Source organism: Arachis hypogaea, chromosome 16 (genome assembly GCF_003086295.3).
Source record: "Arachis hypogaea cultivar Tifrunner chromosome 16, arahy.Tifrunner.gnm2.J5K5, whole genome shotgun sequence".
Classification (NCBI taxonomy): Eukaryota; Viridiplantae; Streptophyta; class Magnoliopsida; order Fabales; family Fabaceae; genus Arachis; species Arachis hypogaea.
This window is the reverse complement of record NC_092051.1, coordinates 144,248,819-144,392,997: the sequence shown is the minus strand read 5'-3', so window position 1 is coordinate 144,392,997 and position 144,179 is coordinate 144,248,819. Positions and strand designations below refer to the sequence as shown.

General features: G+C 34.6%; 10 protein-coding genes, 1 long non-coding RNA gene and 1 other non-coding gene across 26 annotated transcripts; 7 read left to right on the top strand and 5 right to left on the bottom strand.

Annotated features, from left to right (window-relative positions):
• Positions 1-32,540: 32,540 nt before the first annotated feature.
• Positions 32,541-36,481, top strand: LOC112697479 (SPX domain-containing protein 2). Its single transcript, XM_025750673.3, has 3 exons — positions 32,541-33,287; positions 34,344-34,470; positions 35,578-36,481. The coding sequence occupies exons 1-3, from the start codon at positions 32,988-32,990 to the stop codon at positions 36,003-36,005; spliced, it is 855 nt and encodes a 284-aa protein (XP_025606458.1). The 5' UTR covers positions 32,541-32,987; the 3' UTR covers positions 36,006-36,481.
• Positions 36,482-39,122: 2,641 nt separating this feature from the next.
• Positions 39,123-39,195, top strand: TRNAR-CCU (transfer RNA arginine (anticodon CCU)). Its single transcript has one exon. It is a non-coding gene; the product is annotated as a tRNA-Arg (tRNA).
• Positions 39,196-41,151: 1,956 nt separating this feature from the next.
• On the top strand, positions 41,152-42,473 carry LOC112805905 (probable carboxylesterase 6; the record flags this gene model as incomplete). Its single annotated transcript, XM_025848228.3, has 2 exons — positions 41,152-41,550; positions 41,883-42,473. Coding segments are annotated over 2 exons (933 nt in total), but the record flags the coding sequence as incomplete, so codon positions are not given.
• An 18,782-nt stretch (positions 42,474-61,255) lies between these two features.
• Positions 61,256-62,398, bottom strand: LOC112697478 (uncharacterized). The gene is made up of 2 exons (XR_003151241.3): positions 61,996-62,398; positions 61,256-61,740 (listed from the first exon to the last, which is right to left on the bottom strand). It is a non-coding gene; the product is annotated as an uncharacterized lncRNA (long non-coding RNA).
• A 775-nt stretch (positions 62,399-63,173) lies between these two features.
• Positions 63,174-69,637, top strand: LOC112697477 (DEAD-box ATP-dependent RNA helicase 15). Of its 10 annotated transcripts, none has more exons than XM_025750667.3 (13): positions 63,174-63,299; positions 63,419-63,488; positions 63,616-63,731; positions 64,070-64,170; positions 64,736-64,908; positions 65,009-65,240; positions 65,339-65,457; positions 66,088-66,144; positions 66,221-66,405; positions 67,120-67,264; positions 67,360-67,443; positions 68,402-68,465; positions 69,319-69,637. In XM_025750667.3, exons 3-13 carry the CDS (start codon positions 63,619-63,621, stop codon positions 69,327-69,329), a joined length of 1,284 nt encoding a protein of 427 aa, XP_025606452.1. In that variant the 5' UTR covers positions 63,174-63,299; positions 63,419-63,488; positions 63,616-63,618; the 3' UTR covers positions 69,330-69,637. The 10 variants fall into 10 exon arrangements, with proteins under 10 accessions (XP_025606452.1, XP_025606454.1, XP_072077533.1 ...); XM_025750669.2 differs by having other exon boundaries at positions 63,190-63,299; positions 63,606-63,731; XM_025750668.2 differs by having other exon boundaries at positions 63,268-63,351.
• A 2,493-nt stretch (positions 69,638-72,130) lies between these two features.
• LOC112697475 (pentatricopeptide repeat-containing protein At4g21065-like) lies at positions 72,131-74,842 on the bottom strand. Its single transcript, XM_025750662.2, has one exon. The coding sequence runs from the start codon at positions 74,813-74,815 to the stop codon at positions 72,962-72,964; it is 1,854 nt and encodes a 617-aa protein (XP_025606447.1). The 5' UTR covers positions 74,816-74,842; the 3' UTR covers positions 72,131-72,961.
• A 91-nt stretch (positions 74,843-74,933) lies between these two features.
• On the top strand, positions 74,934-81,245 carry LOC112697476 (uncharacterized). 5 transcript variants are annotated; one of them, XM_029287680.2, is made up of 14 exons: positions 74,934-75,270; positions 75,529-75,628; positions 75,822-75,958; positions 76,199-76,344; positions 76,551-76,630; positions 76,734-76,991; positions 77,549-77,659; positions 77,825-77,947; positions 78,858-78,979; positions 79,066-79,135; positions 79,777-79,869; positions 80,093-80,220; positions 80,554-80,695; positions 80,812-81,245. In XM_029287680.2, exons 4-14 carry the CDS (start codon positions 76,215-76,217, stop codon positions 80,941-80,943), a joined length of 1,389 nt encoding a protein of 462 aa, XP_029143513.1. In that variant the 5' UTR covers positions 74,934-75,270; positions 75,529-75,628; positions 75,822-75,958; positions 76,199-76,214; the 3' UTR covers positions 80,944-81,245. The 5 variants fall into 5 exon arrangements, with proteins under 5 accessions (XP_029143513.1, XP_072077532.1, XP_072077531.1 ...); XM_072221431.1 differs by having other exon boundaries at positions 74,936-75,270; positions 76,210-76,344; XM_072221430.1 differs by having other exon boundaries at positions 75,005-75,270; positions 75,529-75,665; positions 76,210-76,344.
• A 13,054-nt stretch (positions 81,246-94,299) lies between these two features.
• On the top strand, positions 94,300-97,553 carry LOC112697472 (adenine nucleotide transporter BT1, chloroplastic/mitochondrial). Its single transcript, XM_025750659.3, has 3 exons — positions 94,300-95,260; positions 96,436-96,597; positions 96,709-97,553. Exons 1-3 carry the CDS (start codon positions 94,652-94,654, stop codon positions 97,180-97,182), a joined length of 1,245 nt encoding a protein of 414 aa, XP_025606444.1. The 5' UTR covers positions 94,300-94,651; the 3' UTR covers positions 97,183-97,553.
• Positions 97,554-98,147: 594 nt separating this feature from the next.
• LOC112697474 (uncharacterized) lies at positions 98,148-101,105 on the bottom strand. 2 transcript variants are annotated; one of them, XM_025750660.3, is made up of 4 exons: positions 100,844-101,105; positions 99,637-99,759; positions 98,889-98,991; positions 98,148-98,794 (listed from the first exon to the last, which is right to left on the bottom strand). In XM_025750660.3, the coding sequence occupies exons 1-4, from the start codon at positions 101,089-101,091 to the stop codon at positions 98,561-98,563; spliced, it is 708 nt and encodes a 235-aa protein (XP_025606445.2). In that variant the 5' UTR covers positions 101,092-101,105; the 3' UTR covers positions 98,148-98,560. The 2 variants fall into 2 exon arrangements, with proteins under 2 accessions (XP_025606445.2, XP_025606446.1); XM_025750661.3 differs by lacking the exon at positions 99,637-99,759 and having other exon boundaries at positions 100,844-101,089.
• Positions 101,106-113,804: 12,699 nt separating this feature from the next.
• Positions 113,805-117,077, bottom strand: LOC140180300 (uncharacterized). Its single transcript, XM_072220764.1, has one exon. The coding sequence runs from the start codon at positions 117,075-117,077 to the stop codon at positions 113,805-113,807; it is 3,273 nt and encodes a 1,090-aa protein (XP_072076865.1).
• Positions 117,078-135,356: 18,279 nt separating this feature from the next.
• On the top strand, positions 135,357-136,769 carry LOC112697471 (GDP-fucose transporter 1). The gene has a single exon (XM_025750658.3). The coding sequence runs from the start codon at positions 135,504-135,506 to the stop codon at positions 136,545-136,547; it is 1,044 nt and encodes a 347-aa protein (XP_025606443.1). The 5' UTR covers positions 135,357-135,503; the 3' UTR covers positions 136,548-136,769.
• A 441-nt stretch (positions 136,770-137,210) lies between these two features.
• LOC112697470 (cellulose synthase A catalytic subunit 1 [UDP-forming]) lies at positions 137,211-143,992 on the bottom strand. Its single transcript, XM_025750657.2, has 14 exons — positions 143,658-143,992; positions 142,791-142,986; positions 142,515-142,687; positions 142,207-142,318; positions 141,928-142,117; positions 141,435-141,701; positions 140,986-141,331; positions 140,683-140,820; positions 140,311-140,436; positions 139,714-139,926; positions 139,348-139,612; positions 139,049-139,245; positions 138,577-138,927; positions 137,211-138,194 (listed from the first exon to the last, which is right to left on the bottom strand). The coding sequence occupies exons 1-14, from the start codon at positions 143,736-143,738 to the stop codon at positions 137,610-137,612; spliced, it is 3,240 nt and encodes a 1,079-aa protein (XP_025606442.1). The 5' UTR covers positions 143,739-143,992; the 3' UTR covers positions 137,211-137,609.
• Positions 143,993-144,179: the final 187 nt, after the last annotated feature.

Here is a 144,179-nt window from a genome sequence, read left to right as displayed (position 1 = left end):
TTTTAGTATATGATGCTATGTACAGTATTTTTTAGAAAAATAGTCAAGAAAATAATTTTATGCACATATACTTCTACTCATTTTATTATTATTATTTGTCTTTGAAGAAAATGGCAAAGACATATAGTGAAGATGTTTGCCTTGCGTATAGTGCAAGTTCGCATACTATTCTCAAAAGTAATATATATTTTACTCATCTTGTGCTAAAAAAAGAATATGTTAATCCTATTATTGTCTCAGGCAATGTGATAGAAGGCTCCGGAAGAGTTATAATTTTGTTTTTCGAAGGAACAAAATTCATAATAAATAATGCACTATTGTTTGCCAAGTCTCTAAGATACATGTTAAGTTTCAAAAATATTCACCAAAATGGATATCATATTGAAACAATGAATGGGAAAAATCATGAGTATTCATGTATTATAACTCATATTAGAAAAGTTACCATCACTTTCATGTGGGTTATATTATACCAAAATTAGTGCAATTGAATCACATGTCATTGTAAACGAGAAGTTTATTAGCCCAAATGAATTCATAACTTGGCATGATCGATTGGGTCATCCGGAAACAACCATGATGCGGAAAATTATTGAAAATTCTTATGAACATTTACTAAAGAACCAGAAAATTCTTAAATCTAGTGAATTCTGTTGTGCTTCATGTTTTTAGGAAAATTTAATTTTAAAGCCATCATCAGTAAAAATTGGATTTGAGTCCCCTGAATTTCTAGAAAGGATTCAAGGCGATATATGTGGACTTATTCATCCACCATATAGATCTTTTAGATATTTTATGGTCCTAATAGACGCATCTTCAACATGGTCACATGTGTGTTTATTGTCTTCTTGCAACTTGGTGTTTGCGAGATTACTTGCTCAAATTATTCTATTAAAATCACAATTTCCGAAAAATCTAATCAAAGCAATTCGTCTTGATAATGTTTTTGAATTTACTTTCCAAACCTTTGATGCTTATTGTATGGCTAACGGAATAAGCATTGAACATCCAGTAGCTCATGTTCACAGACAAATTGGGTTAGCAGAATCACTTATTAAACGCCTCAAATTAATTGCTAGACCCTTACTTATGAGAACAAATCTCCCAACATCGGCTTGGGGCATGCTATTTTACATGTCGCAGTACTTATTCATTTAAGGCCAATAAGTTACCATCAATTCTCTCCTATACAATTAGCTTTTGGCCAGCAACCAAATATTTTTCATTTAAGAATATTCAGGTGTGCGATATACGTTTCCATTGCACCACCTTCTTGCACCAAAATGGAACCCTAGAGAAAATTGGAGATATATGTTGGATATGATTCTCCCTCTATAGTGAGGTATCTTGAGGTACGAACTGGAGATGTATTTAAAGCCCAATTTGCATATTGTCATTTTGATGAATCAAAATTTTCAACATTAGGGAGAGAGAATAAGCTTCATGAAAAGGAATTTAATTGGAATGTATCATCCTTGATGCATTTAGATCCTCGATCAAGACAATGTGAACTAGAAGTTCAAAAGATTATACATTTTCAAAGAATAGCAAATGAATTGCCTGATGCATTTTCTGATACAAAGAGAATAACCAAATCTTATATACCAGCAGAAAATATCCCAATTCGAATTGATGTCCCAGACTCCCAATTGAACAAGTGGCCACTGAAATAAATTCACACCAGAATCGTGGTAAACCTGTCGGTTCCAAAGACAAAATTCTTGAAAAAGAAAAGAGGTAAATACTATTTCTATTGAAAAAGACATAGTAAAGACACATGCAGTTGTCCAAAATTCTGATATAATTTTGATGCTAGAAGACGTTCAGGTACCTGAAAATTATGAAAATAATGAGATCTCGATAAATTATGTCTTTACAGGAGAAAAATGGACCAAAATAAGACAATTGTCAATGAAATATTTGCATATAATGTGGCATTAAATATCATGCATGAAAGTAAGGATCTTGAGCCAAGAACAGTCGAAGAATGTCGACAAAGGAATGATTGGCCAAAATGGGAAGAAGCTATGAAGGTTGAGTTAGACACACTTGCAAAACGTGAAGTCTTTGGACCTGTAGTCCATACACCATAAGATGTAAAACCTGTTGGATACAGGTGAGTATTTGTGAGAAAACGAAATGAAAAAAATGAAATTGTATACTACAAAGCTCGACTTGTAGCAAAAAGTTATTCACAAAGGCCCGATATAAATTATGAAGAAACATATTCCCCTATAGTGGATGCGATAACATTGCGTTATTTGGTTAGTTTATCTGTATATCATCAACTGCATGTACATTTAATGGATGTGGTAACAACCTACTTATATGGATCATTAGATCGTGATATCTATATAAAAGTTCCTGAAGGACTAGAGATATCTAAACCATCCAATGAATATTCACAAGAGTTATACTCAGTCAAATTGCAAAGATCTTTATATGGTCTAAAGCAATCTAGACGAATGTGGTATAATCGTCTTACTGAGTATCTGTCCAAAATGGATTCAAGAATGATGATATCTGCCCATGTGTTTTCATAAAGAAATATGCATCTGGATTTATTATCATTGTTGTGTACGTTGATAATTTAAATATCATTAGAACTCCTGAAGATATTCCAACAATTATAAAAACTCTAAAAGAAGAGTTCGAGATGAAAGATCTTGGAAAGACTAAATTTTGTCTCAACCTACAGATCGAGCATATAAAAAATGGGATATTTATTCATCAAACAACATACACAGAAACGATTTTGAAGAGATTTTATATGGATAAGTCGCATCCATTAAGTACCCCAATGATCATAAGATCTTTGGATGTGGAAAAAGATCAATTCCGTCCTAAAGAAGAAAATGAAGATATACTTGGTCCTGAAGTACCATATCTTAGTGCCATTGGAGAGCTAATATATCTTGCTAATAATACATGACCTGGCATATCATTTCTGGTAAATTTACTAGCAAGGTATAGTTCCTCTCCAACCAAAGACATTGAATGGAATCAAACAAATTTTTTGATATCTTTATGCAACGGTTGATATGTGATTGTTTTATCCCTTTGGATCCAAATCACAACTAGTTGGCTATGTAGGTGCAGGATACTTGTCTTATCCACATAAAGGGAGATCTCAAATAGGATAGCTGTTCACATATGATGGTACAGCTATATCATGGAGGTCCACAAAACAGACGATTGCGGCAACATCCTCTAATCATGCTGAAATACTAGCGATACATGAAGCTAGTCGCGAGTCTTTTTTGGTCAGGAATATGATCCAATATATTCTGTCATCATGTGGACTAATTGAGTAAAAGATAGCTCCAATTATTCTGTTTGAAGATAATACAGTATACATTGCTCAACTTAAAGGTGGATACATCAAAGGTGATAGAAAAAAGCATATTTCTCCCAAATTCTTCTTCACTCGTGATCTTCAAAATCAATGGACAATTGATGTCCAACAGATCCGCTCAAACGATAATTTGGCAGACTTATTTACAAAGTCACTCCCAAAATCCTCTTTTGAAAGATTGGTACATCAGATTGAGATGCACCGATTTCGAGATATTAAATAATGTTGACAAGAGAGAGAGAGACTGTATTCTTTTTCCCTTGATTAGGGTTTTTTTCATTGGATTTTTCTTGACAAGATTTTTAATGAGGCTGTCTCCATCACAAAGGATATTGTACTCTTTTTCCTTCACTAAAGTCTTTTTTTCTATTGGATTTTTTTTTAGTAAGGTTTTAACGAGACATAATACTAAATGGTCATCTAAGAGAAAGTGTTGTGATAAACATGATTATGTGGATGCCCATTCATTATATGGGCGGCTGATTTTTCCTATGAAAAAATTAAGCTTCCAAGTTAAACTGAACTTAAATGAAGTTTGAAAAAGTCAATATTTTACCTCTATAAATAATGAGGTATGAGAGAATTGATGTACAATAATAACATATTGTTCTCTTTCATATACCATCAATAACAATTCTCTTTCTCTCTTTATATTGCCTATATACAAAATATTTTTCTTTCTCTCTTTCATACATTATTAATATATATGAATTATTTTTATTATATTAAAATATTAATTAGGATAAATATTAATATTAATGTTTCTTATTTATACTTTCTTATTTTATATTTATTATATCTTTTTTAATTATTTATTTCACAACCATGATAATATAAGATATTATAGCAACTAGTGTAAAATTCGAGCTACACCCGGACCAAATATTATTCTATTATAAAAATTTATTGATATTTATTTATTGATAATAATAGTTGTTATTTTTAATTTAAAAAAAAATTTATGTATGAAAAATAAAAAATTTATTGTACAATATATAAGATTATATTTCATCTTTTATTTTTAGAAACTAAAATAATTTTGTTATTTTTTTTAGTTCATATTGGTGAATTCTACTTAAATTTAAATATAAAAGATATTATGTTCGTATATTTAGATAAATATTATTATACTCTGTTATTGTAATACAATTAAAATTTTTTTTAATAAAAATAGTTTATATTGTAATCATACAATATACGAATATCAACTAAATGATATTTAGTTAAATTATTAGACCCCCAATATATGGGTCGTGTAATAGCCCAAACCACCCGCTAGCACGATATTGTCCGTTTTGGCACACAAGGTTTCACGATTTTGTCTTTGACGATAGGGATGATGGCTGAAGCCCTCCACACTCACTCGTCAAAACACATCATGCTAAGGAGAGATATCCATATCCTTATAAGGCATGATTCGTTTTCCTCCCCAAACAATGTGGGACCTTATAATCCATCCCCTAAGAGAGCCCAGCGCCTTTGTTGGCACATAAATCCAGATTTTGGCTCTAATACCATCTCTAACCGTTCGCGTTATACACAAATCTTATACTTAATTTACTTTATTATATTTATGTATAGTTTGTATACAAAAATATTAATATACATATTTATTGAAATAATTAATTTATTTAGTATAAAAAAAAGCTGGCAATAATGATGAAATAGCGCTACTGGAATTTGAGGGAATAAGAAGAAAAACTTAAAAATAATAAAAAAGTAAAAAATTTAAAATAAATGGGATCAATTAGCGGTTATTTTAGGATTTAATTTTAATGTTAGTTGACTAAAAATATGAAAATAAATATAAAGTAATTAAATCAAATTAACTGCAATATTTAAAATTGAATTATATACTATACATAGATTAAGTTAGCAAATTGAATATTGGTCAGAAATATTTTTGTTTTTAAAATTAATTATTGGAAAGATCAGTTAATGTATATATAACACTTTAATAAAAAAATTTAACGGTGGTACTAAATAGTTAAAGAGTAACTATAATATAAAAATGTAATTTAAAAATTTTCGTTTTTTTTATAAGTAAGTGACATACTTCTTTATTATTCACTTTTTTTATTACCATCTTTTTTCAATGTTTTTAGAATCATTAATGTTCTTTTTAAAATTAATTTCAATTTTTTCAAATCAAATTCCTAACATCTCTCAAATCTCAATTATATTATTATCTATTAAAATATAATTTTTCTACAGAAATTATAACGGTTAAATTAAAAAATTTTAACAACTTTCTGCTATACAACTTATATTTTACATATAGACTATTAAAAAGTTAAAAAATAAAATATAAAAAAATTTTAAAAATAATTATTAGCTCGTTATATTAAAATCAATAAATAAGTATACATATATGAATATTAAATAAAAATATTAAAATAATTAAAATTATGATCTATTAGTGTATATATGAGATAATTTGAAAAATACAACAAGACGTATAGTTTAAAATTTGGTAATATTAATTATAAAAATTTATTAATTATAGACATTATATGTATAATCATACATATAATGTCTATAATTAATAAATTTTGTACTTGCAAAAGAACGCCAAAAACATGAATCTCACAAAAAATGCGAGCAATGATAATTGAACAGTGACTGGCGGTGATAAATGCGAGCAGAGAGAATCGAAACTCAACGAGCAGAGAATTGAAGCTCAACAAAAAGAGAAGCAGAGGATCGAAACTCAACGAGCAAAGAATCAAAGCTAATTCGCGAGCAGAGAAGATCGAAGCTCAACGATCAAAGCTTATTAGCAAGCAGAGATTGAAAACAAAGCTCAATAAAGGAACGCACATCATCATCGAATAAATTGAAGAATCAGGGAGGAACAAAACATTATTTGAAATGGATTGGAGTTAGGAATTTTGTTAGGGTTGGGATTTTGTTAGGGTTAGGGACTGAAAAATGAGAAGACTCTTCTTTCTTCTTCTCCTCCTTTTTATTTCTCTACACAATAATTAGCCTTGTTGTTTGGATTTTTTCTTTAAAAATATTAAAAATTTTAAGCAACACTTGATAAGTGAAATTTAAAATAAATTTTAAGGCAACTCTTAAAAAGAGTAATATGTTATTTTTATAATGGTTGTTTTTGTATATTTGATAGAATAACATTTGTAATTTTATTTTATTGCTATTAGTTGCCTATATATATATATATATATATATATATATATATATATATATATATATATATATTAGGCAACTTTTTTTAAGTATTGTCTTGAATATATGTTGCAATAGCCAAAATATAATATCCGATCTAATCGAAATTAATTAAATAATAAGTTAAATAGGAGCGAATATGGTTGGAAGATTTGGCAATTGGAATTTGATGATTTAAATATGATATTCGGATTCAGTGAATTTTTCTGAGTCGGAAAACATAGTTTTCTGCATAAAAGCGCGCAGTGAAATTTTGACCGGAAGTACCGGCTGAGATCTGTCTGGTACTGCAGCTGAGAAAATTGATTATGAGTAAATAAGATTAAGAAATGAGGAATTATAATTAGGGGAGGTAGAAATATTTGAAGTGCGATTTAGAGCGCTAATCTTAAAGGTTTTGGTCCAAAATTGGGCCAACGGACAAAAATAAGTGAACCGGCCTAAGTGGACCCAAGACCCAACATATATAAACATTAGTTATGAGCATTTCAGCTCATTTTGCCCTAAAGAAGGGGTGTTGGGCGCTGAAATTGGGAAGAGAGAAGAGAAGAGAGAAAACCTAACTCTCTTTGATCTTCAAATCACCATAACTTGAGCTACGAAACTCCGATTGACGAGCCGTTTGCTGCCACGCATGGCTCTTCTCATCCTCTACAATTCTATCTAAGTTTTATGGTGAGTAATCCACTGTCCTCTGCCCAGTTTTCATTTTCCTCTTCAAATTCGAATTTGGTATGGGTTTTGAGGAAACCTTGTGATTTTGGTTGTTTAGAAGTGCTTTAGTATGAACCAATGGTGATATTCATCACAAACTTCAGTGGGTTAAGGTAAGAAACCCTCCAACCCTTGTGAATTGTCATTTTTATGAGCCCTAGGTTGATGTATGTATGTGATATTGGTTATGTTAGTGCATTTGATGGTTTTGGTGCACAATTGGGAGATTGGTGTTGCTTGAGGAGCTTTGGTGAGGCTTGGGGTTAAGGTTGGTGGAGACTTCCAAAGAAGGGGCTCAATTGATTTGGCTACAAGAGGTACGATTTAAGTTTCATTTAATTACCGTGTGGTGTAATGAGAATTCCTAGGCTAGATGCCCCTAGGATTAAGTTTGGATTGTGTAAATGGTTGGTGCTAATATGCATAGTTGGTATGTAATGTGAATTAATGATTGGGTTGAGAATTGTGTGGCCTTGTATGCTTGGTGTATTGAAAATTTGATGATTATATGAGATATGGAGGATGGCGGTGGAAGTACCGTGTATATCATGAGCCGAAGGGCTATAATTATTGATAAATGGTTGGTTCTTGATTGAACCATGAGCCGGAGGGCTGAGTTATTGCCGGATACGACGGAGCCTTGTTGATAAATTGGCTAGTTCTGGATTGAACTGTGAGCCGGATGGCTGAGTTATTGCCGAGTTACGGCAAAGCCATTATGAATTATGGCTGAGTATAAAGGCATATATGATAAATGAACGAATATGATAAATGAATAATGATGGAAAATGTTGAATGTAAGCATGCTTGTGTTTTCTCTCTGTTTGTAAGGGTGACAGGGCACCAATACCCTCTAATGGCGACAGGACGCAGATACCCTCTAATGGCGACAGGACGTAGATACCCTCTAATGGCGACAGGGCACAGATACCCTCTAATGATATTAATACGCAACAGAGAGATTGTGCCCGGGTTAGCTACTGGACACGTCGGGTTGGCTTGATAATCGACAGATGATATCATCAGCCATAGGGCAGGCATTCATCATTTGCATATGTTTGAATTGTTTGGGTTTGCCTATTTGTTTTGGATTTCTACATTATATATGCTAAGTTACCTGATTATGTGCTACTTGTTCTACTTGTACTTTAATTGTGTATTACTTGCCTGTATTGCTTGTGTTTGTACAACTGAGAGCCCCTCATGTTGGTGTCGGTGGAAGCTGGGGGCTGTTCTTGATGAGATGAATTAATGATGCGATTGCATGATGATGATGATCATTGGATGAGATAATTTGAGCCCCCTGGGCAGACGCAGTGATGTGATTTCACTAGCTCCAGGCGAGGGTATGATGTATTCATATAGAGTTGCTGAGGCAGAACAACTGGTGATGGTTTTGCTTATGATTCTGAGTCTGATTCGTGGAAGAGTCAGTGAGTTGGGAAAACATGTGTAACATGAACTAGATTTAGTATCCCCTTACGATAGTTGCCTATTCATGGATTAGTGAGAATCTAGCCTGGATATTTGGTGAAGAAGTTTAGGATTGCTTAGTGAGTTTTTATTGCAGTGCATTGTATTTTTTGGCACTTTTACCGTACTGGAAACCCATGGGCCCAGGGTTCTCATTCCGTATATATCTCTTGTTTTTCAGATACAGGTCTAGGTGCTCAAAAGTGAGCTGTGGTTCGTCTGAGAGACGGCGAAGATATTTATTTCCTCTACTTTGTGTTTTGCTTAGAATCTCTCCACGTTTGTTTTGAAAAGATTATATTATGTATTGAACTCTTTTGGAACTTGCCTATAGAGGCCCTTATGTTTCCTTTGGGAGAGATTATATTATGTTTCCTTTTGGAACTTTCATACTGTACCCTAGCCAGCCTAAACTTCGCGGGTCGCGACTAGTGGCTATTTACTTATGCTATAAATATCTATCTGTTATCTATCTCTTAATCTCCTTTATGCCTTGTCTGTATATTGCGTTCGACTTAACAGTTTAACTTTTCGTTGTCGAAACGTGAGTGATACGTCTTCGAGATTTTATTTCTACTCTTTTCAGACTTCTCGATTAATACTCCTTTTGAAATTTACCTATATTTATATATTAAAAATCCACCTGAGAGTCGTACCACCGTAATATCATTGACTTATGACTCGAGCATAAGGATTTGAATATTAGGGTGTTACATTATGGTATCAGAGCAGTTCGTCCTCATGAGCCTGAGGGATGGAACTGCTTATGCTTCAATGCATACTCTGAGTCTGTGCCTGTGCTAGTTAGGGTATCTAACCGATACATCTAGCATGAAGTTCATGAGTGTACCTTTGCTACTTTGAAGCACTATACTTCCGATATTGAGACTGATCAACTTGATATTGATTGTTTGGTGTGTATAGGAACCAGATGGCGCCTCGTGGTCCCGGTCGGAGACGTGAGAGAGATCGTACTAGTACTCAGGAACCGAAAATCAACCCGAATAACTCGGTAAACCTTATGACGGCGTTGGAGAATATGGCTGCTACTATGCAGGCCACTGCAGAGGCTCTTGGGCAACAGATAAACAATAATGGCAATGGCGGAAGTGGAGCTCAGGGCCCGATGACACTGATAACTTTCTTAAAGGTTAATCCACCTAAGTTCAAGGGAACCACTAATTCGACTGAAGCTGACACCTGGTTTCAGGCCATGGAGCGAGCACTGCAAGCGCAGTTGGTGCCTGAAGAGCAGTGTGTTGAATTTGCTACCTATCTGCTCACGGGGGAAGCATCACATTGGTGGCAAGGGGCTCGACGTCTCCTGCAGCAGGGGAATGATCCTATCACCTGGGGTGCCTTCCAAGTGAAATTTTATAAGAAGTACTTCCCTAATTCTGCTAGAACGGTCAAGGAACTTGAATTACTGCAGCTGAAGCAGGGTACAATGTCCGTATCTGAGTATACATATAAATTTGAGGAGTTATTCAGGTTTTCTCGTATGTGTCAAGGAACCCCGGGAGACTTCGAGGAATGGAAGTGTATTAAGTATGAGGGAGGACTTCGAAGTGAAATCCTGAGCTCCGTTGGACCGATGGAGATTAGGGTCTTCTCCGAACTTGTGAACAAGAGCCGTATTGCTGAAGAATGTGTGAGGAAGGCTGTTGAGGCGAAGAATGACCGTCGGGAGTCCCACCGCAGGGAGCACAATCAAGAATACCCAACAAGGGGTCAAGAGTTTAAGAGAAGAGGATACCCACAACGTTTTCCTCAAAGGCGAAATGACCTTGCGACGAATAAGAATTCCCAAGGAAAAGGTAGGGAAAAACAAATAGTGGCTGCTTCGGATGTTTTGAGCTGTCAGAGATGTGGAGGTCATCACCCAAATAGACCGTGTCGTTATGGTTCGGGTTTGTGTTACAATTGCAGAAAGCTAGGACATTTGGTCAGAGATTGCCCACACCGGAAGGACCGGGAGACTACCAGGTCCGATTTTCGTACCTGAGGTAATAAGAAAACTGATAACTTAATTCTTTACCACTTTAGATAATGCTGAAGGCTGGTATTCACTCATAATACATGGTCGAATGAAAAATTATGATCTGTTCTAGATAACCCTAAGTTATCTTAATAGAAGGTTTGGTGAGCATAAATGATTAGGTAGGCCTTTAACAGAAAGCAACCTCAGAGTAGAATGACTGGTGGGCGATGTCAAAGCCATCATCCGGGAACTCCGTGTCGAGGTAGATTGGGACTTTGCCATGGTTGTAGAGGAGTTGGACATGTGTCCTAGAAACGTCCTAAGAAGGTCAACCGGAATACTACCAAGGACCAACAACTAGGTCGTGTGTTCACTACAACAACGGGTGATACCGTTAGATCTGACGGTTTGGGAATTAGTAAGCGAAAGATTGGTAACAACGTGTTAAAAGTACGATTAAGTTGGTATGTGGTTTTGGCTATCATAGATAGAAATCTAGTGAATGCCAGTCATGCTAAGTTGTGGTTGAGTACTTGAGGGAGTAAGTGATAGAGGTCGTACTAGACGAGAGATCAGAATAAAGCAGCGAAAACTTGTGGAAGTAGTAACACATGATAGCTACGAATAGGAGCTGTAAAAGTTTACTATAGTATCTTATGTTTGAATACTAGAAGGGTTAAGCGGATTACTGCAAGTAATGATCCCCAAATATTTGGAATTGATTGCGGCTGTGAGCTTTGATGGTTTTAAAACGGATGAGGAAATTATCATTGATGCACAATTGGATTTAGATGATGAGAGAGTGCAAGTTGTCGTGTTTGAGAGATGAGTACTATGATGATTGGTCATAGTGACCTTGGATTTAGATTGAGATTTATAATGATTGGTTTTGAAAGACGGATGTGAAAACCATTAAATCAAAATGTTGATGTGGTACTGAGAATGGTTTGAGGGAACCCGTGACAGGTGGTAAACTCCAATTTTTGGGGAGGTACTATTGAAAATTTTTCCCCAAGAATTTGAAAGAGTGTTGGTTTTGGTTTTGAAGATGATTTTTGATATGAGTAATTTTAACAAAAGAGATGTGTTTCAAATACTTTTATAGATTATTAAAGGAAATGCGGACTCTCATGATTTTGTTAACTTGCTATTCCAAACTCATTTGATTTCTAGAAATAAAAGGGGTTTTTGATTGATAAGCCAGAGACTTTATATCAGCAAGTCATGAAGAAATTTGAGAGTTTGAGAATAAGAAAGTAAGTTTGGAAATTATGCTTGGAGTTGAACTGTGATTAGAGGAATTGGCTTGGCAGAGAGAGAGAGAGGATAGTGATAGAGTATGATTAAGGTGTGGTGATGATCGTTGATTGATTATAGTGATGTGGGATAATGGCTATGATTAACGATGATGGCAATCTTATTGATGACATGATTTGAGATTTAATAAGGTGTGAGTTGATGAGACGGTAAAAGTAAGGGACGTGGCTATTGGTCGGCGTTGAACGAACGACCGAGACCCTCAGGGATAGAGAAATCAGAACGCGGCAACGGAAGCGCGCAGAGTAAAAAGGACCTTGGAACTGTTATGCGTTTGATATAAAGGCAGACTATGCTCGCGTACTCGTAGTGATGGATGGAATTTTCGCGGGTGAAAATTTCTGTTAGGGGGTAGAATGTAATACCTGGTCTAACCGAAATTAATTAAATAATAAGTTAAATAGGAGCGAATATGGTTGGAAGATTTGGCAATTGGAATTTGATGATTTAAATATGATATTCGGATTCAGTGAATTTTTCCTAGTCGGAAAACATAGTTTTCTGCGTAAAAGCGCGCAATGGAATTTTGACCAGAAGTACCGGCTGAGATCTGTCTGGTACTGCAGCTGAGAAAATTGATTATGAGTAAATAAGATTAAGAAATGAGGAATTATAATTAGGGGAGGTAGAAATATTTGAAGTGCGATTTAGAGCTCTAATCTTAAAGGTTTTGGTCCAAAATTGGGCTAACGGACAAAAATAAGTGAACTGGGCCTAAGTGGGCCCAAGACCCAACATATATAAATATTAGTTATGAGCATTTCAGCTCATTTTGACCTAAAGAAGGGGTGTTGGGCGCTGAAATTGGGAAGAGAGAAGAGAAGAGAGAAAACCTAACTCTCTTTGATCTTCAAATCACCATACCTTGAGCTACGAAGCTCCGATTGACGAGCCGTTTGCGGCCATACATCGCTCTTCTCATCCTCTACAATTCTATCTAAGTTTTATGGTGAGTAATCCATTGTCCTCTTCCCAATTTTCATTTTTCTCTTCAAATTTGAATTTGGTTTGGGTTTTGAGGAAACCTTGTGATTTTGGTTATTTAGGAGTGCTCTAGTATGAGCCATGGGTGATATTCATCACAAACCTCAGTGGGTTAAGGTAAGAAACCCTCCAACCTTGTGAATTGTCATTTTTATGAGCCCTAGGTTGATGTATGTTGTGATATTGGTTATGTTAGTGCATTTGATGGTTTTGGTGCACAATTGGGAGATTGGTGTTGCTTGAGGAGCTTTGGTGAGGCTTGGGGCTAAGGTTGGTGGAGACTTCCAAAGAAGGGGCTCAATTGATTTGGCTACAAGAGGTACGGTTTAAGTTTTATTTAAGTATTGTGTGGTGTGATGAGAATTCCTAGGCTAGATGCCCCTAGGATTAAGTTTGGATTGTGTAAATGGTTGGTGCTAATATGCATAGTTGGTATGTAATGTGAATTAATGATTGGGTTGAGAATTGTGTGGCCTTGTATGCTTGGTGTATTGAAAATTTGATGATTATATGAGATATGGAGGATGGCGGTGGAAGTACCGTGTATGCCATGAGCCGAAGGGCTATAATTATTGATAAATGGTTGGCTCTTGATTGAACCATGAGCCGGAGGGCTGAGTTATTGCCGGATACGACGGAGCCTTGTTGATAAATTGGCTAGTTCTGGATTGAACTGTGAGCCGGATGGCTAAGTTATTGCCGAGTTACGGCAATGCCATTGTGGATTATGGCTGAGTATAAAGGCATATATGATAAATGAACGAATATGATAAATGAATAATGATGGAAAATGTTGAATGTAAGCATGCTTGTGTTTTCTCTTTGGTTTTAAGGGTGACAGGGTACCGATACCCTCTAATGGCGACAGGGCGCAGATACCCTCTAATGGCGACAGGGCGCAGATACCCTCTAATGATATTAATACGCAACAGAGAGACTGTGCCCAGGTTAGCTTCTGGACACGTCGGGTTGGCTTGATAACCGACAGATGATATCATCAGCCATAGGGCAGGCATTCATCATTTGCATATGTTTGAATTGTTTGGGTTTGCCTATTTGTTTTGGATTTCTACATTATATATGCTAAGTTACCTGATTATGTGCTACTTGTTCTATTTGTACTTTAATTATGTATTACTTGCCTATATTGCTTGTGTTTGTACAACTGAGAGGCCCCTCATGTTGGTGTCGGTGGAGGCTGAGGGCTGTTCTTGATGAGATGAATTAATGATGCGATTGCATGATGATAATGATCATTGGATGAGATAATTTGAACCCCCTGGGCAGACGCAGTGATGTGATTTCACTAGCTCCAGGCGAGTGTATGATGTATTGATATAGAGTTGCTGAGGCAAAACAACTGGTGATGGTTTTGCTTATGATTCTGAGTCTGATTCGTGGAAGAGTCAGTGAGTTGGGAAAACATGTGTAACATGAACTAGATTTAGTATCTCCTTACGACAGTTGCTTATTCATGGATTAGTGAGAATCTAGCCTGGATATTTGGTGAAGAAGTTTAGGATTGCTTAGTGAGTTTTTATTGCAGTGCATTGTATTTTTTTGGCACTTTTACCGTACTGGGAACCCATGGACCCAGGGTTCTCATTCCGTATATATCTCTTGTTTTTCAGATACAGGTCCAGGTGCTCAGAAGTGAGCTGTGGTTCGTCTGAGAGACGGCGAAGATATTTATTTCCTCTACTTTGTGTTTTGCTTAGAATCTCTCCACCTTTGTTTTGAAAAGATTATATTATGTATTGAACTCTTTTGGAACTTGCCTATAGAGGCTCTTATATTTCCTTTGGGAGAGATTAGGATATACTGTTGTCAACTACTTTCATACTGTACCCTAGCCAGCCTAAACTTCGTGGGTCGCGACTAGTGGCTATTTACTTATGCTATAAATATCTATCTGTTATCTATCTCTTAATCTCCTTTATGCCTTGTCCGTATATCGCGTTTGACTTAACAGTTTAACTTTTCGTTGTCGAAACGTGAGTGATACGTCTTCGCAATTTTCTTTCAACTCTTTTCAGGCTTCTCGATTAATACTCCTTTCGAAATTTACCTATATTTATATATTAAAAATCCACCTGAGAGTCGTACCACCGTAATATCATTGACTTATGACTCGAGCATAAGGATTTGAATATTAGGGTTGTACACAAAAGATGTTATAGTGTGAAATGATGAATATTATGAGTACAAAATTATGAATGTTATTAATACGAAATTATGGATATTATTTATATGAATTTATGGATGTTATGACTAAATTTATTAATTGAATAAATTAATTTAAGAATTTGACATTTTGTTTTAAATTCAATTATGATAAAATTTAAAAACATCTGTGTTAACTTGAATGATATATGTATGATGTAATATCTAATAAATATGAATTTAATTTTTAGACGCTAGTTGTATATAATTATAAATGTTATGTATATGAACTTATGAATATTATGTGTATAAACTTAGTTAGTATAGTATAATTATAAATGCGCATAAAAATAAAAAAATTAAATCAGTTTATTACCATAACTTATCAAAGTTAGTGTGATTTTTCATATTCTCGAAAATTGAGTGTCTAGCAACAATCTCATCGGGTCAAATATCATATTATTTGCAATAATAAAGGCGATTTTTTATAAATTTCCTTAGCCTATCCCAATTGTACTTGTAATTGAATTAGAGTTGTAATTTTTGGTCTCTAAAAGAGTATACAGTCTTCATGATTCTTCTAACAATGATAAACCTATTAAACAAGGCTTTTACATTTGCTTACCTTGAAATAATAATAAATGAAATAAAAGAATTAAAAATTTATTACAATTAAAATCATTTAATGAATATTAATATTATAATTTTTTAATTTATTATTATTAGTATTTATTATATTTCTAAATATAAAATTTAAATTATAAAAAAATATTAAGTAATGATTATAAAAATATCTAATAATTAAGAATTAGATATGATATTATAATTAATATCATTAATAAGTGGAACTAATAAGAATATAATAAATAAATTGATAAGAGAGTGAAATAAAAATTAAAATATTATATAAATAAAATAAATTTTTTAAAATTTTGGCTAATTATAACAAAAAAAAATTTTGTTATCAAACTTTTTTTAAAATCTAAATATATTATTTTTATATGTAATATCATTAATGATTAAAATTATTTAATTATATTTATTGTGCAACTTTAATTCCTCGACCCGACTATTTACGATATCATTAAATAGTGTTGGTCAAAATTTTAATGGGATGATTTGATATGAATATATTTGAATTGGCTCCATATTATTTATATTCATTCAAGAGAAAAATTAGTTAGGATATATATATAAAAGAGTAATTATTCAAATTAGTTCTCAAAAATTTTAAAAGTAGATATTTTAGTTTAAAAAAAAATTAATACATAAATCAATTTCTAAGATTTTACTCTCATAGACAGATTAGTTTATTTTTTAATAGAGTAATTACCCAGATCAATCTCAAAGATTTTAAAAGCAGACATTTTAATCTCAAAAAAATTAATACACAGATCAATTTCTAATATTTTTCTTTATCAGACATAACAATCCCCGTCCATTTTACTTTTACTATATGTTGACCTCTATTATTATTAAGTTAGCTTTGTGCATGTGAATATGACGACAATAGTATATTAATACACTCTTTTCGTTAGAAAAAAGTAACGTAAATAATGATGCTTTAAAATCTAAATTAAAATATTTTTTAATACAAATTAAATATGTTTTTTTTAGTAGGACATTTTTTGATTATATTAAATACAAAAATATCAAATAGTTCAATCGTAAATTTCTTGTAGAATAATCTCTAATAATTTTATTGAATATTATTATTATTATTATTATTATTATTATTGAGTGACTCTATATATTTTTTTATATTATAAATACATACATAAAAATCTAATGAATAAATTTATCATTACTTTTATTAAAAAAATACATTTATGGTACAATATTATTGTGCAATTAATAATAATAATAATACTTTTTTTTGGACGAAAGATTGTTATGTCTGATAGAAAAAAATGTTTGGGATTGATCTGTATGTTAATTTTTTTGAAGACTAAAATGTTCGCTTTTAAAATTTTTGGGGACTGATGCAAGTAATTACTCTACCAAAAAATAAACCGAAAACTGATTTGTCTACCGGAGTAAAACCTTGAGAAATAAGACAAATTTACTAATTTTAATTAAATAAGATAAATTTTAACTATTTTTTACTAATTTTATTTGTTATTAAACATTTTTTTTAAAAAATAACTTTTGTTGAATAACCTAAAGAAAAAGTTTAAGTACCATCACTTTTATTAAAATTTGGCCAGCACTTAACTAGTAAAAGAAAAGTGAGTAATTACATACCATTAAAAATATTAATAATAACTAATTAATGACTACTAATCACAAAACTTGCTGGCCTGACACTCCTCTAATCTAAATATGGAATATCCATCATATACAACTACATATAAGAACTCGTACCAAACCCAACAATTGCAACAAAACTAAAACGTTGAAATTAACATATACACCATGGCTTGTCATTTCAATGGTAACAATGTCAGACCATATTCCTTGATTTTAACCTTAGTTTTTGCCTTCCTTTTATTTGATGCAACTTCCAATGCACAAAAAATTGTGAAAGTAGAAGAAATTTGCAAGCAAACTAAAATTTTTGCATATTGTTCAAATCTTCTAAACTCAATACCCGGTGGTGCAGCAAGAGCAGACGTTGATTCCTTAGCACACTACACAATTGAAGTGCTTCGTTCAAAGCTTATAAACACAGTAAACCTTCTCAACTCTTTGATTGCAAAAACCACTGATCCTAAGGCAAAAGAACTCTACAATTTTTGCTTAAAAGAATTCACTAGTGATGATGGTGCACTTGCTGAAATTGACCCCATGCAACGAAGTTTGAAAGCAAAAGATTATAATAGTGTGAGTTTGCATTTAAATGATCTTGTATGGGACAATGATTTATGTATGTCTCATGGAAAAGATAAATCATCAACATCTTCTCACCATTTCACTACAGAATTCAAGGATCCATCACCGCTTCCGCAATTCACTGAAGATATATTTAAAGTTCTTCAGATAATTACGATCATATCTAATTACTGGTTCAAAATTTATTAGTTGACTAATAATGAATTAGTGCTTTATGTATTACTACCATAATAAATGTAAGAATAATAAATTTTCTATGTAAACACTTGGTGTTGCTAAGATCATTGATATATATCAAATATGGACTTTACCTATTATATATCATATTAAGATAAGAATTTAGAAAAATTTTCTCAATATAAGAAAAATCATTCAGACTTTTAAAAATGTGACATTTAATATTAGGTTACAAAAATGTGATGAATTTAAATTTAGGTTAAGTTGCATATTATGTCGCATTTTTTACACAACTTAAAATATAATAGAACTAGATAGATATAGTGTTGAGTTCAACGAGCAATAAATAGTTTAAATACAAATAACACTATATTTTTGATGTAGTGTTTTGCTTAAAAAATTATTAATTAAATAGTAGGTTTTTTCACGCACTAAAATAAAATAAAAAATATTATTTTTCCAAACACGATTTTTGAACTTTAATTCTCCAAATACGATTTTTTTTTTGGGCAAGTTCGCCGCACTCCCGACAAACTCTATAAAAATTAGCGAGTTTGTCTTACCCCCGACAAACTCTATAAATTTTACCGTTCGTCGGGAGTGCAGAAAACTTGCTCTAAAAGAAATCGTATTTGAAAAATTAAAGTTAAAAAATGGGATTTGAGAAAATATTTTTTTTATTTTATTTCAGAAAAAAAAAACCTTAAATACTAATATTAAAAATAAATAAAGTTAGATCTAGAAATAGGTAAATGTAGAGTTTAAATACTTTTTTTTTTCATTATATTGTCTACTAGAGATGCATATATAATTTGATAACATGGGTGGTAGTCTCTATGATCATCATTTTTAAGAATAAGGTGTGCATTGCACTTTCTTTTCTGAGATTTGGAAAAAAATCAATAATATCTTCACAGTTTTCTCAAGAACTAGGATCCAACAACGATTGAAGACACAGTTCAAAGTTTATAAGAAAACGACCACCGTAGCTGAATACTTTTCCACCATACTAAAGATTGTAGATTCTCTACTCCTTGCAATCGGTTATCCATTTCAAGAAGTTGACCATATCTAACTAATCTTGAACAGTCTCACAAAAGAATATCAAGGATATATTACTTTAATGATGTCTTAAATGATCAATTTTATATTTTAAAAGAGTAAACTATTATTTCTGTCCATGAAAATTGAGAATGCTGACTAATCTACCCACGAAAAAAAGAAATTACCTAATGTACCTATTAATAATGATATCCGTGGGACGAAACTAACCAATTGTTATTCTGGCGTTGACTCCGTTAATGACGCTTTCTACGTAGCACATCACGGCATTACGTGGCCTTGGGTGCTGAGTTGTTTGACCGTTATAATGAATCATAAACCCCAAAATTTTTCAAATTCAAAACTTCTTTCATCCTAAACACGAACCTTAGCCTTAGATTGACAAAATTCTTCGAAAATATACCAATGTCGAGGCGAAGACTCTTTACTCCACCTTTGAATGGAGCTGCAGTGTATCTGGAAGCTCAATTTTAAAGCGGGTGCATGATAGGAAGTTCAATGACAGGTACTTCTGTGGTTTGGGGGTGACGCTGTTGCAGTCGGGGACGGCGATGAATCCTGGGAGGTGGTTCGTCCGTTGTCTCAATTGGAAGGTAAATCCGTTGTACACTTTGTATGGACGGCGATGAATGTGTGTCTGATCTATTTTTCTTTGTCATTAATAGACTTCGGATTGCATCTTCTTGGTATGGGTAGACGAAATCGAAGGTCACTGGGAGGGTTTGAGGAGAGGACTGTCAGAAAGAAAGATGCACGAAGATGTTCTCGAGGCTGAAGCTGAAGTGAATTGAAGACGCTCATGAAGTTAGGGAATATTGAAGTTGGAGTTAACAGACTTAGGTTGTGGCTTGTGATTATGTCAATGGTAGTGATGTGTAACCTTGTGTGCCTTGTGTATCTGATTTTTAGTAGGTTTTGAGTTTGAGAAGTTGTTAGGCTATGATCATGACAAAAATAACCATGCTCGATTCAGAGTTTGACATTTGTGCACATTACAAATTCAAGAAATGTCAAATGTAGTCTTACAAAATATATAACTTGCAAAAAATATCCATTACTAATTGGTATTTTTGTTTTGTTTGTATGGTATTCCAAAATAACATGAAAGAGAGGCCACATAACCTGCTATATACGTAGTAACGGAGTTATTGAAACATTCAACTTATAAGTATGAGTATTAATTACGATTATGAATCCATACCGAAAACCAAAACATAAGCAATATAGGATAAAAGTATGTGACATATCCAACAATTTTAACATAAACTACAGATCCAACAAAATAACATAATATAAACTCGCTTGCTTCATGGATTTGGAGTAGAGTTGTTGCTTCCGCTTGATCCTTCTTTCAAGTATGCAGTTGTTGTCTTGTTGACCCCTTTTTTGCTGGTGGATGAAAGACTGGCTGCGGCCACCTAGTTGAGCTTGATCCTCTAATTGCGGGAGTTGGCATAAAATTCATGAACCTTGAAGTAATTCCCTAAGAGGCAGCTTGCATAGTTTGAGGTGTCATAATGGAGAGGCACATGAGAAGTTGGAGGTGATGGACTAACTGATGATGGAGCATTTGGTGTTGGTGGCCTGACAATAGTCTGAGCACATGGTGGTTACTGAGTAGTTGGTGATGGTCTTTTCAGATTCTTCCTCTTCTTAGGGAATCTTTTTGCAGTTGGTGGCCTAACTGAAGGAGGCATGACTGGATCAGAAACAGATTGAGAAACTAGAGGAGTTTTATGCCACAGTTGGTACATATAAGTGTCATAATTAACCCCAACTTATAAAATGAAGTTCTAAAAGAAACTACTAGACTCACTGTCGGGGGGTTGAGATGCTGCTGCTTCAGCTGCTTCAACAGCTTCTAGAGTTTCCTCCCATAACATCTCCTCTAGTCTTGCTGCCTCCTCTTCATCATCCACAGCAGCTCCACCAGCAAAAAGAGGTTGACTTGAAGAAGGACCTCCAGCACTCCCAGCCATTGCCTCCTTCTTCTTTGAACAGCTACGACTATTGTGTCCAGTCTGCAATACAAATGGCATGAATTTAAACCTGGACATTCAACATACAAATAATGTAAGAGTGTGAAGTATGGTATACCTTTAGGCAATACTTGCAGGTGATATAGCCATATTTTCTAGGAGCCCTATGAAGATATGGGGTGGGTTCTTTTGGTTCATCGTTCTTTTTGTCTCTTTTCAACTTTGCTCTCCCAATTTGTTTTTTGTATACTGGGGGCAGTATGGGAGGTAGTTAAACATGCTGCCAGTATTATTGAATTGGAACAGTCTGGATAACAAACTGGTATGTGCTATTATATGTCCCCATAAAGGGCCAGTTATGTGCATATTTCTCTGGTCTCCTATTCTGTTATGCAAGGGTAGCACATGCATGCCTGCAGGGCAACCCAGTCAGTTTTCAAAATCTGCAAGGCAACCTATTCGCTTGAAAAAATGCTGCCTACTGACTCTCTTTATCATCACTTGCAACAGAATTTAGCTCTTCCGACTCATAATAGTGCATGCATGCACCTGCCTCTGACATATCTTCACCTTCCACAAATATAAAAATTGAGGATGTTTATTGGGATCGTGGTTAAGTATGAAGGTTTGGCCTGATGGAGGAGGCCTCACTGTTGACCATCTCTTCCTCTTCTTTTGACTCCCACCACCAACTTTTGGATTTACTTCTGGTTTGGGCTATGAACTGCTGGGTTGACCCCCTTCACAGGGTGTCTCCTCCTCATTTTGGATGCTACGCTCCTGAGAGTCCGGTTCATTGCAAGGCTGCAGAATGTATTGTGTAAAAACCTCAACAGATTCTGCATTGTCTTTATCAAAACAAGAAATAGAGTTCCTTGGATTAATTCTATCTACTCAAGGAAAGCTAAAACTTCAACCAAATGTTCTAGAAAAGGTAAATTTATTTCCTAATAAAATAGAAGATAGAAAACAATTACAAAGATTTTTAGGGTGTATAAATTATATTTCTGATCAGGGATTTTTAAAGAATATAACAGAATACACTAAAAGCTTATTTCCAAAAATAAGCACTAAAAAAGTATGGAAATGGGATGAAAAAGATAGCATACAAATTCAAAGAATTAAAGAATTATGTGAAAAACTTCCAGAACTTTATATTCCAGAAGAAAATGACTACTTAATAGTAGAAACAGATGCTTCAGACATAACCTGGTCAGGATGTCTAAAAGCTAAGAAAGCTATAAAAAGGTTGGAACAAGAAAAAGAATCACTAGATTCTAAATATCCCCCAAAGGAATTACTTTGCAGGTATATTTCAGGGACTTTTACTCCAACAGAACAGAGATATACTACTCATGAAAGGGAAACTCTAGCAGCAATTAAATCTCTTAAGAAATGGAAAATTGATTTACTACCCAAAGAATTTACATTAAGGACAAATTCAAGTTATTTAACAGGTTTCATACGATATAATTTGAAAGTTGATTATAATCATGGACGATTGGTAAGATGGCAATTATTTTTGTTACAATATCCAATAAAAATTGAATATATTAAGGGTGACAAAAATGTTATTGCAGATACATTAACAAGAGAATGGAGTTCGTCTACAACGCATTAAATCAAGAAATTCAAAAATACGAACAAGAACTCGAAAAATGCAAGCATTGTCAGCAAATAAGGACACAGATCCAATCCCTCAAGAAGGCCATCGAAGCAATGAAATCAACACAACAACCAAAACCATCAGAGTTCAGCCAGCTAAGCGTGGTGGACAAATCAGGTGAGGAAAAAATTCCAGAAAATAAAACAATTGCTGAAATTATCAAAAAATCCACCCAAGATAAAAAATATTATGTAATTTATAATGGCCCATGAAAGGAGTATATGATGCCTGGGAAAAAGCAGCACCATTTACACAGCAATCAAGGATAATTCATAAAGGAGGGTTTTTAACACAGGAAGAGGCAAAGGAATCTTTTAGAGAATATGAAGCTCTTCATCCAGAGCAAACCCTAAAAAGAGCAGATAAAGCTCCAATTCAAACCCAGAGAACAGGGATAATAAGAAACATTCCTACAAGGGCCGAAATCAAGGAAAAGAAAAGGGTTTGTAGATCAAATCTCAGAGAAACCCTTAACATAGTCTTGAATTGGACTGCAGAAAAGAGGCGATCTTGGGATATTATCCTATTGCCAAAGAACAGCTAACAAAGCTGGTTATATTTCCAGAGGCTTCCCCATCTGACACCTATCAGTTTTTCCAGTATGGATTAATTGATACAATCTTAATTTTTAATGATTTGAAAATTATTAGTGAGTTTCCTGCAGGATTTATTGATGCAGTAAAAAGATTTAAAAATATGATTGACAACGTAAATCCAAGGGATATATCCCTAAAATTTACGAATAGTCAACCTATTTTTAATGAAGAAGAAGAATGCTTGGTTCCAGCACATCAAGTGATCTTCATGTCCGTCTTCCCAGGAAATTTTCAACCAATTGATTAAGTTCAAGATTTAACAATCTACAGTCATGAAGGAAGACTAGCCAGCACACTAGCAAGGGTCTTCGAAAGAACTCAAAAGATAACAAGGGAATCTCACACAAGAATCAATTATAAAAGCAGAAATACTTTGCTTGTGTCTAGTAAAAAGAATGAAATTGAAGAAAGAGAGATGAGACTCTTAGTGGAATTTGAATCAGCATTCTACAACTTATCTGGACTCTTAGAAAAACTCCCCGAAGGGATAAAGAGGAATCTCTGCTATTTGATAAAAGACAGAGAAGACCACAAGTGCCAACTATGTGTCTCAGAGTTATCTGAAGAAAGCAATAATGAAACGGAATCAACCCACATGATAAAGGAAGAAGACAACGCATCTGAAGGTCACATGATGAAAGGAGAAGACAGCACATCTGAAGCATCTCTCAACATTATTGCATAATGACGTAAGCGCTTAGGTCATAGAGCACCAACAATGTAGCTGGTGCAAGATAATAAACAATGACGTAAGCAATGACGTCATAAGAAGGGTAAGGATGGGAATTGTCCATCAGACCCAACCATTATAAATAGGTTGCTTAGGCAATTGTAAAAGGCATCAAACAATAGAAAGCAGAAGGCTAAGAGTACTCATATGCTAGGAGAGCAAGGAGGAAGCGGCCGAGGCGATTCTATAGTTTGAAGAAGAATTCCCTTAGGAAAAACCAATTCTAAACTCCCCTCTGGAGTTAGTATCTACAATCTCCCCTCTGGAGATAAAAACATCTTATGTAAAATATTCTAAATAAAGGAAGTTTTTCTCCAGAAAGGTACGCCTTTATCTTAATCTCATAGTTATGAATTATTTAGAAAGTTTAGAATTAACGGAAGAATCTGATTATTATAGATTATCTGCCTTATTAGATAATGAAAAACAGGCTGTTCTAAAAACAGAATTAAATCTCAAGTCAAATGAAAATTTTAATAAACAAAATCTTTTAAAAGAAGTTTTTAATAGAAAAAATATAATATACTATGGAAAAATTCAACTTGAAGCCCCTATAAAGATAAAATCTGCTAATGGAGAACTTGAAATAGCTCTGATAAATGATGAAGAATTCAGTAAACAGATTGAGAAAATTAAGGATCAACAAAAAAGATCTAAAATTGGATGGATTCATATTAGTACTATACAAGTCTTAATCAAATCTACATATATGAAAGGAATTAATTCACCAATAAGCTTAGCAATCTGTGACAAAAGAATTACTGATGACCCAATAGATCAAATAATTGGAATTGTTCATGGAAATTTGGCAAACGTAAATGTTAAATTCAATGCCCATCTTGGATATGCTATACCTTTATCAACTGAAAATCTTGGAAGATCTATAAGTTTGGCTTATAAATTTCACAGAAAGAATCTAATGGAACAAGACGATGAACCATTTTCAATTACATATGCAATAAATTATGCTTTAACAAATAGCCATCATAGTATAATATTTAAAAACAGAGAAAGAATTTATGTCGATGAATTATTTCAGAAAATTGTAAAAACAGAAATACCAAAATATAAAGCTATTGAAAACCCAGTTCTTTTACTAAAAGAACCATCAGAAAAGTTAGTTTCATCGAATTTTCAAATAAGAGAATCCAAAATTAATAGCCCTTTAAGTTTATCTAAGTTAAAGATTAAAGAAGAAAATTCTGAAATAAAAGAATTAACAAAAAAGGTCGAAAGATTAAATGAAACCCTAAACACTAAGTTATGACAATAAATAAAGAGAAAATATATGTAACCTATCAAGACAAGAAACAAGAGCTCTTTGAAAGAGAAAATCGGTTGAATTATTTACAGTTTTCTGAAATAAATCAAAGAGCATTTGAAACTCTAAAAATAATCTATGACAAATTGAAAGGAGAAGTTGAAGAGTTAGAAAAATTAATAGAATCTCTAGAAAATAGTGATGAATCGATGATAGAATTTGCAGAAATTCTAAGATAACTAATGAAGTATACAAAGATTGAAAGACCAGAAAATAAAATAAAAAGAAAAAGGGCGAAAAAATTAAAAAGTAAAATAAAGGAGTATAAAAGAGAATTAAATAATCTTCAATTCGAAATTAATGACATTATAATAAAAAGGATAGAAATAAGAACAAATATAAACAAGTTGGAGCTAAACTTAAAAAATTTATAAATGCCTGGGACACCATATTATGATTTAAAAGAATTAAAGCTGTTAAAAGAAAAAATGGAAAATGAAATTGAAAAATTAAACAGATATTTAGAAACAGGAGAAAGTGTAGAAATAAAAGAAGTTATTGAGGATTTGAGAAATTATATTAAAGAAAAAGACAAACAGATAAAAGATTTTATATACAATAATCCATGCAAAAAAGAATATTATAAACTAAAACAAGATTGAAAAGTTATGGTCAAAACTTTTTATAAAGCACCTGTACCAATAGAAATTTCGAAAAAGAAATTAAAAAAAATCCAAATTAAAAAATTGGTATCAGAGCCAAGTTAACGATTAAGGATAACACTTTCTCTTTAAGCAACACTTTTAATGATACGCTTTCAGTTACCAAATGTCCACAACTAATTAGTAAACTTCTTTGTAGTCACCATAGGTACAATAAGGTAATAGGTACCATAGAAGGCACCTAATATATAATAGCGATGAGAATGGCTAAGCAAGAATATAAAAATTTAATTTAAAAGTTACGTAATTTTAAAGGTTATAACCTGTCAACATATTATAGGCTTAAATATATTAATTATGTTAAATGTATATTAAAATTAATTATAAAATATATATTAAAAATAAATTAAATTATATATATTTATATATAAATATATGGTGATTAATTTTTAATGTGTATATATTATTTTTATATAATTTAATTCTCTAGTTTAACAACAATAATTATGTTTGATTATTATATAATTCATATAGTTTGTTAAAAATAAATAATTTTAATATGCATTTTTATTTAATTGATTCTCTCTATATGTAATATTTATCTATCTATTATAATAATTATGTGATATCCATAAACATTTTCAATGTAGTAGTAAGTCAATAACGTTTGATTATAAATAATACACATAATAAGTACAATACAAAAATTCAATAATAAATTAAAAAATTAATAATTATAAATATTTTTTATAAATTATTAAAATTTTTTATTATAAATTATAAATAATTATTTATTAACTAATTTAATCAAAATATATTTTCAATAAATAAAATATATGTAATTAATTATTAATTAATCTTATCAATATATTTTTCATAAATAATACACATAATTTATATAATTGGTTTAAAAAATATTTAATATATATTTTTATTTGGTTGATTCTTTTTTTAAATAAAAAATATATATTTTTAATATATATTTTATATTTTAATATATATTTTATATAAATAATTATTTAATTATTATTTTTTATATACACATGTCATAATATTTGTTATTTTTATCAAACAAATACTATATCAATGCAATATTTTTGTCTTTTTCGTATTTTATGATTATTTTTATCAATATATGAAGTCAGTTACAGTTTGTGAAACACAAAGTTATATCAAAGCAAAAGAAATAGTCATCAAATCAGTAGTCATATACTTTATATATAAATGCGTGTATTATTTTAGATATGTTCAAAATATTAAAATATATTTTATACGAATAATTAATTTAGTGATTGAACTTTTTTGCACACATTACGTGATTATTTTTATAATATATCTCTAATCTTATTTTATAGTAATAATTTTTGAAAAATGAAAAAATTTGCTAAAATAACTTAAAATATCTCTTATTTTATTTGGTGGATATTATTATAAAGATTTTATAATTATTTTTATATGAAGATATTTTTTTTTATCATTAGATCACGAATTGTATGGTTTGATTTTGATGTATTACAAAAGTGTTATTTTTCTTAAAAGTGTTGTTAAACAAATAAAATACATTTTTAACACAAGAATCTTTATATAAAGATGTTTTTAGCATCTTCATTTAAATAGGTGCCATTTTATTTAGCATTCATTTCGTTTTTGACTGTTTTAACCATAGTTATCAAATCTGACTCGACCTAGACAGTTTGACCGAAAACTCAGTCATTTAGCCGAGTCGAATCACATATTGAACCAGACAAGTATGAGACTCGGTGAAAACAGGTTCGATCTAACCGGTTATTGCAACCCGGTCCGGGTTGTGTTTTTTTTTTTACCTGCAAACGGCGTTGTTCGGATGCCTCCCCCCTCCCCCCATTAAAACCTAGTCTGAATGGAACTCCTCCACCCCAACCTCATCTCTCTTCTCTCTTGACACTCCACGGCTTCACTCATGGTCTCACCCTCACCACGTCACTCTCTCGCCTCTCCCCTCACCTCGTCAGTCGTCACTCTCAGTCTCTCACAGTCTCACCTCGTCACTCTCTCGGTCTCGCACTCATAAGCTCGTCGTCGCGGTCTCGTGCTCCTGCATTCATTTCGTCGACGGCAGAAGCAGACGGAACCAGTCAAGCAGCATCTGCTCCGTTGGGTGGTGGTGGTCGTTGTCGTCGTCTTCTTGTTTTATCGCGGTCTCAGAACCAGTCAATCGGGTGAGCTTCGTTCGAATTTTTGACCCAGTTCATTCACTGATTTAGTGTCAAATTTGAATAAATTAGAATTGTTGTTGAACTTGAGCAGATTTTAATTAAAATTGTTGTTGAATCTGGTGGTTGTTGTTATTGTATTTGATTTTTCATAATTGTTGCTGAACCTAAGCAATTTTTTTGTTGCTAGATAACATCATTGGATTGAATTTTGTTGCTGAATATCAGAGTTGAATACTTGAATAAATTAGAATTGTTGTTGAATCTAAACAAATTTTAATTAGAATTGCTGTTGAATCTGGTGATTATTGCTGTGTATTTGATTTTTTAAAATTACTGAACCTAAGTATATTTTTTTGTTGTTGGATAACATCATTAGATTGAATTTTGTTGCTGGATAACAGAGTTGAATACTTGAATAAATTAGAATTGTTGTTGAACCTGAACAAATTTTAATTATAATTTTTGTTGAATCTGGTGGTTGTTACTGTTGTATTTGACTTTTTACAATTGTTGCTGAACATGAGCAATTTTTTTGTTGTTAGATAACATCATTGGATTGAATTTTGTTGCTGAATAAAAGAGGTGAATACTTGAGGATCAAGCGTCATCAGCAAAGACTTGTATTTTAAAAATGTATAATCTTTTGATCGCCCTTATTTATTTAAATTGAGACAATATTTTGTACTAGAGATTAGTTTATTATAATTTAGTTTATTATGTCTAAGAATTGATATTAGATTATTAATATTTGTAAAGACTTGTATTCTAAATTTTAAAATATTATTTTAATTTTATTTATATAATTTTATATTTTTTTAATTATGACCAGGTTAATCGGAGGAATCAATGACTCATCGGATGAACCAATGACCCGACGATCCGATTATATGACCGAATTAATTACTAGTTTAATTCTGATAACGATGGTTTTAACTTATTTTTTTTATTGCTTTTCAAATATATATAACTAAAATTAAGTAAATCAAACTGCTATTTAATTTGTTAAATATCATTTCCTTATTTATTGGTCAAGTAGTCTTAATCACGTTAATACAAAAACAAAAATGTGACCTAATAAGAGTAATAAAATGTCCATGTAAGCATTTGGTCTTGCTAAGATCATTGGTATATATCAATTGAGATAATAATTTTTAAAAATAAAACAAATTTGATATGCATTTTCGTTTGATTGATTTTTTTCATATATAATATTCATCCATCCATTTCGATAGTTATATGACATCCATCAACACTTCCAAAATAATAGTATGTTTAATCACAAATAATAAAATCCACATAATTGAGTCTAAGACACAGTGCAATAGGTATAAATTAAATAATTTTAATAATTATAAATATTTTATATAAATTACTAAAAAAATTTCATTATATATGTAATGACTTTTTTAGTTTTTTACTTATTTGCCAAACATATTACTCAATTGTCGCTCTTTGCCACATTGGTAACTTGACTATCACTAGACTAGACTACATTTTATTATCTATTAACACTTTATATTTTAATATATTACATAACCATATATTATATTTTTTAATTAATATATAATCTAAAAAATTCCATCAAATATTATTTTTATATTTATTTAATTTTTATTTTTATTTTATACTCAATCTTTATAAATTAAATTTTTTAATTATATAAATTTATTAAAATAAATATTAAAATTTATTAAAACTTTGTAAATTTAAAAATAAATATTTTAAAATTAGTTTATTTTTATTTTATATTCATTTTTTATAAATGAACCATTTTTTTATAAAATTAATAAAATAAATATTAAACTTTGTTAAACATCTGTACATTAAAAAAAGTAAATATTAAATTTTATTAAATGTCAATAAATTGAAAAAATTAAATATCGGTGATTAATTATTTTTTATTTTGTATTTAATCTTTTTAAATTAATTACTTTTTTAATTATACAAAATTATTAAAAAAATTAAATTTCATTAAATATTTGTAAATTAAAAGGGTAAATATTTTATTTTAATAATTTTGTACAATTAAAAAAAATTAATTTAAAAAAATGAATATAAAATAAAAATAAAAATTAAATAAATATAAATATAAAATTTAATTAAATATTTTAGATTATATATATTAATTAAAAAATATATAATATATAGTTATGCAATATATTAAGAAAAACCTAATTAATTATGTGTTATTAAAATGGTATTTTTTTAGTTAATAGCGTACATGGCATATTTTTAAAGGTATTTTTACTGATTTTATTTGATTTATTTTAATTATTTATTTATTTATTTGATTTAATTATAATAAATATTAAATTATTTAATATTTTATTTGACTATATTAATTAAAACTAATAAATTATATTAATTATTTGATTTAACTGAAATAAATGAATTAATTTTGTTTTAAGTTGCATTAATTTTTTTGTATTATGTATTTTGGTTAATAATTTTTAAAAATGTTATAATGTTTATATGACGTATTTATAAATATTTTTATTTATTTAACTTATTTTATTGAGCCAAACAATTATAGTTTATTATTATATTAATTATTTGATTTAATTAATTTAAATATATGTTATGTGATTCAATTTATTGTCATATTAATATTTGAGTCATTGTTTATAAAACATTCCTTTTTATATCTATCTTTAATATTAAATATTCTTATTTTAAATTTCAGATGTTTATTTATTGTTTATATTTTGTATTTTAATATCAAATTTAATATTTTTATTAATATTTTTTTATAATTTATTGTCTAATAGTTATGTATGTGATCACCATTAATTATATAATTATAGATGCTTCTTCAATTTATTAAAAAAATAATACAGTTTCATCCTTCTTTTTTTATTTTACCTATTTTATTGTTTTATGACTTATTTATCGTAAAAAAAAATCATATATAATAGTAGAGAATCTCATTTTTTCATTAACTGTTCTTTTATTTGGTAATATTTTTTTTATGATGTATTATTTCTATTCTTTAATTTTTTTAAACTATAAAATATTATTATTATTTGTTATTTTACTCCATCTCTTTTATTTTTTTTATTTTGTTTCTATTTATTTAAGTTTAAATTATTTTTATTATAAATTTATCATTTTTATCCCAAACAAGTTAATTTATCATAACTCTTCACATATTGAATTTTATCAATGTTTGAATTATATTCCTTATGTGCTTAATTTAATTTCTAATTTGAGGATTGAATGATAAAATAGTAGCAAAGAAGGCTCTTGTGTGTCTCTTTCTTCATCATTTTTGCTTATCTCTTTTTTTGTAGGGATCATGAGTAATACTTATGTATAAATAGTAAGTATAAATTGTATCATATATTTTTTTAGTAAAATTTTTATTATTTTTTAAATAAAAAAATATTATAAATTATTTTAGATCAATAAATTTTTTATTGTTGCGATAAGATATTGTATATTTATTTTAATTTTAACAATTTTGATAAGTATTTAAACTAACAAAAAATATAAAATTATTTCTAAGTATAGGTACAACTACTTCAATTTAGGAATAAACAAAATTTATTAGTAAGTTTCTATAAATAGTAACGACATTGGTCAATTAGTTTGACTCAAAAAATGAATATGATTCTAATTAAAAAGTAAATTTTATCTCATGTTGTACTTACTCAAATCGATTTTAACATAGAAATACGAGAATTTAAAAATTTTATTCATGAATTATGAGAAAAATATCTACAAATTCAACAACGAATGTTTTTTAAAAAAATGTTTAAAAAGATAAAATTTTAATGTTTTTTAAATAATTATAAGAATATTTTAACTATTTTTAATATTTTTAATTATATAAAATATTTAAATTACTTTTTTATTTTAATAAATAATAATATATATTATTTTTAAACTTATTTAAAAAATACATAGTTACGTAATGGTATTTAAGTATGTCTAAATATGTATAAAAAAATATTTCTTTATTTTTTTGTCAAAAAATGGTTAAACATAAAAGAATACGTGTATTAAATAAATATCAAATAAATGTCATATTTAAAATGTGTTCAAACTAAATATAATAACTCAGCAAAGTATTTATAATCTATTAGCAATGATATTTATTTATCAACTGACAAAATAAAACAAAATAATAAATATAAAAATTATATACATGTAAAATTAATAACTAAAGATTATTAAATAATAATTTAATTAATTCAGTTAAATTATCTAAGGATTTTCCAATTATAACTTCAAGCGAACGCAATTAGAGGTGAGCGTTTTAAAAGAGACGAAAGTGAGTGAAGACAGAAGAGCAATGATGGTTCCCATGCCCCCCACGAATACAGTACAATACGTACCAGCCCACTGATGATTACAACGAATACAATTGAGAAATGAAGCCCATACAAGATGGCTTGGCAGTTGGCACCAGTGTCAGAAATACAAAGAATATTCCGAAATTCCACAATTCTCCTCTTCAACGGATATTCTAATTCCGGAACCCAAACCCAAACCCAGCGTCCCTTTTTTTTTTAGTTTCCTCAAATCCATTCCGTTCCACTCTCTTTCAATTCCCCTCGTCATAACAGAAACAACCACTCAGCGTTCTCCTTCATTCATCCTCTTAATTCAACACAAAACGGTGTCGTTTTGAAAAGGGGAATATCATATCATGAAGTTCTGGAAGATTCTCAACAACCAGATCGAGCAAACGCTTCCTGATTGGCGCGACAAGTTTCTTTCCTACAAGGATTTGAAGAAGCAGTTGAAGCTCATCGCGCCCGCCAAGGACGCCGATAACAACCCTCCCACGAAGCGGCCCAGGTTGGACGGAGACGGCGCCGCCGAAGATGGGGAACAAGAGGAGGTGGCGAAGGAGGTCAACGACTTCTTGAAGCTGTTGGAATTGGAGATTGAGAAGTTCAACGCTTTTTTCGTTGAGAAGGAGGAAGAGTACATCATCAAATGGAAGGTATCCGTTCTTGATCTCTAATTCTCTATGCATATTGTGTTTATTTTCCATCTCTAAAATTTAGGATATAATAGTGTATGTTGTCGCTTTCAATTATAAAATCAAATCATTGATTGAAGAGTAATAACTAAATAAGTCCTTAGGATGTTTTAGTTGGACACTTTGTCCCAAATCTTATTAGACATATCAGTTCCCCACTTCATATTCTCCCCATTAGAGACCGTGAGGGTTAGCTCGCCTATATAGCCGTTAAGTGTCACGATGTCACAATGGGGACAAATCAGTTCATATTTCTGGGGCTATTAATCCGAGAATTTTAAAACAAAAAATTAGGGACCTACTTATCTTTTTCTCTTTAAATGACGGGGACTGATTTGACTGACGGAAATGGAGGTTGATTTGTCTGTCCACGTTGCACTTAACGGCCACATAGGCACAGTTAGCCTCTAACCATCCACGTAGGCATGTGCAGTTAGCCTGAAGAATTTGGGATGGGGGCTTATATGTCTAATGGAGTAAAAGTTTGGAGCTTATAATTTAAGTCATTGATAGTTCAACGATAGTTTTCTCTTGAGAGAAATATTGTTTATGATGTGCTTGAATATTCAAACTTGTTTCACATTAGTTCTTGTTACAATTGGCAAAGCTAGTGTCTAGTGATGTGAAAGGAGTTTCAACACTTCAAAGATTGAATTGTTATTTGATCTGAATCAAGTGCTAAATTGGGAGCAAGGTTGATTTTTCAGCCACCTTATTGCTAGTTTACTCCAATTTGCATCCCAGGATTGCTTTAATAACTAAATTTTAAGACCAGTGAAATTTAACATGGGTAATAATTAATCTTGGTGTTTGTGGATGCTTTTTGTTGTTTAGCTTTTGCAATTCTTGGAGGGTGTGGGTTATAGGTTTGATTTTCCGTAATGAAATTTACATTTTGTTTACCATAAATTCCTTGCACACAAGGCATGTTATTAGATAGGCAGAAACTGTTCAGAAAAATGTTATGAGCTGGATTAGACATATTTTAAAGATCTTTTGTTTGTGTTTGTGATTCAGGAGTTGCAAGACAGGGTTGCCAAGGCCAAGGATTCAAATGTAGAATTGATGTCTGTAGGGAGGGAAATAGTGGATTTTCATGGAGAGATGGTTTTGTTAGAGAACTATAGCGCACTTAACTACACGGGTATTTTTCATGAGTTTAACTGTTTAGGTGATGGATTCTGTTTGTCATCTTTGAACCGGTGAACTGTAGTATAATAGTATTAACATGTGATAGATGACATAAAATGGCATGCAGGTCCTTGGAAATAGATTTACCTATATGATTTACTCTTCAAGTTATTCAAATCAGTCTCTGCCAGATAATGGAAGGACCGGCAAGAAATAAGCTTAAATGATTTAAGGACTAATCACCAAATATTAAATTTGATTCATGGACTACTTGCTATTGAGTTTTCTTTTTTTCATGAGTTTAACTGTTTAGGTGATGGATTCTGTTTGTCATCTTTGAACCGGTGAACTGTAGTATAATAGTATTAACATGTGATAGATGACATAAAATGGCATGCAGGTCCTTGGAAATAGATTTACCTATATGATTTACTCTTCAAGTTATTCAAATCAGTCTCTGCCAGATAATGGAAGGACCCGCAAGAAATAAGCTTAAATGATTTAAGGACTAATCACCAAATATTAAATTTGATTCATGGACTACTTGCTATTGAGTTTTCTTTGAAGGAATTAAAACACTAGTTTACTTTATATGTAGGCATATGAATCAGAGGGAGGAAAATCATAGGTTGTGCACTATTGATTCTTGGATACTTCTATTGGGGAGCTGTTGAAAACCAATTGTTTCAATCCATGAGGAACTAAAAACTATTGATATATTGCACTGTTGATTTACTATCCATTTTCTTTTCTAATTTTTAGTTTTTTTTCCTTTGTTCTTAATGATTGAATGAAAGACTGCAATTTGAATTTGTCTTCTACTTCATACACTTGTGATGATGACTATCTCAGTGGCTCTCAGATCTTGTGACTAATTGGCACCTAAGTGGGAGTGAATGAACCCAAAATGAATAAGTAATATCAGATGTAGATAACAGAACACAGTATGACTACTTGGCAGAGGGGTAGTTATACTTTGAGAAATGAAAACTTTGAACCTTTTATGAAATTTGATCAATGTATAAAGGGAATTTCTCAGGGTTAGGAGGGATATTGAAGATAAATGTTTAGAATGATTGGTTTCTTTTCTTTCAAATCTGATTTCCCCTTGTATGTATAGGTTTGGTGAAGATAATAAAGAAATATGATAAACGAACTGGTGCACTAGTTCGCTTACCTTTCATCCAAGACGTCTTGAACCAACCTTTCTTCAAAGTTGATGTGCTTAACAAGATTGTAAAGGAGTGTGAAGTGATGCTAAGCATCCTTTTCCCCAGAAACAGGCCTCCAGGATCATCGTTATCAATTAACGAGGATTATACGGAAGAAGGGTGCGCCTCCATAACTTCCAATGAAAGTAAAGCATCGCTAGCTCAGGTCCCTAAAGAACTTGCTGAGATTGAAAACATGGAGAACACATACATCAAACTAACTTCGTCAGCACTGCAAACATTGGAGCAGATTAGGGGTGGAAGCTCAACTGTAAGTATATACTCGTTACCGCCTCTCGGTAGCAAGGCTCTGAAAGAGGAGATTGAAGGCAAATAACTGTCTCTCAAGGAGCGAGCAGCCTAGTAGTTTCTGTGAATAAAAAGCAAGATAGTAGGCTGTCTTTCTGCTCTAAACCATGCAGGCAAACATAGATCAGGGCAATAACACTAGATAGCCGCTGACTTTCCATCTCTTTTCTTCTTTCCTGTTCGACAATGCCATCTTGTGTTGTGAATCAAAGGGTGATTGGATGGAAATCTTGGCCTTTTTTCATGGAGCAATATCTGATGGTAGATGGATTATAATGCAGCCTGATTACTTTTTCCCACTTAATGCAAAATTTTTCTGAGGCTTTTAGGTTTTATGGACTGCTTAGCTGGTTAACTAAACTTTTTAGCACTTGTAGCTAATATCAATGTGTTAACAATTTGTCAGCATATTGTAGATATTCATGAGAATATTAGAGATGGATGAAAAGACATGAATATAATTTTGTACTGCATACTAATATATGGTTTTGTTTTGTGGAGAAATTATTTGGTGTGCATCGGTAGCTACCTTACAAGCAAGGTCTTGGGGTGAATCTGAGTTTTTAGATGCAAAAAGAAGAAAAATGCTCATGTTCATTTGTTGCTGTAATAGATGATCCCAGCATCTGAATGCAGCAAATATAAGCTGCTAGGTTTTTCTCCAGTTAGCACAACATTCAGAAGCAACCAAATGAGAACTTTTTTTTATTTCCAAAATTAGGAGTGTCACTCGAACCTGAAAAACCTCTAGGTGAAGATGAGAAAATTATGCCATTTGAGCTATATAGTTCATTAGCAACCAAATGAGAACTTGGTGACCTGTTTTGTTCAATTGTAATTATATGTAGAGATGGTTACATACTTAATAATCGCCTATAAAAGTTGGGATCTAAGATCTAATAGGTGAAAGGAATAACTCCATCTATAAATAGTCTCTTTTTTCCCATATTTCTTCAGCTCACATAGTCATATACCTCTTTTAAGGATTTATTATAATTATTATTTTCTCAAAGTAAAGTGATTTTACATATGAATATTGTTGTGAGAAGTTTATAGTGTTCTACACTATATTTTTAAAACAGAATAAAATCGATTTTTAAAGAAAAAGAAAAATAAAAATATCAATTTTCTTCCCCTTTTTAGTACATAAATACTTTCTTGTTCAAAATGTTTACACTATGAGCAACCCTTTTGTGTAAAACAACTGAAGCAAAATTTATCATGTTTCAAATAAACCAGCTAAAGGGATAAAATAAAGGATAATTCATCCATTATTATATTCCATTTTTCCTCTTTCTTTTTCGATGAAATAAAGGATAATTCATCCATCTCATGCTTCTGTTATGATGTTAGACACATTTGTTGCTTCATTATCTTCTTGTAACCTTTTTCATTGTGTCTGTCATAATGTTATGATGTTAATGTAATTTTCTTAGTGAAGTTTATACTCTTGCTGGTATTTTTTGGATACAAATTCAGGCTCTTCTTTTATCTAAGTTTATAGCCAAATTTGCATGTATGACAAAAGAAATGCATAAAATTTAGTTGTGCTTTACATAATATATGTGATATTTGATTGGAGAAGTTGGTCAGTAAGTTTAGTCGTTGCATGCACGGGATTCAAATCCTGACAAGATTGTAATTTTTCAGTTGTAGCTTTGATAAGTGTAGCATGTCCTCATCCCTTATTTTCCCATTCTTTTCTTTCCTTACATGAACTTGTCTTCTGCCTTTCCCTTTAGTTTCTTTCTAATATTATTAAGCTCATGGTTCTAATTTCGATCATGTTGTTGGCACATTCAACGTAGACAGTTGGATATTACTAGGCACCTTCTTCATTGTGTAATTTTGTGGCAAGATATTAGAATTTTGCCATGGTAGTAGCGGATTTGTGAGAAACCAACAAACATGGTTTTTAGCAAGTGTTTATTAAATCTTAATCTAAGTTTACTTTTCCAAATTCGAACAAAGAGAAACTATATATCCCAGAGTGTTAAGATGAAAGTTATATTATGGTGAGAAAATTAATAGTAATAATTGATATGCTCAGAGGGAGAGTCTAGGCACAGAATTTTAAAATAAATGGGGAAAAAAATGATGGTTCAAGTAGCCAGGCCCACTAGGCCATATTGGACCAAAGGAACTGCAGCCCGTTATCCCTCCACTGTTGGGAGTAGGAAGTGTTCGCTGCTCTGTGAAACCAGCCTCACGCTTTGCCTTCCATTTTAGGAACCAAGAAGCCCGAGCCTTCGCCCAGACCACCTGGCCCAACTCTCAACTTGGAGTGGGCAGGCCAGCAAAGAGCATCCTGAGACCCAACCCAGCTAGCCACAGAACTTGTTGCATCATTTTATTGCCCCCACTTGGGTCACAAGTTGGCGTTACCCAACTCGGCGAGCAATATAACTTGTAAAAGTTATTATAGATACTGAAAATATTCAACTTTTCCCCGATGTGATACTTCTAGAGCATTTCAAATCTTTTTGTAGGTTGAACAAAGAATATTTTATTTTGGGACAACAGAAACTATAACTAGTTTGTGATTGTAGCTTAGGTAAATACTGAGTACTGAAGTATGAATTTTAGCTTAAACATCACAATGCACGTTTATACTTTATAGTATTGTTGTTCAGCATATTAGAATATTAAATTTTAGCTTAAACATTACAATGCACGATTAAGATTTTCCTGCTTTGATATTTGGAATTTGATCGCAGTAGTAACTAAGCCCAAACTCAATTGTTGAGTAAAGTTTACAATCCTAAAAGGAAACTAGTATAGAGAAAAGGAATTTCCCCCTTATGGGTAGTGATAATGATTAATCTGCTAAGCGCTTATACAAACTTGTATAGAAATGACTGCAAAAACATTCTAGAGCCATTGATCAATATAGTTTAGAGAACTCTTTCTTACTTTCTATTAACCAACAACTATATGCAAAACTACTCTCTTTTATAAACAAAACATCAAAGAAGACTTGAACGGAAAGCATTTATACATCACAAATTTACAATTTAGGAGAATTATTACCATTGATAGAGCCTAGATGAAGATGATTCCTTCAAGAACAATTGGAAATAACCACATTTTTCATATATCAGGCTATAGAAAGGGTAATTGTTAACACCTAGAAGTATTCACATAAGCGCCTGTAGCTCAGTGGATAGAGCATCTGTTTCCTAAGCAGAAAGTCGTAGGTTCGACCCCTACCTGGCGCGTTTTTCTGAAAATTTACCTTTCTTTATTCTGTCAGTGCCAACCAACCATGCTTCGATATTTTTCAACCTTAAATACCACAACACAATTTACATGACCAACCTTTACAAGATCTACTACTAAAATATTTTGGCCAACCATAAACACCAAGAATGTAGCTTAATATAAAAAAATCATGCACGCTAATCCTTATGTTCCTTTTGTCTAGTATAAATAGAACCCCCCACTTCATCAGATCATAGTACCCCTCAACTCAAACCTTAAGCATCTAAAGACCTGTTTGTTTCTTTGTTCCTAGTTTAAGAATTAAGATGTCCTTAGTAGCTGTTGGGAATAAGACACAATTCCCCCTTGAGAAAACACCTTTGACAGAGAAATAAAATAGACACAATCACAACACAAGAATTTAACGTGGAAACTCCAATTACCGGAGAAAAAACCACGGCCGTTGTCAAATGACAACCAGAGAATATCACTATGTGAAAATTGTTACAACACATAGACTTCTTTCTCTCACCGGCACCCCAGTACACCCACACTCTTTCAAAGCAAATATCTAACTACACCTCACAACACTCTCTAATCAAAGAGTACAGAGGAAAAGAAAAATCAGATACAAGCTTAAAGTGTTTCTGACTGGTGCAAAAACAAATGAAGAACTTAGCCTCATATTTATAGCCTAGGCCACCCACTCCATTTGCTATCCTAAGCAATGTAGGACTAATTCAACCAAATCCTAACAATCTCCACCTTGATTGAAATAGTCACACATCTTCAGCTTCCATTGTCAACACCGACAATTCTTTGCTGCCATTGTCTATACCGACAATCATAGTTCAGAGAACTATCATACTCCACCATGAAAGTATACTCACTTGGAATTAGACCACTCCAAGAATTTCGCCTTGGTACAGATCGAAACCTTGCTGAAAATTCATGGTGCAACTTCCAAATTGGCTTTTCCTGGAAGTTCTTCAGCCATCGACCTAACTCCGCCACACACCTTGCATCTCAACGCCAACCAATGCCCGTGTGCAATTGTGGACCTGATTGCCACAACTCATCCTTATCCATGGCAGTGCGGTAATACCATGAGGATACTTCTTGTCTTCTAGAGAACATCATCTTCTCTCATAGAGAGAGCAACCAGAGATCTTCTCCTTCAACGCCTTGTGCAAACCTGATTGTATCAACACATCCTTGACTTGTACTTGCCACAAGCCAAAATTGATTCTTCCATCAAATTTCTCTATTTCAAGCTTCACAGCACTTGAATATCCTGACATTGTTGCAACCGTATACTGGAATAGTATAACTCAACTGTAGACCGTGCACTAGGAAGGGTCCCCAGGAAAGAGAGGTGGGTCACAATGGACACACTTAAATACCAAGTCTTTCCTTAGCCAGAACCTTTTCCAAACTGCACTCTCACCGAGTCACACTGCCTTCCAGCAACAACAACAGCAACCAAAGAGATTAGACTAGGCTGCAACCACAGAGCATACTAAGAATAAATCCCACCGAACCGAAGCTCTGATACCACTTGTTGGGAATAAGACACAATTCCCCCTTGAGAAAACACCTTTGACAGAGAAATAAAATAGACACAATCACAACACAAGAATTTAACGTGGAAACTCCAATTACCGGAGAAAAAACCACGGCCGTTGTCAAATGACAACCAGAGAATATCACTATGTGAAAATTGTTACAACACATAGACTTCTTTCTCTCACCGGCACCCCAGTACACCCACACTCTTTCAAAGCAAATATCTAACTACACCTCACAACACTCTCTAATCAAAGAGTACAGAGGAAAAGAAAAATCAGATACAAGCTTAAAGTGTTTCTGACTGGTGCAAAAACAAATGAAGAACTTAGCCTCATATTTATAGCCTAGGCCACCCACTCCATTTGCTATCCTAAGCAATGTAGGACTAATTCAACCAAATCCTAACAGTAGCAGAATCACCGGATTTTCTTCAAGTCTATTCTGATGGCACTGTGAAACGCTTTGCACCAGAAACTGCTCCACCATGTTTGGAACCATCCAATGATCCCAATGGATTCAGGTCCAAGGATGTGGTCATTGACCCATTAAAACCCATCACTGGAAGGCTCTTCCTTCCTCCTTCAGTTTCCTCATCAGAGAAGCTTCCAGTGTTGGTTTATTTCCATGGTGGAGGCTTTTGCATTGGCTCCACCACTTGGCTTGGCTACCATGTTTTTCTTGGTGAATTCTCTGCCACTTCAAGGTCCATTGTTCTGTCTGTTGATTACCGTTTGGCTCCGGAGCACCGCCTTCCCACGGCTTATGAAGACTGCTACGCCGCAATTGAATGGCTTCGTGATCAAGTAAGCATCTATCTTGTAGTACAAGTAAACTCCCAAATTTTGTTCTTTGGTTAGTATTTAAAGAACAAAAGAGATGATAATTGTTTTAATCCTTTTACATGTATAGAATAACCACAAATACAAGGTTAATTATAACGAGTAAAAACTCACATGCAGTTATCTTCCTGTGAAATTAATAGTTGAGAATACTTTAAACTCAAAGTAAGAGGCTTGAATTATAAATCCTACAAATAACAATATATAACTTTGTTTATAAATTAAATATGAAAAAAAATGAATGCAAAGCTGGTATTGCTAGAAGATATATACTTTAAAGTATTTGTTGATGATAGGCAAGCACAGAACCATGGCTCCAACAAGCAGAGTTATCAAGAGTTTTCCTCTCTGGGGACAGTGCTGGAGCCAACATTGCACATCATGTTGCTGTGAAAACAATTCAGAAGTGGGTGTGCCCTGTGAAAATCAAAGGAATAATGCTAATGCACCCTTACTTTGGTAGTGAGAAGAGAACTGAGAAGGAAATGGAAGATGGAGGTTCAGAAGATGTGAAGAGCAATGACATGTTCTGGAAGCTAAGCATACCGGAAGGCTCGAACCGCGACTACTTCGGCTGCAATTTCGAGAAAGCAAACTTGCCTGAGAGAATTTGGTCCAAGTTCCCAGCAATTGAGGTGCATGTTGCTGGTTTGGATTTCTTGAAGGAGAGGGGTGTGATGTATGCAGAGTTTGTGAAGAAGAATGGGGTGAAAGATGTGAAGCTTGTGGAGGCCAAGGGAGAGAAGCATATTTATCATGTGCTTGATCCTAAATCTGATGCAGCAAGGTTGCTTCAGAAACAGATGAGCCAGTTCATGAAGAGGTTTTAGCATCAACTATGATGAGTAATTGAGTATCAATGGAATATGTTTAAGCTTATTCTGAGAAATAATCCATAACAATAGTTGCACTAAAATAATGAGAGAGGTGTATTTTAAGCTTGTTATGTGGAGCTTATAATACACACAGATATTTATGCTTATAATACACACAGATATTTATCTTATTTTCGTCTAGTTTTATGTTTGGTATAATTTTTAAAATCAAGTTGTTTACATGTAGTAGGATATTTGTTATATTTGTTATTGTTATCAATAAAAAAATTTATTCATAATAGCCAGATGATAAGTGAAAGTCAACTTATAAAAGCAGTATGACACTACTTTTAGTATCCGAGGAGTTGGAACAAAATATTCTTAAAATTGGTTTGAAATTAATTAAATTATAAATGAATTATTGTGTTTAATTATTTAAAATAAGAATTAATTCGGTTTAAAATTGATATAATCATTTTGTTTTATATTTATAATAAATATTTTTTTATCACCATCAATAATTATCATTAGATTGTCGTCAAATTTATGTGGAATTGCATATTTTTTTTCGAAATATTTTTTATATTAATACCTAAAAGAAAAAAAAATATTTTATATTTTTAATGAGCTAAATCATTTTTTACTCTTACCCAAATAACTCAGATACACGACGTCATACCTCGAAACTAACTGTTAAATATTCAAAATTTCACCTAATTAAATAACCGTTTCTAACACCTCTATAGCACTTGCGCACATCTCGGCCACTTTATACGCAGGTCAGTTACCATTAAGTTGCTTGAGCACATTTCGGTCATGGCATAATCAGGTCAGTTATCGCTATACAACGATAAATAGATGGCAGTCGCAGCTATAGAGAGTATCGAATCATACCACTTTCAAGTGATAGTTTTAAGAATAACTCTCTGATATTAAGAACTGATTTGAGCGTTGAAATCCTTTTTGTAAATCTGGCGCACAGGTCAAACCACTGAGAAGCTTGTAATTGACACTAGGATCTTGAAGTTGAAGACTTTACTGGTGTTACTGAGCTATACCTCAGAGAACGGTTCCGGACGAGAGCATTAAGCGCCCACCCCAAAAATAACCCCATGTTTTATTACCCTTTTCCTGTGTTCTTCTTTCTTTGCATAGTACTGAACCATGATAGACAACTCCATAGCTCCACCACCTCCTGCAACTAATGCTGAGCTTTTAGACATGAATGCTTCCTTACAGGCGGAGGTCCAGAGAATGGCCGACCTCCTGACAGCCAAACAAAATAATGACAAGGTGAATGATGAGTGCTAGAATGTTAATAATGGCAACCCTAATGAAGAACCCCAGTCCGAATCAAACGTGAAGTTGGGAGAAACACCTCATAAGACAGAAAAACAAAGAACGAGTCCCTTTTCTGAAGAAATAATGAATTTTCAAATGCTAAAAAAATTTACACTTCCAACAACATTGACGCCCTATAAGGGGATCAGAGACCCCAGAGTGCATGTCACTAAGTTTGAGTCCATGATTTCTTAATGGTGCCTCTGACTCTATCTTGTGTCGATCTTTTTCCACTTTCTTAGATGGAGCTGCTTTACTTTAGTTTTCAAATTTGCATGCAGGATCAATCTCCAGTTTTGACGAGTTTGCCGGACTCTTTGTGAACAACTTTGCAGCGTCCAAAATCTACGTGCGAGATTCAGACTATCTAAGCACAATTAAGCAAAGACAACATGAAAGTTTGAAGGACTATATACAAGATTTGCAACAGCAGCAATGGAAATACCAAATCTTAATATAGAAATCCATTTGCATACTTTGAAAAGCAGGCTCTGTCCTAGAAAATTTCAAGAGTCGACAGCAATAGCAAAGCCGAAAACACTGGCCGAGTTCAGAGATAAGGCAACCGATCAAATTGAAATTGAAGAATTAAGGGAGTCCAGGAGGATGGAAAACCCACTACCTCGCAGGGACAATGATAAGCAAAGCAGAATAAGCAAGACAATGATAAGCAAAGCAGAATAAGCAACACCCGAGATGGCAAAAAACCATTCAAATTGACACCAAAACTCGACTCCTACATGCAGTTCAACACAAAAAAGGAGGATATAATAAAGGAAATCTTACATGCCAAAATCTTTAAGCCTCCTAGCAGGGCTTGAATGTACCAGGACCAAAAGTATGTTGACAAGAATAAACATTGTGCATTTCATCAAAAGTTCGGGCATACGATTGACGAGTGTGTAGTAGAAAAAGACCTTTTGGAGTGACTGGCACGACAGGGATTACCGAATAAATATGTTAATGACCAAATACAGAGGGACACGGTGAGCCTCCCCATAGCAGCAGATCAATTGAATTCAGCCACGGCTGCGAAAAACAATGTAAGATGGTTTACGCCGAATCCTCCTCCCCCAACAAGAAAAGTTATAAACTACATCTCAGAAGGATTTGCGTGCTGAGGAATTACAAGTTCAACCAGGAAAAGAAGTCACCGAACCATGCTAACTCTCACAGGGGAAGAAGCATAACAACATGACCCAGCTCGTTTTGTGCCAAGTATCACCTTCAACGAGTCCGATTTTCAATCTAAAAGCTAGAATCTGGATGACCCCGTGGTAATCTCTGTAACTATAGGGGAAGCCACAGTTCGAAAAGTGCTAATGGATCTAAGAAGTAGCGCTGATGTACTATTTTTGTCAACATTTTAGAAGATGCAGCTAAACAAGAATACTATGTAGCCCTCATCTGGAGAATTAGTCGGTTTCTCCGGTGAAAGGGTCCTTATAACTGGTTATGTATGGTTAAGGACGACTTTAGAGGAATATCCCCATTCGAAAACCTTAGATATCTAATATCTAGTGATTGATTGCGTCAGCCCTTATAACATTATATTAGGGCGCCCATCCTTAAACTCTTTTGGTGCTATTATTTCTACAATTCATCTATGTATTAAGTTCTATGTGCAGGATAATATCATTGCAACAATACACTCCGATCACAAGGAGGCAAGATAGTGTTATAATGCAGGATTAAAGGCCCAACCATTAACCTCAGCTCTAATCCAGCAAATCAACTCGGTATATAACGCTAATGATATACCAACGTTAGCAGAGCTCAATCCAAGATCCGATAGAGAGGTCCGACCAACACCAACTGATGGTCTTTGCCAAGTAAAATTAACTGACAATGAGTCATAATATACTAACATTGGCGATGCTCTGTCTACAGGTGAAACGCAAAGACTAATCACCTTGCTGCGAGCAAATGCCGACCTATTTGCCTGGACCCCTACGGATATGCCCAAATGTCATGTGTCATAGGCTTGCTCTAGACCCGAATGCCCAACTAATACGTCAGAAGAAATGGAACCTAAGAAGGGAAAGAAACGAAGCAACAATTCAAGAAACTCACAAACTGTTAAGTGCTGGCTTTGTTAGAGAAATTCGATTCACATCATGGCTAGCGAATGTAGTCATGATGAAAAAGAACTCAAGAAGTGGCGCATGTGTGTAAATTTTACTAATTTGAACATAGCTTGTCCAAAGGACCTCTACCCATTGCCGAGAATCGATAAGTTAGTTGATAGCACATCCGATTTCAAAGTGCTAAGCTTTATGGATGCCTATTCAGGCTACAATCAAATTCTAATGCACCTTGAGGACCAGGAGAAAACAACATTTATAACAGATCATGAAAATTTTTGCTACAAGGTGATACCTTTTGGCCTAAAAAATGTAGGCGCAACATATCAAAGACTAATGGACAAGGTTTTTCAAAATCAAATAGGTAGAAACATGGAAGTATACATCGATGACATGGTTGTCACATCAGAAAATAAACAGAACCATCACTTCAGCCTTGAGGAATTTTTCGACCAACTAAGACAGTACAACATGCGACTAAACCCTGAGAAGTACACCTTTGGAGTTCAACGGGGAAAATTCCTCGGATTCATGCTAACCTATAGGACGATTGAGGCAAATCCAGAAAAGTACCGAGCAATGATAGAAATGAAGTTGCCAAGCAATGTCAAGCAAGTACAACAATTAACTAGACACCTAGCAACTCTATCACGTTTCTTACCCATGGCAGCAGCAAAGTCATATCATTTTTTCAATAGCTTACGAAAGAATAGGAGCTTCACATGGACGGATGCATGCAAATAGGCATTCACCGATTTCAAAGGCATTCTCGCTTCCCCACTCATATTACACAAGCCTGTTCATGGTAATCAATTTTATTTATATCTTTCAGTTTCCACTTATGCTATTAGCTCTGCCCTTGTCACAGAAACAGGCAGGGAGCAACATCAAGTCCATTTTGTTAGCAAACTACTGCAGAACACAGAAACTCGATAACTAACTATCGAGAAACTAGTATTCGCCCTGATCATCACATCATGACGACTTCGTCATTACTTCCAGAGTCAAGATATCATAGTTTGAACCAACCAGCTGCTACGCCAAATACTAACACCACCAGACTTAACAGACCAGCTAATCAAATGGTCAATAGAACTATCAAAATACAACATCTTGTATCAATAAAAAAGGGCACTTAAGTCTCAGATTTTGGCCAACTTCATCGCTGAATTCGCTGCATCAGACGATGTCTTCCCGGTATGGGAACTGTACATTGACGGAGCCTCCAATGAAGACAGATGTGGAGCTGGAATCATTCTTAGAGACAAGACTGGAGTATATGCCGAGCAGTCCTTCACATTCCTATTCAAAATAAGCAATAACCAATCCAAGTATGAAGCCCTTTTAGCCGATCTATGCTTGGCCAGAGAAACAAGCATTCAGCACTTTAAAGTCTACTATGATTCAATGTTAGTCATTCAACAGGTAAGCGGTAACTTCCAGGTAAGAGACCCCCTTTTAGAGAAATATTTAAACATTGCAAAAAATTTAATTCAAACTTCCAATATTTCGAGATCACTCATATACCTCAAGAAAATAATAATAGGACAGATATTTTATTTAAATTAGCCACCTCTTGAATTCTGGATACCACGCCAGCTTTATTATAACTAACACTTGGGGAACCAAGGATACGTGGTATCCATGTTTTTGCCTTGTCACAAACAACAGATAGGAGAACACCCTATGTGGACTACTTGAAATCAATAAACATCCCTGCATCTAAAAGGAACCAAAGTTGTTCAAGAAAAGGGCGAGCCATTTCACCTTGATTGGGGACGACCTATATAAGAGAGGATTCTCCAAACCACTGTTAAATGTCTTGGAGCCGAGGAGTCCAACCTCGCAATGTCAGAAGTACACAAAGGGATTTATGGAGCACACATTGAAGGACGTAGCATAGTGGCAAAGCTTCTACAAGTGGGCTACTTTTAGCCTTCACTCAAAAATAATTGCATGAAAAAAAGTACAACACTGCGACAATTGCCAAAAATACACACCAGCAATCCACACTCCCGCCAAACTATTACATGTGTCCAAGGTAGGATGGCCTTTTCATAGGTGGAGGCTTGACATCTTCGGACCTTTTCCAGTATCTAGAAGTCAAGTAAAATTTTTACTCGTTGTAATTGATTACTTTACAAGATGGATAGAGGCACAACCACTAGCTAGAATCACCTCGGATGAGGTACAATCTTTCATATGGAAATTTATCATATGTAGATATGGGTTACCAAATGACATTATTACTGATAATGGTAGCAATTTACTGATAAGAAGATAGCGTATTTTCTACAGAATCTCAATATTAAACATCACTTCTCCACTGTATAACACCTACAAACTAATGGGCTCATGGAGGCTGCTAACAAAATTATTTTGCAGGCCTTATGAAAGAAATTAACAGAAGCCAAAGGACAATGGTCCAATCTCATCCCGGAAATCTTGTGGAGTTATAACACCATACCACATTCAACAACAAAGGAAACACCATTCCGACTAGTTTATAGAGCAGATTTAATAGTCCCAATGGAAATTTCACAAGGTTTGCTAAGAACTGAGCTCTCAAATAGCGAGGCTAACAAACAAGCAAGGCAAGCCGAGCTAGACACCTTAGACGAGGAACACAACTCGGCCAAACTAAGGCAACAAGCAATGCAGATTGTCATAAGACAAAAATACAATAAAAGAGTGCGACCGAGGACACTACAACAAGGAGAACTCATCCTACGAAAGATAGAAGATGTTTGGAAGCCTCCAGGGCAAGGAAAGCTTGCTGCCACATGGGAAGGACCATTCAAAATATCAAAAGTACACAGACAAGGAGCATATTCTCTACAAACGATAACAGGGAATCAGGGACCGAGCTTCCAAATATATGGAACATATCTTCATTACATTTTTATTCTATGTAAAAGCTGAAGCTAAAAGGTACTCCTTTTTCTACCACCAAGGTTTTTCCCATAAAAAAAAACAAGGGTTTTTCTCGGAGAGGTTTTAATGAGGCTGATCACTTTGCACCTTCCGCATCGAAAGGTTTTGCCAAAACATCCAAATCAATATTCACTACCTTTTCATATTTCTATCTACCTAATAGCACTACCAAATACAAAATATGTAGATAACACAAAATAGCATTCATCAAACAAACATACGAGTTTATCAAAACATGAGTGTCCAAACACCATATCAACCATCCAAATATACAAAATATCGAAGTTTATCAAAATTATAAACAGTTAATATTACAAAACCAAACTACTAAGAAGTCAATCATCTTTCTGAACAGATTCCACATTATCACCCTCTGCTTCACCACCAGCTTCATCGTCTACAAGCTTGCCATTGACCACCATCTTGGTAACGTCAAGGCTCACGATGTCAAAATCATGAGAAAATGTTGTCACCTAACTAACAGCTCAGTTAAAGCCCGCCGCAAACATCTCTAGCATCTCGTTTTCAAGTTCATGCACCCGAGAAGTCAGTTTCCCTTTCTCATTATCATCATCTTTGATTTGACCCTACAAAACCGAGATCTGATCATGTAACTTTGACATCTCTCCCACCTTATTTTTCATTTTGGTCGTCGTATTAATGACAACTTCATCTCGCTCCTTCAGAGACCTCTCTAGGTCCAACATCTTGTTGGTCTCTTTCTTCTCTTTCACCCCAATAAACTCAGTAGTTTGTCCCATACAAAGCATCCTAGTGTCAAACACTTGAAACATGATCAAACATCCCAATTAGGAAAAAACATTAAATAACTCAAACTATTCAAATATTCTTCTTACCTGCATATATTGTCCTATAGCCTCTTTGTCAACCTCTTTTAGCATCCTCACATCTGTCGAATGTTGTGCAACCTTTTCGGCCAACTCAGGCAATGGAAATCGTCCACTCCAAATAGACTAGCATACACACCTCTAGCAATACCATAAAGCCGCAACTACTTCATTAATTCATTATCTTTCCCAAAGGCCAAGTCGGCAGTAGAAAAGACCTCAAGGAACTTTTTTGAATCTATTTTTCTCTTCAACGAACGAGCACTAGACTGTGCAGCATCCACCCCCACGTCCTTCCTGACACCAACAATAGAAATTTCTTTGTCATTTTTCTTTTCTTGGTCCAAAAAATACCTAATCCGCGCCGACGATAAGCTCGGAACTTTTTCACCTGCAACAAACAAACAATGTAAGTCCGAGATATAGGTCTCCCATAAAACAAAACTCCCATCCTATGTCCAAAGATTACCTATATACGTTTTCAAAGCCTCTTTATCATTTTTAACCTTTAACATATCAGAAATGGACAATAATTTTTCTGATGAAAAGCATTCTATCAAAAACTCCAGAATCAAGCACTGCTCCTCCTCCATCCTTAGAGCATCTAAAATTTGCATCGGCTTAGGACACCAATAAAGAGAGAACTTTTTCACTAATTTATCATCTAAGTAAAAGGGATATTTAGTTTTCAATGACTGTACTTTTACAAACATTTTTTTGAAACTCTTAAAAGATGATTTGTATAAAACAAAGAGGGATTGTCCCGGGTAACTACTAAGGTTTATCCAGAGACCTCTACGCATCCCTTTTGATTGAAACAAAGAGAAAAAGACGTTTGGAGAGGGAGGAGTCTCCAAGAACTCCATCAGACATTCACAAGCTCGAAGAAAAGTTCACGAATTGGGATGTAGCTGTAAGGGAGCACAATTCAATTGTGTTAACACCTTACACTCAAAATTAGTAAATGGAAAATTAACATTCAACTCAGATAATATGCAAACATAAAAGTAAAAAAGTAAAAGTAAGCTTAATCACCCCTCTTTTTGCATACTTTCCCCTCACCACCATAGAGAAAGAACTCTACACCCATTATCATACCAACCCGAACATAGTTACAAGCAGCAAATTCAAAAAAATTTTCATGTTGTGATTAAGGAAAGCACGACATTTAACATATACATGCACCCACACGTAAATGTCAACTTTTACTTCTACTATTTTGTCTTTTTTGTCTCTAGCCATGGTAAGAAAGGAGGAAGGAACAGACAAGGAAGCACAAAGACAACAACACTAACCTTTCAAAGTCATGTTTTCTTCACTTGGTAAAGTTTTGAGCCAGTTACCCAGGGCCTATTCCCAATGTGTGAATAGAGAAAGGGTAATACAAAAATTAATAAACCCACCATCACATGATCTGCACCATTTACACTATTAGCCGTCGGATGCAAAAAATTGTTCATCTACTGTTAAAAATGAATGGCCTTGATTCACTTGGGATAATTGAACGGCCGCAATTATTACATTAAGTGAATTAAAGAAAGCGCAAACCTTTGACATTCCCTTGAAAAAACCAAGCGTGTCATGCATTAAAACGATCGCATATTGAGCTTGGGGGCTATTAGGACGAGCTTACAAGATTCTGAGATATAAGCGTTGTGACAAAGTTCAACTTGCTTATACAAAAACAAGTCAAGCTTGGGGGTTGTGATCCGTACCCGAATAACTCGGATACATGACGTCATACCTCGGAATTAACTTTTAAATATTCAAAACTTCACCTAATCAAATAAGCGTTTCTAGCACCTTTATAGCACTCACGCACATCCAGGCTGCTTCATACGTATGTTGGTTACCATTAAGCTGCTTGAACATATTTCGGTCACGATATACACAAGTTGGTTATCACTATGCAACGATAAATAGACGACAGTTGTAGTTATAGAAGGCATCGAATTATACTACTTTTAAGTGATAGTTTTAAGAATAACTCTCTGATATTAATAATTGACTTGAACATTGAAGTCTTTTCCACAAGTATGGTATAGGGGTTAAACCTCTGAAGAACTTGTAATTGATACTAAGATATGGGAGTTGAAGACTTTACTGACTGAGTTATACTTTGGATAGCAATTTCGAATAGGAACAATTTCCATAGAAAAAATATTTTAGAATAAAAAATTAGTAAAATAATAAAGTTGATTAAATTAATAAAGATATTGAATTCGTAACTTTCGTTATTTTTAAGAAAACCTCCACACTCTTCAATGGTGTTGCCCTCCATCCTCTGGCGCGACGTTCGATTGTCTTCTCGTGGAAGTCGCAGCAAAGGAGAATGTCACTATAAAAGTTACCATTAAAGATTAAAACAAGAAAATAATAATACATATTTATTATTTACGATTAATGTAATCTAGATTCTAGAACATAGTCAACATACACTACATACATAATCTCTACTTCAAATCCTTCCCATGTGAGGCATAAGACTGTTGAAAACTTGAAACGGTTGTATATAATGTTAGAAAAGAGAGAGAGAGTAATAGGAAAAAGGTTTGTGAGTATTCAAATTGTATAGAATAATACAATATAAAAAGAAATTTATAGGTGCTAAGAGAATCGAAATAATAAAGACGTAATATCCTATAATAAATATTCAGATATGTTAAATAATACTAATTGATCTAATTGATCCTAATTATACTCTAACATCCATCCTCAAACTCAAGTGACAACTTGAGTTTGAAACAACTAAATTAAAAATGCATGAACTGATAGAATGGGTGCAGACGACACTGCCTGAAGAAAGTGCAGACAGAACTGCTGGAAGGAAGCGCAGACGAAACTGCCGAAAGGAAGCGCAGACGGAACTGCCACAAAGAAGCGTAGACGGAACTGCCACAAGGAAACGCAAACGAAACTGTCACAAGAAAACGCTGATAGAACTTCCGGAAGAGAACGCAGACGAAACTGCCGAAAAACTGCTGAAAAGATGGCGAATTGTCGGAAAACTGCTGAAAAGTGATGAAGTGCAAAAAGATGACAAACTATCGAAAGGTGATGAAAAACATATGGTTTCTTCATGAGAATAAGTAGTGGATGAGCTAATCAGTGAGGTTAAAAAAGATCAAAGCATTGACAAAAGAGAAGGAAAAAAATGACACGAAAAAAAATGAAAAGTATGGTGATTTTACGAGAAGAAAATTAACTTAACCTCCTCAAGGAGGATACCATGGCTCTGATACTATGTTAGAAAAGAGAGAGGGAGTAATAGGAAAAAGGTTTGTGAGTATTCAAATTGTATAGAATAATACAATATAAAAAGAAATTTATAGGTACTAAGAGAATTGAAATAATAAATATGTAATATCCTATAATAAATATTCATATATGTTAAATAATGCTAATTAATCTAATTAATTCTAATTATATTCTAACACCTAATAACTAGTTGTTTATTATATATTAATAGAGTAACACGATATAAATTTAGATCTTCTCAATTTTAATTTTTTATTTAAAAAGTTAAGTGTAATTTTTTAAATATTTTTTATATTTTTTGTCTCATTTATAAAATAAATAATAAAAAATTACACTTTACCTTATAAAATAAAATCTAAAATTTAGAAGATTCAAATTCACGTTATATATAGTCACTAATTCAGATTATAGAAGTTTTGAAAAAATGACACAAATTATGATTCTGCGACCTTAATTTTCCTTTTCCATATTAATGCTTCGTTTACCTAAATTTTTTTAATAAATAATCTGCCGCCTTAAATGTTTTTTGCAATTTTTATGAAAGGTGGAGATTTGCATATTTTATAAAATTAATAATTAAAAATTATTAAATAATTTAATATATTTAAATAAATTATTATTTAATAGTTTTTAGTTATTAATTTCACACGAATATAAATATATACATGAGTTTTTATTTTTGAAAAAAGATCTTCTAAAGTGATAATACTAGTTAAATGGTAAAGTAATGTTTTAATTATTTTTGAATTTATAATATTTATTATTTGTGAGTTTCACTATCTTAATCCAAAGATAATTGATGATATACTTTTTTTTCTAAAATGATAATATAACTTTAGAAAAATTAAATTTTTTATTTCTATATATTAAAATATTTTTTAATGGTAAAAGAAAAGGAAAAAAACCTTTAAAGTACATCACATTGTAAAGAGAAAGAGGCCGATTTTAACAATTTAACTAAACAACCTTCTAATGGTAAATTTAATCGTTAAATTCTTTCTATCACATTATTAGATACTTACTAATGAAAAGTGGATGTGAATGCCAATATCATGAAATGTTTCATGCAATTGATTCGTACGACCCATTTTTTCTGCCCTTTTCTATAAGGTAGATTAATCATTTGGTGTTTTATTTTCTACAATATTATTAATAAAAAATTGAAGAAAGTTAAAAAAAAATTTAAGATCTAAATCGGTTGGTTTACCCATAAATATCCTCAGAGTTAGAGAAGACCTCTGATACCATAATAAAAAATAAAAAATATATATAACAAAGCATTTTTTAATTTTGTGTACTTTTTATGTATTCTTTTAACTTTTTATTAATTATCCTTAACAAAACCATCAGACATCAGTTTTGACTATTGAAACATCAAATTGTTCATTTGCCGTAGGAACTAATTATTATATTTATTATTATAACTTACTAAACTCTAATTTTTCTAGAAGCGATTCCACCCAATTTTTGTATAGCTACCCGACAACATATAAAAAAGTGGAACAGAGAAAAAGAAAGATGCAACAAATAGAATTAATGTTTTCACTTGCAAAAACTTGGTCTATGTGCGATAAAATAGTTTAACATTAATTTTATATTTTTATTCGTGAATAAATTTATTAAGACTAAATTTTTATGAATAAAAATGATTCTATATAAACCTAATGCATAATTGCATGACCCAATTCGGCAATTCCGTAGCCCATAGGGTCCAAGCCCGAAAAGAACAATAAATCATTCTAAGATTTCTAATACTGTCATTATCGAAATTCAGAATAATGTAACTAAAAAAGGTGATAATACATTTTAATCACAGAGAAAGAGTAATAATTGTACAAGTAAAATCAACTGTAAAATCTTATATACATAGTCAACAGCTACAAGTCTAGATGTATATACATACATACATTAATTAATTAATACAGAAAAAGGTAATAATATACAAACAACAATATTCTATACCAAAAAGAAAGAAAGAAAAAAAAGAATAGAGCATCTTAAAAATCATCATTGCCATCGTGGTTGTCGTCAATTTCCGGCGTTACTTGTCGGAAGGGTAGCCACTCGGAACCGGCAGGGTTGTGGATGTGGAGCTAAGAGGACAATAAAATCATAGTAGTAGTAGCTGCCTTCTCCGCCGCTCCTTGTGGCGGCTGGAGCAGGACATCGCTGTTACTATGCTCTTGAATATTCTAATCTTGACTCGGCCCCTTCTCGCGGCAACATCTGTGTCTCTGATGGTGGTGGTTATTCGTTTGGCATCTGCATCGGCCATTGAAGCAAAAAACAGAGGAATTGAGCCGAAAAAGTGAACAAATGGTGGTTGAAGAAGGTGGAATTCAGAATGTTAGTGAGTGAGATAGTTATAGAGTTAGATATAATTTACTGTTCAGTTTTCAGAGGAATTAATTAACTCTTTCAGGTTTACAAAAGGTGTATGGTATATAAACTAGTGAGGCCCAAGTAATGATTCATTTTAGTAATACATTACTCTTCCCCTGTTTTCTCTCTATTCTCTTTTATGCTTCTTGGTACAACCTTGATATGGTATCAAGAGCCTGAATTCTCATAAATTTTTTCTTCTTCTTCTTCCTTTGTTCTTCAAACATCTGTATTTGTTTTTCTTCATCATTTTTCATCAATGGCGTTAGTTCTTGCTGACAATTCTAACAAAGTTCACTGGTTCCTCTAATTGATAAATTGGGGGAAAACAATTTTTCTACTTGGTCTCAACAAGTTCTTCTCACCATTGAGCTTCTTGAGTTGCAAGATCATCTCGACGGATCTAAAGTCCCTTCAAGATTCAGTACTAATGTCTGCAAACACTGAATCACAAACTTTCAAGGAATGAAAGAAGAAGGATCTTGCCCTTCTCAATTGGCTTCTTGCCACAATTTCCGACTTGTTTAAGAACAAAATTGTTCAATGCACCTGGTTTCATGAGGCATGGATCATCATTCAGTCCTACTTCACTACCACATCCAAGACCAGAATTTAAAGTCTCAAGTCACAGCTGCAATCGGTAAGAAAAATTGGTTCAATGAAAGAATATCTTCAGAAAATTCAAAAGCTTGTTGATGCACTCTTCTCAATTGGATATCAACTTCCTGATGATGACCATATCCAAACTATTCTTGATGGTCTTCCAGAAGAATTCTCAGGTTATATCTCATCCGTCATGTCCAGGTTATCTTCCTTTACTGTAGTTGAAGCAGAATCATTTTTGCTAGCATATGAAGATATGGTAGATCGCTTTAAGCGACCAGAAACTGGTATACCCATGGCGAATTCAACTCAGTCATCCATGTCCTTTACCAATAATGGTAGAGGCACGTTTGCTCGTCGTGCCAGAGGTGGTAGATTTGGAAGAGGGGGAAGATTTTCCTCTCCACGCCCTCAATGCCAACTCCGTGGCCGCCTTGGCCATGTTGTGCAAACATGTTACTTCCGTTTTGACTAAAGTTTCCAGAATAACTCTTCTCAAAATGCCGCTCAAATCCCCTTTGGCAATTCTATCCCACCACCACCATCTTCCAATTTTCACCAACCCCGTGCATATTACACTGCACCATTATCATCCTCTGTGGCAGAATCTTCATGGTACCCTGATTCGAGTGCAAGCCACCACGAGACTAATAATCGCAACAATCTTATGACTGCCAACAATAATGCTCAAGGTCTTGATCTCTTTGTGGGTAATGGTCAAGGTATTTCTGTCCCTACTATAGGTTCCTCTTTGTTATATGATAGTTTTCATAATATGTATTACAAATTGCATAATCCTCTTCATGCACCAACTATCACACAAAATCTTTTAAGTGTTTTGAAATTTGCAGCGAATAATCATGTGTATTTTGAGTTCTGGCCTAACTATTGTGCTGTGCGTGATCAGGATTCCCGGAAGCTTCTTCTCCAAGGCACTGTTGAGGGAGAAATTTATAAGGTTCAAGATTTAGTTGTTCCAAGATTGTGTTTGAGTAAATCTCTTGTGTCTTTTTTTGCTGATTCAAATTCTGGGTCTTGTTATAATAATTCTTGTTTGTCAACAAATTCAGTTGCTGTGTCAAGCAACAAATATGAGCCCTCTCAAAATGTTCATAAATGTGTGTCTAAGTCTGTTAACTCCCCAAATTTTGAAGTTCAAAATGCTATTGATGCCAAGTCTGTATATTCTCTGACTTTTGATAATAAAAACGTTGTTGATGTGTCCACTATATCATCTCCATCTACTGCTAATACTAATGCCCACTCCCATGATTTCATCTCTTAAGCTAACACAAAATGATTCTGATGTCTATGAAGATCCCAAGCATTATCGATCTATTGTAGGTGCTTTGCAGTATTTGACGATCACTCGTCCAGAATTATCCTATTCTGTCAATAGGGTATCTTAATTCATGCACTCTCCAACTATTAATCACTGGAAAGCTGTCAAGCGTATCTTGCGCTATGTTCAAGGGACGGTAAGTGATGGTTTAGTTTTTCATAAGTGTACTGACTATTGTTTGATTTCCTTTGTTGATGCAGACTGGGGAGCCGATTTGGATGATCAAAGATCCATCAGTGGGTACTGTGTGTTCATGGGAAGCAATTTAATATCTTGGAAGAGTGGCAAGTAGTCTAAGGTGTCCAGGTCTTCTATAGAGGCAGAGTATCGAGCACTTGCCACTGCTCAGGAAGAACTCATCTTGCTGTAGCAGTTGTTGCAAGAACTTTGTATCCCGCAGCCTATCCCTCCCACTGTTTATTCGGATAGCCAAAGCGCGTGTTTGTTGGCAGCAAATCCTATTCTTCACAGCCGATGCAAGCATTTAGAGCTTGATTTGCATTTCCTATGTGATAAAGTTAACAGTAAAGAGTTGTATGTTGTCAATATACCTGCCGCTGATCAAGTGGCTGATACATTTACTAAGCCCATTTCTGTTAGTATGTTTAATAAGTTCAAATTCAAACTTAGAGTGATTCAAAATCCACTACCAAGGTTCTGAAAACCAAACCGGTCATTGAATCGTTCGAGTTACTGGTTCACTGGTTCATAGGTTCAACCGGTTCGACCGTGGTTGAACTGAAAAAAACTGTTTTATAATAAAATAATAAATAAAATATAAATAAACACATGAAAATATAATTATAGTCTAATGTAAACTTTAAAATATCATTCAAATTAAAAGTACTACATAAACCAGAATGTTATAATCTCATTCAAATACAAATTCAAAAGTCAAAAAAACAAAACAACCAATCAAACATAACATAGCAACATCAAAATAATCCAAGTTTGTCAACAAAATCTAATGATATGAAATGAAAGGATGAATATATATATATATATATATATAATATATATATATATATATATATATATATATATATATTCCATTTATTTTTCTAAATCATACGGGACCTTAGAACACTTCTTAATGTCTCCACCTATCTTCGCCAAATACTTTTTCATTATATTAATTCCCCCGCCCCCGAAAGTACTCAGACAAAATAAGCATTGGTAATGCAGTTTTCCATTTATATTTTCTAAAGCAACATATCCCTAAGCAGGATCAGTTTTTCCCCGAACACTAGAAGTTTTGACTAACTTTCGTTAGTCGCGGGAGGAAGAGAACATTCATTCGAAGAAGAATTATTTTCAGCATTATTATTCCTAGGTAGTTATTGGTTGATACTTTCATCCATACTTAAACATTACCAGCAATCTAACCCAATAATCTCAGCTCTCAAGTTCACAACAAACAACAAAATCCAGTTCAGTAAACAAAGCAAAATCAAAGAGCTACTCAATCAAAGAGTTCACAGTTTAGCAGTTCATCATGTCACAAAATCCAGTTCAGTTAAGCACTTAATCAAAGAGTTTACAGTTTAGCAGTTCATCATGTCACAAAATCCAGTTCAGTTAAGCACTCAATCAAAGAGTTCACAGTTTAGCAGTTCATCATGTCAGTTCATCATGTCACAAAATCCAATTCAGTTAAGCAGGATCAATAAGAGTTCACAGAAGCAGAGTTCATCATGTCACAAAATCAAAGAGCTACTCAATAAACAGAGTTCACAATATCAAAGACTCAGAGTTCATCATGCAACAGTTATTCAGTGATTCAATCAAACAATCATAAGTTCATAACTAAAATAAAAATTACCTGAACTTTGGAAGCTCGAAGGCACCTTCAAGGCTTCAACAGAACATGCAATAGGGAGAGTGGGAGACAGACAGTGACGCCGAGTGGTGACGGGTCGAAGGCGGTGACTGCTCGGCGGAGGTGACTGGTTGACTGCTTGACGAAGGTGACTGGTCGAAGGAGCTGACTGCGCGACGGAGGTGACACGTCAAAGGAGGTGACTGCGCGACGGGGTTGAACGCTCGACGGAGGTGACTGTGCCATGGAGGTGACTGCGCGACGGCGAACCCCTATGGCCGTGTGAGCCTGTCTGCCTGTGAGTCGTGATGGCGTTCTCTGTTCTCTCTGAAGCTCGATGACAATGGTGAAGGTGAACTGTGAAAGTGTGAAGGGTTGAAGGCAATTACAATTAGGGATCAGAATTCAGAACATGTGATTTAGGGTTTCGGAGGAAACGACAGCGTTTTGCTGCCCAGCTCAAAAATTGGCCGGTTCACCGGTTAAACTCCGATTTTCAGATTTCACAGTTTTACTTAATGTCTGAACCATTTTGGTGCCCGGTTCATGATTCGACCGGCCAGTTCGAACTAGTTTTCAGAACCTTGTCCACTACTAAGTTTGAGAGGGTGTTAGTGAGTGAGATAGTTATAGAGTTAGATATAATTTACTGTTCAATTTTGAGAGGAATTAATTAACTCTCTCAGATTTACAAAGGGTGTATGGTATATAAACTAGTGAGGCCCAAGTTTCTTGGGTGATATGATTCATTTTAGTAATACATTACTCTTCCCCTGTTTTCTCTCTATTCTCTTTTATGCTTCTTGGTACAACCCTAATTCAGAAAGACAAAAAAAAAAAGAATGAAGAACGAAAAGAGAAACAACCCTAATTCTAAAATTTGATTATTTAATTAAAAATATACAAAATAATATAATTATTTATACAAATTACATACTAGTTAATGTTATTTTTTTTTATGTAAAAATTAAAATTCATTTTATTTATTATTTTTATTAGCAGATCATGTTTTAATGAATACTGTACTCTACTTTTTGAATTTGAATTCTTTAAATTTTGAACTTTTATTTTAGAGAATAAAGTATGATTTTCTCATTCTTGAATAGTTTTTCTATCATATTTTTCTTAATCCTACTTATGAAATAGATTATAAAAAATGAAAAATCACATTACTTTATCATCTAAAATTCAAATTTTAGAGGATACAAATTTCTATTTTTTACATAAGCATTTTGTCATGAAACCACTAATACTAATGGTTATATTTCTAACATTTTCCCTCAAGTAAGAGCCTCCATTTTTGGGTTTGCTTGATTTGCTAATTTTTTTTTTTTTTTTACTTTTGGGGTTCACATCGAACTCTTGACTTTTCGGACATAGAGCTCTGATACCATGTTATGAAACCACTCATTCCAATAGCTTAAGCTGATAGGAGAAAGTAACACTAATATTTATATTTCTAACACATTTATCTAAGATAATAGACTAATAGAAAAATAAAATTATAAACATTACAATTTTCGAGAAACTTAATTTTCCTTTGTAAATTTAATAGTTTATTTAAAAAAATTTCATAAACTTATTTAATTTTTTTATCTAAATTTTATAAGTTTCTTATATATTTTTCTCAAAAATATACTTACCGTATTACTTTTGTTTTTCCTATATATTCACAATTATATTTGGTTTTCATAAACTATAAAAGAGTTCTATCTAATATGAAATATATAAAATTGTGTTTCGATAAATGAAATCCATAAAAGCTATATAAAAAGATACCAAACAAAAAAATGTTATCTTGGGATAATATTTAAATATGATAATGCAAGACAATAATAAAGTAATTTTATTTAATTTAATATTTAATATTATTTATTTATTCTAACAGTAACTACATAATATAAAATAAGAAGAAACAATAATTAAAAACATAAAATTAAATAATTTTACTTACTTTTTATTAGTTTTCAAAAATTTTGTTGGAATATTTAAAGAAAACACAGAATAAAACTCAAAAACGGAAAAATTTTAAAATTATTTAGAATACAAATAGGATATTAGTTTCTCCTCTTAATCTCTCTTGCTTCTTCACATTACTAGTTATTCCATAATAGAAAAAATTTTCTTCATCTTGGTCTTCTCCTGCATCTTTCTCATTTCATAGACAACAAATACAAAAAATATGAGTAAAGAACAGGGACAACAACACATTGCCAGAAGGCATGCCAGTTACCGAGAGAGTATTAGACGAGGAAAACAAATCGATACATCGAGTGGAACTAACATGACAAAAATAGGAAAAGTAAATTGTATGGAGGAAAGGAGTAACTATACCAACCTGAAGCTAAAATTACAGAGCACCTCTTCTGATGAACTTTGGATTGAATGAAGATAACTTAGATATGGTTACCAAACCTCAATATGTACTTCCTAATTCTTTACCAAAGGATGAAGGTATATTTCACATTACATGCATTAAAACCGCATGAAAGAAGCCAAGAAAACATAAGGTTTGAATCTAGGATAGGTTGGCATTTTTGAAACATATATAAAAACTAAATTACACAGCTAAAACAAGCATACTCTGTAGCATTAAGTCTGGTCCGGTATCTGAGGTACTTTTTTCTCTTAAGATTAACATTGGAAGCTTGAAAATTGTAACTCTGCTTGCTGCTAGAGCCTGAAATCATATCTTCATCATCCCCTTGGTTCAACTGTGTATCACCATCTATGTTAAAACTAAAATTAGAATAGCATAAATTAAAATTACAACAACACTAAAATGAGAACAAGCACAAATTAAATACCAAACTACAAATTAAAATTACATAATCAAGAAATAGCAACCGCAAAAGTTACATGAGAGAACACTAGAATAGTGAACATAACCACAGATAATTAAAATTATAAAAACAACAAATGATCAAAAAATAAAAAAACCAAAAGTTAGAACAGAGAATGCTGGAACTGAACTACAAATTACCTGAGGCTCCATTCTAGATGCAGGGGACTGTGTCGACGAAAACTGTGGGGCTAGACGATGGAAACGGCAGGGCTGAACAGCTGCAAACGGAAGACAAAGAGTGGCAATTGCAGGGAGGAGTGGAGGAAGGCACGACGCTAGAGAGTGATACGGGGTTGCTGCTACGTGGAGGACGACACGATGAGCTGTTGATGCATGGGAAACGACAAGGCGGCTGCTTGCGTGAAGAACGACGGAGAGAGAGCGCGGCTACGATGAAGAGAGAGGGTGAGGATAGGCTGTGTTGTCCGGGTAGGAATTAGGGATGAGGTTGTATTTTATTGGTAGATTGATATTCAATGATGAAAAAAAATTGTTCAAATGTGTTTTTTTTTGTATGAACAGGAGTGAGAGAGATTAGATTAGGGTTTATGATCAATGAAGTAATTTTTTAATGTATATGAATAATGAGATGTATTTTGATTTTGATTTTTAAATTAATTTTTGTTTAATATAAAAAGGGTATTTTAGTCTTTTTATAATATTAAATAAAAAATATTTTTTATTTTTATTAAAATATAAGGATAATTTAGTAAAATAATTGATATAATATATATTTAAAAAAAGAAAAATTAATTATTGACGTGGAAAATATAATTCACGTGTTGTGTTTTAATTTGTCCACATTTTAATTGTATCGATACGTATGAATTTATGATCGTACCGTAGCAAACACCTTAAAAAATTGTTCTTTTGATAAATTTGGTGGCTAATTTTTCTCACAATTAAAATTTTTAATAATTATTAAACTAAATATTTAATTTTAATGCACTATCAATTTAAATATTTTACATATTTATTCAATCAGATTTATGTATTTAAATAATTTTAATATATTTAAAAATTAATCACTTTTCCAAAACAATTAGTTATCCACATAAAATTTATACTGATAATACATGAAATTAAATTCTTAAATTTATAAATAAAAAATTTAACAAAATTGTGCTTTTAGATTACTTGTTAACGATTCTAAATGTAACAATTTAAAAAAAAGTGTGTTAAAAATATAAAAAACTTGAATTTTTAATAAATTTGTCCTCTTCTATTTTCTTAACATAACCAAACTACAAAAAATTATAGACACAAAAAAAAAAACATATAAAAAATATAATTCTCTTATAAAAAATAGACAAACAAAGAAAAAAAAAAAAGAACAAGTGGGACACGTTTGGCAATACGAAAGAGATCATCGTGCGGCCTATAAATAGTAGATAGCTCCTCCAGGATTTCGTATGCATTGATTTGCATTCCAACCTAGCTAGGTTGAGTGTGTTATCTCGATTTCTCTCTCTTACTCTTTTGTCAATCTACGAGGTTCAAACGCTCGCAATTTCTCTTCGCCGAAAATATTGTTTTTTCTGCTAACAAAATTTCTTTGCAGCCTCTTCGCAAACCCTAACCCTCACACCCCTCACTCTCTCTAATATTCCTTCGATTTCCTCTTCTCGCAGGTATTATCCTCTTTTCCAAAACCCTAGAACTATAAACACTTGATTTTCTAGGTTTAAACCCTAATTTTCTTTTTGATTTTCCTTTCATTTCAATTTACTGAATAATTGAACACTTAGTGGTTCGCAGAATATGGGAGAAACCAAGGACGAAGGATACGAGGAGGAGCTTCTTGACTACGAAGAGGAGGACGAGAAGGCACCTGACTCCGTTGGAACCAAAGTCAACGGTGAAGCTGCCAAGAAGTGAGTTTGTCTCTTGCTTATGGTTTTATCTGATTCGAATAGAAAACCCGCATGTTAGAAATAGAAATAATTGTTTGGAATAGGATTTGCTGGTTGAAACATGTCAATTTTTTATTTGGTTTCCGTTATATCTGATCTGTTTTTATCGTATGCATTCTCCCTTTACTTGGGCTTGTAATTGTTTTTCCTTTTGTTGAGTTTTGGAGTATAAATGTTGAGCTTATATAAATACCTGTAAAATAGTGTTTTGTGAATACTGTGTTTGGTATTTATTTTGGTTTGTTTTTGTTTTGCTTTTTGTCTGATGTTTTATTTTGTTGTTATTGTTTTGTCCGCAGGGGCTATGTTGGTATCCACAGTTCAGGATTCAGAGACTTCCTTCTGAAGCCAGAGCTTCTCCGGGCTATTGTGGACTCTGGATTTGAGCATCCTTCCGAAGGCAAGTTATCACTCATCCTCATTTATAGTGATTGGCTCATTTCGGTTGCACCTGTTCTAATGACTTAAAAGCTCCAAAGATCTAATTGGATTTTGGATGCCTTTACCTTCGTTTTTTCTGGGATGAAATAAAATTCTTTGTTGATAGTTTACCCAAGTCATTAAGATTTCTAATTTTTGTTTGAATAATTGTTTTGATAAGCTTTATTTTCTAATGTAGTTTTTGACACTTGTGTTTATGCTTATCTTCCGGCCAATTTTATGCTAAGATTTGGGATTGAGGTTACCAGACAGCTTGTCAATTTTTGTTGCAATATTGCACACCTTCGCATCCCTGACAAATTATCGTTCTGCCAGTAATATTTGTTTGATGCACATGCTGATTTTGAGATTGAAAAATTGACGTATCCCTTACCGTACTTATTTGTCAAATTTTCTTTTCGCAGGTAATACTTCTATATAATCTTATTTTGGGCAACTAATATGCTTTGGTAGCCCTGCAAAGGGTCAGAAAGGTTTGTTTTACTTACCACCGGTTCCTTCAACCGTCTTTGGTTCATCACCAGTGCAACACGAATGCATACCTCAGGCAATCCTTGGAATGGATGTGATTTGTCAAGCTAAATCGGGAATGGGAAAAACTGCAGTGTTTGTTCTTTCAACTTTGCAGCAGATTGACCCTGTTGCAGGACAAGTTTCTGCACTTGTTCTGTGCCACACTAGGGAATTGGCATACCAGGTATTTCATTTGAAGTTTATTATATGAATGGTGATGTAATTTACTATTCTAGTATCTTCTCAATCTTATTTTAGATATCTTTTCGGTTTCTTCCATGTAGATATGCCATGAGTTTCAGAGGTTCAGCACTTACTTACCTGATCTCAAGGTTGCTGTCTTCTATGGAGGTGTCAACATTAAAGTTCATAAGGATCTACTGAAGAATGAATGCCCTCATATTGTTGTTGGTACACCTGGAAGAATACTAGCACTGGCTAGGGACAAGGACCTTTCATTGAAGAATGTTAGGCATTTCATTTTAGATGAATGTGATAAGATGCTGGAATCACTGGGTATGTCTAATTGCTGTGCTGTAATTGTGTTCAATCTTATATTTGAGTGCTCTTTAATTTGGATATGGTTTTAAATATTCCTATTACGCTTTATGCAGACATGAGAAAAGATGTGCAAGACATTTTCAAGATGACTCCCCATGATAAGCAAGTGATGATGTTTTCTGCAACACTTAGCAAGGAAATTCGTCCCGTCTGCAAGAAATTTATGCAAGATGTAATGTCCCATGGCCAGCTCTACTTGTATTTGAAGTCTCTTTTGCATAATACTCGCATTCCCTGAGAGATCATTAAATGTTTACAACGCTCTGCTTCCTGAAAATTTTACTCTTGATAGGAGTTTCTGTCGGGATAGTGTCTTCTGTTTTCAAATCCACTTTCATGGTACAAACAACTGGTGGGGTGAAGAGTGGTTGGGTGACCATAGCTTGGGCTAGAAGACCTTTACTGGGTTGTTTTAGGAACTTCTATCTGTGACTGTTGTCCTTCTTGTGGCTGTAGTCCTTCTTATGTACTTTTCCTCCATGTTTCACTTTTGAAGTTAGTTTTTGTCTCTAATAGTATGTCTATCAGATGTGACTTTTCACAACTTAGGATATCCTTTAGTTTTGGTTGTGGGGGTAAGTTCCTAGTGCATTTTGGGGTTTTGCCTACACTGTTCTTAGTGGGTCAGAGTGTCAATGGAATTTTGCATGGTGTGACTGAAAAAAATGTATCTACAAGGAGACAAAACTGATGGACCAGAACTGTGATTCAAGGGATCTGCATCCATCATTCATTTCGTTCTGGATTCTGTTAGCTTGAGGAAGGCACCTAATATGATTTACTGTGACATTGTTGCTTTCAGCCAATGGAAATTTATGTTGACGATGAAGCCAAGTTGACCCTTCATGGACTTGTGCAGGTGAGTTTTTTGCAAGTTAATTTTTTGATAGATAATATGTTAGCTGAATGGCTTACATTGGGAATTGAAATTGCAGCACTATATTAAATTGAAAGAGGAGGAAAAGAACAGGAAGCTGAATGACCTTCTTGATGCATTGGACTTTAATCAAGTTGTGATCTTTGTTAAAAGTGTTAGCAGAGCAGCTGAGCTTGACAAACTACTTGTGGAGTGCAACTTCCCATCAATATGTATTCATTCTGGAATGTCCCAGGAAGAAAGGTTTGCATTGTGTGATATTAATGGACCATTAAATTATGGGTTGATATGTGTATGAATCTGATGTTAGAATTTGCTATGATTTCATTTTTTAATGGAGAATATGTAGCGAGAAATGTAATAAATCAGAATCACAGGAGCAGTATATTATTTTATTATACTTCAGTTAAAAACTTGGTCTAAAATTTTGAAATGCATTTTCACAGTACAATGTGTGGCACTGGAAGTTTCACAATTTCTATCATTCATTTTTTTCCTTTAATAATTTAGTGTACCCTTGACGTGCAACTTGGATATTTCTTTTAATTGGAATTGATTTGTATGCTTGTGTTGTATAATATAATGGTTTAACCTGAAAGTGGGGTTCTGAGAACATTTAAGTACTGTGTTCATGTCATGTATGCACTAGTCTCTGTAAATGCCATTGTTTTGATATGACCGAGAGCCATGTGCTACTTAGTGCTAATGTTTTGTATTTTTAGAAGGTATATTGAGCTATACTGTTCGAATTGTTGGTTCTGCGTGCAATTATATTGACTCTTCCTGTTTGTGTTGCTCATTGCTGTTGTCTGCTTGCATTTGGATTTTTGATTGTGTCATTTAAGTGGGCCATTTAATGGATTTCCCATTTTGTATGTTTCTTGTTTTTCTAAAACAGGAAAGGCTTGGTTGTGTGCACTATTAAATCTTGTCTGATTGTGGTTAATGGTTTTGTAGGTTAAAGCGATACAAAGGTTTTAAGGAGGGCCACACTAGGATTCTTGTGGCTACAGATTTGGTCGGTAGGGGAATTGACATCGAACGTGTGAATATAGTTATAAACTATGACATGCCCGATTCTGCAGACACTTACTTGCACAGAGTATGGCTAGAAAATCTTCTATTTCTAAGTTTCGTTTTTCACTTAGTTATATCTTATCTGCAGTCTAATTTCTTTTTGGCTGAAACTCTGAGCAGGTAGGTCGAGCTGGAAGGTTTGGCACGAAGGGCCTAGCAATTACATTTGTTTCATGTGCTAATGACGTTGATGTCCTCAACAATGTATGTATGATGACTTATGCATGTCTTTTTGGACGATCGACATTGTTTATGAAAACGTGGCAAGGCTTGTGAAAATAGTCCAGAATCCTCATATGAGTTAATTGTCTTGAGGGTTGATACATTGGTGCCATGGTTTTTGATTGTCCCTCTTGTTTGGTTGGGTGCTTGGTTTGTGATTCTGTTCAAAGACACTTCTGTTCATTTTGTTGAGTTTGATGTAGTCCTCCTTCCATATTCTTTAGCTTGTCATTTATGGTATCTCAGTAGTCTCCCTCTTTTGTGGCATTCTGTCCCTGGCCTATGTATCGAAATTTCTGATTTCACATGTTTGCAGACTTGATTGCTCATTGTAAATGACCTGCTTAAACTATCAGCAATGTCTTAAAACCATGAACTGACAATACTCCATAGCAGATCTTCTCAAACCGGAAAATCTGACTGAATCAACATAGATGTTCACTGCTCCGAATATCCACACCATGGATCACCCAGAAATTCTTTGTTTTGGGGGATTGCATGTCCAGCCGTAACATAACAACCAAAGTCAAACAAAGTTCCTGAAGTCCTTGCATGTCCATTTTCCAGCCTGTTATTTTATTTATGCCAAGTCACCTCTCCCCCTCCCCTGTTGTTTCTGTTTGTCTTGCATGGTTTGCATGGTTTTAGTGTGGTTTTACCAAAAATATCACCTTGTTGAATAAAAAAAAAAAATTCATTCAGCTTTTTCAATTTTATGAAAAATTTCGAATTATAAAATTTAGATTCTTTAAAGAGTCCAAGTTGGATAGATTTATTTTTGAATACATGGTGTTTAGTACAGTTTATTTCTGTGAGTGCTGCTGTTTGCAGAAATGCAATCTTCACTATAACTTTAGTGGGTGTTTGGATTTTTACCAAGCTGTGATCTGCCATTCCTATCACAGTCCAGGTTACTAATTTCCTTTCTTTTCTATTTCAGGTTCAGTCCAGGTTTGAGGTTGATATTAAGCAACTTCCTGAGCAGATTGATACCTCTACCTACAGTATGTTCTTTGTCCAATGCTTTAATTTTCTATATTTGTCCAGTACTATGTTTTGGTTAGATACACCACTTAGCATGCCAGAATCAATCAATCATTTGCTTTCTAGTCCTGTTAATTTGCTTAACTTTCATCTATTGGTAGCTTGTTTAAATATTTTGGTGTCTCAGTTTCTTACAGCCTTACAGGATGCAATTATAGAATTGGATTTATACCTTTTGTTATCCTTTGCCAAACTTTAGGGTTAATGGTCAATATTTAAACTCAATAATACCTCTATTGAGGATGTTTCAAATTAGTCCCTTGAAGATACGACAACGGATCATATTGGTCCTTCCATTAGTTAGGTGATGATGTGTCAAGAAATTATTAAGGATTATTTTTCTGTTAACCATTCTAGTTGATAATTCAAATGTGCTTGCTACTAGATACTTTTGCTTGCATTGACACCCCAAATTTATGATTTTGTTGATATTGGATTGCTCTTGATTGTCCTTTGTATATTTTGTATTAGTACTTACTGATAGGCTCATAACAAAAGTAATGCTGAAATGTTAACTATAGCATTATAAATATTCGTACATTTTTGTACCCCGAGTTGATGAGGCTTCTTTGGTGGAATATTGAGAGAAACCAACTTAATGAAGTATTATATTTGATATTTTTTGTTTTCAATACACTTTCAATGCGTTAAATACATCAGTAACAATAAAAGTTGGTTGTATTAGTTCTATTAAAAAGTCCCCTACACTATCAACTACCGAGAATTGTCCTTGCTTAACTGACACATTTGACTTCTGGGGTTTGTGCCGTTGGCTGCTTCCCTTGACCCTTTTTTTCTCAAAAATATTTGCAGTGCCATCTTGAATACCACGCTGGTGAAGAGTCAATCTCATGGATGCAACGAATTTATCTTTTCGGCATTCAGCGGCCCAAGGCTCCTAAACCACTGAGCCCATTTTGAGCCTTGTGTAGTTTTATGTTCTATGATGACCGTTTTATTATTAGGGGTTTTTGTTGCTATTAGGATTTTGCGGTATCCTGGCTATTAATTTGTGGGATTCAAATTCTGTACTCTGTATTCTGTAGATGTTTGCACCTTAGGGCCTCGACTGTTCAAGAACTTGTGTTTTGAATTATTATGGTAGTGAACGAAGTGGTCTTTTATTTGTTTATGTCGCTGCTTCTCTGTCTTTATACAGATTTTGCTGGTGTTATCATAATGAGCTGTTTATTTGTAATTTTGTTTTGGGCACTGCGGTGATATACTAGATGAGAATTGAGAAATATGGCACGCGTACACTCGATCTCTCTCTTCCATCTTATTTATTTCGACAAATGGTGGCGCCATCACCTTTTACTCATTCTTTCTTTCGTAGGAACTGCTAGTTTTACATTAAGATTTTAAAATGTCCTGTTTTATTTTCCTGGTGGTAGTACTTTTGTTTTTCGGATTTTACTCCTAATTTTATGTGAGGAGGACATAGGTGTTCTAGTAATGGCGTCTCATCCGTCATACACAGACATTTCAATTCTCAATCACCAAATCGTTGTACAAAATGATACAATGGAGGATAAGATTCAACAACGGACAAGAAACACCGCTCCTCAATGTATTGTTCATCAAGCGAGCCAGCTATACTAAAAAAATTTCCTTTCCCCCAAACTACTATTTCACGGTTCACCGGATTAACATTGAATTCCTTCAGAATTTAAAAAACTACAATTTTTTTTTGTACTTTTTTTTATTTATTGGTAAGACATTTATTTATTTATTTGTTGGGTGTACAAGGTAAAGAAAGAAAGAAAGAAAACAGAAAAAAGTTAGCTAAATGTCTTGATTCCAAATATGTTGCATCTCATATCCTAATTCTAGCCATTCCATATAATATCTCTATTACTTTGCTGCATTTGTTGTCATCCAATTAGCAGCACTGTTGGTTGTCTCTCAAATCAAAGGAAGCTGCACTTACCAATTTCTCTAGTGAGAACCTTTATGTACAATCTGTTTCTGAAATAACCTCCTTAATTTCACATACCCAAAGGAACACTAATCCCCTTCATATTGCAAAATGTTCTGTATGAAGTCCATACTATGAAGAACATTTGAGACTTCAACCTTCCCTTAACAACTTTTTTATTTATTTTCAAAGTATAACAATTACTATTAGTAGTAATTTATGGTTTGTGATTAAATTGATCCCAGTCGTCCAGCTAATGCAACATGCAATCATGCTCAAGGGACATCCACTAATATTGTTTCTCCTCCTATAACATGTTTGAGTCAATACATGCACATTTAATTAATTTGTTCCTTGATTAAATGATTTTGTTAGAGGTATATAATAAATTTGTTATTATTTTAAATTTAAGTTGTTTTATTTAGTTTGGAACTTTGGATTAGGTTTTATTGTTTTTTTATTCAATTAGTTATGATTATAATCACTTTCAATTTGTAATCGAGTTATCAATATATAATAAATTATAACATAATTCGTATTTAAATTCAGCTAACTTTTCATTTAAAATGTATTCTGTAAGTGAAGTATTAAAATTGACAATGAAAATTTACATTATTGAATAATGGAAATTATGACTACGTAAAATTCGTGAAGTATTTTGTGCAGCGTTTTATTTCTGATTTTTTTTCTTTTTTTAGATGCATTTGATTATAAATGCTTGAAGCTTGATGCTAGTTTGATTCTTCTTGTTTCAAGCTACAAAAGACATCAAATTAGAGAATAGAGAGAATCATACACCTCATGCTCATTCATCCAATTTAGAAAATTAGTGTCCCAAATACTGTATTTGGATATTATTTCTGAGATAAAAATACAGAGATTTAAACTCGTTTATCTATAGAGACAGAAATAGAGATAAATTTTGGTACTTCAAAGAGAGAAAATTATTGTATTTTCTCTATCTCTATGGCTATATTTAGATATTGTTTCTGAGACAGAAACACAGACATTGGATATAGAAACTTGTTTGGTTGTAGAGACAGAAAATATCTGCTCCGTTTGTCATGTCTATAGTTTTATCTAAGAGACAATATCTAACTCACTATTGGAAATATCAATTAAAATCAGTGATTTCCTCAAATATTATCAAGCAAGACAAGAAAGCATATTCCAAGGAGAAAGCATGGCATAGTTATACCAAAACAAATAGAAAAGAACATAGAAAGAGCTTACTGACAAAGAATGGAATCAACCTGAGCTTCAAACAAGATTCCAACAACTACTCTTTGAGATGCTGATTGCTGAACCAGAAATCCAAGATCAAATTGTCTAATGAAAATATAAGAATGAGATTATAATTTTATACATTACAAATCATTATATTTTATAGAGAAGGAAATTTTATTTGAATAGAAGAGTACAAAAGCCTAACAGTAGTATAGTAAAATCATGCAACAATGCATGAAGAAACACCATTGAACCCTGTGCAGAGCACCAAAGAGATGCCAAAAGAGTAATCATAGCGCAAATAAAGCATAGAATGAAAAGGAATAACTAATGATTTTGGTATTATTTCCAACCAGATACAACAACATAAATGATAAACCAAAGATTGTCACAATGTCTGCTTTTCATTTACAGGATTCAAAATCTTTTCAAGAAAAAAGATGATGTTAATCCATATGAAAAATCCACAACTCCAAAAAGGATCCAAAAGCATGATCCAGAGAGATCTTGTCATAGGGCATATGAAAAGAGATCAGCTCCGAAGTCATGATACATTGATAAATATATTTGGGAACAAGGCAGCAAGTTACAATTACACACCTGATGTAGGCCTCAGATCAGCAAGCTCTGGCTGGCTATGAAAACAAGAAACTAGAAAAGCAATGGCAAAGTGAAGCCAGAAGAGGGGAGTGTGAAGTAGACAATTTCAAATTCCTAATTCTTGGGTTATAAGGTAGCCTTTAACCTAGAGAAACTACAAAAAATTATAAGCAAATATCTCAGCATATGCTATAAGAGAATGTTTTAAATACAATTAAATAATACACCACTCCCTGCAAATGACTTGTCCAAATGCATTCTAAGGGTGCATATTGACAAATAATTATTTGGAATCAATTTATTTATTATTCCAAAATAATGCATATAACTTCATTGATTTCATGAAATTAACTCTAAAATGGCTACCTTAGTAGATTACATAGCTTACATTTCAATTTCAGCTGTACAAAAGTTGGCAACCAATAGCATTTCTACCCTTGGTTCAGACAAGTAACTGAGGACAATACCTATGTTTTGACACCAACAAAAGAAACTTTAACTGTCTCGTGAATTCTTAGGATACAGCATCAAGATTGACCCATGGTTATTCATCTACCTCCTAGTCAGTTTTTGGACAACATTTTGTATATGATGGAAAGTAGAAACCTTGAAAAACGAATTAAAAATCGTAATCCCAAAATGATATTCAGACATGAAAATTTTGAAGTTTCAGAAAATGTGAAGAAAATTAATGACGCTTCAATCAACTGGTCACCAGAAGTCTTTACAGGAGCACACACCATTCTTGAAATGGTGGAACCGATTGCGGTCTCTCACCACAATCTCTCTGTTATAAACCTTAGATATGAACTTAGTAGCAGAATGACAATCTTCACAGACACGCAAGTTTTTCACGAGTCTAATGGGTGTGCCAGGGGGTGTATTCAAAAGAGAAAAAGCTATGGCAATTTTTTCACTGTGTCTATACAAAGCATCTTCTTTGTCTTCTTCATCAATGTCAAGCAATACCTGTGAGGTTGTAGGCACATAGCCAGCCCTCTTTATCTCCCTTCCCATCTCGTCCATCATTTCATATATTTGTTTCGACTGATTATGTGACTTATCTCCAGCGACAAACTCATACATCTCATTATTCAGTTCAATCATGGTGCTTCCTGGGATCTTCTTCATCCCTTTCAAATCCATCATCTCTCTAACCTTGGTCTTTTTCTCCCAGCGAAGCAATTTTGCGTAAATGTTTGAAAGCAGTACATAGTTAGACTCTTGCATTGGCTCACTTCTGATAAGTTTTTTTGAGATGCTCTCTCCAAGCTTGAACTCACCACGAGCATGACAAGCAGTGATTATGCTTCTCCAGATGATTTGGTTTGGGTTAATAGGCATTTTTTGAACAAATTCCAAAGCCTCCTTGACAAGTCCAGCTCTACTTAACAGATCCACCATACATCCATAATGTTCAATCTTTGGCACAATGCTGAAGTTCTTCTCCATTGAATTGAAATAGTAATGTCCTTTATTGACCAGCCCGGAGTGGCTACAAGCAGAGAGGACCCCAATAAATGCAACATCATCAGGTGCCACCCTTTGCTCAATCATCATATCAAACAACGAAACAGCCTCTAAGCCACGGCCATGCATTGCCAAACCAACAATCACCGAAGTCCATGAAACTATAGTGCGAAAACTCATTTGTCTAAACAGTTCCAGAGCTTTGTCAACATCACCACACTTTGCAAACATGTCTATCAAAGCATTGCAGAGCTCCACTGACTTTGGTATTTTCTTCCTCTCAAGATAAGACTCTAACCACTTCCCAAGCTCAAGTGCACCCAAATCGGTACAAGCAGACAACACACAAACAATGGTGACATCGTCAGATACAACACCCTTAACCTGCATTTCCCTAAACAATCCAACAGCTTCCATAGACCGCCCGAGACGCGCATATCCACCAATCATAGCACTCCAAGTAACGGAATCCATCTTGGGACTTTCATCAAACACCTTCCGAGCAAACTCAACCCCTTCCCCACAACAACAATACATGTGAATCATAGTGTTCTGTACATGACGATCATCATCAAAACCAAACTTCACCAAAGATCCATGAACCATTTCCCCCAAATTCAAGTCACCAATGCCAGCACACGCCTTGAGCACAAAAGGGTACGTGAACTTATTTGGCAAAACGCCATAGCTAAACATGGTTTTGTAAAACTCCAGAGCCTTAAACTTTGAGCCAGCCGTTTGAGCATAAGCCCTGATAACAGTGTTAAACAAGAATGCATCATACAATAAGAGATTGTTATTATTATTAGAGGGGGAGAATAGGAATGAAGAAGCATAGTGAATGGCATTGAGATCAGAAGATGTTGAAGCGAACTTGGTGAGAACAAGAGGGTTGTTATGGAGACCCAATTTGAGGATGATGGTGTGGATTTGTATGAGGTTGGTGAGAGTGTTGCAAGAATGAAGGAGGGTCAAGCAGGTTTGTTCTGCTAGTCTGCGTTCGGAGGTATAAGAAGGGAGTTGGAGGGCTAAGTTGGTAATTGCACGTGAAAGCTTGGTTCTGATGGAATGATTCATCACTATACCTCCGAACATTTGATCACTATGAAATTAACCAATATACGCAACTTCTTCAAATTTTACATACGTGAGAAAATAATTAAGCTTTTATTTGTTTAAATAAAAATAAAACCCTTCACTTAGATGCGATCATGCGACGAAAATTGTTAAAAAAGGTCCACCGAATACTTTGCCTGACAAAATTTGGTGGTAACAGAAACGGCCACGTCAATCGCCATCTACCTTCCTTCTTTCTGAACTCTACTTGTCCCTCTCTTATGTTACGAGCTACCTGCATTCTTTATGATCGCATTCAAAGCATAACGCAAAAAGCAACCTCGTTTACGGATTTAGAAAAAGATGAGAAGAATATTCTATCTTCTCTGAGTCCAAGAAGCTCATTGCAGCAACAAACCCAGCTTCCAAGCTTCGTTTCAATGCGCTTCGCTCTTTTTGCGATCACTCTCTCCTTCGCCCACAAAGCCGTCCAGGTTCACCAAGCTCCACCTTCTGCAATTTCTTTCTCATTTTTTATTTCGCGAAATGAAGTTAAATTATCTTAATTATTCATTGTTATACCAATTTCGAGTTGGTTGCGTGGTAGGCAAGTTCGTTTCTTATGATAGGTTCCGGTGGTGGCAAAGATAGCGAAGAGAGCTGTTCAATTTTATAGCTCTAATTTTTAAATATTGAGTTTGAATTTGTCAATTGATTTAGTTAGTTAGTTTTTTTTTTTGCTATCATTACAGGGCCGCTTGTGCAGTATAAGAATCTAGTGGAGCAAGGGAAGTTGAAGCATGATCCATACCAAGAGGGTGTTGCTTCAGAGCTTGAGAACTTGCTTGCAAGGTTGGAGAAGTATGAGAAAGATATGGAAGAATATCATGTAAAATTGGAACTGGATATTTTGTTCTATTCTAATCTTTCTTCATCCTTTCGTTTGTGGCTAGCAATGTGATTTTTTACTTGGTTATGGATGCTCAAGGATTCTGTAATTTTTTGTCAATGTGATTTTAAAATCATAGTCTTCCACTTGTGGCAGATAAAACTATCTGAATGGGAGAAGAGTAGGGAGAGTGAACGGCGAAAGCTTCTCACGGAGGAAGTTGAGCAGCAGCAGAAAGACGAGGATTGGTGGAAGCGGTTGAACAATAAACTTGTTGATAGATGGTCCTCCCGGTAAATTTTGAGTCAAAGTTTAGATGATTTGGTTTCAACCTGCTGCTTAAGCATATGTGATCGGTTTGCTTCTGAGAATTTTCAATCAAACCTATATTTTTGTCTGAGTTTCTAATTTTGCTTCATTTAGGTTTCCTTGGTTTGAAATTTGTTGATGTTTCCTTGTTTTGAGTTTTGCTTCAAATTATGTTTTCTGTACTAGTTACATTTTATTAAAGGGAGAAGTCTTTTGTGACTCAGTAAGAAACCAGAAAATATGGAGCCAGGGGTCGGAAAATGGGTGTCATATCTGAAACGTGAGAAGAAGTTGGATTCACTAGTTGGTCGCCGTCCTACTGCTCCTCCAGCCCCAAAAGGACTTTACATATATGGCAATGTTGGCACAGGTAACTTCATTCTTTCATTTTTCTTTATTTCAGATGAATCTCTATGTTACCTGTAGTTCAAACTTCACCACCACTTGATTTATGGTTATCATAATGCTCTACGTTTATGCTTACATCATTTATATCAGCTTCCAGTTTCCATATAATGTCTGCTTTATTTTGCAACTTTTTTTCTGATAATTTTGATCACATTTTTAATGCCGAAGGGAAGACAATGCTGATGGACATGTTTTACAGTGCCACTGAGGGAATAGTTAAACATCGAAGAAGGTATCACTTCCATGAGGTGAGTATTTTTTCCTGGACTATTTATCATGTTTCTTTAGTCAGACTACTGTGAATGTAGCGCTGAAAGAGAAAGAGTTTAATCTTTTCCTATCAATATGCAGGCCATGCTTAGAATAAATGAACACATGCACAAGATATGGAAAACTCAAATGGAAGAGAAGTCCTTGCAGTCTAGCATTGCTGGTTGGATTATGAATCTTCCTTTTGACACAAAAGCTAAGGAGTGGCTGGCTGCAGAGGAAAGGTACAAGCAAGAGATGCAGATGAAAAACATACTTCCAGCTGTAGCAGATGAATTTTTCCTGAATCAAGAAGAGGACAGAAAGGGGGCTAGTATTTTGTGCTTTGATGAAATACAGGTAAATAAAAATGTAAAATCGTATTATAATAGATTCTCATTATTTGTATTGTAGGTTATTTTTTTCAGAAGCCATCATGACTGATTTAATTATTTGGAAAGTAAAATGGATGTAATGGGGTATTTTCATATGTATTATAATTCTGTTTGGTTTTCTTGCTTAACAATGGGCATGTACTGTTCCTTTCCACTTTTAGAAGTTTTTGGTGATCCATTTGAAAGGATTCTTTACGGTGGTGTAAACTTCATGTGGTTTTCTACTTTCCCTACCCCTTGTCTATTTCTTTATGCATAAGGTGCTTGGATTTCTTTTGTGCAAATAAGTTTTTTTGCACCCCTATGTACACATTAGCTCCAGCCTCCAGATCACACTGTCTGGAAGCAGGCTTTAAGGCATCACTGTTTTAGCTTGTAGGGTTGATTTTCTTCCATTGTTTTGTCCTGCCTATTTGATTCATTCTGTGAGCACTCTCTGCACTATGCTACTTGTAGCTTTTGCTGATCTGATCCTTTCAGAATCGCAAATTATAATGATTTTTTTTTAATGCTCTATTTCAGACTGTTGATGTATTTGCTATTGTGGCTTTATCTGGAATTCTAAGCAGATTACTGAGCAGTGGAACCATTATTGTGGCAACCAGTAATCGAGCGCCGAAGGATTTAAATGAGGTGTGTTTTTTATTTGTCTCTCTTTTGCTGCATGTGGGTCAAGTTATTACAAGGATGATGTGTTTTTTATGTTGTGGGGATGGAGGAGCCTTGGAATCCAGACCTGTTGGATATGATGTCTTATTTGTTTCCTATTCTCTTTCTTGGATCATTTGTCTTGTTCAGGCTGGTATGCAACGAGAAATCTTCCAAAAACTTGTATCCAAGTTGGAACAGCATTGTGAGAATGTATTAGTAGGAAGTGAAGTTGACTACCGTCGGTTTATAGCACAGAGATCAGCAAATCAGGTGAGAATTTAAAGATATCTATTTACAAATGGGATGTCATATTGTCAACTTTGCTATAAAACAATGATTTTCTTTTCTTGAATATTTGTATATTGATGGTATGCACCTCTGAATTCTATTTTCAACTATTATGGTCAACTGGTCATTGATTTCTCTTATATGTCATCTACAACATATAGTTAGCAAAGTCATTCAAAAGTAATAATTAAGAGCTGATATTGTGTTATGAATAGAAAGGAAAATAATCAATAGTTGGTAAGCATATACTTCACTATGATAAATTTAAATCTAGACCAATATATAAAGAGAATTGGGGTAGTTTGATTTATATTTTGGTCTTTCTCACATTTGTCTCTCACACAATTTGTAAAAATAATTCCAAAATGGTTGACGTGAGGAATTGAATCTAGTCTCTTCAAGTCGTACCCTTTACAAATTCTTTAACCACTAAGATATAAATCTTGTTGTGTTTATTTTTTTATATAAAAAAATATAAAAATGCTCAATAAACACCAAAAATAAGTTTTGTGTATATTTATACATGTTTGTTCACACATCTTTTTGTGTTTATTGTTTTATATAAAAAAATATAAAAATGCTCAATAAACACCAAAAATCAACTTCGTGTATATTTATACATGTTCTTCCACACATCTTTTTCAACAGAGTAATAAGCTACCAGGATAATGAAGCATATCATAATAAAAAATTCAAAACTTGTCCCAGTAGAATAATCAAACCTTTTTATAGCATTATAATCAAATTTTTTCATGAACACCACATATGCATTCCTATACGGTGGCTTGGTGGCTGATTTTTTTATATTCATGTTGCACAATTATAAAAGATAGGCGCTAATATATAATGCTTAATTGGAATAATTTTAGTTTTAATGGTTAATCAAATGTAGATGCACTATTTCTGGCCCATTGAACCAGAAGCTGCCAATAAATTCGAGAAGAAGTGGCATGACGTAACAGGAAGGTTTGGAGGAAGAATAATCAGCAACACCATCTCAGTGATGTTTGGAAGGTACTCTACGAATCTAATTATAGTTAGTGCTGTCAAACAATGGTAAATAGTAACCTTGGATCATATAATTTTTGTTTCAATGACAGGACACTTGAGGTTCCTGAAAGTTGTGAGGGAGTTGCACGCTTCACGTTTGAGTATCTCTGTGGTCGTCCGGTACATTGTCTCTTTGTGTCCAGTTATTTCCAACTTTCTTCCAGCTAACACTGTCATTAAACGGGATTCTATTTATTTATTTATTTACCCCCTCACATGGAATATCTGGTGATTAAATTCCTACTTGATGTGGTTTTGATCTTGCCTCAATGACCTTAGGGTCAACTACACTCGCCTCAGGGTAAGGGGTATTGACAGTCTTGTATTAGAAATTTGGATTAATGTAGAATCCTTTTTCTAATAAAGTATTAGTTGAATACTAGGCGGCTTGAATTGCTCGAGTGAAATCCATAAAGTCTCATTTATTTGTATGGTATATATTGCAAATCAGATCCCAAAATGATCATTTATCTACTACTGTAGCTATATCATGCACCAATAAATATTTAGAGTAATAACAGTGCGAGTTATCATTGTTAGAAAACAAATTAAGCTTCAAAGTTTGATAGATAAATCATCCCCAGACGACCATGTTTGGGAGGTTTGGTTCTGAAAACTGAAAAGGGTAGGAATAGTACAATATCATGCTTTGTTGTTGTTCCTTAATCCCCATTGTTACGATGTAACTTGCTTTCAAGTTTTATTCTAGTGTTTGTGCATATACGACAACTTGCTTACTCTCTCTCTCTCTCGGCTTTCAGTTGGGTGCAGCTGACTATATTGCAGTTGCTGAAAACTATCACACTGTTTTCATATCTGATATTCCAGTGATGAGTATGCGCATCCGTGACAAGGTATTGTTACTGAAAGGTTGAGTTGACCTCAACTGTATTGCTAATTGCCTTATTTTACTATGAAGGGAAATTTTAGGTTATGAAACTCGTATTCTCTCACTCTGTATCTGCATTGTTTCATAGAATATTCCTAAATAACAGCCATTGCATTGAATTAGTACAATTGTTTCTGCATAACCCTGTCTTGTTTTGATTTTTATATTGTATATATTTTACTTTTCAGGCAAGGAGATTTATAACCCTAATTGACGAGTTGTACAATCATCATTGCTGCCTTTGTTGCTTGGCATCCTCCTCAATTGATGAATTATTTCAAGGAACTGAGGATGGCACACTTTTTGACTTGGAGAGGTAACCTTCTTATGCTTGTAGTCTTAAATTTTCTTCTGATGCCATGTAGCTGGGAACAGATGGCTCAGATTATAAACATTTTTCATTGAATTCCCTAAATACCCTGTATCTGAAATCTGAATTTTTTAGTTCTCAGGTTTCTATCAAACTTGGGATAGAAGGCACGTAGATTTGATAAATAGCTACTGATTTATGTATATCCTATTATTAGAATTTTCTCAGTGGTGTATAAACTAGTGCTTATATAAGGCTTATCAACTCTGTTGGTGGTGGTATTCTAGTGATCAATGTTGCATTGCTAACTGAACCTCTGCAATCTCGTCTTGGTTTCAGTTTCCAGTTTGAAACAGAGACCGAAGGTGCTAAACTTCGCCGTGATGTCTTAGCAGAAGGCAATGTGGGCTCAGGAGGTACTCCTGTTGGTATCACATCCATATTATCTGGTCAAGAAGAGATGTTTGCCTTTCATAGAGCTGTAAGTATGACCTCCCAGCTTTTAGTTTCAATGGAAGCAAGAACACTGCAGATTATGTTTTTTAACCTTTTGAAAGAACATCATTAACATTGGCTCTTTCTTGGAATGCTTGGTAGGTTTCGCGCCTTGTAGAAATGCAAACGCCATTGTACTTGGATGGAGTTCGCGATGTCCATCCTTATTTTCAGAGGCAACGTAGAAGATCTCAAAAATCTAGTGGCAGCTTACTCTCTGAGGCATCAATCTGAAAATAAGATTTTCATTCTATTTGTACCAAAATAACTGTTTTCCAACGGCCTAAACTCTGCTTGTTATTCCAAACAAGTAAAAGTAGGTGAGTGATCTAGTTAGTGTGATAATAATGTTCATTCTTTATTCCTTACAGCTATAGGTTCTAAATAATGCAGTAATGCATATGATAAATATGTACTTTGAAAAGTCCAAAATGTGCAAGTAATGCTGAAGGATATTGAATATTATCCTCATAATTGTTGTTTGATACTTTCATTCATCAAGTTTAACAGTAGTTCCTGATACTTTTTCATTGTCAGTGTTATGTGTTGTGCAGATTTTTTTATCTCTCTTTTATGGATATGCAAGCTACCTTTTACAGAGTTACCCATGGTTGAAAAAAGCTAAAAAATCGATGGTCTTATCTTTTGCTAGTTAAATCGATGGGGTTTTCCGTTTTTATTTATTATCTTTTTGGGGTCTGAAACATTGATGGTTTATAAGTAACTTTTTTTGGGTCTGGATTTGAATAACTCAACTGTTATCTTTGATCACAAGGAATAGCCCAACAAAATGGAAGAGTGACAAAGCAAATTAGCTTCGGTGCGAAATATGTCTAAATATAATATTTTACGCATTCTCCCGAATGGGATTCACAATTATCATCTCTTTTATACATGTACACTTTGGATTTCTTAAATTTTCTGAAATTGTAGATCTTTATATCAGGAGAAAAATTATAGTAAATAACGTAAATAACAAATTATAGAATTAGTCATAATGGTAGACTAACAAATAATGTTAGGAGACAATAAAAAATTAACCTAAAATAGTTTTAAATTATCATATTTTATATTTTTTAATTATTATTGAAATAATTGAGTAATTAGATATAATGAGTATATAATTATGAATGTTACATATATAAAATTATAGATATTAAATTAAATAATTTGATTTTAGATTATACCGGTAGATAAGTAATGCTTCTGTACAAAATAAAATGGGTAGATTACTAAATAGTATTATTTTTGTTGAGTCTGCAGCGGAATTTGAAATTCTAATAGATACAAAGTAATATAAAATTGAACACTATCCACAATAATGCACCAACTATAACAAAGCCAATACGAGAAAATAGGATGTGAATTAATTTTCTTTCTTATTTTTTATGATGTTTCAACTACATTGTTACAGAAATATATATAGTATCATATATGCTATAATTTTAATGAATGAGAATAAAATCCTCCTATAAAAACTCCCTACAAGTTCTTTTCTATTAAAACTCCTTGCAAACCTTATTTTACTCCCTAAGTTCGCTCTTAACCTTTCTTTTATTCTCACATTCTCCACCTCGTTCACAATTTGAAATCTACTCAAATTTTGGACGATCAAAGCGTGGTATTCATATCCGGTTGCATCATTTTTACAATGACTGCCTACGTACCTTTGTTCAGGATCAAATCAATCGTAGTTCCTCTATTTCTCCATGTAATGCCTAACATGAAGCAATATTGAGCAATTCCAAACAGTATTGGAACTTGTTTTCTGACACTACTTTAGTCAACATATCAGCAGGATTTTTATCTGTGTGTACTTTTATAAGAGAAATGTTACCTTTCTCTATAACATTGCACACGAAGTGATATCTTACATCAATATGCTTGGTATGAGTATAATGAACCTGATTTTTAGCCAAATGAATTGCACTTTGACTATCACAACTCAGATTCACGCAATCTTGCTTCAACCCCAAATCATCTAGAAGACCCCTTAGTCACAATGCTTCTTTCACTCCTTCTGCTACTGCCATGTACTCAACTTGTGTAGTAGATAGTGCCACTGTAGCTTGTAACATCGATCGCCAACTAACTGGAGCACCTTGTATTTTATATACATAACCAGTGGTAGAACGTCTTCTATCTAGATCACCAGCATAATCAGAATCAACAAAGCCCGATTTGACATGATTTTCCACTAAAGCATAAACCTGTGTCAATGGTACCCTTCAAGTAGGGGTGGCAAACGGGCCTTAATCCGCCGGGCCGGCCCGCGTAACCCGCCAAAAAAGGCGGGCTGGGCTGGAAATTTGGGACCGCCGTAAGACAAAAGCCCGCCTAACCCAAACCGTTTAAACCGTGGGCTTTGGCGGGGCAAGGCGGGCTGCCCCGGCGGGCTGAACGTTTTTTTGTTGGGCTGAACCCATTACCCATGAACCCATAAACCCACCCGACCCGACCCGACCCAATACCCATTCCCCACACACCTAAATGGCCGAAACCCTAAATTGAATTCCCATTCGGCCATTCCCCAATCCCTAATCCCCATTGCAGCTGCCTCACTCTCACTCCTCTCAGTTCCTCGGCAGCACCGCAGCACTCAGACACTCAGTCGTCTCGTCTCCACTCTCCAGTCTCCTCGACGGCTCTCAGCCTCTCACTCGGTTCCTCAGTCTCAGTTCCTCACCGTCACTCTCAGTCTCTCACTCGGTCATCCTAAGCTCCTCACCGTCACTCTCAGTCTCTCATTTCCATCGTCCAGCGACCTCAGCTCGAACTTCAGAGTTCCGTCCTCACCTCTGTCTGGCCGTCGTCGCTGCTGCCTGCTGGTCTCGGTCCTGGGCTCCTGGGTCTTGTGAGTCGTGACTTGTCCTCTGACTCTGCTGGTCTCGCTCTCGGTCACGGCTGCTCCTCGCTCTCGGTCACGGCTGCTCCTCACTCTCGGTCATGGCTGCTGCCTGCTTGTCTCCTTGATCCTTCAAGGTCTCCACAACTCTAACCTTTGCTAATGCTATTACCTGAACAAATATTTGTAACTAATTCTTTGTTTTCAAATTATTAACACAAGTTGATATATGATATACTTGATGATTGTAATTTATAGTGTGTGTTGCTAAGTGAAGGTGCATGGTGTATTGGTGTTGTTATTTATTATGTACAAAAAAAGGGTGTTACTAAACTACAGAAAGTACCAAAGATTTGGATAAAATAAAATAAGAGACAGAGAGCCGTTTATAGCTAATTAGCTAGTGGTGTTGTTATTGTTTTTAGTATGTGTGTGGTTGTGTGGGATAAATATGTATGTAATATTTGTTAAATAATAGTCATGAACTATGATACTATTTATATAAAGAATTGAATAGAATGAATATATTAACAAGTTAATGTGCTAAATTGTTCTAACTAGATGAGTATTCAGTTGATGCCTCAAGAAAGAACAACTATCTTTTACATTTTTGACGTGCTAGAGCTTCTATGTTTGAACCCCTTTTTTTAAGTCATAACAAAAAACCACAATTACCATACAAAATTGTTCCAAATGGAGTTATTTTAAGAGAATTGAACAATTTTATTGATGAGAAGAAATATCTGAGTTATTGAGCTCACTGTCATTATAAAAAAAACAGAAGACATATTTTTTGAATTTGTCATTCTGGTGGTCAACTCTTACCTATTGTACATATTCTTTCAATTCATATGCAACTAATCCTTTTTTTTGTTCTGTTGTTACATCAAATGCAGTTGTCTATGCAGTTGCTAGTGCAGTTTTTAGCACCCAAGTGGTGAATTTGATAATAGATTATATGCTCAATTTTTATGGATCCATCATGTATTCAATTTTTAAAGAGAAATAATGATTGTTGGTTAAATACTTGAATCTGATGCATATTCAGAAATTGTTTGATAATGGTTGAGTTTTGAATATACTTGATAATGGTTGAGTTTTGAATATGGCTGAATACTTGCTGTTTTTTGTATGGTTTGCTAATGGTTGAAAAACTTAGTTCATATATATTTATTTTGTCTATGGGACTATTTATAAGTTATAACTATATTTTTGTATTTTGGATAATTGGATTATGTTTATTTATTTTGAAGACTATTTATATTTAATATTTGTATTTATATTGATTTAAATAGAAGATATTAGATATGCCCTTATAAAAAAAATTAATTAGGCGGGTTTAGCCCGCCAGCCCGCCAGCCCGCCATTAGGCGGGGCGGGCTAGGATTTTGGGACCGCCTGAATAGGCGGGGCGGGACGGGCCAGCCCGCCAGATGGCGGGCTTCAGGCGGGGCGGGGCGGGCTTCCCCGCCTGACACCCCTACCTTCAAGTATCTTAATATCCACTTGACTGCTTCCCAGTGTGTCTTACCTGAATTTGCCATGAACCTGCTAACAACACTGACTACCTGTGAAATATCTGGGCGTGTACACACCATAGCATACATTAGGCTACTGACTGCACTAGCATAAAGTACAATTTCCATGTAAGCCTTATCCTTTGTTGTTGTGAAAGATTGTTTACCAGAGAACCTAAAATGTGGAGCCAACAGCGTTACCACCGATTTAGCATTTTTCATTTCAAACCTTTCAATGACGCGCTCAATATATCCTCTTTGGCTCAAGAACAATTTTTGGCTTGATCTCTCTCTTTTAATTACCATGCCTAATATTTTTCGTGCAGCACCCAAGTCTTTTGTTTCAAATTCTTTACCAAGTTGAACCTTTAACATATCTATCTCTACCTTGCTCTTAGAGGCAATAAGCATGTCATCCACATACAATAGAAGATAGATATAATCACCTCCAGGAAGCTTACGAATATATACACAACAATCATAATTACTTCTGGAAAAATCTTGATTTAACATAAAGGAGTCAAATCGCTTATAAAATTGCCGAGGAGATTGTTTCAATCCATATAGCGATTTCCTCAAGTGACATACCTGACTTTCTTTACCCTCAATTTTGAAACCCTCAAGTTGATACATGTAGATTTCTTCCTGTAAGTCATCGTGCAAGAATACAGTATTCACATCTAGTTGTTCCAACTCAAGATCATCATGAGGGACAAGACTTAAAAGCACCCGTATAGAAGTGTGTTTCACCACAGGAGAAAATATCTCATTGTAATCAACACTTTCTTTCTGTGCAAATCCCTTAGCTACTAACCTAGCTTTGAATCTTGTACCATCTGACTTAGTAGGATCTTCTTTTCTTTTATACACCCACTTACAACCAATTGCAGTCTTTCCCACGGGCAATGGGACCACATCCCATGTATTGTTCTTATGAAGAGATTGCATCTCTTCCTCCATAGCGACAAACCAACTCTCTCTTTCTTTGTCTTTGATAGCATGTTTGAATGTCACCGACTCATTATCCTCCACTGAGAGTGCATAATCTACCAAGTTTACCTGCCCATAATGTCTCAAAAACTTGTCTGACCTGAACTTCTGAACAAATTTATAATTCCTCTTTGGCCTAGTAGATGCCAAAGAATCCTGCTGTTGCTGTTGTAATGCATGTGCATTTTCTCGTTGAATTTCTTCATGATCAAATTCATCTTCTGCGTCATCTCGAGTAGCAATAGGATGCTCCACCTGAACATTTCTAGAGTCTATTTGTTGGTATTTAGACTCTATCTCCACCACTTGAGTATTTGAAATTTTTCCAGTATCACCATCATCTGGCACCATATCTTTAGACAAAGCTACCATAGATCGTTCATCAAAGGTAACATCCCTGCTAATTACAAACTTAGAATCATTTACACTCTAAAGGCGATAGCCTTGAACCCTTCTTGGATATCCCAAAAAGATTGCCTTCTTAGCTCTATCATCAAGCTTGTTATCTTTGACATGATAATAGGCTGTGCATCCAAAGACTCTGAGTTTCTCGTAATCTGCATATTCCCCTGACCACACCTTATAAGGTGTGTTTCCATCTAGAGAAGAATGTGGGGATTGATTCACTATGTAGCAAGCTGTAGCAACCGATTCTGCCCACCATTCTCTGCCTAATCCGGAATTAGAGCGCATACACCTTGCCTTCTCAAGTAGCGTAGGAGTCAGTCATTTGGCGACTCCATTCTGTTGTGGTGTTTCTCTAACTGTCCAGTGTCTTATAATGCCTTCTCGGTTACAAAACTCCTTGAAAGCCCCATCCGTGTACTTTGTGCCATTATCAGATCGTAGTGTTTTCAACTTCCTACCTGTTCGGTTTTCAACCATTGCTCTCCACCGCTTAAAAGTATCGAATACCTCATTCTTATGTTTTAGGAAGTAAATCCAAACATACCTGAAATAATCATCAACAAAAGTAACAAAATACCTGGAACCACCCTTGGAAGTAACTTTAGCTGGGCCCCAAACATCAGTTTGCACGTAGTCTAACAACCTTCTGCTTTTATGCTTGCTTGTAGAAAACTTCATCCTATGTGCCTTTCCATACACACAATGCTCACAAAATACCATTTGTGGTTTCTTCATATTTTTCAGCAAACCTTGTCCACAAAGCAATGATAGACCTTTCTCTGACATATGTCCAAGCCGCATGTGCCATATTCTTGTGCAATTTGTTTGATCTCTACTTCCACCGATTCCAACTGCTAACTCACATGTGACTGTTGACCCCAAAAGAGAATAAAGATTACTATGACGAACTCCCTTCATCACTACCAAAGAACCATGAACAACTTTTAGTATCCCATTTTCTGCAACTATTTTGCAACCATTTTTCTCCAACAAACCTATGGAGATAAGATTTTTCTGCAAGTCTGGAATATGTCTCACATCCTTTAAGGTTCTTACTATTCCATCATGCATCTTAATTCTTATAGTACCCAAAACCCCACAGTTTTACAAGCATGAGCATTGCCCATTAAAACCGTGTCACTATTTATGCTTTCATAGGTAGTAAACCACTTTCTATTTGGACACATATGGTGAGAGGCTCCTGAATCAAGAATCCACTTACCGGAGATTTTATAAGATTGTTCTGTTACAGAGTAACAATCCTCCTCATCATTTGAGACGTAGCTTGCTTCTTACTTTTCTTTTGGGTTGTCGTTGTTCTGTTTCTTGAAAGTTATCTTCTTATTTGGACAATTTGCTTTGAAATGTCCAGTCTCACCACATTTAAAGCATGTTCTCTCCGCGTGAGGTCTAGATTTTGGCCTAGACTTTCCACGTTTATTACCTTTTTCTCTTTCATTAGTTCTTCCTCTAGTCGCGAACAATCCTTGTACTTGATCATTATACTCTCTTCCATTTGAAGATGACATTACACTTGTAGCAACCTTACGTAGATCATCCGTTAAAAGTGATGCTCTCGTCTCATTTATGGTCAGAGTGTCACCCACCAGCATCAATGTCTGCACTAAATTTTCATAGAACTTCGGTAATAAAAGTAACAATATGAGTGCCTGGTCTTCATCATCAACCTTCACATCTATATCCTTTAAGTTTGATATGATCCTATCAAACTTATTGATATATTCTCGGATTGAAGTGCCTTCCTCCATCTTGCATGTATACAATTTGGATTTTAAGTATATCCTATTAGTTAGAGTCTTCGTCATGAAGTTACTCTCTAACTTTGTCCAAACGCCTGCTGCAGTTGTTTCTTCGTTCACCAAGAAAGCAACATCCCTCTCAAGGCATAAGATTATTGCAGCCCGTGTCTCAAGTTCTAATTATTCCCAATCCTCATCTTTCATTCCTTCCGCCTTTTTCTCTTTTTCCGCTAGTGCCTTGTGTAACTTTTGTGATATAAGCAGATTTTTCATCTGCTTCCTCCAATAGAAAAAATCATTTTTTCCAGTGAACTTCTCGATTTCATATTTGCCTACTTTGACATTACTACTAGTAGAAGCCATCATATTCAAAATAGAATTTTACCACTCAAATAATGAATAATATAACGTTGGCTCTTGATACCAATTGTTGAGTCTGCAGTAGAATTTGGACTTCTAATAGATACAAAGTAATATAAAATTGAACACTAGCCACAATAATGCACTAACTATAACAAAGCCAATACGAGAAAATAGGATGTGAATTGATTTTCTTTCTTATTTTTTATGATGTTTCAACTACATTGTTACAGAAATATATATAGTATCATCTATGCTATATTTTTAATGAATGAGAATAAAATTCTCCTATGAAAACTCCCTACAAGTTCTTTTCTACTAAAACTCCTTGCAAACCTTATTTTACTCCCTAAATTTGCTCTTAGCATTTCTTTTATTCTCACAATCCTATTATATGATTAAGGGTGGCAAAGGATAGTTCATCCCTGCCAAGGCCTGTTCAAAAAAAAAAAAGGAGGAAGGTTGCATGCTTAAGACTATTTTTAGTAAAAAATTCATATCAATTTTTTTTATGATTCACTTGTCATGAAAGATGATTTTATATCAATTTTTACATTATAAATATTAAATAAAAACTCAAAGCATCTCTCTTTTTTATTAAAAAAAATTAATTTTAGTTCCTGTTATGGTCCTATTTAATTAATTAATTAAAATAATTAAAATTAATGTAGTTATTATTTTTTTATAATAATATTATTTAAATTTATAAATTAAAAAACAATTTACTATTAAAAAATATTAATATTAATTTATTAATAATAACGATAACATATTAACAGCTAATTTTTAACAATTAATTTTGCAACGACTAGTTTTGTAATGTGGTTAGTATAAATTTTATAAAAAAAATTAAACAATCCAAACAAAAATTATTTTGTAATGTGTAAAAATTAAATTTATTTTTTTATGTAAACAAATTTAATTAATTATAATTTAATATAACAATATACATAATATTCAATAATAATATAATATAATTATTTAAATAATATTTTTTTACCAAAAATAGAGAGACTCAAACGATAAACCTGGGATTTCTAAATAAATATAAAAAAATTATGTTATTTAAGTTATAGTTTGTTAGCTAAATAATAATTAATTAAATAATTAAATTATAATTAATTTATTAATAATTATAATAATTTAATATAATTATTTATTTTAAAGATAACTTAGCACATGCCAAATTATTATTGGCAACCACAAATCTCTCTAAGGAGAACTCTTTCTCCTAGATGCATGAAGAGGGACGCTACTTCTCTTCTCTCCAATAGTTGGAAAATGGAATCTTGAAAAATTCATACGTTGAAGGTGCTCTAAGTAAAGCAAATTTAAAATGTTATCTTGCTTAAGTTTTTTAAAATAAAGTAACAAAATTAATTTAAAAAATTATAATTAAAAAATACAAATAAAAAATAGTTTTATTATTTTTTTTAATTTTAAATTTCAAAAGAATTATTTAAAATAATATTTATTAATAATTTTTTTATTTTAAAAAATAAATAACATAATTTGAATATATACGTAAAAGTGTAAAATAAAATAATTAAAGTTAAAAATAAAAAAAGAATAAAAATAAATTCAAAACATGTTTTATATATGCAATAATTTATAGGTTAATAGTAGATTTAATGGAATTTAAATCTATTGCAAATTAATTTTTGACAGATTAAAGAATATCATAAATAATCAAAAAAATAAAAAAATTATATATTTAAAATTATATAATTATTAATTTTTATAGCCCACTAATAATCTTTTGTTTAAAAAAAAAAAAAACTTTTGGCTTAATCGGCCGATCTTCTCTTCTCTACGGGAATATGTGAATTTTTTTTTGGTCAGACAGAAATATGTGAATTTGACCGTACAAGTTTTGCACGTTTTTTTTATTTTGCGGGTTTTAAATTTTAGTCCAACTTTTTTTCACGGCGAGTTTGACTCGTTCTGCCATTCTTATATCTATATATGATTATTTAATCAAATTTTTGCATAATTTTATAAGTTATAAGTTTTAAAGTTAACTATTTTTATTGATGTACTAATATATAATTGGTTGTTTGTAAAAAAATTTTTGTTAATAATGAACGATTTAAATTCTTCATATGTATATACCCAAAAGAATTATTTGTTATTTTAAAAAAAATTAAAATCCAATTCAATATTTCTTTCCTTTTCCGGTTATTTTTTATATTTTTCAAAATAAAATCCAATTTAATAGTTTCTTCCTTTTTTGGTTATACTTTTTTTTTAAGATCACATTATTATTTTAGTAATTGATTTGGTGCTGATTTTTTTTCCATAACATTTTTTATTATCAAATCATCTTTATCTAAATACCAAAAATATACTTACCTCAATCTACCAAAATCTTTAAATACCTCTTATTTATTGATATGGATATTGATTTCCAAAGTCGTTGCTGATTGATGATTCATATTTATCTAAATAATAATAATAATAATAATAATAATAATAATAATAATAATAATAATAATAATAATAATAATAATTAACATAAAAAATATTCAATAACAAACAAAATTATTAAATTAGTTAAAAGCAGTCAAAATTTATCTTATTTAATTTTTATTAATTATTACAATAATTAATAAAAATTAGGACAAAATATTAAATTGGTCTCCTACGTTTAGGTGTAATTTTGATTTGGTCTTTAAGGTTTAAAGTGTCCTATTTGAATCCAAAAAAGTTTCATTTAGATTCAATGTAGTCCTACTGTGATGTTAAAGTTAAATAATTAACGGAATGTCCTACGTCCTACATGACAGTAATACAAGAACAAGATCGAAAATTTAGAGAACAAGTACAAGCTCCAAAGATACAAAATCAACCGTAGATGCATCAATAGATTTATTTATCATTTTTCTTATAATTTAAATGAAATATTTTCTATAGAACTAAAGAGAATGATAAATAAATATATTGATGCATCCACGGTTGATTTTGTGTCTCTGGAGCTTGTACTTGTTCTTCAAATTATCGATCTTATTCTTGTATTGCTGTCATGTAAGACATTCCGTTAATTATTTAACTTTGATCCCACGGTGGACTATATTGAAGCTAAATGAAACCTTTTTAGATTCAAATAGAACATTTTAAACCTTAAAGACCAAAACAGGATTACGCCCAAATGTAGGAAACCAATTTAGTACTTTACCTTAAAAATTAAATGGGGTAAAGTATACTTTTTGTCCCTGAAGTTTGACAAAAATTTAAAAATACCCCTAAGTTTTATTTTGTTTCAATTTTGTTCCAGAAGTTTTTGATTTGCATCAAATACCCTTAACGGCTAAATTTTCAAAAAAATTTAAAACCAATCTAACAATAATGCATAAAAATTATGCTTGATTTGCTTGTGTTGAGGGTTGTTCTTATGAAATTATTTTTGAATTGGTCTTAAATTTTTTAAAAAATTAGCCGTTAGGGTATATTTGATACAAATCGAAAACTTTTGGGATAAAATTTAAATAAAATAAAACTTATGGATATTTTTGAAACTTTTGTCAAATTTCAAGGCAAAAAATATATTTTACCCAATTAAATAAGATAAGTTTGGATTTTTTGTGTCTTCTTAACGTTATCGTTTTAACACAGTATTTTTCTATCATAATGCTAGCACAATTTTCAAGTATTTTAATAAAGAATAAAGTATACTTTTATTTTTGAAGTTTGTTAAAAAATTTTAAAATATTTTTAAATTTTATTTTATTTTAATTTTATTCCAAAAATTTGTAAACATTTAGCGGCTAATTTTTCAAAAAATTTAGGATTAATTTAACAATGAGTACGAGAACAACTTTTAACACAAATAAATTAGACATAGCTGTCATGTATTATTATCAGATTAGTCTTAAACTTTCTAAAAATTTAGCTATCAAGAATACATTTGATTCAATTCAAAAAATGCAAAAACAAAATTGAAATAAAATAAATTTAGAAATAATTTTAAAATTTTTGACAAATTTTAGAGATAAAAATTATACTTTACAGCCTGTTTAAAAACTTTTAACAGTATAAAATTAAATTCTAATATTTGAAATGAATTAGTAAAATTATAAAATTGAATTGATTCTTATATTTGGAATGCTTACCAAATAAAAGTTTTATAATAGACAACTTTATCTTCTATTAATGTAACATTATATTTAAATAATAAAATGTTCAGCAATTAGTCGTATTGGTAAATATTTAGTATCATTAATCTAAGTTAAATACATAAAATTTATATGTATGAATAATTTTTATAGATTTACATAGTAGATCCTTTCAAAAAAATAGGTATATATTATATTAAGGGCTTGTTTGGGTGAATTTTTAAGAAAATATCTTTTTTCGAGTTATCTTTTTTTAAAAGATCTTATAGAGAAGTAAAAGTAATTTTTTGTTTGGATATCTCATGTAAAAATGTCTTTTTATCTATCAATTATGTTTGGGTATAACAATATAAAAGTACTTTTTTTGTTTATTTATTACATGAAAAATATCTTTTTTTTAAGAGAAAAAGATCTTTTAAAAAAAGATATAAATTATAGCTTCTTAAAAAAGATCTTTTTTTATTTTATTTTACTAGTGCTTTTACTTTTACTACTAGAAATTTACCAAACACATTAAAAAATTAAAAAAGATCTTTTTCATTAAAAAAATATTTTTTTTAACAAAATAATGGTACTCAAACATACACTAAGTGATTTGAAAAAAAAGAAAGAAAAGGAAAGAGATCGAAGAAAATAAGAGAAGACTCGGTGTGTGTTGAAAGATAGGAGCTGTTGAAAGAATATGAGTGATAAAAGTTAAAAAGAAGTAATTAAATTATAAGAATATTTTAAATATTTTAAGTTTTAAGTAAAATCTTAATAGAATAGCCAATGAATTATAGTTCAAATGACATAGTTTTTTTATACTCATTTAAAAGATTACAAATTCGAATCTCCATATCTTCGATAAAAAAAATCTCAATAAAATAAAATTCTAAAGCGAACCTATTTAATCGAAATTGATTTAAAAAAATTAAATTAAATTAAATTTCTATAAAAATTAAATTTTAAGGAATTTCTAAACACTCTATAAATCTTTAATATATTATTAAACGTAAGCCAATTACTTACTCAAATGTATAGAAACTAGAAAGTATAAAAAATTAACCTTAAAATCTGAGACAGCGACATCAAATTAGCTATGAACAGAGTCAACAAAAAATGGTTATGCTACAGTATACACTAAAATCAGTCATTAGTATAAAATATATGATATAATATAAATATATATTAAAAATAAATTAAATTACACATATATTTATACACAAATATATTAATAGCTAATTTTAGTGACTAATTTTAGTGTACAAATAATATTTTTCATTAAAAAAAATTAGGTACAAAACACGTCAAAGTATGTCAAATAAAGAAGAATATCTCTCTTTGAATTCACTTCCCAAACTTCGTTACACCAACCCAGACTTCCAACCAAACCAAAAAATAACAGGGATTGGTCCTCTAATTTTATTTTTTGAATTAAGAAAACGTTCACATCAAATAAAAACATTTCATGAAATCCTTTTTTATAAATAATAATATGATAAATTTGCTTTAATTTATTTATTTTAACAAAAATGGGGAAAGAAAAAAAATCATATGATATCGATACAACATACAAGTAACAACGAAATAAAGTACATGAATCAATCAAATTTGCAAGTATAAATAGCATAAGACAGATCCACATTTCTACTACTCTCTCTGATGTGTTGAACACTTGAGAGAGAGAGAGAGAGAGAGAGAGAGAGAGAGAGCAGCGCTACGCTAAGAAAGATTCACGTTCACCTAACACCTCTCTGTAGCTGCCGCCACCTTATATTATATCTCTCGTTTCCATCGCCCTTCCCATTTAACACTTTTTCCTTCTTAATATCTCTCTCTTTCGCCAACCCTTCCAAGCTAAAATCATTTTTTATTTTTTTAATTATTTTATTTATTTATTAAACCTTGGGAACTGGGGAGGAAAGGAATAACTGGTTTTGTCACAGAAGGTTTTAGGTTCATCAATTCATGGGTGGAAGAAGAGGAATTCAGCAATTTCACCACGATGATGATAACCGAAAACAAAACGATTGGTTTTTTCTCTCTGTTTCCGGTTTAGGTTCTTCTCATTCTGAATGGGCTCACAACCCTGGTGGATTGTTCGCTAGCGTAGGTCAAATGGGAATGGGGTTTGGTGCACCAAACCCTACACCTTCTCCCTCTTCTGATTCCCAAGGAAGCAACAATGGAGTCAGAATCCCCTGCACTGAGTTGTACGTGAAGTACGTGCATTCAGAAGGGAAAGTGAAGATTGTTTCTGAATCGGAGGAGTTAGTTACGGAGGAAGAGGAAGGTGTTAGGGGGAAGAAGAAAAAAGCTGGGTTTTTTGGGGTTAAGATGAAGGTTAAGGTGAAGAACCCTTCACTGAGGAGGTTGATTAGTGGTGCATTCGCGGGTGCAATTTCGCGAACTTGCGTGGCGCCATTGGAGACAATAAGAACTCATTTGATGGTTGGGAGTAGTGGCCATTCAACAGGTGAGGTGTTTCAGAATATCATGAAGACTGATGGCTGGAAGGGATTGTTCAGGGGTAATTTTGTCAATGTCATCAGGGTTGCTCCTAGCAAGGCTATTGAGGTAATAAATATATTATGCATTTTCAATGCTTTTTGTTGTATGTAGTTGTTAGTTATAAGTTTTAAGATCAATTTGTTGTATCTGTAAGAAATTGAATGAGTATTTGTTGGTTAGCTATATGTATGATAAAAAAATTTATCAATGAATAGTAGAATAATTCATCTGAATGATAATACTAATAGGTAGTTTGTGAAGTAATCTATATCTAAAGGTTTTCTACTTAGTATAGATGTTTGTTATAGCCTTCAATTCATGTAGCATGTGCTACTATGCTATACATATTTGTTACAAGTAGTTGAATGTTTTACTGTCAAAATGTTATGCCTAACTTTCAATTTTATATGTTGCATCTCCTTTATTACCTCAAATCCTGAAGCTGGTTGTGTTCAATCATATTTTCAATAATGTTGATAAAGAGCCTTTTGTTTTGTTTTTTATTTTAACTTTTTTGTTTTCGATACTCTTGTACATCTATGCTATGGCCATTTTGTCAATTAACCATGAAAATCCATATGACTTGAAGGGGCCAAGTGGATTTTCGAATTGAGAGGATCCACTGCCTCAAGTCGGACGAGTGTTTAAGCATATTAGATGGCCCTTTAGAAAGGTCAAAGTGCAACTTGTCTCTAATGCATCCATGATCACTTAATTTAAGTAGCTTAGAATCTTTTTCCTTTAATGCTCTTCACTAGATTCCATAGTTTTCATGTCTTTTAATGAGGTTTATTGCCTTTTATTTTCAGCATAAACTGAAGTGTTTATCACTTTGGTTGGCTGTATTTTGGTGTAGCTATTTGGTCTTTGTAGATTTGTTTTTTTGGTGGGGGTGGCATGATGAGCTTGGTTAATTTATTTTAGTGATGGAATACCAAAATCTTACCCATGATGAGAAGTCCCATATTTGCATTTAAGGGAATATGCTTTGTTTTCAGAAAAGAAAAGCATAGAATCTCTTTATCTTTTGTTTACTCTTTAAATAAAATTTTAAAAAGATAAAAATTAATCTTTCAAACAATGACAAGTTATGCTTGTTTCAAACATTTTCTTCTGTGACCCGTTTTTTTATATATTAACAATTCACATCTTGAAAAGAGTTGTTGTCTTTTAATAGTGATCAAATCTACTCTTGCACTAATGCTCATCTGTCTCCTTATATTTCATTTGTTTCTGCACAGCTATTTGCTTATGACACAGTTAACAAGAATCTGTCACCAAAGCCTGGGGAGCAGGCCATGCTTCCTATTCCTGCATCATTGATTGCAGGTGCCTGTGCCGGAGTTAGTTCAACTATATGCACATATCCTCTAGAGTTGGTCAAAACTCGACTAACCATCCAGGTGCGCACATATAAAATCAAACCAGAGCGTGATTTTCTTTTCAATATGTATCTTCTAAGCATCTTACTGAAAATTGGAAACGAAATTTAAGCTGCGTTGGTGATTTTGCAGAGAGGTGTTTATAATGGTTTAGTCGATGCATTTTTGAAAATAATTCAACAAGAAGGTCCTGGTGAACTTTATCGAGGACTCGCCCCAAGTCTTATTGGTGTAATTCCATATTCTGCCACCAACTACTTTGCATACGACACATTAAGAAAAGCATACAAGAAAATCTTCAAACAAGACAAGATTGGAAACATTGAAACACTCTTGATAGGATCCGCTGCTGGTGCCATATCGAGTAGTGCAACTTTTCCACTCGAAGTGGCTCGCAAGCATATGCAAGTGGGGGCACTCAGTGGAAGGCAAGTTTACAAGAATGTTGTTCATGCCCTTGCAAGCATACTTGAACAAGAAGGTATTCAAGGATTGTATCGAGGGTTGGGACCTAGCTGCATGAAGTTGGTGCCAGCTGCAGGTATCTCTTTCATGTGCTATGAAGCTTGCAAAAGGATACTAGTAGAGGATGATGATGAAGAATAGAATGAGTTTATTTAGCTATCTAAGGCTTATAAAGAATAGAATGAGTTTATTTAGCTATCTAAGGCTTATAAAGCAATGGCCTACGATTGCTATTAAGAGGAAGAGGTGCAATTTTTTCCCCTTCAAATGAGTACTTGGTTAAATTATCTTGGATTTCTTTTAGATTATTGGATTCTTTTTGATCCTCTATTCAGTTTTGATAGGCAATTGAGAATGGAATTATGGCTTGTGTTTTGCAATCATTTCTAGTGGCACCTAGCTATATTTGGTAGTCAGTACTTGGTTTCTTACTAACTGCTCATTGTTACGGTGTAAAAGACCCAAAAGGATAAAGGGTGGTTGTGCTATCATGTTCATGATGGAGTTTTTCATTTCTCTTGTCTGTTATTTTTAGCTTCCCACTAAAGTTTGAATCTTAAAATAATAATTGTTACAGGTGAAATTTGGTCCTTGAAATATTAGGACATCAATTTAATTGTCAGAGAAATGGATGCTGGCATCGATTTTAATTTTATTTCTCGTTACTTGGAACTAAGATATATTTTTGTTTTGTGGAGAAATTTCATCTCTTCTCTGCTATAGACCCTTATTTGAATGAGCTTTTCTCAAAAGATTTTTTAAAGTAGAAGTTACTTTTATATTCAACCATGTAAATGGTATATATATTTGGTGTAGCATGATATGTCTACAAGATAATAATGGAAGGTATATTATGCCCAAAAATAATAATAGTTTCCTATGAAATCATTTTTAGAAGAAATTATGTTTTGACACAGCACACATTGCTCGAATGGTTTGGAGATCCCTTTCTCGTTTTTTTTACGTTCATAAGTTGTAATGACTGATTGAGTATTTTACAATGCTATAAACTGTGAAGGTTGAACTTTCAAATGTTACAAATGAATCTAACTATTTGCACTAGAATTTCAATCTTACTAGATGAAACTGCTAAAAAGAATGCTATATAACATTGCCAAACTCCAAAATATATAACATTGCCAAACTCCAAAAATATTGGCAAATATTTCCAAACCACTTAACAGATCCTTAATGTTGAATTATGACAGAAAAATGTTCATACTTATGCAAACAAAATCCAACATAAACAAACCACTTCACGGACAAATTAACAACAAAGTAGATAGCTAACAGAACCTTAACTAATAGTAAAGGTTTGCAACTAAACACTTTTGTTGGTAGAATGATGCTTGAATAAAATTTTGACACAATTTCTTAGTGCATTCAACCTAATGCGACAAATGATAATCCCACCTTTAATATTATGGCATGCACTCCAGTAGCTAATTGGCCAATATTATTGTTATAGCTCATTTGATCAAGAGATAAAGTCTCAATACGTTGTAACTTAGCCTATACATTACCAACCACTATCTCCAAATCTCTGGTTTGCCTCCGCTTTTTGTTGCTCCAGAATTTCGCGTATCTTGGGATTGTGGAAACGATCACGAACGTATTTCCTCTCCTCGGCTTGTATCTCCTTGATGGCACTTGGATATGGGTTTGGAGGAGGTTTCTTTCCTTGAAGACGTGCAATTTGCTTCAAGCGAGCATATGCTTTCTTCTTTTCCTTCTTCTCTGCCAGATATTCCATCTAAGAAAGAAGAAATTTCAACTGACCATTAGAGGACAAAAGGGAGAAAACAGATTGTAGAATGATCATATGCAGGAAATTTCAGGTTACATACATCAGCTACAGCCATTGCTTGTTCCTCATTTATGCCCTGCTCTTTCAACTCAAGAACCCTCAAGGCATATATACGTGATGGAGGATGATCAAAAGCAGATATCCTGTTCCAACATTACACATACAAAGGAATCATTGACTACAACATTTGATGCTAAATAGCATAGACATGCAGACAAGGGCTATGCTACGTACAAGCCTTCATGACAACAATGGAGGTAACTTGAAATTTTTACAGTACATTACTCTTTAGAAGTATTTAAAAGATATACCAATGACGGATTTAGGATTCTTAGAAAATTGCTAAAACCAGCATAACTTAATCCCCTTTTTTATGTATGTACGGGCACAGATTAACAATAACGCTAACACATAACTTGAGAAACAATGTGAATCATGCCATATTTGTATTGGAAAAATAGCACTTGAGGTTTGAGGACCACACAACTATCATAAAACATAAGAAAGCACAAAATAATCAGATAGCAGCCCATAAAGACTTATAGACTCTTTCATACTGTTCAAGTGCAAAGTTGCAAACAGGCTATTGGCTTGGCTGACACTGTTCACAACATGACTAGTTCAACAATGCATATTTAGCTACTCAGTCCCCTCATGACCACATCATACATATCACACTGTAGAAACCAAACTCATCAAGATAGCAGTACATCACACGACAACACAAAGAACGATTGATGCTTGAATATTGTAACTGGATACATAGAGGTAGGAGAAAAAGGGCATACTTGATTGGATCATGGTATTTCGAATCCGGATATTTATTGTAAAATTTCTTCACGTAGGCATCCTCAGGAAGAGTAATGGTTTGAATTTTCCCCTCTGCTCGAGGAAATGTTGCTGGTGGAGCTCTAGTAAACACAGTGAGAAGAGAATACAGGAAAGTGGTCACCCTTATGGGGAAAAAAATGACCATGAAAAATATTAACACTACTACAACTACGATAACAACAGCTATGTTTTGTCTCATTAGGTGGAATGAACTACATGGATCATATGCCATCAAAATACTCTTTTGTGAATCATATCCATGTCTAAACAACTTATATGTAAAGTTTTTCAATAACATTCCCATATAATTTCCTATGTCTCATTCTCTATCTCTAGCTATAAGACTACCCTCCATTAGATACACTTACTCTATTGTGAATCATAACCATGTTCAAACTTCAAACCATTAAATTTAATTTTTTATAAATAATTTTCCTTATAATTTTCTTAAGCTTCCCTCTACCTCTCTAGCTTAATGACTATTCTGCATTTGATACTCTCTTAAATACTGGGGCCTCTGAAATCCTTTGTCGAACATAACTAAACTGCCTAAGGCAAGATTCTGCCTCTACAGCATTAGAAGATTGGTATCGCACAACTTGAAGAATTAAGTAAAGAATAACCAACCTAAAAGTGCTTACATTGATTCAGTGAGAATGAAAAAAGAAAATAATCATAACATTAAACAATAATATGAAATGAAATGCACAAGGCTTCTCATGATAGATATAAAAAACCTAAATTTGACCAGAATTATGAGTCCAGCCATGTTAAAGCTTCCATTGTTTGGTAATTTTCCTATCTATTGCAATACCTTTTATGCCACAGGGTTAACATGATTGTTTCTTTAAGCTAGGGCGTTGAGTATATAATCATGAACAAACACATCTTCAATTCATGTCCTAATTATTCATGCGATGAAATTGAATGATTTGCATCGCGCCCCTTTAAAATTTCCCAGCAAATAACATTGTTCCCACCCAGAAAAATAAATAAATAAATACATAAATAAATTTACAATCTAAACTGAAATCTGAAAGCAAAATATTTGACTGAAGCCATGTTAGATGCCGAATTAATTGCAGTGGTTGAAGAGATTGAATCCAAAATCAGGGTTCAAACATAAATCCCAATAATAAGAAAGGAATAGAGAAAGTAACTGACTCTTCCATGGCTTTGAGCCAGAGGGGTTCGGCCTTGGCCATTCCCTTGACGAGCTTTCTAGTTTTAGAGAGCAAATTTCCTCTCATAAACGACATTTTTAGCGCCTCCTTCCTCTTCTTCTTCCTCTTTTCTGAAATGTTTTCTGAACTCTCTGGTGTTGAAGTTGAAGAAGCAAACTCGTCAGGAATACTTTGAGGTTTTACCATAAAACCCTTCCGTTTAGATTGGATTCTTTTCGATGCTTTCATGGACGGATTGACGGACTAAATCTATCCTATTATATAAAAATTGAATTTTTTATTCTCTGGAGAGTATTTTTTGATTTAATTATTTTAATTTATTTAATAGAATTTATTATTATAATTTAATCATATCAGCTAATTAATTTAATTAAATATTTAAATATTAGGTGAATTTTATGATATCTAACTTTTACTTAACTTACCTGTTATGACAACTTTTGAATATTTAATAATTATTTATTTTTATACTTTTAAAATTAAATATTAAATTTTAACTCTTTTTAGTAAGTTAGACAAAATTTTTAGGTACTATAGCAATCACCTAAATATTAATATAATTTATTATAATATATATTAATTAATTTTACTACATTAATTATAATTTGTTATATTAATTAATTAATTTATTCATTTATAAAATTTGAAATAAAATAAATAATTTATTATTTATTCTAATTGAATTTATTAAATTTAATTATACATTATATATAAATTAATAATAATTTATAAATAACTCTAATTTATAATATTCAATAAAATAATTTGTAAATCACTTTGTATTATATATGTATTAATGAAATATTATATATGTCTTAATGTATTAATTAAATATTATATACGTATAGAAAAATAAATACAAAAATGATTTATATAATATTAATAATATTATATTAACACGGTGATTTTTTTTATATCATATAGTATTGATCATGATAATATTATTATATAATAATATATAAATTTTACAATATTAATATAGAAAATTAAAAAATTATCTTTTATGGCAATCACTCTTAGTAGAATAGTATGTCCCTTATATAGTATTGATAATTGTTGCTTAATTTAAAGTAATTGTATGTTGGTATGTTAACTTTATTTTTCAATAATGATCTAAATAGATAAATCTAATTGAATTGAATGATTATATAAAATATTTTATATTATTAATATACTAAAATTAAAGTCATTTTTCAGTATAAAATTTTATAGGTAAATTTTATATAAGATTAAGTTATTTTTTATCTTTTTATTTGTTTTATCTGTGTTACTTTATTTAATTTTAAGTAGCGTCATATTTATAATTATCCCGAGTATAATATTTTATAAAATATGAAAATTAATTTTTTTATAATTTAAATATCAATGTTTGAGTTAATTTTAATTTAACTTTTTTAAATTAATGTTATCTTTCATTTAGATCTTAATTAATTTAAAATACAAAAATACTAATCTATCTTTTTCTCTTTAAATAATAATAATTTTAATTTATTTACGGTCTTTTTTTCTTTTTATATTTTGTTTAGCAAAGATAATATATGAATTAGGATGGAGTTAAAAAAAAAACTCTATATGATGCATGTTTGGCACTAGTAAATTTATATGAAATAAAAGAGAAGAAAACAGAAAGTTAAAGAACATTGAATTAAATGATGTAAATAGATTTATTGGAGTCAAGTGTCTGTGTTCTCATGTCTCATCTCATTTTTCAAAGTTTAAACATATTTTGAATGTACGAATTTTAATTATATTTGTTTTTTTCCCTCTTCAACAAATACTACCATCTCTTCCTATTTTTTCTATAAGTTTGTCTTTTATTTAAAAACACAAAAAAATGTAAAAAAAATTAAAAATTAAAACTGTTATTATATTTTAAAAAATTAAATGCTCTTTTAATTAAATATCTATGTAATTCCTATTTAGATATAAATTGTATTTTAATATATTGAGTGGTAAATATAAAAAAAATATATAATAGATAAGTTAAAATAACGAATAATGAGATATCTATTTATCTATTCTATTATATAAAAATCGAATTTTTGTATTTAATAATAAAGAAGTTGACCTGGCATGCTTCTTAAAATGTTTCTTGGTTTATTTCTTTTTAACTCATTAAATATAATTTATTACAGTGGATAATTATATCAACTAATTAATTTGAATTAGATATTTAAGTATCACACAATTTAATATTATATATATATATATCAATTAATTGAATATAATTGTTAGAGTATAATTAGGATCAATTACATCAATTAGCATTATTTAATATATCTGAATATTTATTATAGGATATTACGTCTTTATTATTTCGATTTTCTTAGCACCTATAAATACTCTTCTATATTGTATTATTCTACACAACTTGAATACACACAAACCTTTTCTCTACTGCTTTCTCTTACCCTTTCTAATAATAATAAATATAATTTAATTTAGTTAGAAGTTCATTATTTTATAGTCTTCTATAAAATAATCTTTTTTTCACTTTGAATATTTTAACTATTTTTTCTTTTTTTTTTTCTCTTTATATGTAATTTTGTTGTGTGTTAACTTTGTTTATTTAATGATGAAATATATTCATGTTAATTCTATCATATAATAGTTTATTTTTCTCCTATGTATTTTGATTTGTATAGTTACTATTGATCTTAATATTTTCGATCTTACTGTTTTCGTTTTCTTGAATTGTTCTTTATTTTTCATGACTTAATAATTTAAAAAAAAAAAGCAAAAAAAGAAAAAAGATGGCCAAAGACGAAGGTTAGAAGCCTAAAGCAGCAACATTATTCCTCAGTATTATTATTATTATTAATATGAACCTTATTATTTCTTTTTCTAACGTTCTTTAATACAAGCTTCATTTCTTTTTCTTAATTATTATTAATACTTTTATTTTTTCCTTCTCTGATTATAAATCTACTTATAATAATTTTTTAATAGGATATTTTTTTGGTCTAATAAATTTTTCATCTATTTTTTGTCAAAAATAATTTATATTAGAAAAAAGATACAAATTAAATTTTAAAATTCAAATTTAAATAAGATATGCAAAGGATAACTATTGAATTCATTTGGTCAATTTAAACACTTTGTATTATTGTTATTGAAAATTTCAAATACTATTATAAAATTCTAGATATTTTTATTTTATTGTTCTTAAATTATATATTATACCATGTATTTGAAGAGTTTCATCTTTTTTAAAATATATGTGTGACGTTATATACTTTTTTAGATACAATAAATAATAAAGTTAAAGTGAGTAACAAAATTGATTATATAATAAGATACAAATTTTTAGAATTTTTTAGCACAATTAACAAATAATTTTTAGTTTCAAAATAAATGTTTACTCTATTTTTTATCTTTTATTTGATTTTTTATAATTTTTCTTATTTTTTAATTAATTATATACTTTGTGTTTTGTAGAAAAAATTTATCAATCATAAAATACAGAAGATTTAACCAAAAAATTTAAAAAATGTTGATTAATTACAAAATAAAAAATTATGAATTATGCTTTAATTATCTTGTAAAATATAAATTGGGACTATTTAAAATTAATTTTTCACCATTAATATTAGCTTCAATCATAATAGGTAAAAAGTAAAAATTGTATATAATAATTTAATTTTATTATTTATACTACCAAAAATATTTTTTAATGTGTTATATCCTATTTATTTTTATTTATTGATGATCTTTAATTGTCTATTTTCAATAAAAAATTTCTCTGATTAAATTGATTTTTTTAATTAGTAATATAATTATTATGACATTTAATTTGTTCAATAATATTTTTTATTTTATTTAATCTGATTAATCATCTCTTTCTTATTTTATGCTAATTTAACTAATTAAAATTAATAAATTTTAGTTATTTTAATTCTTCCAATTTTTTATTATAATAATGTATTTCTATTAATGTATTAATATAATTTTAATATTTATATGTCATTAATAATAATAATTTCATTTTAAAGTGATATTTTATTCTCAATATATATATATATATATATATATATATATATATATATATATATATATATATATATATATATATATATGTAATATGTCTAATTATAGAAAATCTACTATTTCTTTATACGATTAGATTAGATATATTTATATTTAATTTATTTGATTATTTAATTAAAATTAATTATATTAAAAAATTAGATTAAGATTATGGTAGACTAATTATATTGTTATTAATTAATTATATTAAAAAATTAAGATTATGATAGATTATCATTATTTTATTATTTTTTATATTAATTCAGATGTTTAGCTTCTTTTTTTTATTATTTTTTATTCTCTTATTCTATGTGTTTAATCCCATACATCTTGCTAAATTAAATAAGGTATTGTATATCTTCTTTTTATTCTTCTTTTATATACACATAAAATTTATTAAATTATTTCTCTTCCGTCTAATAATTTTGTTTCTCTTCCATTTATATTTCTTTCCTTCAATATTTTATTGGTTCTTATTTTTCTAAATTTTATTTTAATTTATGTATTTGTTCTTACTATACCTAATTTTTTTTATTTATGTGTAATTTACATTCTTATATATGTTATAGAGATATGATTTGATTCCATTAACTTGCCAATTTTTTTTTAAAAAAATCTAAAGCTAAAGCACAAAAATATATTTATATATATTTTACTTTATTTTTTAACAAAAAAATATAATATTTTTTTTGTCATATTTGTTGGAATTCTAAGTTAAATATGAATATTAATTTTTGAAATAGAATAAATATATTTTAAATTTTTTACATCTAAAAATAATATTCTATCAATGTTAGAATTATTTAAATAGAACTAAGTACATTTTTTTATTGAAAATACGAATTTAAAAATATTATATTCAATTCTCAATAGTCAACCTCTCATTGAATCATTGTATTTTCAAAAGATTTTCGAAAAAATGAAATAGTTTTAGGTGTATAATTTTTGTAAAAATTTAATTAATTTAAGATATTTATTATCGTTGATTAAAAAAGTAAATTGAAATGACAATTTAATATTTCTATACTCTTAAAATATTATTTATTTATTTTTTTAGTATTTTTTTAGTATTTTTTATCAAAATAAATAATTTTAAAAATATTTATCGAAATAAATACCTCTCTCTTATCTCGTTTACAGTGTAAACTAGATAAAAGAGGAGTATTTATTTCGGTAAATATTTTTAAAATTATTTATTTCGATTATTATTATAATTAATTTATTTATTAAAATAAAAAAATCCATCTAAAATCTTATTCACATTCACAGTGTATTGTTTTATATTTGGGTATATTATTTTTCTTTGATATAATTTTTAAATCAAATTTAATTTATCTTTCGAATATATATTTAAAATATATATTTTACATTACAATCAATAATAAAATATGTTTTTGTGATTTAATTAATATTTTTAATATTATATGATATTATTTTTATTTTAAAATAATTTATTATAATATAAATATTATATAATATTTGTGAAATTAAATTACACTAATTATGTATGGAATCAATTCGATTTAATATATTATATAATTTTGTTGGAATTAATCATCATTCAAATATCTAAATTAGATTTTATAAAACATTTAGGTTAGATTCGGTTCTAATCGAATCTGGTTTGGTCAAATATATAACGAGAATTTTAAATATATAAAAAAAATTAGAAAAAGTCAAAAAATTGATAAAGGGATTAATTTGGTGTACATGTAATGATGACATAATAGATTACATGTTGACAAATAGTATTGTGGTATATGGCATAATTTGACACGTAAACAAATAGTATTGTGACACGTGACATAACTATCCACTTCAGTATGCCACGTGTCATTGCCTGACACATTATCATACTGTTACACATGGCCAAACCATGAGGTGACACGTTTATCTATGTCATCAAGTCACCTTAACGTTAACGGAAAAATAGGCCAGAGACTAATATAGTACAATTTTTTCAATCTTAAGACATAATTGGTGCAGTTAGAATCTCAAAAACGATTTTAATGCACGACGTTAATTTCAAGAATCTTTATGAAAAGTTAGTCTCACAATTACATAACACTTTAAACATACATATTTTAAATATATTTTTTTACAGAAAATAAGGACAATATTTTTAATAAAGACAATTTTTGAATAAATCATAATTACATCACACTTTAAACATACATATTTTGAATATATTTCTTACCGGTGCTCCCTCGTCAAGAATATGACCCTTCTATCCTAGTAATACGGTGAACTTCAAGAAGAACATAAGCAACGTCTTTAAGAGAAACAACCTAATTTTTATGAACATGTGTAAATTAATCTTTGTTGACATACTAAATACCGCAAGCACAGAGATCCGTGCACTGAAGCTCATCTATAGCAGTAAGATTTCTTGCTCTAATGTATACTTTGCAATAATTATTGGTCTTAAATTAGAGGTGTTTTACACATAGCATTTTCCTAATTAAATAATGCACCATGCAGCAGTGGGTTGAATATTCTAAATTTATAATAATTTTACAAAATAATATTAAAATACTTTTAATAAAATAATTTCGTATATTAGTGAAACTTTAATGCATTATTAATAGATAATAGCTAGGTTACGTAAAGTTTATAAAGCATATTTGATAAGTGTCAAAATATTGTTACTAATCTAATAACAAATAATTTTATAAAGATTTTACTTTGATAATATAATAAAATCAAATGTATAATATTTAATTAATTTATAAAATTTTAGTTATGAATATTATTATATATCTTAAAACATAACTAACAACTATAAGTATTATAAGCTAAGAAACAACAAAATTATAAACTTTGTATTAATCTTATTTAAAATTAAATGTGTTTTTAACTCATTCAAGGATTTGAATGGTATCAATGTAATTCTTTAAATACTGTTTGCATAGATCTAGCAGTAAAATATAGAATTGCAACTTGCAAGAATGGTCTCGTTATATATTTATATTTTAAAAACAAAAATCAACATGTGAATATCATGATAAGGTAGGTAATCATTCATGTGGCATGTATTTTGCCATGCAATTTTTATTTTCTTGTAAATAATTCGAATATGAATTTTGAAACAAGGTTGAGAATTATTTTTTTTAGGCCAATAATATTCGGTCAATATTTGTCTTTCATTTCTACCCCCTCCCCCTTTCCGCGGCTGAACATTTGCTATACATTGCTTTATTAGCTAATTATTGTTTAAAAAAATTGTTTCCCGAACAAAAGATTGAATCTGAATTTATATAGATTTATATAGTTACTATAACTCAATAATAATTACGGTATATTACCTATCAAAAAAAAAAAAATAATTACGGTATATTGTAAAAAGAAAAAGGAAACTATATCATGCAATGAATAATAATATAATATCCTTGACCCTCTATGTTCGATAAAATTTCTTTTTAAATTAGTCCTTAGTATGTGGGTTGTAAATATCATAATATATATTGTTCGGTCGTCGGTTGCCGGACAGGTCGGTTGGTGATTGGAAGGGGTGAGAACGTCTCGATTGTGGTCGTACTGGGTTCGGATTTACCGTGCGGACGAGCTCCCGATGTGAAAGGAAAAAAGGGGGGTGCCACCTGCAAAGACACTCCGACGCCCTAGTCAGATAGTGTGCAGGCGGGGAAAATGTTAGGAGGGAAGGTGACGTACCTTGGAGGAAGGGCAGGTCCTTCCCCATTTATACCGTGTCAGAGGTGGGCCCTACAAAGACAGGCCCACTTTCCTCGAAGCTTCCTTGTAGCTGCTATGGAGAGCTATCTAGGACGCGTGTCCGGGTCGCATAGTGGATCACGCATGGCCGACCGTTCGGGTCGGGTACTCAATGAGTCGGGTCGACCCGCGAGTTGCTTGGGCCGGGCCGTAACAGTGCCCCCACGCGCCAGTGGTAGTCGTGGGAGCTATCAATGGCGTGTCGTCTCGTATCTCATTTGTTCTCGTCAGGTCGGCCGCTCGTGGGAAGAATATGCCCCCAACGCGCGTGTCCCTTGGTTGCATAAGCGACCGTTTCATCGCATCGTTCCTTGCGCCGAGCATTGAATGCTCATAATGGGGTGAAAAAACCCCGTTTGCAAAGACTATTCTGCCCCCAGGTTTTTTGCACTTCCTGGGAGACAGTTTTTAAACAGTCAGTTTATGCTTCTGCATTTCTTCATACCTCCCATTTCTGCCTTTTTCTTGCTCCCAAATTTCAGAACGTCGTTGTGGTGCCCTCGCACATCCTCCCCCTGCATCCTTTCTTATCTGCAATTTCATCCTTCTTCCACCAATTCAGGTAATTCTTGAACTCTTTTCTTTTATACTTCGTTCTTGCATGCTTGTTGCTTGGTTTTTGTTATTGTTGTGTAGCCTTTCGATTGTGGTTAGATGTGTTAGGGGGGTACCATTCCAGGGTAGGTTTTTCCCTGGACTTTTCACGTTTTAATTGTGTTTGGCCTTAGTTGGGGAGTAGTGGGGGTAGTGTCTGCATTCGGCCTGAGCAACCGATCTTTTAGACTGACTGGATGGTCCCCTCATGTAGGTATGGCTCGCACGACCTCCCGGGCTTCCCTTTCTCCCGCGGCGTACGATCCCTACGCTTGGGTCGTTTCCGACGTGAAGGAATCGCCTAACCAAATGGGTGAGGAGGAACTCACCGAGTTCCGACAAGCCGAGTACTTGTGCGGAGGGACCGATGAGGAAGCCAATTATGACGTCTTTGTCCCGGCTCCTCACGAGCGATTGTACGAGATCAATTTCAATCATCCCCGAGTTGCCGACTGGATTTGGTTCTACAAATCCATGTTTACTCAAGTTGGGGTTCGCATTCCGTTTTCCGCCTTCCAAATGGCGCTTTTAGGTCGGGTTTCCGTGGCACCGTCGCAGTTGCATCCGAACAGCTGGGCCTCAATCCGCTGTTTCGAGATGGTTTGTGAATACCTTGATCTGCCGGTGTCTGTAGATGTTTTTCTTTTCTTCTTCAATCTTACAAACCCTTCGAAGGAGGGGAAACATAAAAAGGGGTTCATGTCCTTCCGGTCTGCCCAAGGTCGGAGGATTTTTGGTTTGTTTGAGGACTCCTATCACGGATTTAAGGACAAATATTTCAAGGTCCGCCCTGTCAAAGGTCGTCATCCCTTTTGGTTGTCGTTGGAGGGGGTACGCCTTATTCCGACCTATTGGAGCTTCGGGGCAGGGTCCAATGCCTTCGTCAAGGTAACCTACAAGGGCATGTCTGCGGTGGATAGGAAGATTGCCGACGTGTTGATGGCAGTCTTCGGGAGGAATCATGTGAATCCTCACCTCCTCATGGGTGATCGGGAGGCCGGTCGTAATTATATTTGTGAGAAGCCTATGCTTGTTTTGCCTCTCCTTGCTTTTGTTAATAATTTTTTGCGACTAACCGACTTCACTTCCTCTCTCTCTCTTTTTTACAGTGGGGATGTCTGCCGAGATAACGGGTCTCCATAACTTGTTCCAAACCTTCCTGTGTGCAAGTGATGACGAGGGAGGTAATGAGAAATCTGCTGCTGAGAAGTCTGCTGCTCCCCCGGAGGACAAGGATGCTTCCGAGCAAGGGACTGCGGTCGACGAGACCGGCACCTCGGCTCAAGGTGCCGCGATCGAAGGCGACAAGGCAGTTCCTGTTTCCCCCTTCCGTGAGGTGATCGGCACTGGGGGTTCGACGTCTAACCCTGATGCCGATGACGAGGTGGAAGAGGTCCCTAGCCTCAAGAGGAAGAGGAAAACGTCGTCCAGTCCTGAGGGGGTCCTTACTGTCATGGAGAGGAATTTTGATGCCGGGAACTTTATAGATTCCCAGTTGATTCTCGGTACTGAAGAGTATTTTCATGAGTCATATCTTGCCGGGCAGGCGAGGTGGATATACCGTACCCTTTTGCGCGGCGCAGTGATAGCTCGGAAGGCCGAGTTCGAACTGTCTGGGATGGAGTCCCTCCGCAGGAGGTTGGAGTCTGCTGGGAAGGCTAATAACGAGCTTAAAAGTGAAGTTGAGACTTTCCGGGAGCAGCTGACCCAATCTGAAGAGAAGCTTGACGCCGCCGAGAAGAAAGCTACTGCTGCCAAAAAGAAGGCCACTACCGCTGAGAAGAAATTGGAAGAGTCAGACGCCACGGATTCTCGTCTTGTCGAGCGCGAAATGGCTTTAGAGAGTCAGGTCGGCGCGGCACAGAAACGGGTGGCCGAAATCGAGAAGGAGAAGCAAATTGCGGAGGCCGAACTGGCAACATGGAAAGCAAAGTATAAAGACGTCGTCAAGCAAGGGAAGGGCGCGATTTTGGCGACCGAGGAGGCCCTCAAAGCTCAGGTCAAAATTGTTGCTCCCGAGTTCGACACGTCGGCGATCGGCGTTTTCAAGGTCATTAAAGACGGCAAAATTGTTGACGTCCCCAAGAAATGAACCTTCTGTCTAAAACTTTTGTAGTTTAGCCGTTTTATTTTGGCTTTTGTGAACAATTTGACTATTTAGTCGTTTGCCCGCTTTAACGTAGTTAACTCTTTCTTATTCGTCTGGTTGTGCTATCGTTTCTATTAACCGTTATTGGTTTATAGTTGTCGTTTATATTAACGAGTCGTGGCCTTTTTGCGTAGTCGTTTGTTATCGCGGTATTTGACGGGCTCCCGGGGTGATCAGTCCCGGGGCCGCGCATCGTTGTCGGGTTGTGATAGAGCGGGTTGTCTGGAAAAAAGGAGAACAAAATGAAAGAGAAAATTTGCGCAAGTATATCTTATTCGGTAATTGCATAAAGGACCCATAGGTCATAATGGAAAGTTCAAATCCGCAGATTAACCACTTAGCTCGATGGGTCGGCGTGTCGCCCCGCGTGTCAGGAGTAGAACCTTCTCAAGTTGTTCGCGTTCCATGTTCTTGGGACTTCCTTACCATTTAGCCTTTCTAACTTGAAAGCGCCTTTATCCATCGCTTCTTTGATTCTATAGGGGCCTTCCCAGTTTGCCGCCAGCTTGCCTGCTCCGGGGGTCGGTGGGCCGATGTCGTTTCGCCTTAGGACGAGATCGTTCGGCTCGAATTCCCTTTTGAGCACTTTGGTGTTGTAGCGTAGGGCCATTCTTTGTTTTAGCGCTATCTCTGTCAAATGGGCCCTTTCTCTGGCTTCATCTATCAGGTCATTTTCCACGGCTTCCTCCACTCCTTTCAAAAGTAACCGGGGGCTCGGTTCCCCGATCTCGTTCCCCGATCTCTACGGGTATTACCGCATCTAACCCATATGTTAGTCGGAAAGGAGTCTCCTTAGTGGAGGACTGTTCGGTTGTTCGGTAAGACCAGAGGACCGAGGCTAGTTCGTCGGCCCAAGCACCCTTTTTATTATCCAATCGCTTCTTCAGCCCTAAGAGGATAATCTTGTTCGCGGACTCCACCTGTCCGTTTGTTTGGGGGTGCTCTACCGAGGAGAACCTCTGTCTTATACCCAGGCCGGTGAGGAATTCCGTGAACTTCTTGTCGGTAAACTGCGTGTCGTTGTCCGAGATGACGACTTCTGGAATCCCGAATCGTGTTATCACCTGCCTCCACATGAATTTCTTGCAATTGGATGAGGATATGCTAGCTAGCGGTTCGGCTTCTATCCATTTGGTGTAGTAATCAATGGCGACTATGAGATATTTGACTTGCCCGGGACCGACTGGGAAGGGTCCCAAAAGGTCGACTCCCCATTGAGAGAATGGCCGGGAGGACGTTAACAGGCTTAACTCGGAGGCCGGTGCCCTGTGGAAATTGGCGTTCTCTTGACACTTCACACATTTTTTTACGAACTCCTTGGAGTCTGCCATCATTGACGGCCAATAGTATCCGGCTCGAATTAATTTTCTTGCCAGGGCCTTACCTCCTATGTGGTGTCCGCAGCAACCTTCATGGACTTCCCTGAGGACGTAGTCCGTTTGGTCGGGGTGTAAGCACTTCAGCAGGGGTTGGTTGAGTCCTTTCTTGAATAGCTGTCCTTGGATGACCGCGTATTTGGCTGCTTCCCTTCTCAGTTTCGCCGCGTCCTTTTTGTCGTCAGGGAGTTTGCCATTTTCTAGGAAGCTGGTGATAGGGTCTAGCCATGAAGAGCCCAGTCTCGACACGTGCAAAGTGACCGCTGGCTCTCTCGTCATGCCTTGGATGAGAGACCGGTTGCCTTCTCCCGGTTTAGTGCTGGCCAACTTTGATAGGAGATCTGCCCGTGTGTTCCTTTCTCTAGGAACGTGGTGGACCGTGACCTCCTCAAATTTTTGGCTTAAGTTTTTGACTTTTTCCAAGTACTTTTGTAATAACGAGTCTTTGGCTTGGTAGCTCCCGTTTACCTGGGAGGTGACGACCTGAGAATCGCTGCATATTTCTAGCCTTGTTGCTCCGACTTCCGCTGCTAGGGTTAAGCCCCCTATAAGGGCTTCGTATTCTGCCTGGTTGTTCGAGATGGAAAATTCGAACATGATCGACTGCTCGTATACTACCCCAACCGGGCTTTCCAGGATGATCCCGGCACCCCCAAATGTCTGGTTGGAGGCTCCGTCCACGTGGAGCTTCAACCGTGTGCTCGTCTCTTCGGTTGGATCCCCCGTTACTTCTACCAGAAAATCTGCCATCGCCTGCGCCTTGATGGCTTGCCGGGGTTCGTATCGTATGTCGTATTGGGAAAGTTCGATGGACCAAGTCATCATTCTTCCCGCCAAGTCGGGCTTTTGAAGTACTTGCCGGATTCCCTGGTCCGTTCTTACGACAACCTGGTGACTTTGGAAGTATTGCTTTAACCTTCGTGAGGAGGTCAAGAGTGCTAGAGCTAGCTTTTCCAGTTTGCTGTACCTTAACTCTGCCCCTTGCAGGGCTCTGCTTATGAAATAGACTGGTTGTTGAGCCCTCCCTTCTTCCCGCACCAGAACTGCGGCCAGGGCTTCTCCTGTTATGGCGAGGTATAGGTATAACGGCTCCCCGTCCTTTGGCTTCCGAGCACAGGTGGAGCCGCCAGGATTTCCTTGAAGCGCCGGAAGGCTTCCTCACATGCGGGCGTCCACTCGAACGCCATCCCTTTCTTCATGAGGTTAAAGAACGGTAGGGCCTTTGTCGCCGATGCCCCGAGAAACCGGGATAATGAGGTCAGCCGCCCCGCCAACCTTTGGACGTCCTTGATACAACCTGGGCTCTTCATCTGGAGTATCGCTTGGCACTTCTCCGGGTTGGCTTCTACCCCTCTCTGAGTTATCATAAATCCTAGGAACTTGCCAGCTTCCATTGCGAAGGCATATTTGAGTGGATTCAGCCTCATGCCGTGTTGCCGGAGAGACGCGAATACATTTGCCAGATCCTTAAGGAGGTCGTCGGGTCGCATCGTTTTCGCGAGGATGTCGTCGACATAGACTTCCACTGTCCTGCCTATAAGGTCGTGGAATATCTTGTTCATCAGCCTCTGATATGTTGTCCCTGCGTTTTTCAGGCCGAACGGCATCACCTTGTAGCAGAAGGTTCCCCCCGGCGTTATGAACGCCGTATTGTCTTCATCTGGACGGTGCATCGGTATTTGGTTGTAACCGGAGTAGGCGTCCATGAAGCTTAGGTAACGGTAGCCCGCCGCAGCGTCGACGAGTGCGTCTATGTTAGGGAGGGGGAAACAATCCTTAGGGCATGCCTTGTTAAGGTCAGAGTAGTCCACACACATTCTCCACTTGCCGTTGTGCTTTTTCACTAGAACTACATTCGAGAGCCACGTCGAGTAGTCTACTTCTCGTATGAAACCTGCTTCTAGGAGGCTGGCCGTCTGCCTGGCCACCTCCTCTGCCCTCTCTGTCGATATTTTCCTCCTCCGTTGTGCTACCGGGCGTGCTTCCGATCTGACGGCCAGATGGTGTGACGTGATTTTTGGGTCTATGCCCGGCATGTCTGCAGGCGTCCAGGCAAACAAATCCCTATTAGCCCTTATCATTTCGACCAATGGCTCCTTTAACTCATGTGGGAGGTTCTTGTTGATGAACGTGAATTTCTCCTCCGTGTTGCCGATCATGAATTTTTCCAGGTCCCCTTCCGGTTCCGGTCTAGGTTTGTCATCTACTCTGGCGTCCAGGTCAGCTAGGAACACACCGGACGCCTCTTTTGATTTCTTCCTTAGGGAGAGGCTGGCGTTGTCGCAGGCGACCGCCGTCTCGAGATCCCCTCTTATGGACCCTATAGATCCATCATCGGTAACGAACTTCATGACTAGCAGCTTCGTGTTGATTATCGCTTCAACGTCATTTATCGTCTTCCTTCCCAAGATGATATTGTAGGCGGTGGAATCTCGGAGGATCGCAAACTCAGCCATCGCCGACCTTCGACCTTGAGTTTGTCCTACTGAGATCGGCAGGGATATTACTGCGTTAGGTTTGATGAAGTGGTCGCCCAATCCGATGACCCCGTGTTGGTGAGTCGTCAGGTCGGCGTCCCTTAGCCCCAGTGCGTCAAATACGTTGCGGAACATGATGTTTGAGTCAGCTCCTGTGTCGACAAGGATGCGCTTGACGAGGCCGGTTCCCACTCTGGCCGTAATGACCATGGGAGGATTTTCCGGGGCGTCGTCGAACCATTGATCTTCCGGACCGAAAGAAATGGATGGAGGCTTTTTAGAGTTTCGCACCAACGAGGAGACCGCCAAAACCTTTGCATCTTTCTTGTGCGCTGATCGGGATTTTGCCGCGGTGTTTTTGGCTGTCACCACGTTTACCACAGTGAGGCCGTGGTCTCCATCTTCCGGCTCTTGTCGCCGCTTTGCCGAACGGGTTTTGCCTTCTTCATCTTGGTCGCGATATCGTCTCCTCGGCTCTCTGATAAGATGAGAGAACGCTGCTAGTTTGCCTTCCCTTATCGCTTGTTCTAATGCATCCTTCAGGTCAAAGCAGTCCTGCGTTTGGTGACCGTAACCCTTGTGGTAGTCACAATAGAAGTTCTTGTTTCCTCCCGTACGGTCCTTGAGTGGTCGGGCCTTCGGCAGGATCCCCTTCTCGGCTATTTGTTGATAAACTTTCATGATGGGGAGAGTGAGCGGGGTGTAGTTGGCGAATTTTCCGACCCGGGGGAACGACCTGGGTGTCTTGCTTGGCGCTTCCTCCCTGGTGTGTTCCTTCAGTCTTTCTCCGTTACCCTGTTGCCGAAATTGGCTGTAGCCGGACTGCCGTTTATTGGCAGCCACGACTCGGCTGACTTCCTCGTCGTTTATATACTCTTTGGCTACCGTCTGGATCTCGTGCATCGTCCAAACTGGTTTCGTGGTAAGGTGTTTTCGAAAGTTTTCGTTGAGGAGGCCGTTCGTCAGGCAAAGGCTGGCCACCGAATCGGTTAGGCCATCAATTTCCAAGCATTCGTCGTTGAACCGATCCAGGTATTTTTTAGTCGACTCTCCCTGTCTCTGGGTTACCCCCAGAAGGTTGATCGGGTGTTTTGCCTTTGCTATTCGTGTTGTAAATTGGGCCAGGAATGCACGACTGATGTCCGAGAACCCGTGGATGGAGCCCTGCGGTAGGCCGTTGAACCATCTGATCGCGGGTCCCGCTAGGGTTACCGAGAAGGCTCGGCACCTCACCTCGTCCCCGACTCCCTCTAGGTTCATCCTCGCTTCAAAGGCCGTGAGGTGTTCTAGGGGATCCTGAGTTCCATCATACCTCATGTCCGTTGGTTTGTCGAAGTGCTTCGGCAACCGGACTTCTAGGATGGATCGGTGGAATGGGGTAGCGCCCATTATCACGGGTTGTCGTGTCTTCTCGGACCTCCCTTCCTCGTCTTCGTGATCTCGGGTTGTGCGGTGCGTTTCCCTACCTCGGGAGTAGATGATCGTGTCATGTCGTCTTCTTGGAATCGGGGACTCTTCACACGTGCTTTCCGCTTCCGTTCGAGATGCGGAGGCGCGTCGTAGACGGCTTCGGTGGGAGTCCCTCTCTTGGCTTTCATGGGATGGTGTGTAACTGGGATCGGTGGTTCGCCCGTCGCGCTCCTGTTCGGCCAGTTGTCGTTCCAGGTTCTGGATCCTGTGACGTAGCTCTTGCATTATTATGGCGCTGTCGCCGCCTGTTCCTCCAAAGGGTCGCGTCCTTGTGTGCTGTTCAGTTTGTTGTCGGGGGGACCTTCGTCGTCCTCTTAGTGAGGCGACAGAGGCCGCCCCTTCCGCTCCGGCTCCTCGGCCTTGGTCTCCGGGACCCGGCACAACGTCCATTAAGGCGTCCCCACAGACGGCACCAATGTTCGGTCGTCGGTTGCCGGACAGGTCGGTTGGTGATTGGAAGGGGTGAGAACGCCTCGATTGTGGTCGTACTGGGTTCGGATTTACCGTGCGGACGAGCTCCCGATGTGAAAGGAAAAAAGGGGGGGTGCCACCTGCAAAGACACTCCGACGCCCTAGTCAGATAGTGTGCAGGCGGGGAAAATGTTAGGAGGGAAGGTGACGTACCTTGGGGGAAGGGCAGGTCCTTCTCCATTTATATCGTGTCAGAGGTGGGCCCTGCAAAGACAGACCCACTTTCCTCGAAGCTTCCTTGCAGCTGCTATGGAGAGCTGTCTAGGACGCGTGTCCGGGTCGCATAGTGGATCACGCATGGCCAACCGTTCGGGTCGGGTACTCAATGAGTCGGGTCGACCCGCGAGTTGCTTGGGCCGGGCCGTAACATATATATATATATATATATATATATATATATATATATATATATATATATATATATATATATATATATATATATAATATGTATAAATATATTTTTTTATTTTATATTCTATTGTTGGGTGGGTTTAAACAATATAAAAGTAAGGGCAATTTACCAATTTAAAACAATTGGTTGAATCCTTTACCAGATTACAATATTTGGAAATTGCATACCATTTTGTCTTGAACCATTTTATATAGAAACCGTGGGAGGCAACAACGGTTTCCAAATCAACATAAACCGTGGCAGGTAGCCAGGTTTTATGAGGAAATCATGTTGAGTGTAAACCGTGGTAGGCAGCCACGGTTTACGTGAAGAAAGTGATAAGCATAAACCGTGGTAGGCAGCCACGGTTTATGAGGAAATGGTTTCGTACATAAAACCCTAGAGGCAGCCACGGTTTATGAGTGTGCAGTATAAATAGGAAAGCCGTGGCTGGTGAGGACGGATCATTTGTGATATTTGATAGTAAGGAGAAGGTTGGTGGGTGAGAGAGGAAAAAAATTTTTTTTTTGTTAAGTTGATTGTTTGAGAAGTTGAACCGGTTTAGTGGATTGTTTGAGAAGTTGAACCGGTTTAGTGGAGAACCAATGGAAGAAGAAGACCGGATGTACCGGTTAAATGGCGTTGCGCATGTGGCTGGATTTATCGACCAAGAGGTTGGTTAAACCGGCTTTTTATTATTAATTTTTGTTTAATGTTGTTATTATTAATGGTAAATGTTAAATTTATATTTTAACAGTTATAATAGAATTTTTTGCTGTTATCATGATAGTGAGTTTTTTATATTTATTAAATTTGTAATTTTTATTATTGGTATAATTAATTTTTTAGGTTTAGGTGTTAGTAATATTGTTAGTGTTATTTTTGCTGTTCTTGTTATGCTTAGGGTTTTTTATTGATATTACTGTAAGTTGTTACTATTGTTGTCTGTTGATAGTTCGCTATCTATCTTTTTACAGCCTGCTAGGGTTATTACTGGTGTGAGAAGACAACAGAATATGCCTTTACACGAGCGTATCATACCGTATCTAGAGACGGCGGGCTTATATCACTTGGCTAGGCTTAACAGTCAGTGGTTCTGGGTTGATGAGCCTCTACTTAGCGCATTCATTGAGAGGTGGCGTCCTGAGACCCACACATTTCACATGCTCTTTGGGGAGTGTACGGTCACCTTGGAGGACGTGGCCTATCAGCTGGGTTTACCGATTGATGGTGAGCCTGTGAGTGGCTGCCTTAGTGAGTTTGAGAATTTCATGGAAAATGGAAGACCGGCATGGGTGTGGTTCCGCGAGCTGTTTGGGGAGTTACCTCCGCAGAATAAAGTGAAGCAGATGACAGTGTGCTACACATGGTTCCATGAGCGGTTTCGGGTTTTGCCAGCAGATGCTACTGACGACATCGTGCGTATATACGCGAGGGCCTATATTATGATGCTGTTGTCATCTCAGCTGTTTGCGGACAAGAACGCCAACCGTGTCCACCTTCGCTGGTTGCCTTATGTGGCATCGTTGGATGACTTGGGTAGATATAGCTGGGGCTCGGCCGTGCTGGCGTGGTTGTACAGATGTCTTTGTCGTGGAACAAACAGAAACGTTGTCAACTTGGCTGGGCCACTACAGCTTCTACAGTCTTGGATCTTCTGGAGATTTCCTTGTCTGAGGCCTAGTGATTTCAACAGATTCGGCTTTCCACTTGCATCCAGGTAAAGAAATATGATTTTAGAGTTAGAAATTGTTCATTTACATCTCCCATTACATTTTATGACATTCTTTAAATTGAACTGAACTTGTAGGTGGGCTGAGTATCTACCGAGGAACGATGCAGTAGATCAAAGAGTCGTGGCTGCACGCCTTTGTTTGGATAGATTGCGTGTGCATGATGTGAGTAATTTACTTATAGTTGATACAGTTATGTTTTCCTTGTTATAAAGTTTGTTTTACGTAACGTTTCATTATGTGATGTAGATCGTGTGGGAGCCCTATTCCTCTCCGGATGTCTTAGCTGTTGTTCATCCAGAGATACTACTTGACGAGCACCGCAGGCTATGGACGGCAGTTACCAGTCTCATTTATTTTGTTGCGATTGAGTGGCACCAGGTGGATAGGGTTATGCCTCAGTTCGGCGGGGTTCAGCATCTCCCTCATTTGGCTCTTAACATAGATTGGCTTCATGCGAAGGACGGCAGGGGTGGAGATAGGTGGTTCCCCTCCTATTATAGGGAGTGGCATGAGCATTGGCAGGATCGGCATGCCACAGTTTTACCCGTTGACCGAGTCGCTGATCCCGGGCCATCATCTGAGTACCTGGACTGGTGGTGTCGTGTGGCCCATAGATTTTTATCCCCGGAGGTTGCTTTTCAGGATCCCAGGCCTATTGTGTTGACTGAGGAGGCTCGTCATAGAGGGTCATCACAGGCACCTCCGATGGTGCAGGTTGTCGACAGACCGGACAACCGCCGCGTGGACCGACGTAGGCGTATCGGCACACGTACTACGGATCGAGAGTGGCGTTGGCTGGCCGACCACTTAGAGGAGGAGCAGGTTGTTGGTGATCATGGAGGTGATGTTGATCATCGTGTTCCTCGACGTAGGGCCAGACGACATGGTCAGCGGGATGGTGGTGGGCGGGCCCGTGGTAGAGGACCATCCGGAGAGTATCACAGTGGTCAGCATGCTGTTGGTGAGGACATTGGCGGTGTGGCCACAGGGATGGATCAGGGTACGTTTGAGGTGGGGGGTTCTTCTCAGATGTTCCAGAGTGGTGACACCCAGGCGTTCGCCGACTTTACTACCGCGGCCGTCGGTATGGACATTGATGATCCTGTGAGTCAGTCAGAGTTCTTCAGAGATATAGCAGACATCTTGGGGGAGGATGATGGCACTCATTATAGGCCACAGATGGATGAGGTACATTCACAGTTTGCCGAGCACCAGCCACATGTTCAGGATGTACAGCCAGCTTTGCTGGTTGACCTGAACGAGCCTGCAGCTTCACCATCGGACCCATGGTTCGCGTTAGGAGGTACCCCTGCTTCGGCTTTCAGCGTAGTTCCTCCTCAGGCATCGGTGCCACAGGTGGATCAGAGACCGAGGAGGGTTCGTCGTGCTCCTTTATGTGGCACTGGAGGTCACCTTATTGGTCAGTTGGACGATGATGACAGTGACACGATTGAGGACTCTGATTAGTTAGCTATGTATTTTCCATTTTTATATGTACTTTCTTTCATTATGTTGTTGGATTAATGTTTAAACATTTATTCTGTTTTCCGGTGTTGTATCTGATTGCGATGTATCTGACTATTAAGTATGATTAATGATGTAGTCGTTTCGAGTTTGTTTGTGTAAACAATACAATGACATTAACACTAAATTAAGCTGTCTTAATTTTTCTACTAAACAAACAAATATTCTTTCAGCACGATACAGAAACATATGAATAACACCAATGCTAGCTATAAGACAGAAATTTAACTTACATGAATAACCCAACAACAAGCTAAATAATACATCCTAATTATCCCCGCCAGCAATATTTCTTCGCTGCCCACAGTTCCTCCTCGTATGACCTGGCTGTCGACAGAGGCCACAGCGCTTGGGCTGGTTCTCAGCAGATCGATCCATGGCACCGCGGATCCTAGTTGCCTTCGGACGACCTTCCCTCGCTCGCCTCATGTTAGGATCAGGAATGATAGTTGGCCCGGCATATGGTGGCCATAGGCCTTCTGGTATGGGCGGAACAAACCCGTGACTGTAAACTTTGAACACCTCACTCATACGATACACCTCATGCACATATGCTGCCCAATTAAGCCGGGAGTGGGCGCAACAAGCAATCGCGTGACAACATGGATAATGGAGTGCCTGAAAGTACCCACAATCACATGTGTGATCCTTCAGCGAGACTCTATAGCTACCCAACGAGAAGTTTCCAGTCGGTGTCGTCTCAGCAACCGTGTACTCCGACTGGTGCCTGTCGTACAAGGTGACGGTGAAGCACCTTGACTCTCTTATATTCCTTTCAATACCCTTGACCAATGCCTGACAAAATTCTTGTCCAGATCCAAGTTGCGCCTCTGCTGTTTGTCCCCGGAGAACGAATAGCTCAGCAAGCCTTCCGTATGTGGACTTTACCAACGACGTCACCGGGAGGTTGCGAGTTCCCTTTAAGACGGAGTTCACACATTCACTGATGTTTGTTGTCATGTGCCCGAACCGTCTACCGCTATCCTGGTGTTGCGTCCACTTCTCATACTCCATCCGGTTCGCCCAATCACACATGGCCGGATTCTCTGTACGCATGATGTCGAACCAGTAATAGAACTCCGCCTCAGTTTTTGCGTACGCAGCATTAACCAGCATTCTTCTCGCATCTTTACCTTTAAAAGAAAGGCTGAAATTTGCTGCCACATGACGGATACAGTACGCCCGATAAGCACGTGGGGGCAGCCAACCATTCACGGGATCCTCTAGTGCAGACTTGATACCGTTATGCCTATCTGAGATAACAAGGATACCCTCCTGTGGAGTCACATGCCTTCTTAAGTTGGACAAGAAAAAAGCCCATGACTCGGCATTTTCCCCCTCCACAAGGGCGAATGCTATCGGGAGGATGTTTGAGTTCCCATCCTGTGCAATCGCCAACAGTAAGGTGCCTCCATATTTGCCGTACAAGTGGGTACCATCAATACTCACAAGCGGCTTGCAATGTTGGAAGGCCTCAACGCAAGGTGGAAATGTCCAGAACAGACGATGAAAGTACACTGTTGACTCATCAATCTGGTCCCCAACTCTAACAGGAGACGTCTGCAACACAGTAACTGTCCCGGGCATCGTCAACTCCACTCCTAGCATCCAACGTGGCAATTCGGCATAAGACTTTTCCCAATCTCCATATATTTGTGCAACTGCCTTCTGTTTTGCTTTCCAAACCTTCCGGTAACTGGGCTTGAAGCCGTAATCAGCTTCAGTCGCTTGTTGCAACACCTTGATCGGTATTGCAGCATCCGCACTAACCAACGGAAAAATCCTCGCACAGATAACGTGGTAATCAAGCTGACGGTGATCATTGGAAATAGATGTAGCTAAGCAAGTGTGGGGACCGTTGTACCTCCTAACCTCCCAAGTGCCCTTCCGTGCACGGAGCGAAATCCGAATCAGCCAACTACAACTTTTGCCGAAATCCTTGCACTTTCCATGATACTTCAAATGGTCCGATTCCAACACTCGGTACTCAACACCTTGACGGATGCTATAGTCCTTCACACTAAGAACAGCTTCATCTTTACTCTGGAAGGATTGCCCAATCTGAAATTCGGTTGACGAACCACCAACTGTAGCAATTCCCGCCGGATGTTCACCCAGAGCCTCCAAGTTTAGCGTCGAGAAGTGTGGAGAATAATGCTGTGTGCCGGAACTTGAAGGGCCTTGTTGTGCATGTGGATTAGCACCGGTGTCATCATCGCTGTCCCCAAAGATATTTACAGGCTCCTGGTCAGAGTCATCGTCCCGCATTGCATTCTCTACTCGATCAGGTTCCCCGAATTCTTGAAGTTCATCATCTGTGGCACGACCTGATTCCCCCAGAAATGCCTGCTGCAGGACCCCTTCATTAGGGGAACGTACAGTACGAACTGCCACCGTTGGTACCAGATCAGCCGTAAAGGAAGGAGAGGCAACCTGCGGAACAGAAGACCGGTTCGCTGGCGCCGAGCAAGACGCACCGCCTGCGGCAGTCGAGCTATGAACAGGAGCCGATGCCCCAGAACTATCCAGAGTTACCTCCAACTTCGCATACAACTCGTGTATTCTGACCTCAGGAAAACTCCTTACGCAATGAAACAGAACCCTAATATCTTCGTCAGCCGCTAACACGAATGTATCATACATCACACCGCTGGAAACTACAGCGATGGGAATCTTGTAGAAGATCTTCTTCACAACCTTGTTCCCAAAAACCCCAAGCTTCTGCAAGATGGTGCTCTTCAAATCTGACAAACTGTTTGACGAACTAACAAATACACTCAACGGTTCTCTATCAGTGAACTTCACACCATATTTTTTGCTTTTTTTTTTATTTTTCCAGAGCAATGCACTAAGACAAGAACACACTCTTCCTCACTTGACATTGTGATAATGATCTCCTCAACAACTACATTCTCACTCGAATATATATAGATTTTCATTATACATAAACCGTTCTAGGTTACAGGGTTTTATGCCCATTGGATGGCCTTCATAAATCGTGGTTGCCAGCCACGTTTTATGCTTTTCCTTCTTCATAAACCGTGGCTACCTCCAGCGGTTTCTGGGTTTCACTAATAAAGAGTAAACCGTGGCTCCCTACCACGGTTTACGTTGTGCATCTCCAACATGTAAAACCTCCCTGCCAGCCACGGTTTATGTGTATCTAGAAACCGTGGTTGGCTCCCACGGTTTACATAAAAAACGAATCAAGACATTCAGGTATCAATATCTCTATTGTTGTAATCTGGTAAACAAATCTCTTCTTTATTTTAATTTGGTCATTTGCCCTAAAAGTAATTTATCTTTATATCAAAATGGTAGTGGCATTATACCAGAAATGAATTTTAAATGAAAATTATCTTTAGATGGAATACACTAAAATCTCTATCTACAGTTTCACTCAAATTCCAAATTTTCAATATAAAATAACAGTTTAATTAGGTATCCTTTGAAAATGGTATAATATTCAGTCTTTTATTATAATAATTTTAAAAAAGTAAAACAAACACAACTAAAAATTATGAATATATTTAATGTCTTTTTAACATTAAATATACATTTAAAATACAAACTAAATAAAACTAAATTTTAAATTTTAAATTTTAAATTTCTATTTCAGATTTAATATATTTAATTATTAATATATTATAATTTAAATACACATCTAAAAATTAAATTATTCAAAATTTAAAATTTTGATTTTAAAATTCTAAAATAAATCTTAAGCCATCTAATTATATTTATTTGATAAATTTTTTGATATATTCTAAAAATATTTTGAGTATGACTGTATTATTTTGTATGCATAATAAACTTACGAAATAAACTAATTTTAAACATTAGCTAAAACACCAAAAAATAACATCAATAAAAAAATTAAAATAAATAAATACTAATACTCAAATAAATAATAAAAATTTCAACTAATACTATGATAATACATGTTAGCTATATTTTTTATTCATAAGATATAAAAAATTTAAATTAATTATTGATTTTAATAATTTTGACAACGTTAATGTTCAAATAAGTAACGAATAAATCTAACTAATGATAAAATAATAAATATTAGATGCATTTTATTAGATCAAATATCAAAAGATTAATTGTATTTTTAGCGTTTATATTTAAATGCTAGAATTTATAATTTTGGATGTATTTTAAAAATAATTTATATATAACATCATATTTTTAGATGTGTTATAATTGAAAAAAAAAGTTATGAACATACCATCTATATCTTCTTACTTAGACTTTTAAATTTTGGATGTGTTTTAAAAATAATTTATATATAATATCATATTTTTAGATGTGTTATAATTAAAAAAAAATTATGAACATACCAACTATATTTTTTTACTTAAATTTTTAATCTTTTGTGCATCTTTAATCAAACTAATTAAGTATGAATTACTTTATTTGAAAACGTTAATGTTCAAATAAGTAATGAAAAAAATCCAACTTATAATTAAATAATAATATTAATTACATTTTATCGAATAAAAAATCAAAAGATTAATTGTATTGTTAACGTTTATATTTAAATTCTATAATTTTATGATTTTAGATGTGTTTTAAAAATATTTTGTATATAACATCGTATTATTTAATGTGTCATAATTGAAAAATAAAAACACCATTTTTATGACTATATCAGCTACATCTTCTCTCTTAAACTCTAGATTTTTTTTGTCTTTACTCAAACTAATTAAATACAAAATACTTTATCTATAACAATTTTATTTATAAAATCAAATAAAATCAAACTTGTTTCAATTAAATAAGAATGGAATTTTTATGTTTATTTTTAAATATAATTAAAAATGATGAACATGATATTTGATAACATTAATTAAGCATAGGTGTGAAAAGTGGTGATACCTTTCACCAATGAAGACGAGAGGGTGCTTCAGCTGAAATGTGGTGATACCTTTCACCGATGAAAATGAGAGGAGATTTAAGCTGGACGGTTCCTGTTTGTTTGAAATTCACTAATGCAATGTGAATGTTACGTAAAAAAAGAATAACAAATCATATTTGATTTTGTGAAGTTACGTAAAAAAAGTAAAGTCGTAATAACTAACTATGAAGTGAGAGAGAAATTAAAAAAAAATTATTTTAATATTTAAATTAAATTTATTTATAGATATGTATCTAAAAAATAGGAATATGTTTTAATAAAAAAATAATTAAATATTCTTAAAGGCTGATTAAAGGTTGATTAGTGTTGTACAAGTAGCTTTTTCCATAAAATAATAAAATTACAATCAGGCACGCTTTTGATTTTTGGTGTGGGAGAGAGAAACGTATATGACAAAATATGGTGTGAGGAGAGAAGTGTTTTATTTGGCTGTGGGATGACACAAATACGAGGCACGAATTTATTTGCATTGTTTTGTTTTTTAAACAAATAATCACAAATCGGACAATCCGATTTGTGATTTCGAAAATAAAAAAAAATAATATTAAAATTGGACCGTCCGATTTTTATTTTAACAAATAAAAAAATAAAAAATACAAATCAAACCTCTGATTTGGAGTTTATTTTTTTTCTTCAAGCAAATCGGACTCTCCGATTTGTAATTTATTTTTTTCATCAAACAAATCGAACTGTTCAATTTGAATAAAACACCATATAAAAAATACCTAATTTTCCAATAACAATGTATATTTAATCAATATAAAAAAATTAGCCAAGCTTAATAAAATAATATTTTAAATATGAAATAAATAAATTTGCTATTGTTAGTTTAATAAAAGTAATTAACTAATTATTCAACTTCCAATTGGTACGATACAACAGTAAGTAATTAACTAGTTATTCAAGTTTCATGTTGGTCCTTAATTTGCAAAGACTTCATGGTATTTCTGTATCTTAAGAAAAAAATTTCTTTATGAGATGAATTTAAGATTTTCTAAGAATGTAAAAGAATTATCTATAACTTTGATGTTAGACAATCTTTTTCGTTCTTAAATATTCTAAGTAAAAGAAATTAAAAGAAGAATGGTGTGTTATGATTTGCTCCTCTTGTCTCTGAGCGAATGTTAACTATGAATGCCTCTTAGTGATCATTGGCCAACAAAGGCAACGAAATTCAAGAAACTTGTATTATCATATCTTGGATCTTGTGATGGAGTGGATAAATTCTAAATGGAAAAATCTAGGGGCAGCAGTTTTATTGAATTTTGGCCAGCATGTAACCAACAGAGGAAAGTGAGCCATTGGATGAAATTTCACACCAATCTCACACCATCAAATCATCATTGATGGCTAACAATCACAAAAATTGCCGACCCCTTAGCATTGCTGATTGTAAATTTAATTGATGAAACTTTTTGGCAATATAATTTGCTTGGTGTCTTTGAATGTTACGGTCAAAACAATCAAGGAATGTGCATTGTAAGGTCAAAATGAAAATGGCGATGTATCTATGGACATTGCTAATAATGTGAAAATACTATTTAATCTATTTGAAGTATTTCAGTACTCATTTTAAGGGTTCTGAATCGTAATATGACAACAAAGCTAAGTTAAATGATAAATTCATAAATTTGAGCAACAAATAGCAGCTTGTTTTCTTTCATTAAATTATCAATTATTAATCCAATACAAATCAAAAGTTCAAAACTATCACACAGATATTTTGCTCAACTATCTTGGTATATACCAGAAAAAGGAATACGTATCAATAAATAAAATAAACAAATAATACAACACAACACAAAGGGTTAAGTCTTCTATGTTTCAATCTTTATCAAGAACCCTTCTTCACTTGTTTCCTCCATAAGAACCTTGAGAGAATGAATTAGGTGTATGTTATCTGTACTTATCTCGTCTTGTCAAGTAGAATAAGTACATAAAACATTTCTCAATGAATTCGGTATATACACTATGGCAACCTTGTGTGTCTCCGAATAATGAAACAATAGAGGATGGTGAGTTTAACAAGAGTGTCTCTAGCAGTTGATACCACAATTACCATTAGCATTTGTTGAGGTTTCTGTGGTGAAGGGGTCAATCCTAACCCACAACAAGGAGAATATGGAAGCAAAGAGAACTGGCCAAACAATAACAATGGTTGGTGTGCGGTTTTGCCTTCCCAAAAGACCCTTCAAGAATGGGTACACCCAAGATTGGTATCCACTGTTTATAGCATATGACACACCAGCCACAATGCCTACAAGGTTCACTATGAGCACTGTTGTTGGAGGGATGAGAAGTGATGTCCATTTGAACACGTCCTTTGACGTGACGGTGAAGTTTGTATCAATGCCTGCAAGGACTTTGAGAAGACTTTGGAACACAGTAAAAAGATGTGCTGATGTACCATCAATAACCCAAAAATTATGAGTCCAGCCATGTTAAAGCTTCCATTGTTTGATAATTTTCCGAGCTATTGCAATGCCTTCTATGCCTCAGGGTTAACATGAATGTTTCTTTAAGCTAGGGCGTTGAGTATATAATCATGAACAAACACATCTTCATGTTATGCGTTAAAATTGAATGATTTGCATCGTGCCGCTTTAAAATTTCCCAGCAAATAACATTGTTCCCACCCAGAAAAAAAAATAAATACATAAATAAATTTACAATCTAAACTGAAATCTGAAAGAAAAATATTTGACCGAAGCCATGTTAGATGCCCAATTAATTGTCGTGGTTGAAGAGAATGAATTCAAAATCACGGTTCAAACATAAATTCTAATAATAAAAAAGGAAGAGAGAAAATAACTGAGTTTAGGAGGAAATTCAAGACAGGTTAGTACTTGAAAATCGATAATTGATAAAGTGGAAGGAAAACTTAGTTTGTGAAAGGCAAAAGTGCTCAATAAGGTGGGTAAATTAGTTTTTATTAAATTTATACTAAATAGTTTGTTAGTATACTATTTGAATCTGTATAAGATGCAAAAAATAGTGGCAAAAAATTTGATTTCGTTGCAAAAAAAAATTCTATGAAGCAAGGAGGAAGATAAGAATAGTTTGGCATTGGTTAAGTGAGAAGTGGTTCAAACTCCTAATAAATTGGATGGATTAAGAGTGGGTGATGTCATGGTTAGGAACACCGCTCTTCTTTTTAAGCGGTGGTGACGTTTCTTAAAAGAGGAGTGTCCATTATAAAAGAAGGTTGTATGTTCTTGTCATAATTTGGACCTCAATGTGATGTTATCTTCTCAGACATTGTCTAATAGAGGGGTCCATGAAAGGATATCTGTCCGTTGCAGTTTAAAGATCGTAATATGAGAGATAAGATGATTGCTGAGTTATCTTTGGAGGTGGGCGATGAAAGGAGGACTCGGTTCTGGGAAGATGTTTAGTTACAAAGTGGTTGTTAAAGATGAGTTTTTCGAAGCTCTTCTCTATTTTAAACCAAAGAGGATTTGTCATAGGGGATTGTAGGTTTTAGGATGGGTTAAAGTGGATTTGGAACTTCCAGTGAATGCGAGATTTATTCTAATGGGAGTTAGAATTAGTGAATCAATTGTACAAGACTTTAAGACCTGTAAAGATAGCATGTGATACGCAAGATAGAGTTGTGTTAGAGTTTGACAAGGAAGATATTTTTTCAACTAACTCTTTTATACATGTGTTACAGTCAGAAACACTCCCAGAGAATCTTACTAGTGAACATTATGGAAATGTTTAGTTTCGCCACGAGTAAAGTTATTTATCTGGTTTGTTTTAATAGGAATAGTGAATACCAAAAAAAGATTACATAGACTAGAAATTATTAGTCACAGTGATAACATGTGTGTATTATGTAAAAAAGATGTTGAACATATCTACCACTTATTTCTTGGTTGTGAGTTTACCTAGCAAGTGTGGTGTAAATGACTATCTGACTTTAGGAGGCCATGGTCTATTCAAAATTCACTGAAAGAACATTTTAAGAGTTGGAGAAAAGTCGTTAACAAGAAAGAGGAGCGTAACAAGTGACTCATATGTTTCTTTGCAGTTATTTAAAATGTTTGACTAGAGAAAAAAAGAAGAAGAAAGAAACCAACTCTTCCATAGCTTTGTGCCAGAGGGGTTCGGCCTTGGCCATTCCCTTGACGAACTTTCTAGTTTTAGAGAGCAAGTTTCTTCTCATAAACGACCTTTTTAGGGGAATGGATTCTCTCAATTTTTTTTAATAAGTACTTTATTCCCTTAATGGTGAGATATCACACTAGTGTGATATCTCACCATTAATTTTATAAATGAGACTAATAATAAATACAAGAGAGAGAGAGAGCAATAAAGGGTTAGAAATCACACTTTACACTCGCAATTTTTTTTAGAATAATTCTCTACATACAAGCATTTTTTTATACAAGTCTTTACAAGTCATTTATATTAACGTGCTTCGAACCATTATTGCACGTTTTCACTGCACCTTCTTTTTCTTCTTGCTGCACGTTCTTCTTCCTCTTCCTCTTCTTCTTCTTCTTCTTCTTCTTCTTTTTCGTTTCTTGCCTTCTCTTTCTCCTTCTTCATTTACGTGTTTTTCTCTCTATTTTTTTCTTCGTTATTCTTGATTTCCATTGTTTTTTGACATCAAGCTCTGAAATCGTTTTTGAAGAAGAAGAAACAACAGAAGATGAGGAGGAGAAAGAGAAAGAATTCTGAATTATGCATAAGGTGTACTTCAACGAATTTTTGGTGTATTTCTTAAATCCTTAGGTGTAGTTTTGTAATTCTTTTGGTGTATTTCTATAATCGTTTGGGTGAATTCCTGTAACTGTTTAGGTGTATTTCTGTAATCCTTTGGGTGTATCTCTGTAATCGTTTGGATGTATTTCTATAATCGTTTGGGTGTATTTCTGAAGTTCTATTATCTTCAAATTTGCCAAAAAACTCGTTTTCATGGAGGAAGAAGAAGAAGAGTCGTTCATAATGCATGGTGAGTAGCGCGCTTTGAAAATAGGATATATTTTGTTGGACTTGTGCCAATTTACAAGACTTATAAGTCAAAAAGACTTATATGTATAGCAGGCCTCTTTTTTTTTAACAATTGGAAAAATGTATTCCTCTTTTTACCACCTCCTTTCTCTTCTTCTCCCTCTCCTCTTTTCTGAATAGTATATTAGTAATTTAGTATAAACCACATTTTAATAAAATAATTTAGTATAGAGGTAATGACCAATTCGGTACCCGAAAGATTCAAACGCTGACATTTTGGTACCCAACTATTGCTATTGACAAAAAGGTACTTGAATGATTAAAAATTTTGCCAAGCGTGTCTAAGTGCTTGCCGAAACATAACTCCGGTGAGTACGATGCTTACGTGGACGCCGATTTTTTCTGACAAGTTTAGTCTTATATTAGAGGGGTAAGTACGATTTTGGTCCCTAACGTTTTGTGTCAGAATTGAAATCGTCCCTCTTGTACTTTTCGTATTAAAATCGTCTTTAACGTTTTTATTCGTACTAAAATCGTCCTTTTTATTTTTTTTGGACAAAATTACCCTCACCACTACCAACATAATTACTTCCTCCACCACCACCAACACCAACACCAACACCAACACCAACATCACAACCTCTACCAACACCACCACCAGCACCACTGCCGCCGTCCCCCTCCCCCTCCCTGCTGAGGAGCTTGTGCCGAAACTCAGAATCCATCCTAACATGTTACAAAGGGAGGCACAGGAGTGGTTTAAGGTGGAGTATGACATCTCAGTTAATGAGAGGATGATGTACAGGGCTATGGATAAGGCCAAAGATGTTATTGAAGGAACGGAAAAGGATCAATACCTGAGACTTAGAGACTATCTGAATGAGATCATCAAGGCTAATCTTGGGTCAAGAGCCAACATGGGGACAACTCCACAGCAGGAAGGGTTGCCTAGGTTTAGGAACTTGTATGTTTGTTTGGCTGCTTGCAAGCAGGGATTTAAAGTAGGGTGCATACCCTTCATAGTGTTGGATGGGACGTTTCTGAAAGGCTACTTTGGAGGGCAGTTACTAATAACAGTAGGTCAGGACGCAAATAACCAGCTTTTTCCAATTGCATACGGTGTTGTAAATGCAAAAACTCGGGAAAATTGGAGATTCTTTCTCGAGGAGTTACATACTGACATAGGGGACTATAATGAGAATGGCTGGGTATTCATGTCTGACCAACAAAAGGTAATATACAGTGTATTCAATCATTGTTGATCTTATATTCCTAATTGAGTATCTTAAGTGTATTAATGTTAAACTGTTTAATTTACCCATGATTGTAGGGATTGATACCAGCATTACAGGATGTGATGCCAGGTGTGAAACACAGATTTTGTTGTATGCATATGTGGAGAAACCTGAACAAACGATGGAAGGATAAGGAACTTAAGGGAGCATTCTGGCAATGTGCAAAAGCAACTACTGATCAAGAATTCAAGGATGCAATGGCTAATGTAAAACGGATCAATAAACAGGCGTGGGAGTATTTGGATAAATTTGAGCAAGAACAGTGGTCGAGAAGCAAGTTTTCTGAATGGCCAAAGGTAGATAGCTTGACTAGCAACAACTGTGAATCGTTTAATTCAACCATTGTGGGTTTGCGGGAAAAAAGCATACTGACAATGCTTGAGGAGCTCAGGTTTTATATCATGAAGACGATGGCAACTCACAAGGACGCACTGATGGCTTACACTGGACATATAGCCCCTATACAAGTGAGTAGATTAGAGAAGGAAAAAAAACAAGCTAACTACTGGGAGGCACAGTAGTGTGGTGATGATGACCACAACGAATTTGAAGTCAGAAAGTGGCAACATAGAGTCAGGGTGAACACAAGAGAGAGGACATGTTCCTGCAGAAAATGGCAGCTGACTGGACTACCATGCTGTCATGGTATAGCAGCAATCCAGAGGAAGAATGAGAAGCCTGAAGACTATGTCCATCACAAGCTCACCATCGAGGCATACAACAGGACTTACCAGTTTCACATTAACAGCATACCAAGCCAATAGTATTGGGAGCACCATGAAGGGTTGCCTTGTCTGCCTCCTCCATACAAGAGGCCTATTGGCAGACCTTCAAAGAAAAGGAAGAAGGATAGCAGTGAGCAAGACTGTAGGAGCCAATACAATGCCAAGAGAAGATATGACCAGATAACATGTCAAACCTGCAAGAGAGTAAGTCAAACGAATTTATTCTCTACTATCTACTTGCATAATATCATTCAATCATACATAAACTGTTTGAATACTGATTTAAGTTATTCATTGCCTGGCTGCCAAGGTTGGACATAATAGTAGAACTTGCCCTGAGAGATCAACTGGAGTAGCAGCTCAAGAGACCATGGAGGCTGCACATGCTGCACATGTTGCAGATGAGGAAAACCTCACTCAAAACCACCCAGAAAGTCAGCCTGATGAGGTAAACTTTTGTATTTTAGTTCAAACCTTATTTTTTCCAATATGTTGCACCTGGAACTGAGAAATCCATTTTTTAAACTAAACACCCTACTGATACAGAACACTGAGACTGATGTGTCTACTACAACAACTGCTGCACCCCTTAATGCAGCCACTACACCAGCAACCAGCTCAGGACCAGCACCTCCAGTGGTAGCAAGGCCAATAGGGCCAACACCACCAATACCACCAAGAAGAGGCACGGGCAGGACCAATCGAAGAGGAAGAAACCCAAGCTCAACAGCACCACCCCCTGCTCAACCTAGGGTTGTTAGCCATGCTGCTGGATCTAAATCTCAGATCCCAGCCACACCAACCAATGCTGCAGGACCAAGTAGTGGGCCTGGGTCAATGTCACAAAGTTCTTTGGTTAGGCCCACTCTTCAAGCCCAACATTCAGCCACATCTAGGCCACCAAGTGTGACTAGGGAAACCATGACAGCAGCAAGCCCAGCCACACAGAGCAGGTTTACAGGTTTCATGCCCACCCCATCCTTGAAGAAGAAAAAGGCTTCAGCAAGCATCAAGAAGTGACCTTACTTTCTTAGCTTTTCATTTTATTTTTAGTTCCATGTTGGACCTGATGTAGATACTATGCAACTAAATGCCATTATGGCATGTTGAGTTTTTAGTTCCATGTTGGACCTGATTTATTATTACTTGTTATGAACATAAGTGTCATTATGCCATGTTAGGTTTTTTGGGGCAAAACTTGTGTTATTTTGGGTCTGAGGTATGTTACTCTGGATACTTATGGATTATAATTTCATGCTATGAGACAGGTGTTTTTATACAGCTTCTGTTTATGCCATTTTTTCATCAATGGCTTACCTATCTTATATATAGCTTGCTCACAATTCAACAGCAATAACTCAGTCACAGAAGACTCATAAGATTGCATCCATTAATTCATTTCAATTACAATTAGGAGAACATTACAAAGAAACAAAATTTCATTCTTAAACTCTTAAATTTGACCATTGTCTTCCTACTTAGCCATACAAAGCAGACTCAATACCAGATTTAACCCAAACAATATACAGATAACAATCAACAACAACTCAACCCTCCTCAGCTGCTCCTTCATGTCATTCACCACAGAAAGCACCATCATCATCCTATCCCTTTTTCGGCCATCACTACCCTCCTGGTTGATTCTGCTTTTCTTCTTTGGGTCTGCTATGCCCACCATGTTGCTATTCTCCGAAGAAACTTCTCCTTCCACACATTGCTCTTCTATTTCATCCAACCATTGAAAATACCCACAACGTCTTTGTGTGTTCTAGCATGGCACAAAAATTTCATGAATCAGACAAGATCGGAAAGTAAATCTGAAAAAGTGGAGAAAAGAAACCCAGGAAGAATGCATCATTTCGTCATGTATACATCAACATTTTTAGGTTACCTTCCACATAGAGCAACGTAGAAACCATCTATCAGGTTGCTACTTGTATTCGACTTCAACGGAACCACCGGAAGGGGACAAAAGCAACACCCATCGTAGATTTTACTATCAACTCCTGAACCACCATCAACGTCAAAGGCTTGAATGGATGAGTGCTTTCTCACGGTTCCACCTTTTCCACGAGCCCTAGCTGCTTGCATCTTTTAGATTGGGATTGTGCTCTACGAGTGAGCCAAGAGAGCAAAATTGAGTTTTAGGGCAAAATTAATTTGGGACTAAACCAATGTTCAATTATATTAAGTTAATTTTCAGGTAGGATAAGCATAATTTTAATTATAAATTTCATCTAATATAAGACTAAACTTGTCAGCAAAAATCGGCGTCCACGTAAGCATCGTACTCACTGGAGCTATGTTCCGGCAAGCACTTCGACACGCTTGGCAAAGTTTTTAATCATTCAAGTACCTTTTTGTCAATAACAATAGTTAGGTACCAAAATGTCAGCGTTTGAATCTTTCGGGTACTGAATTGGTCATTACCTCTTTAGTATATTAGTCAACCTTTAATGCATTATTATTAATAGATAACAGGTTACATTGATATTTATTTATGTAAAGTTTGTAAGGCAAATTTGAATCTTAAGACTGGGTAAGTGTCAAAATATTGTTACTAATGTAATAACACATAATTCATTTTTTATAAAGATTTTACATTGATAATATAATAAAATCATTTTTTTTTTTGTGAAATTTTAGTTATGGTCGTATGGATATTAATAATTATGACAACCCTCCATTTCTTTGTTAGTCTTCAAGATCTCCCTCCGCTCCTCAATGTGTCGGTGATCTATCTTAATGATAAACCCCAACCCCAATCCCAGCCCTCTTTCTCCCTCCGCCGCCAATGTCTTCTATTCGAATCGAGGCATCAAAGCAGCACTACACCACCACCTTCCTCGTAGTCGGTTACGCATTGTGCTCCAGTCTCCTCGCCATCATCAACAAGTACGCCATCACCCAATTCAACTATCCCGGCCTCTTAACCGCACTCCAGTACCTCACTTCTGCCCTTGGCGTCTATCTTCTCGCCAAATTAGGGTTCCTCCACCACGACCCCTTTACTCTCGACACCGCCAAGCGCTTCTTCCCCGCCGCACTAGTCTTCTTCCTCGCCATCTTCACCAACACCAACCTCCTTCGCCACGCCAATGTCGATACCTTCATTGTCTTCCGATCTCTCACCCCTCTCCTCGTCGCCCTTGCCGACACCGTCTTCCGCCACCAGCCTTGCCCCTCCAAGCTCACATTTTTCTCCCTGGTCGTTATCCTTGCCGGCGCCGTCGGGTATGTCTCCACTGATTCCGCTTTTACCCTCACTGCTTATTCTTGGGCTTTTGCTTATCTTGTCACAATCACCACTGAGATGGTTTACATCAAGCACATGGTCATGAATCTAGGGTTGAACACTTGGGGTTTTGTTTTGTACAACAATTTGTTGTCTCTCATGATTGCGCCCTTGTTCTGGTTTCTTACCGGTGAGAATTTTGAGGTTTTCGATGCTCTGAGATCCGGTTCCGGGAGCTTGTTTGATCCCAGTGCTCTTGCTGCTGTTGGGCTATCCTGTGTGTTTGGATTGGCTATTAGTTTCTTTGGCTTTGCCGCAAGGAAGGCCGTTTCCGCGACGGCGTTTACTGTCACTGGCGTTGTGAACAAGTTTCTCACTGTGGCTATCAATGTGCTCATCTGGGACAAGCACGCCAGCCCGTTCGGATTGCTTTGTTTGCTATTCACCATTGTTGGTGGAGTTCTTTATCAGCAGTCAGTTACAGGGCCTGCCCCGGTGCAGCGTGATACAACGGTGGATGTTGAGAAGAATACCGGTGATTATGATGATGATGGTGATGATTTGGAAGCTGAGAGACTATTAAAGGGTACACTTGCTTCATGAGTAATGTTAAGTTTGTAGCATTTCACTGTATTGTCTCAACAGCCTTGACAAATTTTTTTATGGAATATGAGGTATCTTTCTCAGAAGGTTATGAAATTGTGTTGTTGCTTATTGCTTCTTTCTTCGGGAAAAAAAGAAACACTATGTAACTAAGAAACAACAAAATTATAAACATTGTACTAACCTTGAGTGATATCAATGTAATTCTTTAAATATTGTTTACATAGATCTCTGAAATATAGTAAATATATATATATATATATATATATATATGTGTGTGTGTGTGTGTGTGTGTGTGTGTGTGTAAAACATGTATAAATATACTTTTGTAAATACTTTTTTTTATTTTATATTCTATTGTTGGGTAAACAATATAAGAGTAATTTATTTTGATATCTTGGATCTTGTGATGTAGTGGATAACTTGTAAATTTAATTGATGAAACTTTTTTGCATTATAATTTGCTTGGTGTATTTGAATGTTATGCTCAATAAAATCAAGTACTATGGATTGTAAGGTCAAAATGAAAATGCTGATGTATCTATGGACATTGCTAATAATGTGAAAATACTATTTAATCTCGTTGAAGTATTTTGGTGCTCATTTTCACGGTTCTGAATGATAATATGACAACAAATCTAAGGTAAATGATAAATTCACAAATTTGAGCAACAAATAGCAGCTTGTTTTCTTTCATTAAATTATTAATCCAATACAAATCAAAAGTTCAAAACTATCACACAGACGTTTTGCTCAACTATCTTGGTATATACCAGAAAAAGGAATACGTATCAATAAATAAAATAAACAAATAATACAACACAACACAAAGGGTTAAGTCTTCTATGTTTCAATCTTTATCAAGAACCCTTCTTCACTTGTTTCCTCCATAAGAACCTTGAGAGAATGAATTAGGTGTATGTTACCTGTACTTATCTCGTCTTGTCAAGTAGAATAAGTACATAAAACATTTCTCAATGAATTCGGTATATACACTATGGCAATCTTTTGTGTCTCCGAATAATGAAACAATAGAGGATGGTGAGTTTAACCAGAGTATCTCTAGCAGTTGATACCACATTGACCATTAGCATTTTTTGAGGTTTCAGTGGTGAAAGGATCAATCCTAACCCACAACAAGGAGAATATGGAAGCAAGGAGAACTGACCAAACAATGACAATGGTTGGTGTGCGGTTTTGCCTTCCCAAAAGACCCTTCAGGAATGGATACAAATGAGCAATGACCCATATAGCAAAGAAAAGCTTCCCAAACAATGGTCCCCAAGATTGGTATCCACTGTTTATAGCATATGACACACCAGCTACAATGCCTACAAGGTTCACTATGAGCACTGTTGTTGGAGGGATGAGAAGTGATGTCCATTTGAACACGTAGAGCTCAGCAAATTCTCCGTCCTCGTCCGACGCCTTTGACGTGACGGTGAAGTTTGTATCAATGCCTGCAAGGACTTTGAGAAGACCTTGGAACACAGCAAAAAGATGTGCTGATGTACCACCAATAACCCAAAACTGCTCATTCCTCCACCAGTCTTCTATGCTCACACCACTCCATCTAAGCTCAAGAATTGAAGTCACGAAAATCGAGACGAAGAGGAGAATGAACCACATGCTAGCAAAGTTGCTTATCTACGCAAAATTAACCACATTTCACTCACTTACTTGATTTCTATTGTACAGAAAAGAATTGTTTTAATCCTGAAAAGATTAGTTCACTGGTAAAATGGTCCTTCAAAGATTGATAATTATTGTATGGCATCTGAAAGATTAGTTCTGCTTGGCAAATCCATCCATAGTGAAGACTAATTTGTCAACAAACTAATATTTCGAGGGCCGAAATAGTGATTTGGTTAAGACTAAAATGAATCAATCTTTGAGAGATTATTTTCTCAGCAAAGTCTTTTAAGAGTTACCTTTGGTATTTTAGTTTACTCTAATGATAACACTGCACTGAAGATTATTATAAATATATGGATGAAAATTGAAGCTTTGAGAAGAAGCAATTACTTACCTCGGGAATAATAAATTTATTTGTGAGAAGACAAAATGCAGGAAGTATGCAGTAAGCAAGAAGTGGGATTGAAGTAAGGGGATAGACAATGGTGTTGATGTAAGCCAGCCTTTGAAGAAGCTTCAATCTACCATTGTAGCCATACCACAAGGGACAATGTCTGCTTAGGAAGATCTCAATGGAACCCAAGGCCCACCGGAGCACCTGGTTGAGACGGTCGGAAAGATTGATGGGAGCAGAACCCTTAAACGCCGGGCGAGGTGGCATGCAATAGATGGAAATCCAACCGCGAGCATGCATCTTGAATCCAGTCAAGATATCTTCAGTCACAGAGCCATATATCCATCCAATCTGGTAGAATCACAAAAGATTTTATAAATAAGCTGAATAGAACTGTTTCATTAGTCTCATTTTCAGATTTCTTTTTTGTGATTCCTAAAGAACAATGTTAAGTAGCTACTAATTTGCTAACCTCTTTGCCCCATTCTGTCTTGTCTTCATAACCGCAGCTAATAACATGGATTGCTTCCTTCAGAAGCGTCGCGGGATTGGTGGAAGGAGGAATGCCACCCTGCTCCATGAAGGTGGCAGCTATGAAAACCGGAGACTGACCAAAACGCTTCTCTAACCTCTTTTGAGACATAAGCAGTGACCTTTCATCATCATACCCTGCAAAAGAAAACACATGCATCAAATAAGATTAATTTTCTAGGAGAGGAAGAATGCAATTAAAGTATATTCTACTCAGAAAATCCACAAGAAAAAGCAGACCTTCAACACCCTCTTCAATGTCTTCAACATTAAAGATAGGAATGGTTGATTCAGTTCTTTTTGCAGCCCTCTTCTTGTCAATGTATTTCTTGTTCCCACCCCTTCCCTTCTTTCTTGAACCACAGCAACTCTTCACAATAATGTTAGGTTCCAAATCTTCCTCAGTCAAAACAGGATCATAACCATACAAAGCCTGCCTATTGAAACAACAACCAGTTCCGACATACACTGGTCCCTGAATACCATCCAGACCCTTCAAGTTGATCTGTTAAGTCATCAAAAAAGAAAAAAGAAAAAGGTTAAATAGAGCAATTTAAGGAAAGAAAATAGTTTATATCTTCTAACTTCACAATATATGATACTTACATCAAAGAAAACAATGTTGCGGTTGGCATATCGATCGTGCAAATCAATGCCATCGAAACGCTGAGGGAACTGCACATAACATGTCTTCTTTCCAAGAGCTGGATCCATCATGAAACACATGGCTTCTTTTAGAGCTTTGCTGTTATTGAAGTAATGATCACAATCGACGTTCAATAGATATGCGCCATTTGTCAAGACAGCAGAAACTCGAATCTGCAATCACACAGGATGAACCATAGTTATATATGCTTATATACAATTGCTCAGAACATAGCATTCATATGATACCAAAACATGAAAGATGAAGAAAATACCAAAGCAATTTGCTGAAAGAGATAACAATAAAAATACAGTCATCCAGACGGTACAATATCATCTCCAAAAGCAGCCTTAGAAAATATGTACTTTTTTTTTATTTTGTCATATATCTTTTTCCTTCTAACCTATCTAATGATTAAAACTACACGAACATAAATGTCCATAAACCCAAATTATTTACTAAGAAAATGTAGGCATCAGGTGAAATCATTGATCAAATTTAATGTGAACATCAGACAAAACATTAAACAAATTAAATAAGATTCAGGGGTAACGAACCAGAGCATTCATAGCTCCGGCTTTCTTGTGATGTTGGAAGCCTGGTCGCTTTTCACGAGAAACATAAACAAGTCTTGGTAGCTCATTTCCATCTGTATCAAGACCTCCACTATGACCCAAGAAGACCTACAAACACCAGACAGCATTAGTGTCAAAGCGCAACATACAAAATACTTATAAGAGAAAGCAAAAAATACTATGTGCACACAAAATAGTCATCAAATCAGCTACTATGTATTTGTCTATATATACATGTGTTGATGTTTTACACATTTTCAATGTATATTTTGTATTTCAATATGTATTCTATAAGAGTGGTTGATTTGAAGGCTATTTTTTTATGTAAAAGTAGCATGGTTAAAATGGCAATACCTGAATCATTCCAGGATGATCCCTAGGATTATTTCCAGGCCAAGAAGTTCCATCCTGCATTGTCCATCCTTCTTCTGGTGTCTTTTGAGCTTTGGCGACAAGGGCATTGATCCGTATTTTAAATTCTTCATATTCTCTCTGTTTAGCAAAATGATAAATATTTTTAATTCACTATAAGATAAAAGATAAGTTTTGACAATGTGCTTTGTAGTTAACAAAGTTTTCAGTTGGTATGTTGTGTGTGTGGACAAATTAGGAGCGTTTAGCTGAAAATGGATCACAATTTGCATTCTCAAGAATAACCTTCATTGCGCGGCGCTCTTTTACAAAAGAGGGTTGAACCTTGTCCTTCAAGTAATCAATCTTCTGTGCAAAATAAAACTCTGGGGCTCTTGGCTCAATATTGTGCTTCTTGCAAAAGGGAACCCACTTCTTTGCAAATTCAGCTGTTTCTGAAAGGGCTTCAAAGGTCAACATAGCCGAACCATCATCTGATACATAGCAAGAAACCTTGTCGACAGGATAATCGACAGCAAGTATAGACAGAACAGTGTTTGCTGTTATGAGAGGAGGCTCTTTGAGAGGATCCACTGTACTAACAAACACATCCACCGGGGCCAATTGCGACGGTTCTCCATCACGGTCATACCTAAACAAGTCAACCTAAGATTAGTAAAATAGCAAAACAAATATCATACTTAAAAAAAAAATCAGATTCCAACCAAATATGTTAAAAAGTCAGATATCCTGACCTTAGAGCAAGCCTATCAAGGTATGTCTCGCGATTGATGGGAGACCATTTTGGAAACTGATCCAAGAGCCATGATAAGGCAAACCAGATCTCACAAATAACTGATGTCAACCATAGAGGGTATGCATCCTTCACAGGATGAGTTGTACGATATTGCAAGAAGAAAGCCAGAATAATCAACCGGAGTATGATCACTACACGATAAGGAGTTATCTGAGATGAAGGAATAGGCACCACACGACTCAAAGGTTGTCTGGCATCATCAATCCTGTCATGAACAAAAACAATTAGCCTCAAAGAAATTGATATTCAAATAGGCAACAGCTTAAGTATTGAAAACTTCTATGTTCCTTCTATAAGCAAAACAGAAGAATGCAATATAACCATGAATATATGAACAAAAGAAAATGTGAGCTCTAACAAATTTGAAAGCAATTCTACAGAATTAAATGTCCAATTTTAATAACTAGTGACTTTTATATGTAGTGGCTTACATTTGAAGTTCTTCTCCATTGGAACCAGTTCCTTCAATATCACCTTTCCCCTCATTGTATCTACTACCATTCACATGCACCACATTCTTCTCCTGCTTGAGTTTCCAACTTTCAACCCTTTCTTTCCAGTCAACATTTCCAAGACCATAAGAATTTAAGTCCTTTGATGGATCTACAATTCTTACTGGAACTGTAACAAGAAAGATATTATCAAGTAAGAATCCATAACAACCATGAAAATATAATATGATATATCATCAGTTCAAGCCAAACCCACACCTGGTTGCCTTGGATCAACATATGGAAGTGAGTGAACCTTGTCAGATGGACCCAAAGGGCCTGATGTAGTTCGAACTGATTGCGTATCAGGTGTAGCAATCTCACTAGAAATCTGTACAAAAACTTGTTCAGTAAGTGATATTGCAAATGAAGTATTATGAGAAGTTAACTAAACATTATTACTTCAGGATTATGGAAATTGCTATTCATAGAAGCAAGAGTATGGAAATGCACAATATGAAGTAAGATCCAACCAGGGAAATAAGTTATTATAGTTAGAATCTAAAAATCCAAGTTTGATGCATTACTTGGTGCCGATGAGTCAAAAGTGGAATTGGTTGTTCATGTCTTGAAGAGGAAGACATGTCAGCATCTTCATCCCACTGCGGCCGTGCCTTGGCCTTTCCTTGGCCATAACTGAACTCATTCTCCAAATCATCAACATCATCCTCATCTTCATCTCCATCCACTCGAGGACTCCCTGAAATCCAAAGATGATTCTTTCAGTTCAATTAAGTTAAGACAAAGGATCATCAGAGTCCAAAACAGAAAAAAAGAAAACACACATGCACAAAGTAAACTACCTTTGTGCCTTTTGTATCTAGTCTTGCACTGGGGGCAACACTGGTTCCCATCCTTTCGCTCGTATTCATAACAAGGACGACAAACTGGAAATGCACACTCATTGCAAGCAACAAAGACATCGCCACTATCTGTTAATCCAACAGTTTCACCACAAATTTGACAGATTTGTCCATTCAAATTCTTCAGGGGTTTAGGCTACAGAATAAAAGGCATTTCACAAGTTGAATTACATCAGTAGAATTTAAACCAGATTAGCTTCATCAAACTCTTATAAACTGATAAACAAAACTAGTCATTTACCATCCAAAGGAAATGCTCAAGCAGGGCTAATTAGAATCTTAGAATGGAAATTAGTTTGACTTCATTACAATCTTTGTGATGTATAATAAGAAAAAACTTTAAGTTCAATTCATTAACAATTAGCAATAATATCACTATATAAGTACACAGATCTATAAGAAAAATATCCAATCTCAGATCATTTGATCTAAAGATGGTAACCTTTTAATTTCTCACTTCTAGAGTATCCAAATACTACATAGACTATTTCAGAGATACATATCTAAATCCTCACGAACTACACATAGATCCAATCCATGCCCTGAATTTCACAAACACTAAAGTAATGCATCAAAGCAAAACTCCATGAAAAGAAACATATCAATAGCATCACATTCACATCAATCGCATTATGTGACTTTTCTAAAGTCAAAGCATAGGTAAGAATTGAAACCGACACATACTAACTTCGAAGTTAAGATATATACTTATCACAGTTATCAGTAACAATGAAAGGTTAAGATACTCAGATCCATCGTTGAAAATAGCTATGTATGAATATATATAAATAAAAAGAAAATACTAACGGCGGTTTCGGAATCGTGGCGAATTCGAACAAGCTCGTTCCTCTTATGCGAGCCAGCAACCATTCCTGCAGTTGCTTCCATGGTTTTTGCTTGTTTTGTATTGGCACAGATTTCAATGCCTTAAAAACTCTTAAAACGATATTAATGAGATTTTGAGACAGTGACACGAAAAGAAAGACGACGCCAAAAAGAGAATGAAGAAGCTTCGGGCACACTCAATGTCCCATCTTTCTCATTCTCTTTATTGAGTTACTTGTTTGCTTGCTTTCATTTCCAGCTATCAACATCATATTCATTCACTTCTCTCAGTTCTGTGATTGGCTATTTCTTATGCTGTGTCTGATTTTAACTACCATTTTTTTAGTACGGTGGATAGGTTCTTTTTTACCGGATGCGTCGGTTCCCGGTAATCTAGAGAATCCTCTAAGGTCCAGCTGATTCCCTGGCTCAAGATTAAGAAAGTCTCTTGTTAGGTGCAAATGGGGCATGCAAATATTTATATGCCGATCGTTCTCTAGTTCC

What these genes read in the sequence shown, in the direction of transcription:
- LOC112697477 (XM_025750667.3), top strand. Translation starts at nt 63,619, where the DNA reads ATGGGAGAAACCAAGGACGAAGGATACGAGGAGGAGCTTCTTGACTAC. An exon ending in AACGGTGAAGCTGCCAAGAA is followed by an intron (nt 63,732 to 64,069) that starts GTGAGTTTGTCT and finishes TTTTGTCCGCAG; the next exon opens with GGGCTATGTTGGTATCCACA. An exon ending in GGAATGTCCCAGGAAGAAAG is followed by an intron (nt 66,406 to 67,119) that starts GTTTGCATTGTG and finishes ATGGTTTTGTAG; the next exon opens with GTTAAAGCGATACAAAGGTT.
- LOC112697476 (XM_025750664.3), top strand. An exon ending in GAAGGTATCACTTCCATGAG is followed by an intron (nt 76,631 to 76,733) that starts GTGAGTATTTTT and finishes ATCAATATGCAG; the next exon opens with GCCATGCTTAGAATAAATGA. An exon ending in ACACTTTTTGACTTGGAGAG is followed by an intron (nt 80,221 to 80,553) that starts GTAACCTTCTTA and finishes TCTTGGTTTCAG; the next exon opens with TTTCCAGTTTGAAACAGAGA.
- LOC112697470 (XM_025750657.2), bottom strand. Translation starts at nt 143,738, where the DNA reads ATGGAAGCAACTGCAGGAATGGTTGCTGGCTCGCATAAGAGGAACGAG. An exon ending in AATGGAGAAGAACTTCAAAT is followed by an intron (nt 141,702 to 141,927) that starts GTAAGCCACTAC and finishes TGTTCATGACAG; the next exon opens with GATTGATGATGCCAGACAAC. An exon ending in CTTGATAGGCTTGCTCTAAG is followed by an intron (nt 141,332 to 141,434) that starts GTCAGGATATCT and finishes TGACTTGTTTAG; the next exon opens with GTATGACCGTGATGGAGAAC.
- LOC112697471 (XM_025750658.3), top strand. Translation starts at nt 135,504, where the DNA reads ATGTCTTCTATTCGAATCGAGGCATCAAAGCAGCACTACACCACCACC.
- LOC140180300 (XM_072220764.1), bottom strand. Translation starts at nt 117,077, where the DNA reads ATGGACGTTGTGCCGGGTCCCGGAGACCAAGGCCGAGGAGCCGGAGCG.
- LOC112697474 (XM_025750660.3), bottom strand. Translation starts at nt 101,091, where the DNA reads ATGAAAGCATCGAAAAGAATCCAATCTAAACGGAAGGGTTTTATGGTA. An exon ending in AAATACCATGATCCAATCAA is followed by an intron (nt 98,992 to 99,636) that starts GTATGCCCTTTT and finishes ATGTTGGAACAG; the next exon opens with GATATCTGCTTTTGATCATC. An exon ending in AAGCAATGGCTGTAGCTGAT is followed by an intron (nt 98,795 to 98,888) that starts GTATGTAACCTG and finishes CTTCTTTCTTAG; the next exon opens with ATGGAATATCTGGCAGAGAA.
- LOC112697479 (XM_025750673.3), top strand. Translation starts at nt 32,988, where the DNA reads ATGAAGTTCTGGAAGATTCTCAACAACCAGATCGAGCAAACGCTTCCT. An exon ending in AGTACATCATCAAATGGAAG is followed by an intron (nt 33,288 to 34,343) that starts GTATCCGTTCTT and finishes TTTGTGATTCAG; the next exon opens with GAGTTGCAAGACAGGGTTGC. An exon ending in TAGCGCACTTAACTACACGG is followed by an intron (nt 34,471 to 35,577) that starts GTATTTTTCATG and finishes TTGTATGTATAG; the next exon opens with GTTTGGTGAAGATAATAAAG.
- LOC112697475 (XM_025750662.2), bottom strand. Translation starts at nt 74,815, where the DNA reads ATGTTCGGAGGTATAGTGATGAATCATTCCATCAGAACCAAGCTTTCA.
- LOC112697472 (XM_025750659.3), top strand. Translation starts at nt 94,652, where the DNA reads ATGGGTGGAAGAAGAGGAATTCAGCAATTTCACCACGATGATGATAAC. An exon ending in CTCCTAGCAAGGCTATTGAG is followed by an intron (nt 95,261 to 96,435) that starts GTAATAAATATA and finishes GTTTCTGCACAG; the next exon opens with CTATTTGCTTATGACACAGT. An exon ending in AAACTCGACTAACCATCCAG is followed by an intron (nt 96,598 to 96,708) that starts GTGCGCACATAT and finishes GTGATTTTGCAG; the next exon opens with AGAGGTGTTTATAATGGTTT.